Source organism: Oncorhynchus mykiss, chromosome 15, assembly GCF_057628025.1.
Source record: "Oncorhynchus mykiss isolate SJ-2025 chromosome 15, ASM5762802v1, whole genome shotgun sequence".
Classification (NCBI taxonomy): domain Eukaryota; kingdom Metazoa; phylum Chordata; class Actinopteri; order Salmoniformes; family Salmonidae; genus Oncorhynchus; species Oncorhynchus mykiss.
In genome coordinates this window covers 16,391,456-16,508,878 of record NC_143036.1, presented here as the reverse complement: position 1 = coordinate 16,508,878, position 117,423 = coordinate 16,391,456, and the positions used below count along the sequence as shown (strand labels likewise).

The window sequence follows — 117,423 nt, the reverse complement described above, 5'->3', positions numbered from 1 at the left end:
AACAGATGGCATGCTTGGGGAATAGGTGGCATGCTTGGGGAATAGGTGGCATGCTTGGGGAATAGGTGGCATGCTTGGGGAATAGGTGGCATGCTTGGTGAATAGATGGCATGCTTAGGGAATAGATGGCATGCTTGGTGAATAGATGGCATGCTTGGGAAACAGATGGCATGCTTGGGGAATAGGTGGCATGCTTGGGGAATATATGGCATGCTTGGGGAATAGGTGGCATGCTTGGGGAATAGATGGCATGCTTGGGAAACAGATGGCATGCTTGGGGAATAGGTGGCATGCTTGGGGAATATATGGCATGCTTGGGAAACAGATGGCATGCTTGGGGAATAGGTGGCATGCTTGGGGAATAGGTGGCATGCTTGGGGAATAGATGGCATGCTTGGGGAATAGATGGCATGCTTGGTGAATAGATGGCATGCTTGGGGAATAGGTTTCATTTAGGCCTATTTATATCCCTCTTTACTTTAATGAGCTCTTAAAGTCTAAAATATTTCATTGAGGTAATATATTTTTGAATCTGTCATATAGTTACTTTTTTGTGGAAAGACTCCAATGACATTTATTTTCCTTTGGCTTTACTCTTTACAGCTAGCTTATTAACTTCCCTTTTTCAGACATTTCTGGTGGTTGTTCTGTGAACGCTTGGCTGAAGCTGAAAAGCATCCACTCTGAGGCAGGGTCTGTGACGAGCCATCATGGTCCGCCTCACCATGGATCTGATTTCCAAATCCAGCTACCATTTGAAAGACAAGAGAAGCTACTCCCTCCCACAGTACCTCAATAAACTCACTCACCTGAACTTCTAATAAGTACATAGTGGACATTGTAAGTACGATACTACAGTTACCAAAATGAATGTAGGCCAGCTATGTTTTGTTTCTGTGCGTCTCTCTTTTAGCTTCTAATGCGCAGGACGTTGGTGGCACCTTAATTGGGGAGGATGAGCTTGTGGTCATGGCTGGAGTGGAATAGGTGGAATGGTATGAAAGACATCAAACACATGGTTTCCTTGTTGTTTGATGCCATTCCATTTGCTCCGTCCTCCCCTCAGCAGCCTCCAATGTTCTAATGGTAGGGAAATCGTCTTTGTTTGTGAACGTATGTGTTGCAGGAAGATCTCTCCATGTGCAGAAACCTTACAGTCCTCTACCTGTACGACAATAAGATCACCCAGATCTGCAACTTGGGCTTTGCCTCAAACCTCACACACCTATACATGCAGAACAACAACATCACTCACGTGATAACCTCTCCAACCCACAGAAGCTCTCCAAGCTGTGAGTAGGAGCTTGTCCTATGTATCCAGTTTAAATGTTTGCCGTCTGTGCTAAAGCTTTGGCGATACATTCATCTGTTTTTGACTGTGTTCAAATGTCCATGTTTCTCAATTCGTGGGTGTTTGTCTTTCCGTGCATGTGTGTACATCTCAATCTTATGTTTGTGTGTGTGTGTCTCTCTCTGTGCCATATCAGCTACCTGGAGGGAAACAGCATCACGGTGGTGGGGGGGTTAGAGGAGCTGAAGGAGCTCTACCTAGAGGGAAACAGCATCACGGTGGTGGGGGGGTTAGAGGAGCTGAAGGAGCTCTACCTAGAGGGAAACAGCATCACGGTGGTGGGGGGGTTAGGGGAGCTGACAGGAGCTCTACCTGGAGGGAAACAGCATCATGGTGGTGGGGGGGTTAGAGGAGCTGACAGGAGCTCTACCTAGAGGGAAACAGCATCACGGTGGTGGGGTTAGAGGAGCTGACAGGAGCTCTACCTAGAGGGAAACAGCATCAGGGTGGTGGGGGGGTTAGAGGAGCTGAAGGAGCTCTACCTAGAGGGAAACAGCATCACGGTGGTGGGGGGGTTAGAGGAGCTGACAGGAGCTCTACCTAGAGGGAAACAGCATCACGGTGGTGGGGGGGGGTGGGGGTTAGGGGAGCTGAAGGAGCTCTACCTGGAGGGAAACAGCATCACGGTGGTGGGGGGTTAGAGGAGCTGAAGGAGCTCTACCTAGAGGGAAACAGCATCACGGTGGTGTAGGGGTTAGAGGAGCTGAAGGAGCTCTACCTAGAGGGAAACAGCATCACGGTGGTGGGGGGGTTAGGGGAGCTGAAGGAGCTCTACCTAGAGGGCCAGAGACTGCCCAGTGGGGAGAAGCTACTCTTTGACCCCAGGACTTTCTTCTCCCTCGCTGTAAGACCCAATAACAAACCAACTGGGATTGTAAATAAGATTGTTTTAGCTCATTTCACACCACAATTGACAATTTAAATGCAGGTTGTGCCTGTGCACCAGGATTCCACCATTGATCTAATGTTGCTCTTTATCGGTGATGTCATCATTTCCATCTCTGCGCAATCAGACCATATGTATATGTTCACAATCTGCATTATGTCCTTGTCTGGAAATGGTCTCTCAGATTTCCATAAGGAAACTGGTCCCTGTAAAAGCGGTATTGTGCTGAGTTTGATGATGTTAAAGAGAGCTCTGTGGCACTTTCTGGTCTCACAGATCAACCAGGGCTGTTTACTCCTCAGACTCTGGTTAAACAAACTGCAAATCTCACATTCTTGTTTATTTTGATAATTAAAGAAATTGCAGCGCAAATGTAAGAGCTCCAGCTTTTTATCAATGCTTCCAGGAACTGAAGCTAAGATTAATACCAAATTTGGACAGGCGTATTTAATACAACAGCATTTAATAGAACCAAAGCAATCTATTGTACCATTTTACATTGTTAATCAAGGATCAATCATATATACTGGTTATAAATATTATTTAAGTAGTTGTTCAAATGTTTTGCCATTGTATTTACAAAGTAGATTATCTTTGCAGGAATCTTTAGGTGTCTTGAATATCAACAGGAACAACATAGATGATCTAAAGAAACACACTTTGCTGCAGACAACCAGCTACAGGACATGCAGGTACGTTTCCTCATGAAAGCACTACTACTGATGGAACTAATACCAGTTGCCACTTACTCTACTCTTTACCAATGTGACAAAAGTGTAAACTGTGAGAATGTTGTGCGATCAAAATAATTACCCACATCACAGCAACTATGCGTGGCGTTGTGTATCAAAATCAACATGCTCGCTTTAAGCGGATCAGGGTAACATGAACATAGCAGCACTGCCCTCTGTAAGTGATGTGTGAAATGATATGGAGAGCAGAGTGCTAAAGAACCAAATCCTGCAAATCCCGCCAGAGGTTCCCAGTCTCTGCGACTCGCACAGGGTCAGAATTATTCAACAAATCAGCGGCCTGGTCCCCCAGGACTGCCCTCGCTGACAGCTTTAAAACAAGCGCAAGTTTCTCTCCTTTCTTAGGAGGCTGATTTTTCCTATTTCTCTGTGAGTCCAGCATTTGATACCTCCCCAGCAGTACCACTGAACTTGATGGGAGATTCATTAAAAGCAAAGATATGGTTTCTGCTCGCTGTGTTGACCTTGAAAAACGACCTGCTGTGCGTTCCTGAGGCTCCACTTCTGAGGTATTTAAAAAAATAAAAAATCTCTCTCTTTATGGATCTGAAAGGCTTGATGGCTGAATTCTTTTAAAAATACATTTTTTGATCCACACTATAATGTCACTTTGGGACATGGCATTGGAAGCACACTGTTAGCGTGGGTAACATTGGCACTCAACATAAATGATATTCCACTGAGAAGAGCAGCCCTCTGCAGGTAATTGCTGTACATGTGTCAGAGGGAGCTTTCATGTTCTCATATTTAGTGGATATCTCCTTTAATTTATACAACCCCTCTGCCACTATTGATCCTGCAAAGACAGCACCATGAAGGATCAATCCCTCCTTCAGCCCAGTGTGGTCAGAATCCCCAGGAAGCATTATGGATTTTTAAAATAGATTATGACAGGCAGTCAGCCAGGGTGACAAATGGGCTGGTATCTACCGAGGCTGTTAGCACTGCACGAGGACCAGAGAGGACGAGGAAGCGAAGTGCTGGTCAAATACAGGTTCATAACTGGCCAATCATTAAGTCCAGTGAGGAACCAGAGCCCAGCACAGTGCTCATCCAGCCTGGGCTGTTCTAGTCTTCGCGCCCCCGCGTGGGGGGCAATTTGGCGCTGGGCCGCTCCTCGCCAGGGCCCTTGTGAGTGACGGCCATGACACGATCATTTATCAAAGCCTGGGAGCGCGCTGCGCCGAGGGGTCCCCTCTGAACTGATTGCAGCGCGGGCTAGAAAAGTGGAAGCGCTTTGGCCGAGACAGGAAGGCAATGAACAATCAGAGCGTGTCCAGAGAGTATTCATATTTCCAGGCTTGGATTAATGTGCCTTTAGATAAACATACACTGCGGGGCAGGCAACACGCCTATTAGTCACATGACACCAGCGACTGTTTATTAAAACAAGCTGATGTGTTTGCACCTTTTCTCTTGGACTTTGCTCTTGGCAGGACAACCTTTGAATCGTGTTGTTGTTTTTGCTGATAGTATGACTTTCCCACTGGAGAGTGGTTTGTTGATTACATTCATTGTTTGACTTCTTATACATTGTTGAATTTACAGTCTGTAGATGCATTATAAATGGATACTTTCGAGTCCTCCATATTCACTTCTTCAAAGGTTATAGTGCCACTTTGTTTACACAAATCACCTATCCCTTTACTGATAAGATAATGTACTGTTATATCCAGATCACTATCCCTTTACTGGTAAGATAATTTACTGTTATATCTTTATGACCGGCCAGATCACCTATCCCTTTACTGGTAAGATAATGTACTGTTATATATTTTTGCATCCTTCTGATAATAGAGACATACAGAACAAATATTTAAACCTCCATATTATTGATAGCCGTAATGAAGAACCTCTTATTACAAATATTTAAGAGACACTCACTTTGTCAGAACTTTAAAAAGTTAATATCCCATGTTTCCGCCATACACTTTTCTCTAAGGTCCACCGCACCGCAGTCCCTACTTTGGTCCTGTTGTGTGTGTGTCCGAAGTATTGTCAGAACTGTGACATGGTGTGTGTGTGTGTGACTTTGTTTGTGTTGCATCAGACTTCCACATGGGCCCCCATCCTTCATACAACTATAACTGCGGCAACACCCGTGGTAAGAAGAATCCTCTGGAGGGGGCGACCCAGCAGGAAGGTCCACTTGGAACACTCACAACTGGACAGTGCAGCAATGAGGTATTGTGCAAGTTCTCCCACTTAAAAAGATGAGAGAGGCCTGTAATTTTCATCATATGTACACTTCAACGATGACAGACAAAATGAGGGGAAAAAATCCAGAAAATCACATTGTAGGATTTTTAATGAATTTATTTGCAAATTATGGTGGAAAATAAGTATTTGGTCACCTACAAACAAGCAAGATTTCTGGCTCTCACAGACCTGTAACTTCTTCTTTAAGAGGCTCCTCTGTCCTCCACTCATTACATGTATTAATGGCACCTGTTTGAACTTGTTATCAGTATAAAAAACACCTGTCCACAACCTCAAACAGTCACACTCCAAACTCCACTACGGCCAAGACCAAAGAGCTGTCAAAGGACCCCAGAAACAAAATTGTAGACCTGCACCAGGCTGGGAAGACTGAATCTGCAATAGGTAAGCAGCTTGGTTTGAAGAAATCAACTGTGGGAGCAATTATTAGGAAATGGAAGACATACAAGACCACTGATAATCTGACCCCCCGTGGGGTCAAAATGATCACAAGAACGGTGAGCAAAAATCCCAGAACCACACGGGGGGACCTAGTGAATGACCTGCAGAGAGCTGGGACCAACGTAACAAAGCCTACCATCAGTAACACACTACGCCGCCAGGGACTCAAATCCTGCAGTGCCAGATGTGTCCCCCTGCTTAAGCCAGTACATGTCCAGGCCCGTCTGAAGTTTGCTAGAGAGCATTTGGATGATCCAGAAGAAGATTGGGAGAATGTCATATGGTCAGATGAAACCAAAATATAACTTTTTGGTAAAAACTCAACTCATTGTGTTTGGAGGACAAAGAATGCTGAGTTGCATCCAAAGAACACCATACCTACTGTGAAGCATGGGGGTGGAAACATCATGCTTTGGGGCTGTTTTTCTGAAAAGGGACCAGGACGACTGATCCGTGTAAAGGAAAGAATGAATGGGGCCATGTATCGTGAGATTTTGAGTGAAAACCTCCTTCCATCAGCAAGGGCATTGAAGATGAAACGTCTCCAGATCTCAACCCCATAGAAAATCTTTGGAGGGAGTTGAAAGTCAGTGTTGCCCAGCAACAGCCCCAAAACATCACTGCTCTAGAGGAGATCTGCATGGAGGAATGGGCCAAAATACCAGCAACAGTGTGTGAAAACCGTGTGAAGACTTACAGAAAACGTTTGACCTCTGTCATTGCCAACAAAGGGTATATAACAAAGTATTGAGATAAACTTTTGTTATTGACCAAATACTTATTTTCCACCATAATTTGCAAATAAATTAATTAAAAATCCTACAATGTGATTTTCTGGATTTTTTTTCTCATAGTTGAAGTGTACCTATGATGAAACTTACAGGCCTCTCTCATCTTTTTAAGTGGGAGAACTTGCACAATTGGTGGCTAACTAAATACTTTTTTGCCCCACTGTATATTCCTATCGTCCATATGAAACATTCATGAAAAAGAGATTGAACGAGTCAAAATCTTGCTGGATGTTGCATATTTATTAAAGGTCCAATGCAGTCGTTTAAAAAAAAAACAAATTACATCTCAAAATCATTTCCGGGGAACAATTTAAGTACCTTACTGTGTTTGTTTGTAAATGTAAAAGTAAAATGGTCAAAAAGAAAGAAAAATGGCCTTTAAAAGGGGAAACAGTACTGTAGTGGAAAAGTAGGAAGATAAAGTGGCAGCAGCAGCAAAGGTTTCAGATCAAGATATCATCATTGCCTGTCACCAATACAATCAATGAAATGGTCTCTTTGGTCATTTATTAGTACCGTTTTTTAATACATCCATATGGGACACAAAATTGCGGAAACAGTCAGTGTTTTTAGACTGTTCAATATAACAGATTTAGAATACAGTGGCTCTTCCCACCCATGTTTGATAATTGATTTATTTCTTCATTCATTCATACAAAAATGAGAGCCAAATGTATGTTTGAATAAGAACGTGTATTTAGTTGGTATAAGTGATTTAAACATCAACATGTTTCACTTAACTGTTTGTTTCCTTTTGTATACATGCTTCACGAATGGCCTGCTATTTGTCAAAAAAATAAAATAGCAAATAAACACTTTTCTTCCCTGCTGTCGGCCTGGGGTTGACCATCAGTACACTATAAAAAGTTTATACAGTGGCTTTCTCTTTAATATACATTGCTTGATACTTTTTCATACCATATCCTACTTAAACATATGCCACTTATACAACATTAAAGAGGTTGATGATCACTTACTGGTCAGCTTTCTCTCGGTTCTCCCAGGCCACGGAACCTGAAGAAAGTCTGACATGCCAGCTCCGCTAACACACACACACACACACACACACACACTCTGATGACCCTCTCACGTCTGACCCTTACCTTGTACACAGCACATAGCCTAAGACTGCTGTCGTCACACATCAGGAGCGGACCTGAGCGGACCTGACCCCTAAAACGCTCACTAGGAAGGAGTCTACTGTTAGTGACTGATGGACTGTGGTAGAGGCACTTTATGCATGGTACTGTATATCTACTACCTGCACTCTTTGCCCATGGCAATGGAGTCTATTGAAATTATACTCGCCAATATTTGCCCTGTTGAAAAGTGACAACAATTATTCTGTTTTATGTCTTGCAGTGTAAATAAAGGTAATTTCGTTTTTTAAATATTTTGTACATCAATGATAGTTGGTTTTGCCTGTTTGTTGTGTGTACCTAAGTGTACTTGATAGGAATGTTTAAAATACCTGGATTTTGGAGTGTAAGACTTTAGAGTGCGATGTGTTTATTTATGAATTCCCCTGAATGCCAAATAAGGGTGTTTTCCTATGGTGTGTCCATGCTGGAAAGTCTCAATTTCACTTTATAATTGTTTTAAATTTGATTTTTCAAATAACATCACCAATTTGGGAAGTTATATCCCATAACTCTATATCGAATAAATCCAATCTGAATTTGTTTTATTCCAAATAAATCACTTGGAATAGCTTCAATTTGAGTTGTTACTATCTGGTGTCTTTGGCAGTCTATTTTGTCTGTTCCCGTTGTGTAAAGGACATGTTTTGTGGGACACCGACGGTATGTAATGATGTCAGATAAATAAATAAATAAATAACTAGGCAAGTCAGTTAAGAACAAATTATTATTTACAATTACGGCCTATACCGGTCAAACCTGGATGACGCTGGGCCAATTGTGTGCAGCCCTATGTTTTCGAACCAGGGTGTCTGTAGTGACGCCTCTAGCACAGTACCTTAGACCGCTGCGCCACTCGGGAGATATGCACTTGATTGCGCACCATTGTCATTTATAAGATTATTGTATAATAAATTGTGAATGTTTTCATTTCAACAGAAGCCTTGGTTAATTGATCAATACTTACTAAAAAACAAAAAAAAGTAATTTTAGAGCATCAAATTGTATTCTTCACATGCTTCGTGAACAACAGTGAAATGCTTACTAACGGGCCCTTCCCAACAATGCAGAGAGAAAATAGAGAAATAATAGAAAAATAATAACACGCAATAAAAAAGTTTGAATAAATACACAATGAGTAAAGATAACGTGGCTATATACATGAGGTACCAGTACCGAGTAGAGGCGCAGGGGTACGAGGTAATTGAGGTAGATATGCACTGTACATGTAATAAAGTGAGAGCTAGTTAACAGTATTGCAGCAACGGTTGTGATGAGTAAAAACATTTGCAAACGGGGTCAATGAAGGTAGTCTGGGAAGCTGTTTGGTTAACGATTTAACTAACTATTTAGCAGCCTTGTGTCTTCGGGTAGAAGCTGTTTGGTTAGCGATTTAACTAACTATTTAGCAGCCTTGTGTCTTCGGGTAGAAGCTGTTCAGGGTCCTGTTGGTTCCATTCGTGCATCGGTACCGCATGCTGAGCGGTAGCAAAGGACATATTAATTGCATATTGCCTGCAGTCCCTCTCTCATAATGTGGAAATAATCCTCCAACACAACACAGCCAACACAACAAATCCTCGCCGAGTTAGGAGTGATATTGGGTTGGTTATTGTATGCTATAAGTCCCTGTCTAAATTCCCTCCGCACGTCTAAATGGGCTTTTTAAAGTATGTCGAAGTATAACCCCTGAAAGATGTGGGGTAATTAGGGAACGAAGCTTACTTAACCCTTTTTGCTCTGCCTCATAATTAGTGGTCCTCCCCGAAGCAATTCTGTTACTCCATCCTAACAAAAATAATGTTTATTAAGAACCGTCTAAGGATATAGCCTATATTATGAATAATTGCAATCATTCATTTGCCGACATCTCCGTTTGCGGACCCTGGAAATCAGTGATTAATTTATGTGTCGCAAGTATTTCCTCATGTAGGCCTGTGTTGATTGCATTGTTCAAAGTTTGTTTATTAGCCCTAGCTGTTTCATGGAAATCAGACTATTTTTCTACCTGCAACTCAAGGCACCCTGGCAATTAGTCAATTTTGCATATCACCTTACCCTCTAGTCATCTTGTCATCATGGTCTGCTGCAACCATTGGCGTCTGCAACATTAGCACCAAAATATTAGGGACTGTTTATTTGGGCATGTACCTGATATAGCCCCCTTGAAGCCTTTAGAAAGCAAAGCAGTGACCGAGCACTTGGGTAGAAAGGCAGGTATACCAGTTGACGACCCATATCAACGTAATAATACAGATGACCTCTCTTTATTGACGTGACCATAATATGACAAAAAATACATGGTTTGCTCACATATATATGGTTTTGAGAGAAATACCGTCCCCAAAATGGTGTTCGCTAGAAAAAAATGCTGCCTCTGGTGTTGAAAAGGGGTCACTTCTCTCTCCCCTCTGACACAAACAAGTTGTGAAAGGGAAAGAGCAGAGTCTCTCCCACTGCCAGGCAGTCTTAAGGGCTTATGATTAATTACTCCGGAGTCTAAGAGTTGTCAGCTCTTTGGGTATCCAATAAATTAGAAGCTCCTGAGAGTTTTAAGCACACACTCAGGTGAGCACGCATAGACGCGGACCACTGCGCACCTTTTTCCGCGGCCGCGCCTCTTTATAAAGATTATCTGTACTTGGAGCGGCAGGGCTACTTTTCTCCACCTCCTACTGTAGCAGCAGTGGAGTCTGTGCGGTGCACGATACCTCTCTGCATTGCCTTGATGTCGTTACTCAAGGCGGCGTTTTTGGGGAAATTTTAAGGTAAGTTCTCCTTATTTTCATAGACATGGCTTGGAATACATTCAAAGTAATATTATTTTCAGAGGGTTATGAGGTGTTTTGATTTCTTGATAACACCATCAAGCACAGTCAGTTATGTAAACATATTTAATGATGGTGATGGAACGTGCACGATAATTGGTATTATTTACATGAGTCTGCACCACACCAAATAATGATGCAACCGCCATAGAACTATATATTATATGTTTCACATTCTTATGTCAAATTAAACTTGGGAAAGCAGCCTTCTTAGGTCAAGGTTAACACACGTGGGTCTCAGTATAATTCTTTTTCAAATGCTTTATTGCAATAATGAAGGAACAATAACATGTGATTATATTTTCTTTGATATTTGATTGACATTCTTCACAACAATTTAGTAATGTTTTTATTGCATGTTGATTAAGTACATGTTGCCAATATGCGCAATGAATGCTTTATATGGGTATTGCAAATTTAAGTTTACTCAATAGGCCTAATTGGATACAGAATTTGTTGCAATACTATTTTAGCATTAATCTTTTTCAAAATGCCTAAATATTCAACGGCGTGTTTATACACAAGTTCAAAATGCGCACAGTTCAAGACAAGGGTGAGGATTCGATATGCCTGCCTTCATTTATGTTCAGCAACTAACTTGGCCTGTTGCAGATCATTTCAATGCATTTGCGCACACTGGTCAATATACCTACATAAACTTGTACTATATCTGTAGGCTAATGTAGGCTTATTATAAAATATGTAATACATATTTTTTTTGTTTCAATTACAGTCTTGGCATTTTCAGTTTGTTTATGTAATTAATAGGCAAGTGAAAATGTGCATTCATCAACAAGACATATGTTACCCGTCAGGTTTATAAGTGCTCCCTATATGGTTGGAAGACAGACGATACGCATGGATAGTGGAAATGGCCCAGTGACAGTTATGGATGAGAGTCCCACGTCTAGCCCCAGCTCCAGCCCCAGTCCTGACATGCTGACCATCGACAGTCGGCGTCCGGAGGCCCTGCAGCACTCCAGGGTGGTCCAGGCCGGTGGGCTCGGTGGCAGAGGGCGACCGGCAGCAGCCAACGCAGCACGGGAGAGGAGTCGAGTGCAGACCCTGAGAAGCGCATTCCTGGAGCTACAGAGGACTCTTCCGTCGGTGCCACCGGACACAAAACTGTCCAAGCTCGACGTGTTGATTTTGGCCACCACGTATATTGCCCATCTGACTCGGACCTTGCAAGAGGAGGGGATGGAGGAGGGAGAGAGCAATAGACAAACAGAGGCCTTACACTCGCTGAAAGGTGAAGGTTACCTGCACCCTGTGAAAGTAAGTAGGCCCAACACATTTTGACGTTGAATTGATATCGAAATTCCATTTGAAACTAACCTGACAAAGTGTGTGATAATTGTGTCTCAGCTCTATTCGATATACCACATGATAATAAAAAAATATTTGGCTAACAATTATCAATGCATAAAATGCATTTAGCCATCATTGCACAACTTTTTATATTACACAGATCTTTAAAATGAGTAGGCTTCCTATTATGTTTAATACAATTATACAGAGAGGAATGGCTATTATTGGTAATTGAAAGCACCAATTTGCACCATAAATTGTGTAAAATTAAACATTTAAATTAATATATTGCTTAATGTATGTGTGTTCAACTGAATAATTACTTAAAATAAACTTAGCAACATATTTGTTTCTTCATTTATTAATTATATTTTCAGGTGCATTGAAATCAGTTAACTGCACTCACTAAATAATTTGTTATCTTTTTATCTTAACAGAAGTGGCCAATGCGATCCAGGTTATACGTCGGCGCCAGCGGTCAGTTTCTGAACAATTCAAAACCGACAGAAAATCAAGGCGCATCATCGTCGACCTCGCAGACATAAATCTATCCACGGCATAAGGGACTTCTAATTCAGACGACCATTCAGCTAAATCCACCAATGAGGACTTATGAAATGGACAGCAGATTCGTCGTCTGACAGTGCTTATTATTTTTTATTTATCAAACAACTGAAGTCTCTGCTTTCGACTTCAGTATTTTCATGTAAAGGAGACAGTCACGACTCTTTCAATAGTAGAAACACATTGTAAATTAATATATTATGTGATTATGTATATAAAATCTGAGAAAGCCTGAATATTGTTGCTCTTATTTTGGCCATGCTGTGTTTCTGCTCTGCTGTTCTGTGCCTGTTGGAGATATTAACGTGTGTATGTGTACTTTTTAGAAATTCCGTGTCTGGTGAAATGAACATTTGCACTAAATGCATGTGTGAATAACTTAACATCTGTCATGTGAAGTGATCTGTCAGAATCTCAACAGTGGTAGGAGCCTCTTCATCTTCATCAGTTTTTTGATAATAACTTGAGGAATAGAAATAAGACATGTCTCCCATTCCATCGGTTGTAAATAAGTTTACTGAGATGTATTTGTTCTAAGTGGCCTAAATAATCATGTTCTGTCATTTAAGTCCAGTTTTATCTCTTAACAATCAAGAGGGATTCCATTTGATGATTTGCATGAAAAGGGAATTATGAGTTGACATTCATTTTTTGCAGTCAGATATATATTTTACACAAATGCACAATTTTGCAACCACAACAAACTCCTAATTACAATACATGTTAATGCATTTCAAGGCACATATTGTGGAATGGGCCCTAAGTCTATTCAAAATGGTAGTGACTCTTTCAGTGTGGTGTATAGTGTGTCCAGATACCGAATTCAAAACAATGGGAACTGGGAACGCGGAAATCTCTGAATTCCGACTTCAGTGTGTTCAAAACAACTGGGAACTCGGAAAAAAACTAGCTCTGACTGGGAAATCGATTTGAACGTCATCCAATTCCGAATTCCAACTCGGGAGGTCGGGCCTTTTCTAGAGCTCGGACTTCCCGAGCTGAAGATCACTGAAGTCATGATTTGACCTCCCAGTTGTTTTCAACTCGGCAAGAGGCCACTTCTATTAAAGGGAATGTTCGGGATTTGGGCAATTAATTTAAAAAAATGTATCTACTTCCCGAGAGTCAGATGAACTGGATATAATTTGTATGTCTCTGTGTTCAGTTTTAAGTAAGCCTCATTGCCAAAATCCCAAACTATCCCGTTAAACCAAAGCATAACTTTTGAGAATTTTAGCTTTATGAAGTTGATATCGAATGTTCAGAGATCAATTTAGAAAGTGCACTTTTATGTAGGCTACTCAGACACTGTTACACTTCTGAAATGTGCAAATTAGAAACTTAGCACAATATTCAAAAGAAAAACTGATAGTTATGGTTTTAAAGGCCCAGTGGAGTAAAACAATTGATTTCCCTGTGTTTCATATACAATCAGTAGCCAGTTTATTAGGTACACTCATCTATACTGAACAAAAATATAAACACAACAAAGTGTTGGTCCCATGTTTCATGAGCTGAAATAAAAGATCCCAGAAAATGTCCATTCCTATCAAATTTTGTGCACCAATTTGTTTACATCCCTGTTAGTGAGCATTTCTCTTTTGCCAAGATAAGCTATTCACCTGACAGGTGTGGCATATCAAGAAGCTGATTAAACAGCATGCACATCACACAGGTGCACCTTGTGCTGGGGATTTTTTTTTTTAAACAACACAAATGTGCAGTTGTCACAACACAATGCCACAGATGTCTCAAGTTGAGGGAGCGTGGAATTGGCATGCTGACTGCAGGAATATCCACCAGAGCTGTTGCCAGATAAGTCAATGTTCATTTCTCTCCGTCGTTTGAGAATTTAGAAGTACGTCCAACCGGCCTCACAACCTCAGACCACGTGTAACCTCGCCTGCGTGATCGTCTGAGATTAGCCATCCAGACAGCTGATGAAACATGTCTGTAATAAAGCCATTTTGTGGTGAAAACCTCATTCTGACTGGCTGGGCCTGGCTCCCCAGTGGGTGGGCCTATTCCCTCCCAGGCCAACCCATGGCTGCGCCCCTGCCCAGTCAAGTGAAATCTTTACCGTTGCCAAGATAATCCATCCACCTGACAGGTGTGGCATATTAAGAAGCTGATTAAACTGCATGATCATTACACAGGTGCACCTTGTGTTGGGATAATATATATTTTTTATGCAGTTGTCACAACACAGTGCCACAGATGTCTCAAGTTTTGAGGGAGCGTGCAATTGTCATGCAGACTGCAGGAATGTCCACCAGAACTGTTGCCAGAGAATTTAATGTTAATTTCTCTACCATAAACCACCTCCAATGTCGTTTTAGAGAATTTGGCAGTATGTACAACCACAGACCACGTGTAACCACGCCAGCCCAGGACCTCCACATTCAGCTTCTTCGCCTACAGGATTGTCTGAAAACAGCCACCTGGACTGCTGATGAAACTGAGGAGTATTTCTGTCTGTAATAAAGCCCTTTAGTGAGGAAAAAATCATTCTGATTGGCCTATGCCCTCCCATGGCTGCGTCCCCGCCAAATCATGTGAAATCCATAGATTTATTTCAATTGACTGATTTCAAGTTAATGTCACATGCACAAGTACAGTGAAATGGCTTTCTTGCAAACTCAAAACCCCAAAATGCAATAATCAGTAACAATGTAATACTAGAAAAAAACAGGAGAATAACTGTAACTCAATTTTTGCATGTTACATTTATATATTTTTTCAGTATACTATCGAGTTGGACCCCCTTTGCCTCCAGAACAGCCTGAATTCTTCAAGGGAATGGATTCTACAAGGTGTCAGAAACATTCCAACGTTTGGTACCAAGGTACAATTGATACAATTTGCTACAATTGGTGTCATGGGACCTAACGTGTGCCAGGAAAACATCCCCCACACCACTACACCACTGCCACCAGCCTGTACCGATGACACTAGGCAGGATGGGGCCATGGTTTCATGCTGTTTACACCAAATCCTGACTGCCTTCAGCATGACGCAACAGGAACAGGGATTAATTGAACTAAGGCAATGTTTTTCCACTCCTCAATTGTCCAGTGTTGGTGATCGCGTTCCCACTGGAGACGCTTCTTCTTATTATTAGCTGATTGGAGTGGAACCCGGTGTGGTTGTCTGCTGCAACAGTCCATCCGTGAAAAGGACAGACGAGTTGTGTGCACCGAGATGCCATTCTGCACACCACTGCGCCGTTATTTGCCTGTTTGTGGTCCGCCTGTGAGCTTGTACGATTCTTGCCATTCTCCTTTGACCACTCTCGTTAACGAGCTGTTTCCGCCCACAGGACTGCCACTGACTGGAAGTTTTTTTGTTTGTCGCACCATTATCGGTAAACCCTAGACACTGCCGTGTATGACAAGCCCAGGGGGCCGTCCGTTACTTAGATACTGGAACCGGCGCGCCTGGCACCGACGATCATATCACACTCGAAGTCGCTTAGGTCACCCGTTTTGCCCATTCTAACTTTTAATCGAAGCAAGTAACCAGATGCCTGTCTGCCTGCTTTATAAAGCAAGCCACGGCCATGTGACTCGCTGTCTGTAGGAGCGAACCGTTTTCATGAACGGGGTGATGTGTCTAATAAACTGGCCACTGAGTGTGTATTTCCACACTACGCTGATAATGCCCTTTTAGTGTAAGAGCTGTCTGAAAAGACTGCCTGACATTTCTGCCTGTTTTGGTGGGATGGAGTTTTGGCCTGCCTGTTGACCGTTAATAGACCAATAAGAAAGAGAGTTCCAAACCTCTCTGCCAATAACAGCTTTTTTTTCACCTTTCCCCTCCCCACTCAGACCACTCCCAGACAGTCCTAGAAAAACAATTTGTTTGAGAAATTGCTCTTTGCTAAGCCATCTTTTTGACAATGTTAATTGAAAACCCACATTAAGGTACTTAACGTAAATTGTTACCCAGAAATGATTTGATATTGAGATCAAAACGGCTGCATTGGACCTTTTAATTCAAATGAAAATGGCCAAAACACAAATACAATTAAAACACCGTTTTCAAAAGTTATAAAATAGACCTATTAGCTGCCTCATAATAATAGGTAAAACCTTGTAGGGTGTTTTTGGTAGTCGCCTGCGTGATGTGAGCTCAGACTGCGCATGCCAATAACGATGAAGCAGGAAGTCTTATCTTTCTCTGTAGAAGAACAACGAAGGAGGACGCATGGAGGTTGTATGCGCTCGCACCCATATTATTTTTATGATCAACAACTTGTTGAGTTCCCCGTTCAGGCAACAGGTAGGTTGCTAATAACATTAGGCAGTCGGTTTTATTCAATAATAATGCAAATTGGTGTTTTAGCTGGCTATATAAAATACCAGAACACTAGCATGTTAGCTAACCTGACGTTTCCGCCGTCAAAATAAGGATTATATCCTTCCCTCTAAAAATGGATTCGAAATCATTTACGTAGTTTTCTGTAATATAATCGTCCCGTTTCAATTAAACAATTTTATTGACTAGGTTAGTAAGCGAACCGTTTCCTTGTCACTGGTGCGCTGCGCTCGAGGGCCACGAATCAATGCCACTGATCACGTGAGTAGGCAGACTGTCGTGGCCATAATGTAGTTAGCGCTAGGGTAAGCGAGAGACTGGTAATGTATGGATATTGTCTGGCAAAGGGTGCAGCTCATTAATTATTTAATAATCATTCATTTAGTTTGCTAATTAACCACTCCCTCATGTTTATGCTCAAATTGGTGCATCCCGCAGACATTTGAGGCACTTTTGTCGGTGCATGTGAGCTGTTGGCAATCATACTATGGATAATTTTACCAAAATAAATTGACGGTTTACTCTTGGATCTTAGTATCATGTGTGAATGGAATGGAATAAGTGACTTATCGAACGGTGTATTTGGGCCTAAATGTCCCAGCAGTATTGTAATAAATCATACTGTCTGCTGCTTGTCCCAGATCCGATGATAAATGGCCCCTTTGTCATTTCGGCCCCTATTGTTAGTTAGGTTACTGCACACCTGCTCTGGTCACCGATCATCGGATACCACGGTGGTCTGTTAATTGTCTTCGCAATGACTTCATTGTGGAATCTCGACTTTGGACGTCTCAAAGGAGTAAAGGTCTTGGTTAAGGTCGTGATCTGCTGTTGAACCTGCAGTGCAGTGTGGGCTTTCATTGTGCAGTACTCCCAAGCTGTGTTAAATGTGCCCCCTGACCCTAAGTTCATTACTCATTTTAGCTGTCTAGTTGTGTTCGGAGTGCATTGGCTATTCCTTCAGTACAGCTTATCCATGCAAGATAAAAACCAATAGTTCCACACCAGTTACCTGGCAATTACTTGGGAGTACTATTTTTGGATGTCACTCAGACTTTTTCAAAGTGCAGAATGCTTCCCATAGCTCTGAATGTGGCTCTCTTAATATCTTTGAATATCTGAGCAGTAGAGTTGTGTGCGATCTGTATCCCAGAATTAGCTGAACCTTGAATTTGTTAAATTCGACAGCTGTGTAGGCTGATTTATGACAGTGTTTTTAAATATACAGCAGCAGGAATTTCACTTCAGGTTTTATGTATTTCTCTTATAGCGTTCATGGACTTGAAGGGTGTTGAAGGATCCAGACACGGATGCATCCTTTGTTGTACTGGAGTGAGTCGTCCATTCTTAAACCCAAGGTTTATTAAAAGGCCTAGAATATCATTTTTGCCATTTACCCATCTAACTAAATTTGGTTGCTGAGACTAACTGAACTACCAGTAAAATCACAACAATGACCATACCACAACTGTCAGTCCAATTTGATTTATAATTTTTTTTGTCACAAAATTCATTCAGTTTTTTTCACAGGTTTTTCTTTTGGGGACAGATGGTGCTGGCTATGCCAGTAGTGTACTGAGGTGAGTTCATTCCTAACTCTAAGCTATGCTCTGCTAGTCGGTTGTTCTGCTGGTACTGTGATGACTTCACACATTTGCCGTTTACCCATCTGACTAAATTGGGGTGTTGAGACTGTGACTAACTGAACCACCAGCATTATTCTAACTAAAGAATACAATTTCAACCCACATCTCGATTGGAGGCCAATGATCATCAGTATAACAATTTTTTTCTCCCACAGATTTGATTGGCTGGCAGGGTACTGAAGACGCTATAAGAGATCTACACCAGGGGTGTCACTCATTCCATAGAGAGCCTAGTGTCTGTGGGTTTTGGGTTTTCCTTTCAGTTAAGGCTTAGACATCCAGGTTATGGAGTGACCTTAACTCGTCAATCAAGTACAGGGAGCAGTGAAAACCTGCATACACTCTGCCCTTCGTGCAATGAGTTTGACACGCAATCTACATCTTGTTTTTGGTGAGTTAGGCCTATACCTTCTCGTTTCCACTGGCATTAACCAACTAGTATACAACCCTTTGGTTAATGTTGTGATGAGTTATCATTTTTGCCGTTTACCCATCAGACCATTATTGGGGTGCTGACAGTGTGACTAACTGAACTACCATTATTCTGAGATATATTTTTACATTATCTATCAAATTATAATTCTGTTCTTTCATAGAGTTAATGGGCCAGGATGTATATTGAAGATCTTGCCCTGTGGTGAGTAAAATATTATTTTTAATCTGAGGGCCAAACATGTCTTTGATCGGCAAATGTGCACGAAACTGGAGTTGTGATGAGTTCTACATTTTGCCGTTTACCCATCAGACTAAATTGGGATGCTGAGAGAGACTTCCTGAACTACAGTATAATTGCTTGTATATTTTGCCTAACTACAATCAAATGATAGTCATGCTAATAGACTGTTCTCTCCTAGATTGGGTTTGATGATCCAGTATGTGGAATATGAAGACTTAAATCTCAACCCTATGGTGAGTGTGAGGGCTAAATAGCCAACTGGTTTCCTTCAGTCTTCTACTGGAGTTGTGATGACTTCTCACTTTTGCTATTTACTGATCTGACTAAATTGGGATGCTGTGACTAACTGAACTGCCAATATTAGCATTGATCATTATAGGTAGACGCAGCGATATGGTATAGATGCAGTGAGTAAAGGGGGTCAATTTCCACAACTAAGAGTGTTGAAGCGTGAGCATCTTGCTTAGCTCAATATCTGCGGTGCACCTCGTGGCAGGGGCTACCTTCAATCATTAAACCTGCAATCCCTGACTACGGTTTGAGACTCTTATTTCATCATGCAGGATTGTTAGGCCTGCAGTAGGGGAGTTATTTCCTGGGTTGAGAGGTGTCCATTCATTTTAAATGGAATTGATGCCCTTTCTGACATTTCTGCTAATTTACCCTGCTGAAAAGCCATTCATTTGAATTACCAGCATTGTAACTAAACCCACGATGGTAGAAAGTTGTAGGTTGATGGCTAATCTTATTAGACAATGGTCATTTATTTAACTGATTTCTTCTATTCGTTGACAATTCACAAGGTTTGGAAAGCAGTGCATGAACTCCTTCACAAATATGACCCTGGAGACCTAAACTATCACCCTATTTTCACCATTCTTGCCTGTCAAAAAAAGCACAACCTTGGTCTGACTCCCCTGCTTAAGGTTAAATGTTTGTTTTAATCAGATTTTATTCTGCCCCGTTATGAAATAAAATATTTTATGGTACATTAATCGCAATCTTTTTTCTGCCTACATTGAATTACACTGAAAAATATGAATGTTACAGTTCATGTATTAGACCCTAATCAATGGATTTCAATTGACTGCAGGTGCGTAGCCATGGGTTGGCCTGGGAGGGAATAGGCCCACCCAGTCAGAATTAGTTTTATCACCTGTCTGGGTGGCTTATCGCAGGTGAGGCCGGTTGGATGTACTGCCAAATTCTCATTCAATACTCTGGTGGACATTCCTGCAGTCAGCATGCCAATTCCACTCTCCCTCAACCTGATATGTGGCTACAGCAATCATGCTGTTTAATCAGCTACTTGGTATGACGCACCTGTCAGGTGGATGGATTATCTTGGCGGAGGAGAAACGCTCAATTTGAAGCGCTTTGTGCTTATGGAACGTTTCTTCTTCTGAGTAGCTCATTTCCCTATTGCAATTCAATATAGAAAAATCCTTTAACTTAGCTGTGGTCCTATTCCTCCTCAGTGATGTAGCTGGTGGCCCCGGGTGCGTAGGCGTAGACAAAGTGCAGGATGCTTTGTTGGAGCTGCTCCAGGATAAGGTCTCTCCTGTGGAGAGCTTCCAGGTCACACAGGTCACAGGGAAATGCTGCGTCGGGTGGGATAACGAGCGCTGAGGCTCCTGTAGGTAGAGGGAGCAGTCCCCAGACCAACTATCAGGGAAAATCTAGACTGCAGTCCACACTGGCTGCTATTACTAGAGCAAAGAAGATCATGGCCAGGATACTCTTGCCTGTAGCTACACCTGCATGTGACTGATAAAAATGTGATTTGACTGTAGAAATCCCCACTCACTGACATTAAAGCAAGACCTAGGCATGACTGCGGGAGTCTTCACCATGCTCTGCTGATGTATTTTTCTCCCCATATACAGGAGTATTAAAGACTTTGCACTAGTTTGGGGGGGGGGCTGTAGCACGGCTACGGACCTAGGGGTGTGGCACCCTAGACAAAAGAAAGGTTGGACTGCGACATCACTAGAAATGGTGCCGAGTCTGGAGGGGTTTGATTTCAACATGGCAGCAAATGGGATCTATGAGTTTGGCTGCTGACTTGGCCTTCGGTCCTGTGTGTCATACCATGTCTGAGAGTGATGGAGTTTTCACACAGCAACACAGCGATCACTGCATCCTCCTCCAGCACTGTGCTTCTCAGACACAGCTTACTGTGGGCCTCAGCCAGGGAGATCCTGGAAGAAACATGCCAATAAAGACAATTAGAAGTAAACAAATGTCTAGTTTTTAGCTAAGCAGAATTTACTGTGAGTAATGGTACAGTTACTAACTGGCAATGAAATGCACCATGTAGGAACAGACCATCAGATCTGGAAAAACCTGTCTTAGTGATAAGCCTTTTGTATATCTTTGGGGGTCACTGATGAAATTGTGTAAAAATAAACCCAATCTGATACCACTGAAAATATTTTCCAGCCTACACAAAAAATAGTCTACACTCGGGCACCCATTTATTGGTTCTGTAAATGAATGATTGTGCTCCACCTTGTGGAGAAATATGACATTGCAGGTGCCCTGAGAATTAAGGGCTTTTTCTCTTTTTATTTTTTTGTTTGAGAGATACAACAACACAGAGTTACACATGGAGTAAAACAAACATACAGTCAATAATACAGTATAAACAAGTCTATATACAATGTGAGCAAATGAGGTGAGAAGGGAGGTAAAGGCAAAAAAGGCCATGGTGGCAAGGTAAATACAATATAGCAAGTAAAACACTGGAATGGTAGTTTTGCAATAGAAGAATGTGCAAAGTAGAAATAAAAATAATGGGGTGCAAAGGAGCAAAATAAATTAAATACAGTTGGGAAAGAGGTAGTTGTTTGGGCTATGTACAGGTGCAGTAATCTGTGAGCTGCTCTGACAGTTGGTGCTTAAAGCTAGTGAGGGAGATAAGTGTTTCCAGTTTCAGAGATTTTTGTAGCTCGTTCCAGTCATTGGCAGCAGAGAACTGGAAAGAGAGGCGGCCAAAGAAAGAATTGGTTTTGGGGGTGACTAGAGAGATATACCTGCTGGAGCGTGTGCTACAGGTGGGAGATGCTATGGTGACCAGCGAGCTGAGATAAGGGGGGACTTTACCTAGCAGGGTCTTGTAGATGACATGGAGCCAGTGGGTTTGGCGACGAGTATGAAGCGAGGGCCAGCCAACGAGAGCGTACAGGTCGCAATGGTGGGTAGTATATGGGGCTTTGGTGACAAAACGGATTGCACTGTGATAGACTGCATCCAATTTGTTGAGTAGGGTATTGGAGGCTATTTTGTAAATGACATCGCCAAAGTCGAGGATTGGTAGGATGGTCAGTTTTACAAGGGTATGTTTGGCAGCATGAGTGAAGGATGCTTTGTTGCGAAATAGGAAGCCAATTCTAGATTTAACTTTGGATTGGAGATGTTTGATATGGGTCTGGAAGGAGAGTTTACAGTCTAACCAGACACCTAAGTATTTGTAGTTGTCCACGTATTCTAAGTCAGAGCCGTCCAGAGTAGTGATGTTGGACAGGCAGGTAGGTAGGTGCAGGTAGCGATTGGTTGAAGAGCATGCATTTAGTTTTACTTGTATTTAAGAGCAATTGGAGGCCACGGAAGGAGAGTTGTATGGCATTGAAGCTTGCCTGGAGGGTTGTTAACACAGTGTCCAAAGAAGGACCAGAAGTATACAGAATGATGTCGTCTGCGTAGAGGTGGATCAGAGACTCACTAGCAGCAAGAGCGACCTCATTGATGTATACAGAGAAGAGAGTCGGTCCAAGAATTGAACCCTGTGGCACCCCCATAGAGACTGCCAGAGGTCCGGACAACAGACCCTCCGATTTGACACACTGAACTCTATCAGAGAAGTAGTTGGTGAACCAGGCGAGGCAATCATTTGAGAAACCAAGGCTGTTGAGTCTGCCGATGAGGATGTGGTGATTGACAGAGTCGAAAGCCTTGGCCAGATCAATGAATACGGCTGCACAGTAATGTTTCTTATCGATACCAATGTAACAGTATAATTTTAAACCGTCCCCTCGCCCATACCCGGGCGCGAACTAGGGACCTTCTGCACACATCAACAACTGACACCTACGAAGCGTCGTTACCCATCGCTCCACAAAAGCCGCAGCCTCTTACACATAGTTAAATCAGATTTGACAAATGCCCAAGTTAAACACTAAAATAAGTAAAAGGGTGATGTGTATAAATATTAAACATGGTATTTTTTTTTATGAATAACCCTCAGCATGTGGTAGGCCCTTACAGTAGCTTGATGGAGGCCACAGACACCTTTGCACCATGGCCCGAGTCTGAGCGGACCCTTCTGCTGGCCATGTAATAGCCATGTATCATCATCTCTGCCCCGGGGCTCAGCTCTGTCTGGATCCTCTGGGTGTGGGCCAGAAGCTAGGGGAAGGAAGAGAGCACAATGGTCTGTCACAAAGCATCTAAAAGTGTGCGGATGTATTTTTTATATGTGCCATAAATTACATAAAGGTAAATATCATTATAGTGTGTACAGTATTGTGTGGTTTTACCTCCTTATAGTCCTGTGTGGTGAACTGCATGCAGGATGGGTAGAGGGGCTCTCCGGGCTGCACTGCCTGTCTGAGGGTGTGCACCGTCTGGGCTAGCAGGGCTTGCTTTCCCCCTGCCTCCCGACACAGGATCACCAGACCAAAGGCCTCAGCCAACTGGGCAGGGACCGAGCCCATGTCCTACACACACACAATGGATCACAGATTTTCATGTGGCTGGTAGCTAATTTTGTTAAAATACCTTAACATGGAAGTACTATATTTACTACTAGAGTACTGTTTCTTGTCCATCCTGAATAGGCACAGGCCAAAGTGGAAGAGAACCTGAAAGCGTTTGTTTGGACAGCAGTCTGTTCCATGAGTGGAACAATTAACTACTTCCTCTGAAGAGAGTAAATTGTCTCCCCTTCCTGCTTTGCCTACATAAAGCAAACGCCTAAACAGACAATTGGCTGGCTCAGATTTGACATTTCGGGAACACATATTTGCCAGTGCTGAGTACTATTGGCATTGTGTGGTAGGAGAAAAGGTTTCAAACTGCTCACATGGAATAGCATCGTTGCAGAATCACCATATCAGACAACAACCCAATGGGGGCACTCACATTTATCAAGTGCAGTAGTCCAATACATTTGAATGTAATGTAAATTAAACAACTATGACCCACCACTGTTCCCAGCACTGTACTGCCAGTCCTGGTGGTCTTGTTTGAGGGAGCTGTGGAGTCTGCCAAGGCCCAGAAGCTGCACTGGACAGGGAAGGAGATCTGCTGGTCAGCATCCTCTCCATACTTCTTCCCTGGGATGATCACAGACACTGTCCGACTCTCCAGAGCTGGGTGGGGAAGGAGAGCGGTCAAAGGTGAACTAACTGTTGGGGGTGGATAGAAGGCAAAGGCCCCGTGTGAAACCAGTTCTTTGGGCTATACACTCAAATAACTTACTCTATACTTTGTGTCACAGGAGGTGCCATAATGTTGCATTGCTACAGCTGTATCAAACTGGCTCCAGGCTACAAGGTAAGCAGGGCTCTGTACCTGACTGAAGGGCATCCATCTTATCTTTCCTGTGGTGGCCCAGGTCCCCGAGCATGCAGACGCCCCCAGTGGCCAGCAGGGCGGAGCCAGCGTGGATGTTAGCCGTGCCTGCTCCGTGTTCATCACGAGAAAGAGAGGCAAACATCTCCCCTGTCGCAGGGTGTCTCACCCCACGGCCAGCCAGACCCAGGCTGTACGTCATCAGCCTAAGACGGGGGTAACGGAGGCTGGCTCTCAACAATTTATTTATGCTGTTGACTTGAATATAGGCATAGTATAATTTTACTGTAGTAATGTTATTGTTTTGGCCATTGTATTGTGCTTTCTAAGAACATGGTTGATTGATTGACTGATTCAGAGATTGATTAATTGACTGTCTGACTGAAGCATTATAATGCAGGACCTTTCCAGTATGAGTGTGTCAGTCGTCAGGGCTAGCAGGTCCAGGCAGTGCAGTGAGTCTGGGTTGTCCTCCCGGCCCTGGACCAGGCTGAGCAGCAGGCCCAGCTTCAGAGTGCTGTACAAGCCCGGGGGAACCACAGGGGATCCAAACGTGTTAGCCACAATGGCAGAGAACCTCCAGGGGGAACAGGCTGTTGCCGTCAACAGGGCCTGGAAGTTAGAGCTGATGGTGCCCGTGTCTGGGGGTGTGGTTGAAGGAAAAGAAGAGGGGTGGAAATAATCTACTGGACTGTGAGGTGTTGTCATTGAATATACAGTACCAGTCAAAAGTTTGGACACCTACACATTCAAGAGTTCTTTATTTGTTGTATTTTCTACATTGTCGAATATTAGTGAAGACAAACTATGGAAACAAATCATAATATATTTTATTTTAGATTCTTCAAAGTAGCCACCCTTTGCACACTCTTGGCATTCTCTCAACCAGCTTCACCAACAGTCTTGGAGTTCCCACATATTCTGAGCACTTGTTGGCTGCTTTTCCTTCACTCTGTGGTCCAAACCATCTCAATTGGGTTGAGGTCGGGGGATTGTGGAGGCCAGGTAATCTGATGCAGCACTCCATCACTCTCCTTCTTGGACAAATAGCCCTTACACAGCCTGGAAGTGTTTTGGTTTATTGTCCTGTTGAAAAACAAATGATAGTTCCACTAAACTCAAATCAGATGGGATGGAGTATTGCTGCAGAATGCTGTGGTAGCCATGCTGGTTAAGTGTGCCTTGAATTATAAATAAATCACTGACAGTGTCACCAGCAAAGCACCATCACACATCCTCCATGCTTCACGGTGGGAACCACACATGCTGAAATCATCCGTTCACCTACTCTGCATCTCACAAAGACACGGCGGTTGGAACCAAAAATCTCCAATTTGGAGCCAAAGGACAGATTTCCACCGATCTAATGTCCATTGCTCGTGTTTCTTGGCCCAAGCAAGTCTATTCTTCTTATTGGTGTCCTTTACTAGTGGTTTCTTTGCAGCAATTCGACTATGAAGGCCTGTTTCAAACAGTCTCCTCTGAAGAGTTGATGTTGAGATGTGTCTGTTACTTGAACTCTGAAGCATTTATTTGGGCTGAAATTTCTGAGGCTGGTAACTCTAATGAACTTATCCCCTGCAGCAGAGGTAACAATGGGTCTCCTTTTCCTGTAGCGGTCCTCATGAGAGCCAGTTTTTTCATAGCGCTTAATGGTTTTTACGACTGCACATTTTCTGGATTGACTGACCTTCATGTCTTAAAGTAATGGTGGACTGTCGTTTCTCCTTGTTTATTTGAGCTGTTCTTGCCATAATATGGACTTGGTCTTTTACCAAATATAGGGCTATCTTCTGTATACCAACCCTACCTTGTCACAACACAACTGATTGGCTAAAAAAATCCACAAATGAACTTACAATTTAATTTAAATTCCAGGTGACTACCTCATGAAGCTGGTTGAGAGAATGCCAAGAGTGTGCAACGCTGTCATCAAGGCAAAGGGTGGCTATTTGAAGAATCTCAAAATATATTTAGATTTGTTTTACACTTGGTTACTACATGATTCCATATGTGTTGTTTATGTCTTCACTATTATTCTACAATGTAGAAAATAGGTCAAATAAATAAAATCCCTGGAATGAGTAGGTTTGTCCAAACTTTTGACTGTACTGTACTGTTCTGGTATAAGCAAGTCAGAGGTCACAGTCCTCACACACAAGGACACACACATACATGTTCCTTATGAATGGCTTTCTCGGAGTAGCTGAAAATCAGACCTATAGATTATGAATAGGATTTAATGTAAGCTGATCTGTACCATTGTAAGCATGCATATAGGTCCTTACATTCAGGCTCCCACGGTTGAACGCTATTGGCCTCCACACTCCAGGTGACGTTGGGCCACTGGTGGACATGGGCCGGTATGCCCAGCACCCTGTACAGACGTCCAATCCTCATGGAGTTACACAGCTCATCTACGATGTTGTGGGGGAAACAGAACCATAACACTCTGAGGGGTTGTCCGGTTCTGTCTTGCTTTTTCCTAATTATTTGAGGAACATGCAAGGCACCTACACACCCCTGCCAAGAACAACACAGGAACCAGGCCCTTGGAACAAAGATCTCACTGTGTGTGCGTTGTGTGACCCAACTAATGAGTGTTTCTTACACTTATTAACATATATGTTTAGTAACGTGATCTAGCTGTGTTGAATTCCTCCAGAAGTCTAGGTCAACAGAATATGCTAATACTGGCACTGAGAATCACTGCTCTCTCAGGGGTAATGGCTGGACAATGTTATTGGAGGGCACAGGAACACCTAATATCTCACCAAGGGGCACTACTGCGTGGCTGGCTACTCAAACCTCTATTTTAACTCTTCCCCCATTGGATTTTGGCTCCAAAATTACATTTGTCATGGAAAAGGAAGAGAAAATTCCTAACAAACTTCTAAGTTACTTTTCTAAGGAGATAAAACAAAATCTTGACTTGCAATATGTGAACATTACAAAACGTTTGGGCAAAATTATCATTATGTGAGCTTACCTCTGAGAAACAGGGTGACAGACTGGTACCTGAGGGCACTGGGAGGATGGACTTTCAGGACATCCAGTGCTTTAACATGGATCAGCTCTACAAGCTGCTTGTCTGTTTCCAAACCACATTATATTTACATTACAAAAGGTCAGTCATTTAGCAGATGTTCTTATCCAGTGCATCCATCTTAAGGTAGCTAGATGAGACAATCACATTCAAGTACATTTTCTTCAATAAAGTAGCTGTCAGCAAAATCAGAGCTAGTAAGAAACGACGAGCTACATGTAAGAATGGCATGTGAGGCTACTTCATCAGGTATCATTTAGGGACATTCTCACCCCCCAGGACCCGGAACTTGATGTCCTCTTTGAGGTGAGAGGAGCAGAGCAGGCAGCTGAAGTCACTCCTCACTGTGGCTGACTCAGTGGCTCCGGGTGCGTGCACTCTGATGTGATGGAACCCTGAGGATAACATCATATTACAGAATTTGTAAATGGCATTACCGTGATGTTATGAAAACAGAAATAGGTTACTTGTAATCAGGCCTACCTGTTGAGCAGGGACAGTCCTCCTCAGAACAGAGAAACCTGGCTCCCTGAGTGTACTTGGAGACCCTAGTCATCGCGATGGCCAAGCCCTCCATGGCAACAGGCCTCATGGGGCCATAAACACAGGGAAACTCACAGAGGTCCAAGGTGTACTCAGGGAACGGAGGTAGGTGTGTAAACTTCAGGATCACATTCACCTGACTTTCTGTGTGGATTTTCTCTATGAGGGAGAGTGTCTTTATTGACAGAAAACAAACCTGAAAGAGTGACAAAAATAAATAAAAAAACAGTATGTTCAAAATTCAAGGTTTGAATATGGGGTAATGTAAATGGGAGATGTTTTGGACTTACAGATTGAAACAGTGCTGTAGCTTTGAGGGGGTCATTGAGAACACAATCACCCAATCTAGGATCCAGTTCGATTAGGTCTGAAGGGTTCACACGGATACAGAACCGATACACAGCTTCATTTCGCTGGATGTCTGAAGGGAATAGGTACTTGGGTGATTGATGTAGCTGTTATAAAGTCAACTCTATCAATTTACATAACCATATCAGTTATTTAACAGTTTGCTGTCATCTATGAAGGACTGCGTCTCACCACATCCTCCAAGTGGGTACAGGGTTGCCTAGGTTACCCTTTCCTCAGGAGTCACACAATCCCATTAGCTAGCTAGCTAACACTGACCGAAAGCTCTCGCTAGCTAGCCTACCACTGGCCCTTAAAACTTACCGTTGAATGGTTTGCAGTCTTCAGCAAGTTGAAGAAGAGCTCCACTTCTGTCTAGAAAAGACAAAATTGACTCTTTCAGTAAGAGAACGTTTTCCATTTTCTGTTACCGACTGACTAACGTTAGCTAAAGCGTTGTCTGAAGAGACTAGTCACACAGTCAAGATATCACGCGACTTGAACATTTGAACTGTGCTCGCTAATTTGAGAGCACAGACAGACAAGTCCCCCCATCTCCGTAATAAACAAGACATCGAAAACAAACTTGTTGGTTCATTTAATTATTATTTTAATGTACAGTACATCCAAGGCATTGTATTGAACAATGAGGCATGTTGACAACACTCGTTAGTTAGAAATGGTATGGAAATCCTAGTCTGGTGGTTGAGGTTTTCTGTGAGGATTTCTAAGGAATATCTGAGTGTCAATTAAGGCAAGATTATGAGTTTGTAAACTATAACACAGAAAGGCAAGCAAACCACAGAAATAAATCAGATGGCGCAGCACATGTTTGCAAAGTAAAGTCACTGGAGCCATTACAGAAAAGGTCTATATAAACACACACAATGAAAATCTGAACTGAAATGACCTCTGTCAACACAAGACTATATTCCGTGACCTAGTATTTCCGACTGAGAACCCTCCCACCACAAATTAACAATGAATCTATAAATAAACCTACTACAAGCACTTTCTAAATATACCATTAACCAGTGATCTTGTTAGGATAACAAATCTTTTGATATTGGAAGAGACAAAACAATTCCTTTTAGCTGTTTTGAAAGCATATAAATGACATGTTCACTGCCATTTCATTAAATCCACAAAGTCTGCTTTTAAAGTGGAACGAAAAGATTTTGAGGAAGCGCTTTCATCCCAATTCGCCACTTAAATTTAGGATTTTATTTCGGGGTCTTTTTTTTTTCTTAACCCACCCCACCCGGACAACATCACACTGAATGTCCTCATTTCTTCAAACAAAGAACCAAAATGGACATGAGCCAACAACCAATACATGTGTCAAGAAAGAAATATGGCCGACATTTCTTAAAAATATAATTTGTTATATAAATATCATTAGGTAAAAATAAAGGTTTCTTGACACAGTCTGCAACCCAAACCCTTTTCATAAGTGCTGTCTGATCACAACTTCTGCTCACTTTAGCTTTTCTCAAAACGGGTTCATCCACAATATAAATTCTTCCCTTTTATTCAAAATATTTAGGACAGGTTAAGGCAGTGTTTTTCAGTCCTGATCCTGGAGACACACAGGGTGTGCAGGCTTTGTTCCAGACCAGCACTAACACACCTAAATACACTAATCAACAAGCTACTGGGCTGGAACAAATCCTGCATACCCTATAGATTTCCAGGACCAGGATATAATAATACTGGATTAAGGCCAAGGCTCTACAGTGCATCCATTTTGATCGCATTAAGATTTTGCTGTGCGACATGGAATTTTTATTTAGGAGCACCAGTTCACCTAGAATAATTAAGGATTCTAGCTTTCTTACCTCAAATATTTCTCAATGTGGTCCTACATTTCTTTGTGTGCACCTACATTTTTCAACTTAGGTGCACACGTGCTCCTTGTAAAAATAAAATAACAATTAAGGCAATTTCACAGAACTCTGGGGCAGGTCCTCACAGCTAGTCTTTCATAGGAAGGAGTCATCTGAGGGGGGTGCGTAGGAAAAACCTAGGAAGGCATCATCAGCCTCCATTACACTGGCATTGACTATGGCATGTTCAGTATAGCACACAGAGTTTGGAACGGTCTCATCTGTGAATTCTGGATCAAAGTTTGTGATGTCGTAAGGAGAATTCTGCAAAACAGGAAAGAGGAAAAAACAAACATCAGTTCATTCATGCTTGTGGTCTGGTGTTGCATCTGCCGTGTGTTGCCATACATCAGAATCACATGTAACCCTGAGAACATTTACCACATTGGGAGTGAATGGAGGTGGAACCTTTCTCTGTTCCAGGTCATCCCACTTGATCGCAGAGAAGAAGTTATGTGCTTTGATCTCATTCTGAAAAAAAACAGAATAGATATTTTTCAGTTCTAGAACAACCAAGGCAAATGCTATTACTTCATACTGTTGAAAGCGATGTAATGCAATCCATCTTGCCAAGAAGAAATGAACATTGCCAGACACTGCAGCTATTGAGCAACTCCTGGTCATGACAATGTTTCTCCACCAGAGAGAGTCAGATGCCATCAGCTACAGCAATACATGAGTCACAGTTGTGAGACTATGAAGCATACTGCTGTGTTACTTAAATAAATGGTAGCTTGGGATTTAGAGCACTGTAGGCTGCTGAGGGGAGAACAGCTCACAATAATGGACGGAACGGAGCAAATGGAATGGCATCAAACACCTGGAAACCATAGGTTTTATGTAATTGTTACCATTCCAACTATTCCGCTCCATTCACACCATGATCCCGCACTCTCCAAGTAAGGTGCCACCAACCTCTTGTGACTTCGAGGAAGGTCAATTTGTGTGTATTTAGTGAGTTTGGAGTATTTAAAAAGTCTTGGGTCACTGGAATATTTTCTAACTAAATGAGATGGGTGACATAAAACCATAAACCACTGCCATGCTGTGAGGGTCACCACTCACAAAGTCGTCTCTGGAGCCCAGTCTGTGTGTGCCGTCCTTCTCCAGTAGAGCCTGCAGGAGGGACCAGGCCGTGTTGGACGCTCCGGGACGCATCATCAAGGGTTTGTGGAGGATGTTTTCATACATCTCATGGGTGTCTCTGCTGTAGAACGGAGGCTGTGGAACAGAGGGGAGATAGATGTGTGTTACTGTTAAGACAGTGTGTGATCAGGCATTATGTCAAGGGTGTGTTCTGTCTGTACATATTGTGCCTGTTTTCAATGTCTACTACTGTAACTCACCAGGCCAAAGAGCATTTCATAGAGCACTGATCCTAGACACCACCAGTCCACTGTGTTGTCATACGGTTGTTTCCTCAGGACCTCTGGAGCTAGGTACTAGGGGTGGGGGGGGGGGAGTTAAATAAATTAGCAATGACAGGCCTTTTCAGTCTCAATCCAGAACAGTGGTCCAGACATTAAAAAAGGTTATTATGCCTTATTACATATGCTATCCTGGAAAACATGTTCAACATTACCTCAGGTGTCCCACAAAATGTGCTTGTCGTCTCGGCTTGGGAAATGCCTTCCTTGCACAATCCGAAGTCCGTCAAAACTATATGTCCCTTTAAAGAAGGGGAGTCAGGGACAATTTTAGACAGTGTTTGCCATCATTATCCTCAGTCATAACAGAATAACATACATTTTCTTTGTGGAATTTTGGCCAGAGTAGCCAACTCTCAGGACACTCGCAATTTCCTCAGTCTCAATAAGGCCGGTCAGGAAACGCATTAGTTAAACAATCAAATCACAAACGTTCTCTTCTAAACTGAAAATGACACTGCCGTTCGTGTGAGATGTGTTAGCTGGTGAAGGATTAGGCTTCACCACAGACACTTGCTTTCTTTATAACCTGTTGGATTGGTTAGTTTGAGACATTCATCTCATCATTTTTTCCAATGACTAAACTCAGCAAAAAAATAAACGTCCCTTTTCAGGACCCTGGCTTTAAAAAGGTAATTTGTCAAATTCAAAATAACTTCACAGATCTTCATTGTAAAGGGTTTAAACACTGTTTCCCATGCTTGTTCAATGAACCATAAACAATTAATGAACATGCACCTGTGGAACGGTTGTTAAGACACTAACAGCTTAAGCAATTAAGGTCACAGTTATGAAAACTTAGGACTACTACTGAAAAAACACCAAAAGAAAGATGCCCAGGGGCCCTGCTCATCTGCGTGAACGTGCCTTTGGCATGCTGCAATGAGCCATGAGGACTGCAGATGTGGCCAGGGTAATAAATTGCAATGTCCGTACTGAGACGCCTAAGAGGGAGACAGGACGGACAGCTGATCATCCTCGCAGTGGCAGACCATGTGTAACAACACTTGCACATGATCGGTACATCTGAACATCACAACTGCGGGACAGGTACATGATAGCAACAACTGCCCGAGTTACACCAGGAACGCACAATCCCTCCATCAGTGCTTAGACTGTCTGCAATAGGCTGAGAGAGGCTGGACTGAGGGCTTGTATGCCTGTTGTAAAGGCAGGATCCTCACCAGACATCACTGGCAACAACGTCGCCTATGGGCACAAACCCACCGTCGCTGGAATAGACAGCACTGGCAAAAAGTGCTCTTCACTGACGAGTCACAGTTTTGTCTCACCAGGGGTGATAGTCGGATTCGCGTTTATCTTTCAAGGAATGAGTGTTACACCGAGGCCTGTACTCTGGAGCAGGATCGATTTGGAGGTGGAGGGTCCGTCATGGTCTGGGGTGGTGTGTCACAGAATCATCGGACTGAGCTTGTTGTAATTGCAGGCAATCTCAATGCTGTGCGTTACAGGGAAGACATCCTCCTCCCTCATGTGGTACCCTTCCTGCAGGCTCATCCTGACATGACCCTCCAGCATGACAATTCCACCAGCCATACAGCCCCCCTCCCCCTTTGTTCTGGGACACAATATTCAATTTCTGTTAGTTACATGTCTGTGGATCTTGTTCATACAAATATTTAGACATGTTAAGTTTGCTGAAAATAAAAGCAGTTGACAGTGTGAGGACGTTTCTTTTTTTGCTGAGTTTAGTAGTAAACACTGAAAATATTTAAACTCTACAAAAATATAAAAACACAACAATTTAAAAGATTTTACAAAGTTAGTTCATCTAAAGAAATCAGTCAATTGAAACAAATAATTAGGCCCTAATCTATGGATTTTACATGACTGGGAATACAGATATGCATCTGTTGGTCCCAGATAAAAAAAATATATAATTCTTTTAAGTTAGGGGCGTGGATCAGAAAACCAGTCAGTATCTAGTGTGACCACCATTTGCCTCATGCAGAGCAACGCATCTCCTTCGCATAGAGTTGATCAGGCTGTTGATTGTAGTCTGTGGAATGTTGTCCCACTCCTCTTCAATGTCTGTGCGAAGTTGTTGGATATCAAATCCATTTTATTTGTCACGTGCCGCATACAAACGGTGTAGTAGCACTTACAAGCCCTTAACCAACAATGCAGTTCAAGAAATAGAGTTAAGAAAATATTTAAGATATAAACTAAAGTAAAAAATAAAATAAAAAGTAACAAATTAACAATAACAAATATTGGCACAAACTAGAACACGCCGTCTTACAAGTTGAGCCAAAGCATCCAAAACATTTTCAATGGGTGACATGTCTGGTGAGTATGCAGGCCATGGAATAAATGGTACATTTTCAGCTTCCAGGAGTTGAGTACAGATCCTTGCGACATTATCATGCTGAAACATGAGGTGATGGCGAAGGATGAATGGCACAATGGGCCTCAGGATCTCGTCACGGTTTCTCTGTGCATTCAAATTGCCATTGCTAAAATCCAATTGTGTTCGTTGTCCGTAGATTATGCCTACCCATACCATAACCCCGCTGCCACCACATGGCACTCTGTTCACAACGTTGACATCAGCAAACCGCCTGCCCACACGACACATAATCTGCGGTTGTGAGGCCGGTTGGAAGTACTGGCAAATTCTCTTAAATAACGTAAGAGGTAGTTTATGGTAGAGAAATTAAATTCTCTGTGGACATTCCTGCTCTAGTGGACATTCCTGCAGGCAGCATGCAAATTGCACACTCCTTCAAAAATTGAGACCTCTATGGCATTGTGTTGTGTGACAAAACTGCACATTTTAGAGTTGCCTTTTATTGTCCCCAGCACAAGGTGCACCTGTGTAATGACCATGCCGTTTAATCAGTTTCTTGATATGCCACAACTATCAAGTGGATGGATTATCTCGGCAACGGAGAAATGCACACTAACAGTGATGTAAACAAATGTGTGCACACATTTAGAGAGAAATTAGCTTTTTGTGCATATGGAACATTTCTGGGATCTTTTATTTCAGCTCATGAAAACATGGGACCAACATGTTAAATTCATATATTTGTTTCAGTGTAGTAAAGGCTAAACTAAAGTAAACACTTTCCTTGAGGTTAAACTGATATGCAGAATTATTTTGGGTAATGTTAAAATATCAGGTAGACTACATTTATGGGAGGAGGATTTCAGTTGTCAAGATACATTTGTACGAAGGCAGTTGTTAAGCAAAAAGATTGCTAATGCAGTTTCGATTGAATACAGCCCTAAGCTACTCCACATATAAAACAGATTACTTATGCACTGCAAATGAGTTAGAATGTCACACTTACTTCAAAGTCGAGAAGGATATTTTCTGGCTTCAAGTCCCTGTGAAAAAACAAACATGAACATTATCCAACGATGTTGATATTGGATAATAGAACTGTGCTTAATGGATTACAAGAGCTATTATCTTCCTACTTCTGGGCAACAGAGGATATCAAAACAATCATCAAGAGAGGTTTCTTTAATCCTAGCGATTTGCATCCAGTTGATATCAATTTACATGAGTAGCCTAGTGGTTAGAGCGTAGCCTAGTGGTTAGAGCGCTGGGCCAGTAACCACAAGGTTGCTGGATCGAATCCCTGAGCTGACAAGGTGAAAATCTGTCATTCTGCCCATTCTGCCCTGAACAAGGTAGTTAACCCACTGTTCCCCAGTAGGCCATCATTGAAAATAAGAATTTGTTCTGGACTTGCCTAGTTAAAGGCAAGAGACACCACCACACTACACTACACACCAGACCAGCACAAACATGCGTTACGTTCCCCAGCTCAAACAGAATGGGAACTAACAGTCACTCACCAACAACCAAAACAAAACATGTAGGGCTTTCCCACTAACAAGATGGCAACCAGCACAGGTGTAACACATACTGACAAATGAGGTGACACCCTACGTACTAAAGTCCGACCTCAAACACAAATGGAACAACTAAAACTTGCACATGGTATAAACACTGTTAGGCGCAGACAACAGAACGAAGGGCAAAAAAGGTAGAGAGAGAACAATACATGTCAGTTAATGAACGACTATACACGTGCTGCAACCATGACAGCAGTGACATTACTACAGCCGACCTCTTGAAAAAGGAACACTTCAAATATCAAAGTTCCAGGAATTTCACAAAAGACGCTATTTGAAGTTGGACTTTTCCCACTAATTAAAAAGGGGATGTGTTCATTCAGGATATTTAATGTGGAAACTGTTTCACGAAACCTTAGAATGTGTCTAACATTCAAATAAAATATTATTGCTTGTGTTCCTAGCTGCAACAGTGCAGTAATATCTAACAATACTCACATCTAAAATAATGGAATTAAGAAATATTAGGACGAGCAATGTCAGAGTGGCACTGACTAAAATACAGTAGAATAGAATACACTGAGTATACCAAACATTAGGAACACCGTCCAAATATTGAGTTTGCCCTCAGAAGAGCCTCAATTCTTCAGGGCATGACTCTCTTCTCTACATGGTGTTTTGATTGCGTTCCACAGGGTTGCTGGCCCATGTCGACTCCAATGCTTCCCACAGTTGTGTCAAGTTGGCTGGATGTCCTTTGGGTGGTAAACCATTCTTAATACACACGGGAAACTGTTGAACTTGTAAAACCCAGCAGCGTTGCAGTTCTTGACACAAACCTTTGCGCATGGCACCTACTACGATACCCCGTTCAAAGGCACTTATATCCTTTGTCTCGCCCATTCACACTCAATGGCACACATACACAATCCATGTCTCAAGGTTTAAAGATCCTTCTTTAACCGGTCTCCTCCCCTTCATCTAACAAGTGGCATCAATAAGGGATCATAGCCTTCACCTGGATTCACTTGGTCAGTCGATATAATGGAAAGAGCAGGTGTTCTTAATGTTTTGTATACATACATCCATGTACCTGTAAACTATGTTGAGAGAATGCAGATAGCCCAGTGCGCTTGCCATTTCTGCGATGTAGAACTTGGCTCTGGGTTCCGGAAAGGTCCGTTCTTTTTGAAGATGGAAGAAAAGCTGGAATGATAGAATACAGCCACAGTGCCAGTGAGACATTACAGAGGAATAAAGGAAACTGCCAAAATAGAAGGAAACGCCAACATAAAATGTCTTAATAGGGCATAGCTTCAATGTGCCTTGGCATAGATTCGCAAGTGTCTAGAACTCTATTGGAGGGATATGACACCATTCTTACATGAGAAATTCCATAATTTGGAGTTTTGCTCATGGCGGTGGAAAACGCTGGTTCAGTTGGGTTAAGATCTGGTGACTGACACACACACACCCTTTAAACACCCTATGCTCCTTTGAGACCTCTTTCAAAGTCACTGAGATGTCCTCTTCTAGCCATGGTAAGCCAAAATAATGCACAACTGGGCATTTTTATACATGACCCTAAGCACGATAGGATGTGTTAATTGCTTAATTAACTCAGGAACCACACCTGTGTGGAAGCGCCTGCTTTCAAAAGACTTTGTATCCCTCATTTACTCAAGTGTTTCCTTTATTTTGGCAGTACATCATAATAAATTAATGGACAGAGTATGGAGTGATATTTAGCCCAGGTTGCTAACAACAATTGTAGCCGAGTCTTGACACAGAGCCGTGGGTCAAACTTCCTGCCCTGTCTGCAAATTCCACATCACAATTACAATTGACTCAAGCAGCAAGTTAAGTGCTAGCATCAACATGACATGAACTATGAGATTAGCCTCTGCACTCTCGAAAACTGGAAAGGCAACAAAGTTTCAGTGGTTTCGGAGGAGATAGAGCCTAGTCCCTACAGCTAAAGCACATAGCCTACAAATCTGGGATCAGGCTAAGGGAAATCCATAGACCTCAGTAGCTTTTTTGTAGATATCTATAATATTTTAATACTGTCAAAATATTTATACAGACTTGCCATTATACCAAGGTTAGAGAAACATTACAAACCTTCAATCATCCTGTCAATCACTCTTAGTTTTGGCTCTTTCTGACAGTCCCAGAATGGCATAAAAATGCTAATAAATATTTTTATGGAGTTACATTGGCCAACGTTGCACTAATGGCCAGGATGTGCTTATTCAAATGTAGAAATTCAGCTCCCACCACCTACACTGCACAGTTCCTTTTATTGAAAAGGAAGCTTTGAAATGTATGGGTTTTTTAACACTTAAATGGTAGATTGGGAGTGGGTCGCAGCTGATTCCTTTTGAAGTGTATAAACTAATGTAAATCAATAAACTATGTAAATGTTTACAGTTTACTGTCAACATTGGGATAGGGGTAAGCAGCATATCCTGGATCAGTGGTTTAATATTGGGATAGGGGTAAGCAGCATATCCTGGATCAATGGTTTAATATTGGGATAGGGGTAAGCAGCATATCCTGGATCAGTGGTTTAATATTGGGATAGGGGTAAGCAGCATATCCTGGATCAGTGGTTTAATATTGGGATAGGGGTAAGCAGCATATCCTGGATCAGTGGTTTAATATTGGGATAGGGGTAAGCAGCATATCCTGGATCAGTGGTTTAATATTGGGATAGGGGTAAGCAGCATATCCTGGATCAGTGGTTTAATATTGGGATAGGGGTAAGCAGCATATCCTGGATCAGTGGTATAATATTGGCAGAGGGGTAAGCAGCATGTCCTGGATCAGTGGTTTAATATTGGGATAGGGGCAAGTAGCATATCCTGGATCAGTGGTATAATATTGGGATAGGGGTAAGCAGCATATCCTGGATCAGTGGTTTAATATTGGGATAGGGGTAAGCAGCATATCCTGGATCAGTGGTTTAATATTGGAATAGGGGTAAGCAGCATATCCTGGATCAGTGGTTTAATATTGGGATAGGGGTAAGCAGCATATCCTGGATCAGTGGTTTAATATTGGGATAGGGGTAAGCAGCATATCCTGGATCAGTGGTTTAATATTGGGATAGGGGCAAGTAGCATATCCTGGATCAGTGGTTTAATATTGGGATAGGGGAAAGTAGCATATCCTGGATCAGTGGTTTAATATTGGGATAGGGGAAAGTAGCATATCCTGGATCAGTGGTTTAATATTGGGATAGGGGCAAGTAGCATATCCTGGATATGTTTTAGAACACCTACTCATTCAAGGGTTTTTCTTTATTTTAACTATTTTCTACATTATAGAATAATAGTGAATACATCAAAACTATGAAATAACGTAGTAACCAAAATATATGTTATATTTGAGATTCTTCATATATCCACCCTTTGCCTTCATGTCAGCTTTGCACATTCTTGGCATTCTCTCAACCAGCTTCATGAGGTAGTCATCTGGAATGCATTTCAATTAACAGTGAATTTGTGGAATTTCTTTCCTCCTCAATGTGTTTTAGCCAATCAGTTGTGATGTGACAAGGTAGGGGTTATACAGAAGATAGCCCTATTTGGTAAAAGACCAAGTCCATATTATGGCAGGAACAGCTCATATAAGCAAAGAGAAACGACAATCAATCATTACTTTAAGACATGAAGGTCAGTCAATACGGAACAGTTCAAGAACTTTGAAAGTTTCTTCAAGTGCAGTTGCAAAAACCATCAAGCGCTATGAAAAAAAACTGTCTCTCATGAGGACCGCCACAGGAAAGGAAGACCCAGAGTTACCTCTGCTGCAGAGGATAAGTTCATTAGAGTTACCAGCCTCAGAAATTGCAGGCCAAATTAAATGCTTCACAGAGTTCAAGTAACAGACGCATCTCAACGTCAACTGTTCAGAGGAGACTGCGTGAATCAGGCCTTCATGGTCAAATTGCTGCAAATAAATCACTACTGAGGGACACCAATAATAAGAAGAGACTTGCTTGGGCCAAGAAACACGAGCGGTGAACATTTGTTCTTTGGTCTGGAGTCGAAATGGAAGATTTTTGGTTCCAACCGCCGTGTCTGTGAGATGCGGTGTGGGTAAAACGGGTGATCTGCGTGTGTGTCTACCGTAAAGCATGGAGGAGGTGTTATGGTGTTGGGGTGCTTTGATGGTGACACTGTCTGTGATTTATTTAGAATTCAAGGCACACTTAAACAGCATGGCTACCACAGCATTCTGCAGCGATACGCCATCCCATCTGGTTTGGTTTTGGTGGGACTATCATTTGTTTTTCAACAGGACAATGACCCAACACACCTCCAGGCTGGAAAATGACTATTTTACCAAGGAGAGTGATGGTGCTACAGCAGATGACCTGTCCTCCACAATCCCCCGCTCTCAACCAAATGAGATGGTTTGGGATGAGTTGAACCGCATAGTGAAGGAAAAGCAGCTAACAAGTGCTCAGCATATATGGGAACTCCTTCAAGACTATTGGAAAAGCATTCCAGTTGAAGCTGGTTGAGAGAATGCCAAAAGTATGCAAAGCTGTCATCAAGGCAAAGGGTGGCTATTTGAAGAATCTCAAATATAAAATATATTTAGATTAGTTTAACACGTGTTTGGTTACTAAATCATTCCATGTTGTTTCATAGTTTTGCTGTCTTCACTATTATTCTACAATGTAGAAAATAGTAAAAAATTAAGAAAAAACATTGAATGAGAAGGTGTTCTAAAACTTTTGACAGGGAGTGTAATTATAGAGAGAAACTCAAAATACCAACATGTGAGAAATACTGTACTTAAAATTTCAATGGAACTAACCAAAATCATACAATTATTTAATACAAAATACATTTAACCAAAATCAAGGTTTCATAATTATTGGCACTCCTCATTTAGTACTTAGTGCAACCACCTCTGGCAAGGATAACAGCACAGTCTTTTCCTGTAATGTTTGACAAGGTTAAGGAACACATTTGGAGGGATTTTGGACCATTCCTCTATGTAGATCCTTTCAAGATCCTTCACATTCTTGGTTTTGCGGTTATCAACTGTTTTGAGTCATTGTCTTGTTGGAAAGTCCACCTACGGCCAAGTCCCAGCCTTCTGGCAGAGGCAACCAGATTGTCAGCCAAAATTGCCTGATACTTGGTGGAATTCATTATGCCATCAATCTTAACCAGTGCCCCTGGACCTCTGGAATTAAAACAGCCCCAAAACGTCACTGACCCACCACCATATTTCACCGTGGGTATGAGGTGTATACATCTCTGTTTCGACGCCAAACATGCTATTGCTGTATCTGACCAAAACGTTCAGTTTTGGTCTTCTGACCAGAGCACCTTCTTTCAGTCATAATTTAAATGACGTTTGGCAAACTCCAAGCGCTTGCGTCTGTGTCTTGGGGTCAGAAAGGGCTTTCTTCTGGCAACCCTTCCAAAGAGCCTGTGGAGGTGGCATCTGATGGTGCTTTTTGAAACCTGGTGACCACAAGACGGTGACCCCAGACGCCACCAAGGCCTGCAATTCTCTCACAGTGATTTTTGGGGATTGTGTTGCTTCTCTCACCATCCTCCTCCCTATCCTGGGGGGCAAAATGCATGTGTCCTCTACCCGTGAGGTTTAACAGTTCCATATCTTTTGATTTTTTAAAATAATTACCCTGACAGTGCTCAGTGGTATATTCAATCGTTTGTGGATCTTCTTGTAGCCATTACCAGGTTTATGAAGGTCTACGACCATCTGTCTCTTTTGAACTGCCAGTTCTTTTGTTTTCTTCATGGTGTTGGATGACAGGGATATTGCATGCGTGTTACCTCATTTTTATACCCTAGTGAAACAGGAAGTGATGTAATGTTCCTTAAGACTTAGATACACTTAAATAAGTGGAATTTAATTCCTGGTTTAATTTTGGTAGAGGTTATTTACAATAATCTTTAAGGGTGCCATTCATTGTGAAACCTTGATTTGGAGGACATTGATTTTTTATTAACTCAATAAATTATTTTGGTGGGTTCCATTGAAACATTAATAAAGTACAGTATTTCTCACGTTGGTATTTTGAGTTTCTCTCTATAATTATATTGTTTATATTTTTTTAAGTATTGTTTGTGCATTGCCAGTCAGGGGTGCCAGTAATTTTGGAGCCCAATGTAGGTTACTGTAGACTACTGACAATGTTATATAGGTTACTGTAGCCTACTGACAATGTTACAAGCCTGATTCGGAAATTAGGGAGAGATGTTTAAAATAATAGATTCACTTTTTTAATGCTAGTTAAGGCTACAATAGTTGAAAAAGAAAAGGAGAGCCTCACACTCTAGGAGCTCAGATGCAATCATTTTATAACCGACATTGACAGACAAGCCGCCTTCATCAGGGTATAATGAGAAACACTGCGGGTCACTAGATTATATACTTTGAAAGACACAGACAGGTGTCTGTAATCATGGCCAGGTGTGGCTTGGTTGATTTACAGATATAAATAGAACTTGTAAAAAGCATGAATGAATAACATACGATCATAGATACAATGTGGCTACATAAGCCTACAAACACTTACAATGGATAGCAAAAACACAATAATCACAAGAATGGCTTCAGATCAGTTTCTACGTTGAGACCGGCGGGAGCAAGTGTCTTTAAATTAAAGATCCAGGCAGCCTCTTGTTTTAACAAGAAATTGTCAAGGTCACCCCCTCTCCAAGGGAGGGTGACGTGTTTGATGGTGATACAGAGAAGGGACGAAAGAGTGGTTCGCTTCCAAAAAGTGGGCTGCAACTGGGTACATCACATTTTTGCAACTAATGGTGCAAAATGCTCAGAGATTCTTACTTTTAATTTGCGCTTTGTATTACACACATTTTTTTCCCACAAGGACAAATGATATATAACTGCCTTAGTGGAGCACGTGAGAACACCTTTGATTGGGATCGGTTAGACATGTTTAAGTTCCAGCACTAGAACTAGCTCTGGCCCATGGCTAAACCAACTCGGAAGTTCAAAGTTCATCCATAGAAGCCACTCCTCCGTTGGTATAATTATGTGGGCCTAATTAAGATAATGTATGTCATAACAAGATGCCCATCAAGGCAAGATTCCTCCAACCTCTCTCCACACCTGAAAAATTAAAAAAATACAATTTCAAAGGTTTAAAAAGGAACGATATAAACCGCTACTTTCTTTTGGTACGAAACGGTTCAGAACTTTATTTTCCTGGTCAGAACGGAACGAAACGATTGGACAATAAGTTCCAACCCCTGGTCAGCACCACTGGGACTCAGGTCAGGGGTCATTTCCTAGGGACATTTTCAGCAGGGTTCCGGTGTTGTATTATTCTGAGTTTCCCTACTTGAGCTCAGTGACAACACTGTGGTTCTCCATTATTCATAGGAGTGAAACTACTCACTTCTCCCCCGTTGACGAAATCTAAGACGAAGTACAACTTGTCTGTTGTCTGGAAGGAATAATGCAAGCCGACCAGGAATGGGTGTTTGACATTCTTCAGTAGCACGTTGCGCTCCGCCATGATGTGTTTTTGCTGGTGGAAACAGGAGAAATGGTATTGGTGGGGTGAACATAGAAATAACATACCCAACATTGAGAAACAGAGTAATAACACTTCAGAATAAATTACCTCTCTCCTGTTGAGAATGACCCTTTTCTGCAGGACCTTGATTGCGTAATACTTCCCGTCCAGTTTCCGTTTTGCAAGGAGAACCTTCACGTGGGAGAGAATATAAAAGTATGGTGTTAAATTTTAGTTAAAACCCCTCAGTTACCACATCAGGGACAATACACGTCCAACAATGAGGCAGTGAAATTACAGAACTGTAACACTATCGCTTCCCAAATGGAAAGGCCATCTACTGATAGACAAAGAAGTAAAACAGCATTCCTTACCACACTGGTAAGAGCAAACAAAAAATGTCATTGTTTGTGTTGCTGTGGAGTTTCTCTTCACAGTGAACTACTTTAAGACAAAAGCAGTGCTAATTGTGGCACTTTTGTTGATTTTGTCTAGTTTTATTCATTTAGACTAAAATATAATTAAGGTCTTAATCACATTGTCATTTGAATAATGATTTAATCTAGTTACTGTCAAAATGACACAGTTGGCCATTTTAGTCAACTAAATGCCTTACATTTGAGTCACAGTGCATTTGTATTGCCTCAAACTATAGTAAACATAAATCACTGGCTTCCATGTCCACCAACATAAATAGTCTTGTCCAACCAACATATTTTTCTGCATAACATCGTATTCTTTTCCCAACAGCAGAAACATGACACAAATACAGTGCATTCGGAAAGTGTTCATACTCCTTCCCTTTATCCACATTGTTACGTTACATCCTTACTCTAAAATGGATTAAAGAAAACATTTTCCTCATCAAGCTACACACAATACCTCAATGACAAAGGCACAAAAGATTTAGAAATTTTACCGAATGTATTAAAAATATAAAACAGAAATACCTTATTTACATAAGCATTCAGACCCTTTGCTATAATACTCAAAACGGAGCTCAGGTGCATCCTGTTTCCATTGATCATCCTTGAGATGTTTCTACAACTTAATTGGAGTCCACCTGTGGTAAATTCAATTGATTGGACATGATTTGGAAAGGCACACATCTGCCTTTATAAATATAAGGTCCCACAGTTGACATTGTATGTCAAATTTCAAATTTCAAATTTATTTTATATAGCCCTTCGTACATCAGCTGATATCTCAAAGTGCTGTAATGTCAGAGCAAAAACCAAGAGTATGTCAGAGCAAAAACCAAGCCATGAGGTCAAAGGAATTGTACGTAGAGCTCTGAGACAGGATTGTGTTGAGGCACAGATCTGGGGAAGAGTGCAAAAATAGTTGTGCAGCATTGATGGTCCCCAAGAACACAATGGCCTCCATCATTCTAAAATGGAAGTTGTTTGGAACCACCAAGACTCTTCAGAGAGCTGGCCGCCCGGCCAAACTGAGCAATCGGGGAAGAGGGTCGGTCAAGGAGGTGACCAAGAACCCGATAATCACTGACAGAGCTCCAGAGTTCCTCTGTGGAGATGGGTGAACCTTCCAGAAGGACAACCATCTCTGCAGCACTCCACCAATCAGGCCTTTATGGTAGAGTGGTCAGACAGAAGCCACTCCCCAGTAAAAGGCACAGCCTGCTTGGAGTTTGCCAAAAGGCACCTAAAGGACTCTCAGACCATGTTAAACAAGATTATCTGGCCTGATGAAACAAAGATTGAACTCTTTGGCCTGAATGTCAAGCGTCACGTCTGGAGGAAACATGGCACCATCCCTACGGTGAAGAATGGTGGTGGCAGCATCATGCTGTGGGGATGTTTTTCAGTGGCAGGGCCTGGGAGACTCGTCAGGATCAAGGGAAAGATGAACGGAGCAAGGTGCCGAGAGATCCTTGATTTCACATTCTAACAGGACAAAGTTCACCTTCTAACAGGACAACAACCCTGAGCACACAGTCAAGACAACCCAGGAGTGGCTTCATGACAAGTCTCTGAATATCCTTGACTGGCCCAGCCAGAGCCCCGACTTGAACCCGATCGGACATCGCTGGAGACCTGAAAATAGCTGTGCAGCGACACTCCCCATCCAACCTGACAGAGCTTGAGAGGATCTGAAGAGAAGAATGGGAGAAACTCTCCAAATACAGGTGTGCCAAGCTTGTAGCGTCATACCCAAGAATAATTGAGGCCGTCATCGCTGCCAATGGTGCTTCAACAAAGTACTGAGAAAAGGGTCTGAAAACTTACAGTACCAGTCAAAAGTTTGGACACACCCACTCATTCAAGGATTTTTCTTTATTTTTACTATTTTCTACATTGTAGAAGACATCAACACTATGAAATAACACATATGGAATCATGTTATAACCAAAAAAAGTATAAAACAAATCAAAAGATATTTTAGACTTTAGATTCTTCAAAGTAGCCACCCTTTACCTTGATGACAGCTTTGCACACTCTTGACATTCTGTCAACCAGCTTCATGAGGAATGCTTTTCCGACAGTCTTGAAGGAGTTCCCACATATGCTGAGCACCTGTTGGCTGCTTTTCCTTCACTCTTTTGTCCAACTCATCACAAACCATCTCAATTGGGTTGAGGTTGGCGATTGTGGAGGCCAGGTCATCTGATGCAGCACTCCATCACTCTCCTTGGTCAAATAGCCCTCACACAGCCTGGACATGTGTTTTGGGTCATTGTCCTCTTAAACAAATGATAGTCCCACCAAGAGCAAACCAGATGGGATGGTATATCGCTGCATAACACTGTGGTAGCCATGCTGGTTAAGTGTACCTTGAATTCTAAATAAATCACTGACAGTGTCACCAGCAAAGCACCCCCACACCTCCGCCTCCATGCTTCACGGTGGGAACCACACATGCGGAGATCATCCGTTCACCTACTCTGCGTCTCACAAAGACACGGCGATTGGGACCAAATATCTCAAATTTGGACCCATCAGACCAAAGGACTGATTTCCATCGGTCTAATGTCCATTTCTCATATGGCCCAAGCAAGTCTATTATTTTGATTGGTGTCCTTTAGTAGTTGTTTCTTTGCAGTAACTTGACCATGAAGGCCTGATTCATGCAGTCTCCTCTGAGTAGTTGAGATGTGTCTGTTACTTGAACTCTGAAGCATTTATTTGGGCTGCAATTTCTGAGGCTGGTAACTCTAATGAACTTGTTTTCTGCAGCAGAGGTAACGCTGGGTCTTCCTTTCCTGTGGCGGTCCTCATGACAGCCAGTTTCATCATAGCGCTTGATGGTTTTTGCGACTGCACTTTCAAAGTTCTTGAAATGTTCCGGATTGACTGACCTTCATGTCTTAAAGTAATGATTGATTGTCGTTTCTCTTTGTTTATTTGAGCTGTTCTTGCCATAATATGGACTTGGTCTTTTACCAAATAGGGGTGGTATACAGAAGATAGCCCTATCTTGTCACAACACAACTGATTGGCTCAAACGCATTAAGGAAAGAAATTCCACAAATAAACTTTTAACAAGACCTGTTAATTGAAATGCATTCCAGGTGACTACCTCATGAAGCGGGTTGAGAGAATGCCAAGATTGTGCAAAGCTGTCATCAAGGCAAAGGGTGGCAACTTTGAAGAATCTCAAATATAAAATATTTTTAGATTTGTTTTACACTTTTTTAGTCACTACATAATTCCACATGTATTATTTCATAGTTTTGATGTCTTCACTATTATTCTACAACTTAGAAAATAGTAAATATAAAAACCTTTGAATGAGTGGGTGTGTCCAAACTTTTGACTATTACTGTATGTAAATGTGATATGTAAATCTAATAATAATTACATTTGCTATTATGGGGTATTGTCTGTGTATATTGACCAGGAAAAAATACAATTGAATCAATATTAGAATAAGGCTGTAACAAAAAAAACAAATGCACTGTATATACAATTTTTGGCCATGTAAATTCCAAATTCAGCCTACATGGATACTGTACATTACAGACAGACAGAGACACAGAGATAGAGACAAGCACAAGCACCAGATGGTGCCGCAAAGTCTAGGCAAAGTAGTCTGGGCTGCACCTCCATCACATCATTGACATTGTTATCAAAGTTCCACAGACTCCACAGCCACATTGGTGCCCTAAAGTAGAACCGGGCTAATGACTTCGAAAGGGAGATAGTGACTGTTTTGCCCAGTGATGTAGTCGAGTCACTAATCCTCGAGTTTGAATCGAGTCACGAGTCCCTATGGCTGAAGTCCGAGTCCCAGTGCTCAAGTAGGAGTCTCTCAGTTCACATTAACTCAAAATAAAGTCATTTATCTAGTCAGATATAGCGTAGTGGCTGGAGGAATTTAGTCAACTTGTCTGCTATCCAGTTCCCTTTCTTTCTGTGCCACCAACTGTTTGCATATAAGCTACTGGTAAGGTTACCAGGGCCACGTTCAGTTGCAAAACATTCTCATATGTTGCAGATAGAAATCCTATGATTAGAGCAAACGTTATTCCTTATTCAACATGTCAACGAGGCATGTTTGCTCAACAAATCATATTTTTATCTGAATGTTCCAAAACATTGCGTCCTGCAGGTTATTAGCTATAGCTAGGTAATGAGGTAACATGGCTGAATAAGGTGTAGCCTATCAAATGGTTAATGGTCCGGTCCGCAAGTAGCCTATCTTTAGAATGCCCCGCAATACGCTTTATAAATATAAAATGTGACCCGCCAATGCACAAACAAATATGTACCTAGCGCCAGTATTATGGGCCATAAGGGCTAGAATCAAGGCGTTTTCTCTGAGGAAAAGAAAGAGACTTGGCTACAGAATCTGATCCAGGATCTGATTCAGTACCTGGCTATGAAATGCAGTGGGGAAAGTGGGAGGGTTGAGCAAGACTACAAATTCAAAGACAGCCTACTTTTCTATCCTCATAGCTTGACCGCTGTTTTACAATTAATCTCAATGCCGCGATTGTTTTTAATTTTGTATAGCAGCTTGTGTTTCCTAACTGGGAAAAGGGTAGCTACTAGAAGGCTATTGGCAACTGTTTAGCGCATCTGTGCTGCTAATTCAAGTTTGGGGTCACTTAGAAATGTCCTTGTTTTCCATGAAAACATACATGAAATGAGTTCTCATTGAAATAATAATTGTGTTCTTCATACTTTGCTTTCGTCAAAGAATCCTCCATTTGCAGCAATTACAGCCTTGCAGACCTTCGGCATTCTAGTTGTCAATTTGTTGAGGTAATCTGAAGAGATTTCACCCCATGCTTCCTGAAGCACCTCCCACAAGTTGGATTGGCTTGATGGGCACTTTTTACGTACCATATAATCAAGCTGCTCCCACAACAGATCAATAGGGTTGAGATCCGGTGACTGTGCTGGCCACTCCATCATAGACAGAATACCAGCTGACTGCTTCTTCCCTAAATAGTTATTGCATCGTTTGGAGCTGTGCTTTGGGTCATTCTCCTGTTGTAGGAGGAGACTCGCTCCAATTAAGCACCGTCCTCAGGGTATGGTATGGCATGTCGTTGCAAAATGGAGTGATAGCCTTTCTTCTTCCAAGATCCCTTTTACCCTGTACAAATCTCCCACTTTACCACCACCAAAGCACCCCCAGACCATCACATTGCCTTCACCATGCTAGACAGATGGCATCAAGCACTCCTCCAGCATCTTTTCATTTTTTATGCGTCTCACAAATGTTTTTCTTTGTGATCCGAACACCTCAAACGTAGATTTGTCTGTCCATAACACTTTTTTCCAATCTTCCTCTGTGCAGTGTCTGTTATTTTGCCCATCTTAATCTTTTCTTTCAGTCTGAGATATGGCTTTTTCTTTGCAGCCCTGGCTTGAAGGCCAGCATCCCGGAGTCGCCTCTTCACTGTTGACGTTAGGACTGGTGTTTTGCAAGTACTATTTAATGAAGCTGCCAGTTGAGGACGTGAGGCATCTGTTTCTCAACCTAGACACTCTAATGTACTTGTCCTCTTGCTCAGTTGTCCATCGGGGCCTCCAACTCCTCTTTCTATTCTGGTTAGAGACAGTTTGCGCTGTTCTGTGAAGGGAGTAGTACACTGCGTTGTACGAGATCATCAGTTTCTTGGTAATTTACCGCATGGTATAGCCTTAATTTCTCAGAACAAGAATAGATTGACGAGTTTCAGAAGAAAGGTCTTTGTTTCTGGCCATTTAGAGCTTGTAATCGAACCCACAAATGCTGATGCTCCAGATATTCAACTAGTCTAAAGAAGGCCAGTTTTATAGCTTATTTAATCAGCACAACAGTTTTCAGCTGTGCTAACATAATTGCAAAAGGGTTTTCTAATGATCAATTAGCCTTTTAAAATGATAAACTTGGATTAGCTAACACAATGTGCCATTGGAACACAGGAGTGATGGTTGCTGATAATGGGCCTCTGTACGCCTATGTAGATATTCCAATACAATATTAATGTCTACACTGTTGAACGGTAGTGTGTATATATACTGTATTATGCATAATCACATACCTTTCCAAAGCTCCCCTTTCCGATGACTTTGAGAAAGTCAAAGTCTGTGGGCTTTGCACTAAAATGTGGAAAACATAAGGTAAGCAAACAAAATAAGTGAACTTTTTAGAACAAATGAATGACTACGATAAGGCCTGCAAAGGTTACGTAAAAGGAAAATGACATCCAGAAAACACATTATCACAACAGAAATATCTGCAGGCCTCAATTCAACGTGGGACTGTGTAACCTACTGTGGATTTCCAGACGGTCCCAGGTTAATATTTCTGGAGGTAGAGCTGTTCTGCAAACCAGAGAGAACAGAGGATCTAGGTTAAAAACGCAGACGTACGTAAACGAGGCCATAGTCTAAATCTTTATTCTACCAGAACTCTGTCCTCCTGATTCCTGCTTACAAGCAAAAATGAAAGCAGGACACACCAGTGACTCGGTCCATTAAAAGAAAATGGTCAGATGAAGCAGATACTAAACTACAGGACTGTTTAATTGCACAGACTGGAACATGTTCCGGGATTCTTCCGATGGCATTGAGGAGTACACAACATCAGTCACTGGCTTTATCAATAAGTGCATCAAAGGCGTCACCCCCACAGTGACTGTACGTACATACCCCAACCAGATGCCATGGATTACAGGCACCATCTGCACTGAGCTAAAGGGTAGAGCTGCCGCTTTCAAGGTGCAGGACTCTAACCCGGAAACTTACAAAAAATCCTGCTATGCTCTGTGGCGAACCATCAAACAGGCAAAGTGCCAATACAGGGCTAAGATTGAATCATACTACACCCAGTGACACGAGCCTACCAGACGAGCTAAATCACTTCTATGCTCGCTTCGAGGCAAGCAACACTGAGGCATGCATGAGAACATCAGCTGTTCCGGACGACTGTGTGATCACGCTCTCCCTAACCGACGTGAGTAAGACCTTTAAACAGGTCAACATACACAAGGCTGCAGGGCCAGACGGATTACCAAGACGTGTGCTCCAGGCATGTGCTGACCAACTGGCAGGTGATTTCACTGACATTTTCAACATGTCCCTTACTGAGTCTGTAATACCAACATGTTTCAAGCAGACCACCATAGTCCCTGTGCCCAAGAACACTAAAGCAACCTGCCTAAATGACTACAGACCCGTAGCACTCACGTCCGTAGCCATGAAGTGCTTTGAAAAAATTATCAAAGACCCCAGCCACCCCAGTCAGACTGTTCTCTCTACTACCGCATGGCAAGCGGTACCGGAGTGCCAAGTCTAGGACAAAAAGGCTTCTCAACAGCTTTTACCCCCAAGCCATAAGACTCCTGAACAGGTAATTAAATGGCTACCTGGACCATTTGCATTGTGTGCCTCCCCAACCCCTCTTTCTACGCTGCTGCTACTCTCTGTTTATCATATATGCATAGTCACTTTAACTATACATTCATGTACATACCACCTCAATTGGCCCGACCAACCAGTGCTCCCGCACATTGGCTAACCAGGCTATCTGCATTGTGTCCCGCCACCCACCACCCCCTCTTTTACGCTACTGCTACTCTCTGTTCATCATATATGCATAGTCACTTTAACCATATCTACATGTACATACTACCTCAATCAGCCTGACTAACTGGTGTCTGCATGTAGCCTCGCTACTTTTATAGCCTCGCTACTGTATACAGCCTGTCTTTTTACTGTTGTTTTATTTCTTTACTTACATATTGTTCACCTAATACCTTTTTTCCACTATTGGTTAGAGCCTGTAAGTAAGCATTTCACTGTAAGTTCTACACCTGTTGTATTTGGCACACGTGACAAATACACTTTAATTTGAAGTCTCAAATGACAACTGTACACTGCTGCGTTATTGTTGTAGAATGTAATAAATTATCACACGTTGATAATACAATATCCAATACATAGAATACTTAATCAAGTACTCATTCATGCTAAATCAGAGCAGAGATGTTATTCAATGCTCCCTCAAGGCCATATGTGACATATTTCTTCAGTTTCAAGAGGTGACAACTAAATCCATAAAACAGTCTTATCTCCTTTCCACAGACATCATACTGTCATGTCATCCCCTACCTTGTCATCTTCGTCCTCGGATGCGTCTGAGAAGTTTTGAGATTTGTCCATCTGCAAGAATGCTCTGACATCAGGCCTATCAGATAGATAGAGAGGGGCAGAGTGGTCACACGTTAAGGGTCTAACTGAGACATACACAAAGCCACTGCTGTTAGAGAACCACTGCTTTTAGACTCCATGTTAAACATCACTGGGTCAGGAGCAGTGTTGGGGGTAACGTGTCACAAATTACTTTTATGAGTAACATGTTACTTTTGGGTAATATTATTAGTTACTTTGTCAACTAACGTGTGTTACTTTCAGAATCATCTCTCTACCGGGCGCATGTTTCCTTGACCCGATCTCGACTCGTTTCCTCATTTAGTTCTCCAGCGAGTGGAAAAAGGCTGAGAAATGTCACGACAGCTACATCCATAAAAATGTAGAAACCCACCCCAACCACTCCAGTACCCCTGCATATTGAATAAGGTACTTACATTCATGTTTCCATCAAAATAAGAACTTGTTCTTAACTGACTTGTCTATTTAAATAAAAAATAAAGTAAAAATGATCTATATTATTATCACTGCATTGTTGGGAAAGAGGACTCAAGGTAAGAATTATACTGTAAAGTTTTACGTCCTGTGCAAGTTGCGAATAAACTTTAAAACGTGAAATGTAGATTTTTGCCATCACATCTGTGATAGCAAGGCCCATAGAGGTCTCTCCCATCTAGTGGCAAGTGACCCTCTATACATCTCTACGGGTCTGTGTGGTCTAAAACCAGAACTGGCGGCTCGAGAGAAAGATTTCGAATGAAAAGATAAGAAATCTGTACAGATTTTTGGTTTACAGTATATGGCTAAATAAGCAGCCCGTATGATAGCACAGCACTTGTAGACTAGCACAGGAAAGCATCACCACAGATGAAAGGAGAAACTAGTGATCAAACCTGAGTTAGTCTACTTACTATCTTTGGTAGAGCACACGCAGATCTTGCTCCCTCTGACAGTCAAACAAACTGTGAGATTTCGATTTTTTTCCATGAAAGTAACAGAAAGTAATATAACATGTTACTTTCCACACAAAGCAATATTGTAAAGTAATATGTTACTTTTGCGAAATGTAACAAGTAATATTTACTTTTTCAAGGAACGAATCTCAACACTGTTCAGGAGATACCGCCATGATGCGACAGGGTTACATATGCTCCCTTCTGAGCTTATCATCCCCAGATCCTAACCATAACCATTAGGGAGAACCATAACCAATAGGGAGAACCGGAACCAATAGGGAGAACCGGAACCAATAGGGAGAACCGGAACCAATAGGGAGAACCGGAACCAATAGGGAGAACCGTAACCAAGAGGGGAGGAAACACAAAACTGACCTTAGATTCGTTTCTAGGGGTAACTTCCTACTTGTATAGGGGGCGTCACACTTGCATAAAGTGAGGCAGATCGATTTGGTTCATTTTCAATTTAATTCAATAACGTATTTAGCTAGCTGATCAGTTATACAATACTTACTGGATACTAAGCTGAGGATGTGAGACCAGTCTCTGAATGAACTCATGTAAACCTGTTCTTCTTTGCTTGATAAACTCTAAAAAAAAAAAAGAAATGGACAATTTCATAAATAGAATATTTGATATTGACCCGGTATCACAAATTAAAGACAACCTAGAGACACACGAGCAGATATGATAGAAAGTTTTTCTGGTGTAGTTTCATATCATCCGTAATCTAGTTTGTAATACCCAAATAAGCTAATTTGTTTACAATTTAAATAAAACAAAATAGTTGGCTGAAGGTCAGTGGAAAACAGAGGGGTCTGTACTGAATTCTGATCTACTGAATACATTTTTATAATAGAGTGCAGTTACAGGCAGTATACTGTACTTTTATCAGATTAATCAATACGGTACCTGGGTCAAAGTTGTCCCCAAATATTCTCTTAGCTGGGATTTTCAAGTTCAAAGATGGAAATTGTTTCCTCAACTGCATAAATAGAAAAGACAGACAAATCAGATTATAGAAAGTATCTATAAAAATAGATGTCACAGGGACCAAAATGACTCTACTTTCATTTTCCCAATGAATTGCCTGATTTTCTAAATGTCAACTAAACATAAATCCCCACTCACAGCCTGAAAAATACTCCTCAAAACATCGGATAAGATTCTATTTTGATTAAAATCAAGTTTTGCCCAGTTTAGTCAGCAGATCTCTGATGAAAAGGTTCAGTAAGAAAGGAAGCCTGGAGTCTCACGACAACATGCATTTATCACACTATAACACTTTCACTTACTGTGTTGTAGAGCTTGTCAAACTCTGCGTATCGCCTGAAGACAAACCACTCATGTCTTCCTACGTTGACCATCACTTTGTAAACCTGGACAAATGTAGAGGAAAACACATTTTAGTATAGACCTAGACAAACGACACAGATGCCCTACTTTCTACAGATAATAAACGCTCTCTAATAACCATTCTGTATAATGTCTATACAAGATATACTGCAGTCTGTAATACTGCCTGCTGAACAGCCGTTGCCACAGCAACACTATTATACTATACTCATTACTCACAGTGTAGCGCTTCTTCTTGTCCCTCTGCTCGTTGTAGCAGGGGATGCTGACATTAGGGAAGCTGGACTGCTCCTCCATCCTGAGCTGGAGCAGTCAGAGTTCAGAGATTTGAGGCCAAAGCGTAGGTCAGAGGTCAAGCCTCTCAGCACCCTTCCACAGCGTCCGGTCCTGGACAGAGCTCACGTGGACAACTGAACCATCCTCATCCTGGTTGACTGCTGTGGACAAGAGATGAGAGAGATTAGATTATACACAGAACAAAAATACACTGCTCAAAAAAACTAAGGGAACACTAAAATAACACATCCTAGATCTGAATGAATGAAATATTCTTATTAAATACTTTTTTCTTTACATAGTTGAATGTGCTGACAACAAAATCAAACAAAAATTATCAATGGAAATCAAATTTATCAACCCATGGAGGTCTGGATTTGGAGTCACACTCAAAATTAAAGTGGAAAACCACACTACAGGCTGATCCAACTTTGATGTAATGTCCTTAAAACAAGTCAAAATGAGGTTCAGTGGTGTGTGTGGCCTCCACGTCCCTGTATTTTTATTTATCCGTTATTTTACCAGGTAAGTTGACTGAGAACACATTCTCATTTGCAGCAACGACCTGGGGAATAGTTACAGGGGAGAGGAGGGGGATGAATGAGCTAATTGTAAACTGGGGATTATTAGGTGACCGTGATGGTTTGAGGGCCAGATTGGGAATTTAGCCAGGACACCGGGGTTAACACCCCTACTCTTACGATAAGTGCCATGGGATCTTTAATGACCTCAGAGAGTCAGGACACCCATTTAACGTCCCATCCGAAAGACGGCACCCTACACAGGGCAGTGTCCCCAATCCCTGCCCTGGGGTATTGGGATATTTTTTTTTAGACCAGAGGAAAGAGTGCCTCCTACTGGCCCTCCAACACCACTTCCAGCAGCATCTGGTCTCCCATCCAGGACCAACCCTGCTTAGCTTCAGAAGCAAGCCAGCAGTGGTATGCAGGGTATGACCTCCCTACAACGCCTGGGCATGCTCCTGATGAGGTGGCGGATGGTCTCCTGAGGGATCTCCTCCCAGACCTGGACTAAAGCATACGCCAACTCCTGGACAGTCTGTGGTGCAACATGGCGTTGGTGGATGGAGCGAGACATGATGTCCCAGATGTGCTCAATTGGATTCAGGTCTGGGGAACAGGCGGGCCAGTCCATAGCATCAATGCCTTCCTCTTGCAGGAACTGCTGACACACTCCAGCCACATGAGGTCTAGCATTGTCTTGCATTAGGAGGAACCCAGGGCCAACCGCACCAGCATATGGTCTCACAAGGTGTCTGAGGATCTCATCTCGGTACCTAATGGCAGTCAGGCTACCTCTGGTGAGCACATGGAGGGCTGTGCAGCCCCCCAAAGAAATGCCACCCCATGACTGACCCACCGCCAAACCGGTCATGCTGGAGGATGTTGCAGGCAGCAGAACGTTCTCCACGGCGTCTCCAGACTCTGCCACGTCTGTCACATGTGCTCAGTGTGAACCTGCTTTCATCTGTGAAGAGCACAGGGCGCCAGTGGCGAATTTGCCAATCTTGGTGTTCTCTGGCAAATGCCAAACGTCCTGCACAGTGTTGGGCTGTAAGCACAACCCCAACCTGTGGACGTCGGGCTCTCATACCACCCTCATGGAGTCTGTTTCTGACCGTTTGAGCAAACACATGCACATTTGTGGCCTGCTGGAAGTCATTTTGCAGGGCTCTGGCAGTGCTCCTCCTACCCCTCCTTGCACAAAGGCGGAGGTAGCGGTCCTGCTGCTGGGTTGTTGCCCTCCTACGGCCTCCTCCATGTCTCCTGAGTTACTGGCCTGTCTCCTGGTAGCGCCTCCATGCTCTGGACACTACGCTGACAGACACAGCAAACCTTCTTGCCACAGCTCGCATTGATGTGCCATCCTGGATGAGCTGCACTACCTGAGCCACTTGTGTGGGTTGTAGACTCCGTCTCATGCTACCACTAGAGTGAAAGCACCGCCAGCATTCAAAAGTGACCAAAACATCAGCCAGGAAGCATAGGAACTGAGAAGTCGTCTGTGGTCAACACCTGCAGAACCACTCTTTTATTGGGGGTGTCTTGCTAATTGCCTATAATTTCCACCTGCTGCCTATTCCATTTGCACAACAGCATGTGAAATGTATTGTCAATCAGTGTTGCTTCCTAAGTGGACAGTTTGATTTCACAGAAGTGTGATTGACTTGGAGTTACATTGTGTTGTTTAAGTGTTCCCTTTATTTTTTTGAGCAGTGTATATACAGTGCCTTGCGAAAGTATTCGGCCCCCTTGAACTTTGCGACTTTTTGCCACATTTCAGGCTTCAAACATAAAGATATACAACTGTATTTTTTTGTGAAGAATCAACAACAAGAGGGACACAATCATGAAGTGGAACGACATTTATTGGATATTTCAAACTTTTTTAACAAATCAAAAACTGAAAAATTGGGCGTGCAAAATTATTCAGCCCCCTTAAGTTAATACTTTGTAGCGCCACCTTTTGCTGCGATTACAGCTGTAAGTCACTTGGGGTATGTCTCTATCAGTTTTGCACATCGAGAGACTGAAATTTTTTCCCATTCCTCCTTGCAAAACAGCTCGAGCTCAGTGAGGTTGGATGGAGAGCATTTGTGAACAGCAGTTTTCAGTTCTTTCCACAGATTCTCGATTGGATTCAGGTCTGGACTTTGACTTGGCCATTCTAACACCTGGATATGTTTATTTTTGAACCATTCCATTGTAGATTTTGCTTTATGTTTTTGTTTTGGATCATTGTCTTGTTGGAAGACAAATCTCCGTCCCAGTCTCAGGTCTTTTGCAGACTCCATCAGGTTTTCTTCCAGAAAGGTCCTGTATTTGGCTCCATCCATCTTCCCATCAATTTTAACCATCTTCCCTGTCCCTGCTGAAGAAAAGCAGGCCCAAACCATGATGCTGCCACCACCATGTTTGACAGTGAGGATGGTGTGTTCAGGGTGATGAGCTGTGTTGCTTTTACGCCAAACATAACGTTTTGCATTGTTGCCAAAAAGTTCAATTTTGGTTTCATCTGACCACATGTTTGGTGTGTCTCCCAGGTGGCTTGTGGCAAACTTTAAACGACACTTTTTATGGATATCTTTAAGAAATGGCTTTCTTCTTGCCACTCTTCCATAAAGGCCAGATTTGTGCAATATACGACTGATTGTTGTCCTATGGACAGAGTCTCCCACCTCAGCTGTAGATCTCTGCAGTTCATCCAGAGTGATCATGGGCCTCTTGGCTGCATCTCTGATCAGTCTTCTCCTTGTATGAGCTGAAAGTTTAGAGGGACGGCCAGGTCTTGGTAGATTTGCAGTGGTCTGATACTCCTTCCATTTCAATATTATCGCTTGCACAGTGCTCCTTGGGATGTTTAAAGCGTGGGAAATCTTTTTGTATCCAAATCCGGCTTTAAACCTCTTCACAACAGTATCTCGGACCTGCCTGGTGTGTTCCTTGTTCTTCATGATGCTCTCTGTGCTTTTAACGGACCTCTGAGACTATCACAGTGCAGGTGCATTTATACGGAGACTTGATTACATACAGGTGGATTGTATTTATCATCATTAGTCATTTAGGTCAACATTGGATCATTCAGAGATCCTCACTGAACTTCTGGAGAGAGTTTGCTGCACTGAAAGTAAAAGGGCTGAATAATTTTGCACGCCCAATTTTTCAGTTTTTGATTTGTTAAAGAAGTTTGGAATATCCAATAAATGTCGTTCCACTTCATGATTGTGTCCCACTTGTTGTTGATTCTTTACAAAAAAATACAGTTTTATATCTTTATGTTTGAAGCCTGAAATGTGGCAAAAGGTCGCAAAGTTCAAGGGGGCCGAATACTTACGCAAGGCACTGTATATGCAACATGCAAGAATTTCAAAGAGTTAACTGAGTTACAGTTAATTTAAGGAAATCAGTCAATTGAAATAAATGCATTAGGTGTATAGCCAAATTCTCTAAAACGATGTTGGCAGCGGCTTATGGTATAGAAATTAACATTCAATTATCTGGCAACAGCTCTGGTGGACATTCCTGCCGTCAGCATGCCAATTTCACACTCCTTTAAAACTTGAGATACCTGTGGCGTTGTGTGACAAAACTGCACAATTTAAAGTGGCCTTTTACTGCCCCCAGCACAAGGCGCACCTGTGCAATGATCACACTGTTTAATCATCTTCTTGATATGCCATACCTGTCAGGTGGATGGATTATCTTGGCAAAGGAGAAATGGTCACTAACAGGTATGTAAACACATTTGTACCCAAATGTTTTTTGGGTGCATGTGGAAAACTTCTGGGATATTTTATTTCAGCTCATGAAACATGGGACCAACACCTTACATGTTGCGTTTTATATTTTTGTTCAGTATAGAGGTACTATAGAGAAATGATACTGCACTCTATTCCATATGAGAGAATGAGCATACCTGCTCTATCATGTTACAGTTCTGCCTTCTGCCCTCATACATTGATCCTGCATGGAGCTGATTGCAGAGCACAGATTCTCAGCAGTTGTGGAGGGAGTTGTTGTTTGTAGCTACTAGGGTGACAGAGGAGAACCCACATTGTGGTCATTGAGCGTCAACAGTAGGTTACCTCATCTTGGAAAGACAGACTATTAGGCTACGCTCCTACACCCCCCCTCGAGTCTCTCCATGCTTTCTGTCGCCTACACGCCCACTCTATCCTGTTTAGTTCTTTACCTCATACCTCACTATTATCCACCTCGTCTCATCCCCACATCACCTACTATCCACCTCGTCTCATCCCCACATCACCTACTATCCACCTCGTCTCATCCCCACATCACCTACTATCCACCTCGTCTCATCCCCACATCACCTACTATCCACCTCGTCTCATCCCCACATCACCTACTATCCACCTCGTCTCATCCCCACATCACCTACTATCCACCTCGTCTCACCTCCACATCACCTACTATCCACCTCGTCTCATCCCCACATCACCTACTATCCACCTCGTCTCATCCCCACATCACCTACTATCCACCTCGTCTCATCCCCACATCACCTACTATCCACCTCGTCTTATCCCCACATCACCTACTATCCACCTCGTCTCATCCCCACATCACCTACTATCCACCTCGTCTCATCCCCACATCACCTACTATCCACCTCTTCTCATCCCCACATCACCTACTATCCACCTCTTCTCATCCCCACATCACCTACTATCCACCTCTTCTCATCCCCACATCACCTACTATCCACCTCGTCTCATCCCCACATCACCTACTATCCACCTCGTCTCATCCCCACATCACCTACTATCCACCTCTTCTCATCCCCACATCACCTACTACCCACCTCTTCTCATCCCCACATCACCTACTATCCACCTCTTCTCATCCCCACATCACCTACTATCCATTCCCCATCCTCTCTTCAGCCCCTCTCTCCAAACAGATGCACTCAGAGCTGCATGACTTCACTCTCTTCTTCCCGCTCCTCCTCTTCTCACATACAGCTCACCCACACTCCTGCTCGCCCCCCCCCCCACACTCACACACTCCTGCTCGCGACCCCCCGCCCACACACACACACACACACTCCCGCGCTGGGCCTGTGACATTCTCCCTGGCTCCTGTCACAGCATGGAGGACTGGAGGTATTTATAGATAACCTTCCGCTGGGTCTTTGAAGTTTGAAGCACACAGGCTAGGTAGAGACCTGTAGGAAGCTGCCCAGTGGGATCCCCAAGACAGGAAGAGGTGCCATTGTAGTGAACACTCTAGAGAGGTAGTAGTAGCCTATTATGAAATCACCTTGAAGACCTTATTGAGAAAAGAGAATTTCATCAGCCTCAATCAAAGCCTGTTGATGCCTTGAAACGATATGGAGAAATTACAAATGCCACCTCAATCAAATGTATTTTCTTCATGTTAAAATGTGTTAATGTTGATATGCTGCAAGGCTCAATATTAAATGTTCAATGTCTGCTTTTAAAAAATGTTACCCATCAACCAATAGGTGCCCTTCTTTGCGAGGCATTGGAAAACCTCCCTGGTCTTTGTGGTCGATTCCGTTTTTAGAAATTCACTGCTCGACATTACAGATAATTGTATGTGTGGGGTACAGAGATGAGGTAGTCATTCAAAAATCATGTTTAACACTTTTGCGGTCTATGCAACTTATTATGTGACTTGTTAAGCACAGTTTTACTCCTGAACTTATTTTGGCTTGCCATAACATTTCAGCTTTTTGGTTTTTTATTCATTTGTAAAAATGTCTTAACATCATTCCACTGACGTAAAAACTCAATTTAATAAATGTTAAATTCAGACCGTAACAACAAACTGAAAAGTCAAGGGGTGTGAATACTTTCTGAAGGCACTGCACACGGGATCAGAGACCAGCAGCCTTCCATTGTCAATACCAGTGATAATAATTCATGTTATTTTGGGAAGTGGTTCCTTGCATCATACAACACAATTTTCAGTCACCTTTTAGGCCAACAGTGTTACAGTGTTTTTTTTTTTGGGGGGGGGGGGGGGGGGGGGGGGGGGGGACAAGTGACTTGAGCTTTCAGACAAGTAATAAAAACAAATCAGTCCTAAGAAAGTTCATGTCAAGCACTATGCTGGTTAATTGCTGATCGTGTTGTGTCTGTTTTCCTGTTAGAAACAAAGCTTTTTGTTTGGTGGCGTGACACTGTGACTTGTCCTTTGTTTCATAGTGAGGTCAGCTAGCATGTTAAGTAATTTCTTTCAGACCTTGCCATTCGGTGCTCTGTGTAGTCTACAACATGCTGGCTCTCTCTCACACAACAGCTCCCAGTTAACTGTGCAGTACTGAAAGTCTTGACAGAGAGATAATGCAACACTTCCCAGTTAACTGTGCTGTACTGAAAGTCTTGACAGAGAGATCTAATTCAACACTTCCCAGTTAACTGTGCTGTACTGAAAGTCTTGACAGAGAGATCTAATTCAACACTTCCCAGTAAACTGTGCTGTACTGAATGTCTTCACAGAGAGATAATTCAACACTTCCCAGTAAACTGTGCTGTACTGAATGTCTTCACAGAGAGATAATTCAACACTTCCCAGTAAACTGTGCTGTACTGAATGTCTTCACAGAGAGATAATTCAACACTTCCCAGTAAACTGTGCTGTACTGAATGTCTTCACAGAGAGATAATTCAACACTTCCCAGTAAACTGTGTTGTACTGAATGTCTTCACAGAGAGATAATTCAACACTTCCCAGTAAACTGTGCTGTACTGAATGTCTTCACAGAGAGATAATTCAACACTTCCCAGTAAACTGTGCTGTACTGAATGTCTTCACAGAGAGATAATTCAACTCACGTAGTAGTAAAGACGCATAAAGGGAGAAAGCCTCTTAAAATGCACAAGTGCAACTGAGAGACCTTCAGTTCCAGTCCCCCCCCCCCCCCCCCCCCCCCCGCACCCCCTCCCCTCCCACAGAGAGCAGAGCAGCGAGCCCATAGGCTTGACTGGGATATTATAAATAAATATTCTCCCACTGGGCTTGTTTCAAAATCAAATCATGCAAGCATGGCAAAATGACTGAGCATCCCGAGGCAGAACCGCTTTTTAACATTCCAGAAATACTTTTGTTCAAATGAACCTAAGCTATAACATACTCCTTCATTTGGAATGCAGAACATAAAGTCCTGACCAATCCGCATCCTCAAACCAATATCACAAGAACAATCACATAAGGAGAAAGTAGAGGTTAAGTTCGTGTTCAGGGGTTTTAGGTCACTAAATAAATACATTTTCTGTTTAATGTCACATTCAACAAAACAAACACATTCACTGCTGATCGCCAGATGTTGCACGCCGCGTTACAACACTGGGCTTGAATTAACTTGTGCTGACAAGCTCAAATATGTTACTATCAAAAATAGCCCTCTTCCTGGTTTGTTCAAACACACACATCCTTGCCTGTGGAAAATCCTCTGAGGATGTTGAACAACCTGAATGGCATTATCATTAGTCTCAGCAGCCCGATGTGTCTTGTCAGCGGTCAGACCTAGAGGTCAGGAAACTCTGGATAAACAGCAGTGAAAGACCAGCCAGGAGAGCCATGTCAGCTGCTGTAGACATTGGGGGACATAGCCTGACTAAACAAGAGTGTCCTCTTTTCTGCTGGTATAAAAGAATGGAAATGCAGTACAAGGATGGCCATGGAAATAGGCATTTGACTTTACTGAGCCATTTCAATAGCTGTTTTTATGAATAGGACTATGTGTTGTTTAATTGGTGAGAGATCTATTTGTTATGCAACAGTATGGATTATTTCTAAAAGGGCCAACTACGCCATTGTTAGCCTGTGGGCTATAAATTCACACAGAGACACTCATCTACAATAGACAAACATCGTCCCAGGGAAGAATTGATAATGACAAAGCTTTCTCTAAAAAAAAGGAAGTGCGAGAAAGCATCTGGACTAATGCCTAACCAGCAGTCCAATACAGACGCCGCAAACCTTCACTGTTGATTAACAAACAACACTGGCTGTCCACAGCTAGCTGAGGAACTCCGTACTACTACTACTACTACTACTACTACTACTACTACTACTACTACTACTACTACTACTACTACTACTACTACTACTACTACTACTACTACACACTCACATAACTTCTCCTCTTAACTCTACTTCTCAGGCTTGGGAAGTATGGCTGTAAACAGCACCGCCGAGAACTAACAGAACAGAAATTGATGAGTGAAACTACAGTATTTGGACACTGGCGCATTTGGTCTGCAAATAGGCCTAACAGTTGAAAATGTAGAACTGACATTGGTGTATTGAGACTGGTGGATCTATCACACGGCAGTCATTTTAGGGTGTGTTTCCTGCCACCCCCCCATTCATGGTTATGTTTAACAAACCATACAACTCTGAACATTTTACAAACACACATTTACTGGAAAAACTGTGAACATGCAAAATTGTGTAACAGAATTTCAGTAAAATCTCCTTCAGTTTAAAACATTTTTTTCCCCAAAATCATATGTTCTGAATTAAGTTTCAACTATGTCTTCATAAAGAATGGGGTGTCAGCTATGGTGTGACACATTGACTTTGAAAACATATCTTTGGGTTATTAAACAGTAAGTGAAGTGGATTTACACCCAGTAACAGAATTGCTGTAATTGAATTTCTTCCCTTGGGTCCCTGATCTGTACTACATGGAAATGCATAATTGTAGATATGAATATCATTCTTTTCATGGTGATGTATCCTAAATAGGTACACAAAAGGTACAAATATGCAATATTATCTGTTGCATATTTGGGTATTATTCTACACCCTAGGTAATTGTTTTAATGAGCTCTGCCCCCAAACAAGACCAAATTTGGTTGATCCAGACCGGACCAAATCTGAACCAATCATAGATGTCTATGTTTCACAATTTTGGACATCAAAGTACAAATACAGTAAGTACAGTACAGCACAGTAGAGTTCAGTACACTAGAGTGCAGTACAGTGTACTCAGCTCTAGTGTGCTCTGCTATGTGCTGAACTATACTCTACCTTTCTTAACTGTACTCTACTGTGCTGTGCTGTGCTTTAATGTACTGTTAACCCAATTGTGGTTTGTGACCACTATGATTTCCCATTTCAGCCAATTGTATTTCAGAAACTCCGTTACCGATTTTTCGTAAATTCCGTTACCGAAACAAAAGGCATATAAGTTTAAAAAATATATACACAACTAATTAATAGGTTTTCCTTTACCTGTTACTTCTGTCAACTTTCATTACCCTCCCTCCTCATGAGGGAGAGACATTTGAAATTATCTTAAAGAGATTTGGGTTTTTGGTACTGGAATTTCAAGGTACAATGTTTCCCAAACTTGCAGAAGGCATAAAAATGTATCCAAAAATAAACGTACTGTAAGTGTTGATAGAAGTTGGCAGGGTTCTTTACTTCAACAGTATTGTCTTTTGATGTATTTATAATACATTTTAATACTTTGTTGGTAGATGTTTTCCATCTGTTTGACCAGATAGCAAAGCCTTTGCTTATTCCAAATGTGGAGGATGGAAAAAGGTTTTAAAAAATGTATACGCTTAACATTTAAAAAAAAAAAGACAACTTTCAATTGACATGCTCCTATGAACTTCACATGCTGGTGCTCATGGGTCCTTTTACATGGAAATGCCCAGATACAATACCCCCAGAAAACACCCTGGTTTTCTTGTTACACAATTGCATGGCTCTGCACCTACGCATTCCTGCTGTAGCCTAACAAGTGATTACATTGTAGCCTAGAGTTAATCTACGACTGTATAGAAATAAAGTCCCATAACAAGACTATAGTCTCAACATGGAACACTCATGTGAAATTACAAGTGGAAAAGTACACCGAGATGTCTTCACATTGACTAACTGGCCGTGGAAAGGAAGTTAAAGCAAACATGAGGATGTTCCATGAACAGACAGAGACATACGGGAAAGAACAGGATAAAATAGTTTCGTTTCTTAATGGAACAACTTTTGAGAGAGAGAGAGAGAGCGCTGGACGTTTTGTTTATGCTTTACATTAGACAGTTCTAGCAGAAGAAAAAGTTACATAATGACAATTTAACAGATTTATGTCTGTATATGGCTCACAGTTGGAAGGAAACGATAGGGGTTGTTGCAAAGATCCTGCACGACAACAGTACAGAAAAGTATAAGTGTGAATGTACCTTATTTTGTCGGGTTTTTAATCCAACTAACTCCAATGGCGTGTTGCGCTGAAGGCAAAGGAATGTGTCAGTAAAAAATGGAGCAAAATCCGGTGACTTTGACTCAATTATTTAGGAGGAAGATTCCAAGTCACAGCCTGTACTTTCTAATACCATTCTGAGCGTCTGTCAAGGGGTAGCTCGAAGCAGGAAACATCAAGACGGTTGTCCTGTAAGTTCCAATGAAATTAGTCACGGGACCACACACATAAAGAGGATGAAAACATTGAGGTGGAAACAGCAGCAAACAGTAACCCCTAGCGGTGGAACGTGGGCAGGGCCACAACCACGTTGTTCCATGTGAAATTAGTACCGCACGTCCCTCTGTGACATGAGATTTACAGCTCACTCACTGTACAGTATGTATGTAGAGCGTCATCTTTAATGTCCATTTGTCCGTCTGTTTGTTCATTCCCGGTAACTTTTGTTATATTGTATTCTTTATATTCTATTCTATTGTATTATATTCAGTTATGTTCTATTCTATTATTTGATAGCACTTGGACATCCTTTTGCTCTAACTATCTAGCAGGTGTCCCGTCCGCTCCTGAAACTGTCTCTACACGTTTGAAGGTACTGACATCATGACTGTGACTGAAGGTTGACCTCTTCATGGAGGCTTTGTGAGGGAAGAGAACGGTCCTGCAGGCTGCAGCTGTAGCTTGAGGTCTGCATCAAAGTGCTCAAGGAAAGTGGACGTCTGCCAAGGAACTATACAGGGTCCTGACCTCCTCTTCAGGAAATATTGACTCATCTAACAGATATTTCCTACTACCGGTAATAGTGGATACATCTAGCCTACTCATCATCACTTTATGAATGAATGTTCATGATGATAAATACCACACTTCTTTCCATGTAAGTACAGTGATACTGGCTGGCTGACACAAGTATTCCCATGGGCACAATGGTGGCCCTTCTATGTAGGCCTATCGGTGGAAATCTATGGAGATTGGGCTCAACCAAGGTAGGCATTTGTATTGTAATAAATTTGTTTTGGAAAGAGATCAAGAAATTGGTATATCCACTAATTGTTTTAAACTACACTATCGTTCAAAAGTTTGGGGTCACTTAGAAATGTCCTTGTTTTTGAAAGAGAAGCATTTTTTTGGTCCATTAAAATAACATCAGATTGATCAGAAATACAGTGTAGACATTGTTCATGTTGTAAATGACTATTGTAGCTGGAACCGGCTGATTTTTTAAATGGAATATCTACATAGGTGTACAGAGGCCCATTATCAGCAACCATCACTCCTATCTTCCAATGGCACATTGTGTTAGCTAATCCAAGTTTATAATTTTAAAAAGGCTAATTGATCATTAGAAAAACATTTTGCAATTATGTTAGCACAGCTGAAAACTGTTGTGCTGATTAAATAAGCTATAAAACTGGCCTTCTTTAGACTAGTTGAGTATCTGGAGCATCAGCATTTGTGGGTTCGATTGCAAGCTCTAAATGGCCAGAAACAAATACCTTTCTTCTGAAACTCATCATGTGGTAAATTGCGAAGAAACTGAAGATCTCATACAATGCTGTGTAATACTCCCTTCACAGAACAGCGCAAACGGTCTCCAACCAAATGCATGCTTTTCAACCGTTCGCTGCCTGAACCCGCACGCCCGACTAGCATCACCACCCTGGATGGTTCCGACTTAGAATATGTGGACACCTATAAGTACCTAGGTGTCTGGCTAGACTGTAAACTCTCCTTCCAGACTCATATATCTCCAATCTAAAATCAAATCTAGAGTCAGCTTTCTATTCCGCAACAAAGCCTCCTTCACTCACGCCGCCAAACTTACCCTAGTAAAACTGACTATCCTACCGATCCTCGACTTCGGCGATGTCATCTACAAAATAGCTTCCAATACTCTACTCAGCAAACTGGATGCAGTTTATCACAGTGCCATCCGTTTTGTTACTAAAGCACCTTATACCACCCACCACTGCGACCTGTATGCTCTAGTCGGCTGGCCCTCCCTACATATTCGTCGCCAGACCCACTGGCTCCAGGTCATCTACAAGTCCATGCTAGGTAAAGCTCCGCCTTATCTCAGTTCACTAGTCACGATGGCAACACCCACCCGTAGTACGCGCTCCAGCAGGTGTATCTCACTGATCATCCCTAAAGCCAACACCTCATTTGGACGCCTTTCGTTCCAGTTCTCTGCTGCCTGTGACTGGAACGAATTGCAAAAATCGCTGAAGTTGGAGACTTTTATCTCCCTCACCAACTTCAAACATCTGCTATCTGAGCAGCTAACCGATCGCTGCAGCTGTACATAGTCTATCTGTAAATAGCCCACCCAATTTACCTACCTCATCCCCATACTGTTTATATTTATTTACTTTTCTGCTCTTTTGCACACCAGTATCTCTACCTGTACATGACCATCTGATCATTTATCACTCCAGTGTTAATCTGCTAAATTGTAATTATTCGCCTACCTCCTCATGCCTTTTGCACACAATGTATATAGACTCTTTTTTTTCTTTTTTTTCTACTGTGTTATTGACTTGTTAATTGTTTACTCCATCTGTAACTCTGTGTTGTCTGTTCACACTGCTTTGCTTTATCTTGGCCAGGTCGCAGTTGTAAATGAGAACTTGTTCTCAACTAGCCTACCTGGTTAAATAAAGGTAAAATAAATGTTTACATTTTTAAAAAATGAGTGGGAGGCCCTGATGCACAACTGAGCAAGAGGACAAGTACATCAGAGTGTCTAGTTTGAGAAACAGAACAAGTCCTCAACTGGCAGCTTAGAGGACAACTCTAATGAACTTGTCCTCTTGCTCAGTTGTGCATCGAGGCCTCCCACTCCTCTTTCTATTCTGGTTAGAGACAGTTTGCGCTGTTCTGTGAAGGGAGTAGTACACAGCGTTGTTTGAGATCTTCAGTTTCGTGGCAATTTCTCGCTTATAGCCTTAATTTCTCAGAACAAGAATAGACTGACGAGTCAGAAGAAAGGTCTTTGTTTCTGGACATTTTGAGCCTGCAATCGAACCCGCAAATGCTGATGCTCCAGATACTCAACTAGTCTAAAGAAGGCCAGTTTTATTGCTACACAACAGTTTTCAGCTGTGCTAACATAATTGCAAAAAGGTTTTCTAATGATCAATTAGCCTTTTAAAATGATAAACTTGGATTAGCTAACAAAACGTGCCATTGGAACACAGGAGTGACGGTTGCTGATAATGGGCCTCTGTTTGCCTATGTATAAATTCCATAACAAATCTGCCGTTTCCAGCTATAATAGTAATTTGTATAATAGTCATTTGTTATTTTAATGGACAAAAATTTGCTTTTCTTTCAACAACAAAGACATTTCTAAGTGACCCCAAACGTTTGAATGGTAGTGTAGATCCATAATACAGTACATGTAGGCCTACAATTGTTCAGATCATGTAATGTATGTCACAGAGTATTTGTACACAAGGGGGCAGCAGGACACCATTTGAAATAGAGCTGTCATTCCACGGCTGTTGTTATGCATGCAGAAAGGCACACTGTCTGCCAGCCTCTGTTAATTATTACTACAGTAGGCCTAATGTTTTGTTCTGCATTGAACATAACTTGAATATTGTTGTTATTGTAAAAAAAATGTTTTTATAAATACTTATCTTTACCTTCATAATCGTCTAGATTTTTACACCAGGTTTGTATGATGATTGTAGAATAGACAGATAAAAAAATATATATAGGTTTTTATCACCACAATACGGTCGTATTAATTGTCACAATGTTCATTTGCGCTCAAAGCGAAAGGCTCTTTTGGAGCGCTCCCCTGATTCTAACCAATCAGGTGCGAGGCCGCCTGCGCAGATTCAAACACCCTTCTAGAAGGAGGCTGGGCGCGAGATTCGGCGGGATCGACAAAATCTGAATGCGAAAATAACAAAATAGAAGTACAGTGGGAGGGAGAACAGTGTGTTGCCTACAAGGCAGGTTAGCTAGCTAGCTATACATGTTCACATCCTATTCGATCGGATATTGACATTGCATGTGTAACAGTTTAATTTTAAACCGTCCCCTCGCCCATACCCGGGCGCGAACCAGGGACCTTCTGCACACATCAACAGTCACCCTCGAAGCATCGTTACCCATCGCTCCACAAAAGCCGCGGCCCTTGCAGAGCAAGGGGAACTACTACTTCAAGGTCTCAGAGCAAGTGACGTCACTGATTGAAACGCTATTTAGCGCCCACGCTAACTAAGCTAGCCGTTTCACATCCGTTACACTCACCCCCCTTTTGACCTTCCTCCTTTTTCCGCAGCAACCAGTAATCCGGGTCAACAGCATCAATGTAACAGTACAAATTTAGACCGTCCCCTCGCCCATACCCGGGCGCGAACCAGGGACCTTCTGCACACATCAACAGTCACCCTCGAAGCATCGTTACCCATCGCTCCACAAAAGCCGCGGCCCTTGCAGAGCAAGGGGAACTACTACTTCAAGGTCTCAGAGCAAGTGACGTCACTGATTGAAACGCTATTTAGCGCCCACGCTAACTAAGCTAGCCGTTTCACATCCGTTACACTCACCCCCCTTTTGACCTTCCTCCTCTTTCCGCAGCAACCAGTAATCCGGGTCAACAGCATCAATGTAACAGTATAATTTTAGACCGTCCCCTCGCCCATACCCGGGCGCGAACTAGGGACCTTCTGCACACATCAACAGTCACCCTCGAAGCATCGTTACCCATCGCGCCACAAAAGCCGCGGCCCTTGCAGAGCAAGGGGAACTACTACTTCAAGGTCTCAGAGCAAGTGACGTCACTGATTGAAACGCTATTTAGCGCCCACGCTAACTAAGCTAGCCGTTTCACATCCGTTACACATGCATCGCGGTGACATGCAAAATATAAGGAGATGCGTTTTTATTTACGATTGCATACAATTCCTACAACAAGAAAGAGTTTGACATGAAAGTGAACCGCTAGCTAACCAGCGAAAGTGTGGCACTGTATTTTAGGCTACTGTCAGAAAATAAACTGGAAGATGACAGACATCGGACTGCATGGATAACTGTCCATGGAGAACATCTAATTCTCTTTTATATGGATTTTAGACCAACTACAAATAGAGGATTTCTTATTTGAAAAGCTTTGATCAGCTGTCATTATGGCCAACATAAAGTCGCGCAGGTAGGTGACACATTGCTGCTAAATCTGTAGTTCATTTGGCTGCGTACTAGCTACATTTGAATGGTTTCAGATATGATACAAAAATGTTGCAACAAAATAGCTATAGTAAAGATGCAATACATAGTGAAACCCATTGCTCAGGCATGGCATTATATTGAGCCAGATGTCACGTTGATCGTTGACACATCAGGAGCACCTGCTCACGGTCACATAACGTGTTAGTTAGATATTGAAATACAGTAGGCTACAGCAAATTACAGCCTAGTTAGGATTCTAAAGGTTAATTAAAATAGTTGAATCAATTCCATCAATACTTTATTTAGCTGGATGTTTGTGCAAAATGTATGGGAATAGAACAGTCATAAAAGTGCATGTGGCACTCTTCAGTGAATAACCAAAGCATGTCGCGAGCTTGTGAACCAGCACAGCTGTTTGAGTTGCTTATTTTGTAGTAGACAAGGCTATGTCCCTTTTGGTCATGCTAATTTTGATAAAACAAATAAAAAAACGTTGATTTGAGTTGTTCGGTGGTTTATGTAACTGCTTTGGTCTGTATTGTATTTTGTTGCTCAATTCAACACCCATTCATTGCCATCTTTCCCTCGAACAGAAAACATGGCTGACAGTCTGTGAGATGTGGTCTTGGCTAGAAGAGATCCAACTTTCGTAAAATTAACGTCAAAAGTTAGTTTTTTGGGGGAATTTTAGCTAACCCTAGCTCTTTTCCTAACCTTCACCTAATTATCCTAACCGGATACGTTAATTCTCCTAACCTGCTGCATTGCTGCGTACATTATCCTAACCTGCTACGAAAAGTAAAATGTGACGTTAATTTGACAAAAGTTGGATCCCTTCTAGCCATTACCGTGAGACGTAGCACGAGTAAGACTATTGAACAGATAGAGCACTTGCTATTTTCATCTAAGGCTACAGAAAAAATATATTAGATAGCCCAGCCCTCTGTTGTTTTAGTATGGACATTATTGTTCAAGGGAAATAAAATAGATGTATTGATTTAGAAAAAAACATAGTCCGACATAGGATTGTGATTGTTTTGTGCACCATTCTGCCACATTGTGTGGGTGTACATGTTTGGAAAATCCCCTATAACAGAGTCCCATAAAATGGTAAACAGAGAATTTTACTACTGTGGGCTAGGCATCTAAAAGATGTCTATTGTTTTCACAAATCAGATTTAGTTTGTTAATTATATATATATGAAAAATAATGTATATAGGATAATCAGAGCACGAATGTATTCATTTATGGAGATATTTTCCCTCTGAGGTAAGGCTAGAATGACACAGCTGTGTGTTATTAGTATTTGTGAATTTGAGCCTGATTTAAAAAAAATTGACTAGGCAAGTCAGTTAAGAACAAGTTCTTATTTTCAATGATGGCCTAGGAAAAGTGGGTTAACTGCCTTGTTCAGGGGCAGAATGACAGATTGGGGATTTGATCTTGCAACCTTTTGGTTACTAGTCCAACACTCTAACCACTAGGATACCTGCCGCCCTGGATGGCTGAATTAACTATTGATTTATAGGCTGATTGGAGCCTGCTAACTGCCCTTAAACACACAAACATGACAATGACGTAATTTCCATCTGAACGAACAACTCAGTGGCGTGTGTGTATCCCTCCACCCTCTACCCCTCCTAGACCCTACCCCCTCAGTGTGCCCCATCTGGTGGTGATAGGGGAGGGCCAGGGTGGTGGAGGATGGTCCTTTCTACCTCTCCCTCTGCTTTACATTTCACATGGAAGTTCAAGTTTGAATTGAAGAAACCTGTGGGAACACAGTCTACAGAGGCCATTATTTCAGTTTTATATTTTATTCACATAATAAATGAGGCATTGAAAAAGCATATGAAGAATATGACACGCTTGATTTAGAAAATATATTTTTGTGCATTCGCCAACATTGTACACAAATTACGTAGGTATTACACATAGATTAAGATGACTTTAGTAGTCTATGAAGAAGTTGTTTGAGAGAACGTAAGACTCGGCACAGTACTGGCTCAGGCACCTTGGCCAAGTTCTTATATAAGAAATCATACCAATCCCCCTGAGTCGATTTTGAAACTCCTGTTTAATTCAGCCTGGACCGTTAGGTCTGACCTATTAGTTTAGCCACACCCCGGGCCTGCCTCCTTGCAGCCCGCGCCCCACACACACACACACACACACACCTTTATGCCACACACCTAGATATTACAAAGAGCCTGTTTATGTGGGAGCACACACCCTGGGCTCAGACCCACTTCCACCTCTCTCTTTCCTGTAGTGAGGGAATTATGCTGAAATTCAATTGGCATGTCCCAGTCACCACTGAAGAAGCCCTTTCATCACAGGCCAGTACTGGAAACCTGTGGGAGGCCTTGTTTTCCTCACCACAGTGTGTGTGTTCGAATGTGTACAGCATGTGTACAGCATGTGTACATGTTAGAGTGTTTGAATGTGTGCGCGTGTGTGTGTGCATCTGCTGTGCTGGTGGCGCATGTGAGTGTGCATTTCAGAGACAAAAACAACAGAGCCATATTTAGGAACTTCATACTTTGACCTTCTTTAGAGAATGGAGAAAGACTGCTGTAAATCCACCCAACATTTCATCGAAACCAGGAGGATGGCATCAGGCTGAATGTGGAAAAAAATGCAATGAACATGTACGAGATGCATGTTAATCCTACAAAATATATTTACAGTACCAGTCAAAAGTTTGGACACACCCACTCAAGGGTTTTTCTTTATTTTTACTGTTTTCTACATTGTAGAATAATAGTGAAGCCAACATTAACTATGAAATAACACATATGGAATCATGTAGTAACCCAAAAAATTGTTAAACAAATTAAAATATATTTTATATTTAAGATTCTTCAAAATAGCCACCCTGTGTTGTGATGACAGCTTTGCACACTTGGCATTTTCTCAACCAGATTCATGAGGTAGTCACCTGGAATGCATTTCAATTAACAGGTGTGTCTTGTTTAAAGTTAATTTGTGGAATTTCTTTCCTTCTTAATGCGTTTGAGCCAGTCACTTGTGTTGTGACAAGGTAAGGGGGTATACAGAAGATAGCCCAAGTCCATATTATGGCAAGAACAGCTCAAATAAGCAAAGAAAAACGAGAGTCCATCATTACTTTAAGACATGAAGGTCAGTCAATGCGAAAGTGTAGTTGCGGAAGTGTAGTTGCAAAAACCATCAAGCGCAATGATGAAACTGGCTCTTATGAGGACCGCAACAGGGAAGGAAGACCTCTGCTGCATAGGATACGTTCATTAGAGTTACCAGCCTCAAATTGCAGCCCAAATAAATGCTTCATAGAGTTCAAGTAACAGACACATCTCAACATCAACTGTTCAGAATCAGGCCTTCATGGTCGAATTGCTGCAAAGAAACGACTAGTAAAGGACCAATAAGAAGTAGAGACTTGCTTAGGCCAAGAGGAGGTGCTTTGCTGGTGACACTGTCAGTGATTTATTTAGAATTCAAGGCACACTTAACCAGCATGGCTACCACAGCGTTATGCAGCGATATGCCATCCCATCTGGTTTGCATTTAGTGGGACTATCATTTGTTTTTCAACAGGACAATGACCCAACACCCCTCAAGGGCTCCTTCAAGACTGTTGCAAAAAACACCCCTCAAGGGCTCCTTCAAGACTGCTGCATTCCAGGTGAAGCTGGTTGAGAGAATGCAAAGAGTGTGCAAAGCTGCCATCAAGGCAAAGGGTGGCTACTTTGATGAATCTCAAATATTGTTTGATTTGTTTAACACTTTATTTTTTCTTTATTTAACTAGGCAAGTCAGTTAAGAACAAATTCCTATTTTCAATGACGGCCTAGGAACAGTGGGTTAACTGCCTGTTCAGGGGCAGAACGACAGCTCGGTTACTAGTCCACCGCTCTAACCACTAGGCTACCCTGCCTCCCTTTTGGTTACTACATGATTCCATATGGGTTATTTTGTAGTTTTGATATCTTTACTATTATTCTACCATGTAGAAAATAGTAAAAAATTAAGAAAACCCCCTGAATGAGTGGGTGTGTCCAAACGTTTGACTGGTACTGTGTATCTAAACGTTCCCACCACATTGTGCTCTTCTGAATGCAGCCCCTGTCCTTCAGTCTCTGGGATTGTATGGGGCTGTGGCTGGCCTTGGAATCACTCAATTGCATGTAGGCCCATATTATGTTACTGTGCTCTGATAGTATCTAACTTCAGACTCTTATTTGACAATGTCTGGAATGCAATGAGACCAATAGCTCAGTATGTCTCTGTTGACAGCTGTATTGTAGATTTATTACATAGCTCTGGTTCTGGTGCGTCTCAGCCGTTGGAACAGTGTCAGTGTGAACGTGCTCTGTGATTACTCTGGGTAACCACTGTCCTCAACCCTCCTCCCTGTCTGTTTATTAGATGTTCTACCCCTGGCACAACGTGACGCCATGAAGGAAGTGTTGCCCAGCAACAAGACATTTCTATGGACAGAGCTAAGTGTGCACAACTACTTTCTCTGGTGGCAGAGTTTCACATTGGAGAAGGGAAAGCTGTGTCCACTATTACAGCTTTTTGCTGTCTTGATTAAATCTTATAGATTGTGAGTTATAGGTGTTTAAGTTGGCCCTATTTTCCTAAAATCAACATTCGAGGCAAAAAAGGGGCAGTTGTGTGAAGGTGGATTTGCCCCAAAAAAGGCAACAGTTGTTTCACTATACCCAATAAGACTAGCTTTTACCCTTTTACCACCTAGGTATAGAGGCAGTCTGCCACAGTCAGGGTTGGCATCATAATGCCTAATCTAGCAGGGAACAAGGGACGGCTAGGCTACTCTAATTATGGTCAGGAATGTTCTGTTTAATATGAGTCTCAACTCTGTTTCCGTCTCTGCACGCCACGTACTGAGACTGAGACTACTGCCAATCCTGCTTCACCATGAATGACTGCCTGCTCGATCCATTGACTTCTGATTCAGTTGGATATTGGACGGGTATTTGTAATTGGCTATCAGTGGGTTGGCGCTGTATGTGACTCAGTTGTGGCATGAATGATGTATTGTTCCTGCTTGTGTCTTTTTATGTTTTATTGATGTCACTAGTTCTGAGTCCACCCTGTAATATTGTGTCATGATTATGTCAATGCTCTTGTTTTACTTAAGTGGCTGTGTTGATTAGTGATTGACTATAATGAAATGTAAAGAGAGCAATAAATAAGAGTATCTCTCTCTCTCTTTCCTCTACCTCTCCATCTCTCCTTTTTCAGTGAGTCTGAGGATGAAGATCTACACTCCACAGATCCTGAGAGTAAGGACAAGAGCAAAGACAAGAAGATACTGTGCAAAGGCAAATGGTCTCGCGATGAGGTAGGCTAATTCTATAAGAGGCATATGAGCGGGCCAGTTTGGTCAAGTGTGCTAGTTACTTTATTGCGCTCACTGTTGAACCATTATTTATTGGACCTGTCTTGCATTGTTTTAGTGTTCAAATGGATTGAGAATAGCATGTGCGTGAAAGTGTGCTGTGGTCCAACAGTCTGTTTGTTTATAAATGTATTGTCTGCAGCAATCTGCTGCTTTTCTATGGCATGATATGTAGGAAGCCCTATTGTGTCCCCTGCTAAAAAAAAGTGTAAAGGGCGTTAACCTTATGGAAGCACTGAGGATGAAGGGAGTGTCTCAGGAAGGTTGGCTCCTGACTGTCTCTCTCTGCCCCCCCCCCTTCTCGCTGCAGGATGAGAGGCTGAAGAAGTTAGTGGAGCAGCATGGAGCAGACTCCTGGAAATTAGTAGCTAATAATTTTCAAGTAAGTAAAACATTTTTTCCCCTTAATCATTACACACTGTTAGAACATGGTGTTAAGAAACAAAGCTTTCTGTAATAAGCACAGTAACACACTAACAAAAATCATGTCTATATATTGATGATATGTAATAGCGATGGGGGAAAATGCAGGAAAACTGTAATCTGTTTTACCTTATTTCTACCAACATCACCTGTGCAACTAGAGGTGAAAAAAAATGGACCTTTACTCCACACACATAGCTCTCTCTCGCCCTCCATTTGGCAAATCTGACCATAACTCTATCCTCCTGATTCCTGCTTACAAGCAAAAACTCCTCAAACAGTAAGTACCTGTGACCCGGTCAATACGGAAGTGGTCCGATGAATTGTGTGTTAAGCTGCAGGACTGTTTCGCTATCACAGATTGGAATATTTTCTGGGATTCATCTGGTGGCATTGAGGAGTTTACCATATCAGTTACCGGTTTCATTAATAAGTGCATCAACGACGTCAACCCTACAGTGACTGTACGTGCATATCCCAACCAGAAGCCATGGATTACAGGCAACATCCGCACTGAGCTAAAGGCTATAGCTGCCGCTTTGAAGGAGCGGGACACTAACCCGGCCGTTTATAAGAAATCCCACTACGGCCTCCGATTGAACCATCAAACAGGCAGAGCATCAATACAGGACTAAGATCGAATCCTACTACACCAGCTCTCACGCTCGTCAGCTGTGGCAGCGCAAACTATCATGGATAACAAAGGGAAACTCAGCCGCAAGCTGCCCAGTGACACAAGCCTACCTGATGAGCTAAATGCCTTCTATGCTCACTTCAAAGCAAGGAGCACTGAAACATGCATGAGAGCACCAGCTGTTCCAGACGACTGTGTGACCATGCTCTCCGTGGCCGATGTGAGTAAGACCTTTAAACAGGTTAACATTCACAAGCACGCAGGGCAAGATGGATTACCAGGACGTGTACTCAGAGCATGTGCAGAGCAGCTGGCAAGTGTCTTCACTGACGTTTTCAACCTCTCCCTGATCCAGTCTGTAGTACCTACATGTTTCAAGCAGACGACCATAGTCCCTGTCTAAATTACTATTTCCCTTTAGCACTCACATCTGTAGCCATGAAATGCTTTGAAAGGCTGGTCATGGCGCACATCAACACCATCATCCCAGACTTCCTGGATGACGCAATATCTTTATCACTCCACACTGCCCTTTCCCACTTGGACAAAAGGAACACCTATGTGAGAATGCTGTTCATTGTCTACAGCTCAGCGTTCAACACCATAGTGCCCTCCAAGTTGATCACTAAGCTAAGGACCCTAGGACTGAACGCCTCCCTCTGCAACTGGATCCTGGACTTCCTGATGTGCCGCCGCCAAGTGGTGAGGGTAGGCAACAACACACTGACCCTTAACATGGGGGCCCCTTAGGGGTACATGCTTAGTCCCCTCCTGTACTCTCTGTTCACCCATGACTATGTGGTCGCGCACGACTACAACACCATCATAAGTTTGCTGACAAAACTACGGTGGTACGCCTGATCACTGACGACGATGAGACAGCCTATAGGGAGGAGATCAGAGACCTGGCAGTGTGGTGCCAGGACAACAACCTCTCCCTCAACGTCAGCAAGACAAAGGAGCTGATCGTGGACTACAGGAAACGAAGGGCCGAGCACGCCCCCATTCACATTGACGGGGCTGTAGTGGACCAGGTCCACATCACTAAGGACCTATCATGGTCCAAACACACCAACACAGTCGTGAAGAAGACACGACAACGCCTCTTTCCTCTCAGGAGGCTGAAAAGATTTGGCATGGGCCCTCAGATCCTCAAAATGTTCTACAGCTGCATCATTGAGAGCATCTTGACTGGCTGCATCACCGCTTGCTATGGCAACTTACTGGCATCCGATCACAAGGCGCTACAGAGCGTAGTGTGTACGACCCAGTACATCACTTGGGCTGAGCTCCCTGCCATCCAGAACCTCTATACCAGGCAGTATCAGAGGAATGCCCTAAAAATTGTCAAAGACTCCAAGCACCCAAGTCATAGACTGTTTTCTCTGCTACCGCACAGCAAGCGGTACCAATGCAAAGACTGCTAAATAGTTAGTTAAATAGTTAACCAAATAGCTACCCGGACCATCTACATGGACCTTTTGTGCACACATTTTTGACTCATGCTGCTGCTACTGTTTAACCATCTGTCACTTTATTCCACTTTATTGAGATATGTACATATCTACCTCAATTACCTCGTACCCCTGCACATTGACTCAGTACTGGTACCTCTTGTATATTGCCAAGTTATCATTACTCATTATGTATCTATTATTACTTTTATTATTACGTGATTTATTTTTCTATTATTTCTCTATTTTCTTTCTCTCCGCATTGTTGGGAGGGGCCCGCAATTAAGCATTTCACTGTTAGTCCACACCTGTTGTTTACGAAGCTTGTGATGAATAACATTTTATTTTATTATCTGGATAAGAAAAGTGATATGACAAGTGACTCTCACAGGTGTTGTGTGAGGTGGGGTTATTAGTGGTACTCACAGGTGTTGTGTGAGGTGGGGTTATTAGTGGTACTCACAGGTGTTGTGTAAGGTGGGGTTATTAGTGGTACTCACAGGTGTTGTGTAAGGTGGGGTTATTAGTGGTACTCACAGGTGTTGTGTAAGGTGGGGTTATTAGTGGTACTCACAGGTGTTGTGTGAGGTGGGGTTATTAGTGGTACTCACAGGTGTTGTGTGAGGTGGGGTTATTAGTGGTACTCACAGGTGTTGTGTAAGGTGGGTTTATTAGTGGTACTCACAGGTGTTGTGTGAGGTCGGGTTATTTGTAGTACTCATAGGTGTTGTGTAAGGTGGGGTTATTAGTGGTACTCACAGGTGTTGTGTAAGGTGGGGTTATTAGTGGTACTCACAGGTGTTGTGTGAGGTGGGGTTATTTGTAGTACTCACAGGTGTTGTGTGAGGTGGGGTTATTAGTGGTACTCACAGGTGTTGTGTAAGGTGGGGTTATTAGTGGTACTCACAGGTGTTGTGTGAGGTGGGGTTATTTGTGGTACTCACAGGTGTTGTGTAAGGTGGGGTTATTAGTGGTACTCACAGGTGTTGTGTGAGGTGGGGTTATTAGTGGTACTCACAGGTGTTGTGTGAGGTCGGGTTATTTGTAGTACTCACAGGTGTTGTGTGAGGTGGGGTTATTTGTGGTACTCACAGGTGTTGTGTGAGGTGGGGTTATTAGTGGTACTCACAGGTGTTGTGTAAGGTGGGGTTATTAGTGGTACTCACAGGTGTTGTGTGAGGTGGGGTTATTTGTAGTACTCACAGGTGTTGTGTAAGGTGGGGTTATTAGTGGTACTCACAGGTGTTGTGTGAGTTGGGGTTATTAGTGGTACTCACAGGTGTTGTGTAAGGTGGGGTTATTAGTGGTACTCACAGGTGTTGTGTAAGGTGGGGTTATTAGTGGTACTCACAGGTGTTGTGTGAGGTCGGGTTATTTGTAGTACTCACAGGTGTTGTGTGAGGTGGGGTTATTAGTGGTACTCACAGGTGTTGTGTGAGGTGGGGTTATTAGTGGTACTCACAGGTGTTGTGTGAGGTGGGGTTATTAGTGGTACTCACAGGTGTTGTGTGAGGTGGGGTTATTAGTGGTACTCACAGGTGTTGTGTAAGGTGGGGTTATTAGTGGTACTCACAGGTGTTGTGTGAGGTCGGGTTATTTGTAGTACTCACAGGTGTTGTGTGAGGTGGGGTTATTAGTGGTACTCACAGGTGTTGTGTGAGGTGGGGTTATTAGTGGTACTCACAGGTGTTGTGTGAGGTGGGGTTATTAGTGGTACTCACAGGTGTTGTGTAAGGTGGGGTTATTAGTGGTACTCACAGGTGTTGTGTGAGGTGGGGTTATTAGTGGTACTCACAGGTGTTGTGTGAGGTGGGGTTATTAGTGGTACTCACAGGTGTTGTGTGAGGTGGGGTTATTAGTGGTACTCACAGGTGTTGTGTAAGGTGGGGTTATTAGTGGTACTCACAGGTGTTGTGTGAGGTCGGGTTATTTGTAGTACTCACAGGTGTTGTGTGAGGTGGGGTTATTAGTGGTACTCACAGGTGTTGTGTGAGGTGGGGTTATTAGTGGTACTCACAGGTGTTGTGTGAGTTGGGGTTATTTGTGGTACTCACAGGTGTTGTGTGAGGTGAGGTTATTAGTGGTACTCACAGGTGTTGTGTGAGGTCGGGTTATTTGTAGTACTCACAGGTGTTGTGTGAGGTGGGGTTATTAGTGGTACTCACAAGTGTTGTGTAAGGTGGGGTTATTAGTGGCACTCACAGGTGTTGTGTGAGGTCGGGTTATTAGCAAGTGTGTGTATGTGAATATGATAACTCAGGGAGGGACAGCTGCAGGTGGGTTTGTGTGTTAATGAGGTGTTGTGCTCTGCGTTGTGTCTGTCACAGGGTAGGACAGATGGCCAGTGTCAGCACCGCTGGCAGAAGGTGCTCAACCCAGAGCTGGTGAAAGGACCCTGGACAAAAGAGGAGGATCAGAAGGTAAGTGGAGATGGGAGTTACCCCAACCTGGGGTGGAAAAAGAAGTAGATAAAGAGCTAGCGAGAACATGTATTGTTCTGAATTTTATTGGAGCGGCTCGTTGATAACACAATACAAACAAGCTGCAGGATGAACATCACAGACCTTTTTTTTTTGTAATCTGAAACATTGAAAGGAACATACAGTACACACGTTCCTCTCCCACTCTCTATCCCTGTTTGTAGCCCATAGACCCTGCAGTAGTTTTCATTGGCTGTGCATACGACTCACTACCTCATGCTTTAGAACAACCAAAGCTCTCCAAGTTTCCCTGGTCCTGAGCCCCTCCTCAGCCAGGCTTTATGGTCATATCTCATAGTTGGAAGGTGAACAATACATTCCTTAAATAGAACTACATGATGCCTCGCCTACTGGAATGTCAAGATTGATATTTTGTTCCTCCAACATCTAGGCCTTACATCACAACACGCCAGTGATCGTATTGCTCTGGCTTGCCCTTAGTGACATGCTAGAAGTAAGATATTCAGGAAGATAATAGCACTGGGTAGTGTGGGCCTGCTAAGAGATGACAAGACATGTTTGGCTCCATGACAGAAGTGTAGTGGCAACTAGTTCTACTTCTTCAGCTGCATTCTTGACATTCTCTAGTGTTGCCAATGACGATGTGGCACCTCTGTTTGTGTGGTAATGGCATTTATCCCTCCAGTAATAGATACTATACAGTATGCCAGGGGTCGGGAACAGGCGGTGTGATTCCCTCCAGTAATAGATACTATACAGTATGCCAGGGGTCAGGAACAGGCGGTGTGAATCCCTCCAGTAATAGATACTATACAGTATGCCAGGGGTCGGGAGCAGGCGGCGTGATTCCCTCCAGTAATAGATACTATACAGTATGCCAGGGGTCAGGAACAGGCGGTGTGAATCCCTCCAGTAATAGATACTATACAGTATGCCAGGGGTCGGGAACAGGCGGCGTGATTCCCTCCAGTAATAGATACTATACAGTATGCCAGGGGTCGGGAACAGGCGGCGTGATTCCCTCCAGTAATAGATACTATACAGTATGCCAGGGGTCGGGAACAGGCGGTGTGATTCCCTCCAGTAATAGATACTATACAGTATGCCAGGGGTCAGGAACAGGTGGCGTGAATCCCTCCAGTAATAGATACTATACAGTATGCCAGGGGTCGGGAGCAGGCGGCGTGATTCCCTCCAGTAATAGATACTATACAGTATGCCAGGGGTCGGGAACAGGCGGCGTGATTCCCTCCAGTAATAGATACTATACAGTATGCCAGGGGTCGGGAACAGGCGGCGTGATTCCCTCCAGTAATAGATACTATACAGTATGCCAGGGGTCGGGAACAGGCGGTGTGATTCCCTCCAGTAATAGATACTATACAGTATGCCAGGGGTCAGGAACAGGCGGTGTGAATCCCTCCAGTAATAGATACTATACAGTATGCCAGGGGTCGGGAGCAGGCGGCGTGATTCCCTCCAGTAATAGATACTATACAGTATGCCAGGGGTCAGGAACAGGCGGTGTGAATCCCTCCAGTAATAGATACTATACAGTATGCCAGGGGTCGGGAGCAGGCGGCGTGAATCCCTCCAGTAATAGATACTATACAGTATGCCAGGGGTCGGGAACAGGCGGTGTGATTCCTTCCATTTCCAATTCCCCCACACCTCCCTATATGTTCCCAAGTATTCCCACACAAAAAAAAGAGACTGTGTTATGTTATTAAGGTATGAAATTGTTGTTATTTTCAAATACAATCACTTTTTGGGCTTAGTTGTGGTCAATTTGCAGTGTACAAATGATTTGAATTATGTTTCGGGCACCCCGAAAGTTGCCTACCCCTGCAGTATGCATATTTTTTAAGTCCAGAGGATTGCTTTGTAAGAAGTCCCTGTCTTCTTTGCTCCTGTGTGTATAGGTGATTGACCTGGTTCATAAATATGGCCCCAAGCGCTGGTCTGTGATTGCCAAGCACCTGCAGGGGCGGATCGGGAAGCAGTGCCGTGAGCGCTGGCACAACCATCTGAACCCTGAGGTGAAGAAGTCCTCCTGGACCCAGGAAGAGGACAGCATCATCTACCAGGCCCACAAACGCCTGGGCAACCGCTGGGCCGAGATCTCCAAGCTGCTGCCTGGAAGGTAACGGAATGATATACCGTACATCTCTTTGCCTGAGTTAGTGGGTGGTTACATCTCAATATAGTAAACGTGGGTGGTTGCATCTCAAAATATAAAAGTGGGTGTTACATCTCAAAAGAGTAAACGTGGGTGGTTCCATCTCAAAATATAAAAGTGGGTGTTACATCTCAAAATAGTAAAAGTGGGTGGTTACATCTCAATAGAGTACAAGTGGGTGGTTGCATCTCAATAGAGTAAAAATGGGTTTTTGCATCTCAAAATAGTAAAAGTGGGTTGTTGCATCTCAAAATAGTAAAAGTGGGTGGTTGCATCTCAAAATAGTAAAAGTGGGTGGTTGCATCTCAATAGAGTAAAGGTGGGTGGTTGCATCTCAAAATAGTAAAAGTGGGTGGTTACATCTCAATAGAGTAAAGGTGGGTGGTTACATCTCAATAGAGTAAAAGTGGGTGGTTACATCTCAAAATAGTAAAAGTGGGTGGTTACATCTCAAAATAGTAAAAGTGGGTGGTTACATCTCAATAGAGTAAAAGTGGGTGTTACATCTCAATAGAGTAAAGGTGGGTGGTTACATCTCAATAGAGTAAAGGTGGGTGGTTACATATCAATAGAGTAAAAGTGGGTGGTTCCATCTCAAAATAGTAAAAGTGGGTGGTTACATCTCAATATAGTAAAAGTGGGTTGTTGCATCTCAAAATAGTAAAAGTGGGTGGTTGCATCTCAAAATAGTAAAAGTGGGTGGTTGCATCTCAAAATAGTAAAAGTGGGTGGTTGCATCTCAAAATAGTAAAAGTGGGTGGTTACATCTCAATAGAGTAAAGGTGGGTGGTTACATCTCAATAGAGTAAAAGTGGGTGGTTACATCTCAAAATAGTAAAAGTGGGTGGTTACATCTCAATAGAGTAAAAGTGGGTGTTACATCTCAATAGAGTAAAGGTGGGTGGTTACATCTCAATAGAGTAAAGGTGGGTGGTTACATCTCAATAGAGTAAAGGTGGGTGGTTACATATCAATAGAGTAAAAGTGGGTGGTTCCATCTCAAAATAGTAAAAGTGGGTGGTTACATCTCAAAATAGTAAAAGTGGGTGGTTGCATCTCAAAATAGTAAAAGTGGGTGGTTGCATCTCAAAATAGTAAAAGTGGGTGGTTGCATCTCAAAATAGTAAAAGTGGGTGGTTGCATCTCAAAATAGTAAAAGTGGGTGGTTACATCTCAAAATAGTAAAAGTGGGTGGTTACATCTCAATAGAGTAAAAGTGGCTTCCCTTCTTCTCCTGGTCAGCTTTCCGTCATATTTCCTACACCTACAGTATCTGGTCCCATTACCAAAGGTGTAAGGCTAAGGGCAAAAGCATTTTTTTTTTTTTTAGGTTTTTGGACAAATCTAAAGTATTTAGTATTTAAAGTATGCCAGCAGCATACCACCCTGCATACCACTGCTGGCTTGCTTCTGAAGCTAAGCAGGGTTGGTCCTGGTCAGTTCCTGGATCGGAGACCAGATGCTGCTGGAAGTGGTGTTGGAGGGCCAGTAGGAGGCACTCTTTCCTCTGGTCTAAAAAAAAATATCCCAATTCCCCAGGGCATTGACACTGCCCTGTGTAGGGTGCCGCCTTTCGGATGGGATGTTAAACAGGTGTCCTGACTCTCTGAGGTCATTAAAGATCCCACGGCACTTTTCGTAGGGGTGTTAACCCCAGTGTCCTGGCTAAATTCCCAATCTGGCCCTCAAACCATTACGGTCACCTAATAATCCCCAGTTTACAATTGGCTCATTCATCCCCCTCCTCTCCCCTGTAACTATTCCCCAGGTCGTTGCTGCAAATGAGAATGTGTTCTCAGTCAACTTACCTGGTAAAATAACGGATCAATTTAAAATAAATGTTAAAAATTGAACAACCTCCCTTATAGGACAGACAACTCCATCAAGAATCACTGGAACTCCACCATGAGGAGGAAAGTGGAGCACGAGGGGTACCTCCAGGAGGGCTGCAGGGGATTCAGCTCAGAGCATGGGGGGTTGAAGCGACGCCACCACAGACCCTGTGTCCCCCAACTAGACACCCCCCACGGTGGGCACAGCCCTCTGGGCATAGCTGGACCAACTCAGGTGAGAGGCCTCTCAGACATTTCTGTTCCGTTTCATTCAAACAAGGTTTATTGGCATATTGAAAGGATCCGTGTTTAATGTTCCTGTGGGTTGTAGCTTGGGGGTTACCTCTATAGCCCTCACTGTGGCCAGCTGATGGACAGCCTCCCAGACTCCTCCAGCTACTTATTGGTGAGTGACCTGTCCTTTACAGCTGGCCAAGAGTCCGGTATGTTGTTTGACTCAAAAGCTCAAGGTTTGGACTGAAGCATGGAGCTAAATCAGTAGAAGTGTCTTCCTGTCCACTTTACCATCCCCTTTTTTGTATCTTTCCACCGTACTAACTTGAGTCTACTTTGTCTTAATCACCCTCTGAATCAAACAACTAAATGACCTGCCTGAATTTCTGTTTCTTCTCGGTGTCTTGGTTTGGTGTTAATCAGAGTAAGCCTGAGTCTGATATGAGTAATTTGTGAGTAAATTTGTTCTCTCCTTCCTTCTTTCCCTGCCAACCTTTTCTTCACTCCCTCCGTCCACTCCTCCTCTCCTTCCCGTGTGTGTTTACTCCAGCCGTCCTGCCATGATGATCCAGACAAAGAGCAGAGAATTAAGGAGCTTGAGCTGCTGCTTATGTCAGCAGAGACCGAGGTCCGGAGACAGGCCCAGTGCCGAGACCCATGTGTAAGACACACGCTCAGTGTGTATGTGTGTGATGATGTAGCCTAGTCCACTTGAGCTTGTAGTTATGCTGTAGTGATGTCATAGTAGCCTACCCATCTCACCCCTCTCCCCACACTCCCGTTACGCTTCGTAGTTCTACCCCTCCCATCCCCATTTTCAGTGCTTCCTGCCATCTCGCCATGCGGCCGCCACCATTAACCTCCTCTCACTTCCTCCAGCCTCCTATCTGCTCCTCACAGCAGTAGTGCACGGTGTCACTTCAGCCAGCGGTTTGGAACCAAACATGTGTTTCCTCCTTTTTCTTCTTCTTTTTAAACCTTTTCCCTTCTTTCACCACACCACTGTGGCTTCCATAGCAGAACCCCCCCCCCCTCGTTGCCTTTCTTCATTCATCTATTCACTCCATCCATTTATCTCATTTTAACCTGCGTTGCAGAACAAACTATTATGATGATGTCAGTGGTTCAGATTTTAAATGATAAAATATCTTGGTGTGTTACAACACATGCCTACCACTGACTTCTCAATGAGGTTCAATGACGTTTTAGACTGAGGGAACAAGTTTGGGTGTTGGGAGACTTTTGGGAATGAATTTCGTTACATTGCCTTGTCGTCTAAACTTGATTGAACTTCCTTGAAACGTCATAACTTCATTCATTGGGTGTTTTCCGAATCCAGTCAGCCTTACTGACCTGGTTGGTGTCCAACCCCAGCATCAGCAGCACCCTAACCCCAGTCTCTTCTCTCTCAGAGTGTGGAGCATTACTCCAGCTGGGCAGACAGTGTGTCAGATGACACCATGACCACCAGCAGCAGCAGTCTGGAGGATCAGAGTGAGGGAGGCTGGAGGGGGGCAGAGGAAGGCCAAGGGCCACCAGTGGAGCAGGCTGAGGGGGGCTGGAGGGGGGCAGAGGAAGGCCAAGGGCCACCAGTGGAGCAGGCTGAGGGGGGCTGGAGGGGGGCAGAGGAAGGCCAAGGGCCACCAGTGGAGCTGGCTGAGGGGGGCTGGAGGCTGGTAGAGGAGGGCCAGCACCAGGTTCAGCGCCATGTCTCCCCCAGTAAGTTCCTGGCTGTGGAGGCTAGTTCTGTGCTCTCCACCCTGCAGACCATCCCCGAGTTCGCAGAGACCATGGAGCTCATCGACTCGGTGAGTGTCTAGATCAGACCCGGAGCCAAGATAAGGTGACTAGGGGGCAGATCAGACCCAGAGCCAGGATAAGGTGACTAGGGGGCAGATCAGACCCAGAGCCAGGATAAGGTGACTAGGGGGCAGATCAGACCCAGAGCCAGGATAAGTTGACTAGGGGGCAGATCAGACCCAGAGCCAGGATAAAATGACTAGGGGGCAGATCAGAGCCAGAATAAGGTGACTAGGGGGCAGATCAGAGCCAGGATAAGGTGACTAGGGGGCAGATCAGACCCAGAGCCTGGATAAGGTGACTAGGGGGCAGATCAGACCCAGAGCCAGGATAAGGTGACTAGGGGGCAGATCAGAGCCAGGATAAGATGACTAGGGGGCAGATCAGACCCAGAGCCAGGATAAGGTGACTAGGGAGCAGATCACACCCAGAGCCAGGATAGGATGACTAGGGGGCAGATCAGACCCAGAGCCAGGATAAGGTGACTAGGGGGCAGATCACACCCAGAGCCAGGATAAGATGACTAGGGGGCAGATCAGACCCAGAGCCAGGATAAGGTGACTAGGGGGCAGATCACACCCAGAGCCAGGATAAGATGACTAGGGGGCAGATCAGACCCAGAGCCAGGATAAGGTGACTAGGGGGCAGATCAGACCCAGAGCCAGGATAAGGTGACTAGGGGGCAGATCAGACCCAGAGCCAGGATAAGGTGACTAGGGGGCAGATCAGACCCAGAGCCAGGATAAGATGACTATTTTGGCGTGTTCTTTCATTGGAATTATATTGAATTCTGCTTATATCACAGTAAACAAAGTATATATAAAGTATATATAAGTATAAAGTATATGTATAAATAGTTTTATGTCTATAAAAATGATTGAGTGACAGGCTAGCACAAAATCTGTATCTCCGCTGTGCTGTATCAGCACAATGGACAGCTCCGTTTGGGTAATGAATATAGGCTACAAGATAGATAGGGTAACTCACTTATTACACACTATGTACACACAGCTTACCAAAATAATGCAAACTAAATGCTGAAAGGAGTAACCTAGTTTTTCATGCATGCAAAACAAAAATACTGAATAGCAGTTTGGCTTAGAGTATGGACACAACTGCAAATGAGAACTAATGAATGTGAACAGAACAGAACAGTGATAACAAGTAGTAGGCCTAGTCAACAAAATATCAGATGGATAAAAGCATGACACAATATAAATATTTAAGCTAGTTACATTTACCTTTATTTTTGACCTTTATTTAACCAGGAAGGGCTCATTGAGATTTTAAATCTCTTTTTCAAGAGCGTGCTGGCCCTGATAGGCAGCACCGAGTCATTACACAATTACAGACAGACAGCATGAACACTACAAGTCATCTAGTTAAACGGAATCATATAACAGCAAATTTCAAACATTGATAGGTTAATGATTTAAAAACACCACTCGGGACAAGTTTTACAACCACAAAAACGAATAGGCTACCAAGAAAACCAATAGGCTACCATGAAAACCAATAGGCTACCATGAAAACCAATAGGCTACCATGAAAACCAATAGGCTACCAAGAAAACCAATAGGCTACCAAGAAAACCAATAGGCTGCCAAGAAAATCAATAGGCTGCCAAGACAACCAATAGGCTGCCAAGACAACCAATAGGCTGCCAAGACAACCAATAGGCTACAATGAAGACCAATAGGCTACCAAGAAAACCAATAGGCTACCAAGACAACCAATAGGCTACCAAGAAAAACAATAGGCTGCCAAAAAAAACAATAGGCTGCCAAGAAAACCAATAGGCTGCCAAGAAAACCAATAGGCTGCCAAGAAAACCAATAGGCTGCCAAGACAACCAATAGGCTACCAAGACAAACAATAGGCTACAATGAAAACCAATAGGCTATCCTGGCGGCACTTGCAGAAGGCTGTGTAGGCTTTGCACTCTGCAGCATCATCGCTGTTGGGCTTGGCGGCGGCCTCGTGGTCTGATGCTGCTGCTCATCGTTCTCCTTCTTTAGCTTTGTCTGGGTGCTTTGGCAAAGCCAATTTCTGATATCATTTGTGGCAGACTACCTGGTTAGAGCTAGCTAAATAGGCTAAGGCTAATAACACTAACGGTTTTTACAGCTAGCTAAGAAGCTAACTAAACTCTGTAGTGTTGGGGCGTGAGGCAGAGTTGAGTGAAGCAGCTTCAACGATAAACCTGAAGGAGTCAAACCTAAACTCCCCAGTGGCTTTCCATAGCCCCCTACACACACCGCAGCGCTCTGTCCATTGTGCTGACACAGCGCAGTGGAGATACAGATTTTTCACCAACCTGTCACTCAATAATTTTTATATAGAGACATAAGACTAAAACTGAGATGGCACAAGTTTCAACTGACGGGGCTAAGCCCTCTTTTTTCCCCCTTGTGGAGCAGGGCCCGGTGTAGATGTGTGTGTACAGTATATGGCTGTGTGTGTTTATATATACCAGACCCAGAGCATGAATGTATTGAAAATCCATTGTAGATGTGTCTGGCTCTACAGGACCCTATGACGTGGAGCGAGGCGGCCAGCTTTGACGTGTCTGAGGCGACGACCCCCCCAAAACAAACACAGGGGAGCTACGTACCCCAGGGGAGGACCACAGAGGGGATGAGGTATACCATTGACCCCTCCAACGACATCTCAACAAAGCACTGTGCCCCCATGGGTCAGCGGAAAGTCCACACCCCGAATAACGTGCCCAGACCAGCCCTGCCGTCCCTGGGGAGGAGGAAGAGGACAGAGAGGGTGGACCAGTCCCCTGATAGGAGCCGTGCGTCCTTCTTAGAGTCACCCAGCATCAACTCGCCCAAGAACACCCCCACAAAAGCACGGCCTTTCACCCTCTCCCAGGCAAGATGCTAGAAATGTGCTCAAGCTAGGGCATCATCTGGCTCTGGCAGTATAGCTTCTCTTTATAGTCCCCCTGTCTTATCTCCCGTCTCTAACTGTTGTGATCATGTCTTCCTCCAGTTCTTCAACACATCAGGAGGAGAGCATCTGAGCCTGAACAACCCTGCTCTGACCTCCACCCCGGTCTGTGGCCAGAACTATCTCCTCAACACACCCTTCCATAAAGAGACCACGCCCAAACACCAGAAAGAGAACATGGGGTAAGCGAGTTACAGGTTCCTCCACATTTTCACATTTGATTCATTGGCTAAATTACATGTGTGTGTGTTTGATGTATCGATCTCATCATTTTGGCAGGTGTTGTAAGAATATCTCTCTTTGTCTCATTCAGTTTCAGGACCCCTAAGATTCATAAGACCATAATGGTTCCGACTCCCAGAACTCCTACTCCATTTAAGAACGCCCTGGCCGCCCAGGAGAAGATGCATGGGCCGCTAAAGATGGTGGTAAGTGTGAAGTTGGTCTAGCTGTGTGTATTTATAATTCACTGTGTGTTCTTATGAGTGTGTGTACTCTGTTACTGTGCTCATATTAATGTGTGTTATGTGTGTGTGTGTCTATCTCAGCCCCAGCCCCTGGCCTTTCTGGAGGAAGATATCAGGGAGGTGCTGAAGCAGGAGATAGGATCAGACATCTTCACCAGAGAACCACAACCAGACTTCAGGACATGGAAACATGATGTAGGTGTTCATGTAACCATGTACAACTAAACTTTTCATGACCTCTGTTTGACTTGGTATCCAGTCTAACCACAACCTTGTCCCTGACCCTCCCAGGTGGATGGCCCAGCCAGGAAGGTGCGTAAGTCCCTGGTGCTGGACTCCTGGGGGAAAGACTGTCTTAACGTCCAGCTATACCAGGACCAGCTCAATAACGCACTGGTGGGTTCTTGGATATAATCAATGAGACTAATAAGTCAACCAACCAACTAATCAATCAATTCATCAGTCAACCAATGAACCAACCAACTAATCAATGTCTACCCGTCCTTGCCCCCCTCCAGGTCCCAGAGGAGAGTTTGTTAACCAGCTCCTTATTGATGACCCCACTCCCGGAGAGAGACAGAGAGGAGCGCCCCTGCCCCCCCTCGTCTGGGAAGGAGGGGTCCTGTGGCCCCCGGCGCCACCTTCCCAGCCCCCGCAAGAGGAAGAACCCCCCCTCGGTCAGAATTTCCCACCACGATTCACCTGGACAGGTACACACAGACACCTCTCTTTGGTGTAACTCCTAACTACCCTTTAAAAAACAAAGCAACACATTTCATTATAAAACAACACATTTCACTGCCCCTATCTGGTGTATGTATAAAATAAAAAATAAAAACAACATTTAAGTAAATACTAACTTGACATTATTGCTCCTCAGGCGATATATATATATAATGATAGGGAGAGGGGAAAGGTCCCTTCAAATTGGACAGTAAATTAGGTACAGCTGGTCCCTTGTCAAAGAAACCTGCCAACTTTTCAGTTAACATTTTTTTATTGAGCATCAAGGTCTTGGTTGTGAGAAGGGGATAGACTAATGCGTTGAGATGCGGGAGAGAATAGTCCTCTCTTCTTCTCCTGCAGGTCAACAACCAGTGGGAAGCAGTGGTTTATGGGAAGACGGAGGACCAGCGGATTATGACAGAGCAGGCCCGGCAGTACCTGAGTAGCACCTACACGTCCACCGGCTGCACCTCGAGGGCGCTTGTGCTCTGAGACCTACGTCCTCACACACTACATCTGTCCACGCTCCTTCTCATAATGACTCTTAACATACTTAGACAATCTGGTGTAGATCTACTCAAATCATTTAGACATTTGTGTATTGATAAGATCAGTAACTGAACACTCAAGTGTGCCACAGAATACTTTACAGAAAAGGTAAGACTGTCGTTTTTTCTGGGTCACACTGCTTGGTTGTCATAAATTGCTTTGTTTGTCTTTTGATTCCCACCAGCCGTTGACCTCCTAGCCAAGTAACAGGGTTGTACAATACTCGATTTCCTGCACTAGTTTATAATGTGTTAAAACTGAACAACCTGCACATACAGTAAGTAGCAAGCTGTAGAAATAGTTGTTGTATTACTACTGTAGCAGTGACTGCTTATGAGTTTCATATTGTTAATATATTGTTTAAACAAAAATGAAAAAATACATTTTATGATGTAACATTACATGTATATGTATATTCAGCTTGTTTGTAGAACTACCCTGTACTGCTAAACCTGTTGTAATGAAGTCTTGAGAGAGAGAGAGAAAGAGAGGAGAGAGAGAGAGCTGTCAGTATTGCACTACTGAGTAGGGGTTGGCTGCAGAGGAACGGTCAGTGTTGAGGAGGTAACTGGATAGTACAATGAAGTTTCCATTCCAAGGCCATACTTCCCTTTAGCAGTCTCAAATTGAGACTTTTGTTGAATGTATTTCATAGCTTGAAACTGCGAAGAAACTCAAAATGGAAGGGTACCTTTTTTGTTCATTTGTTTGTTTTTATCTTATTTAATTTATTATCTGTTCTCTAAAACGTAGATATTAATATAAGTGTAAATTGAACACGAAAGTTTCCATTGAGAAATGTACCTTTGCTGACAGACAGTCTAAAACCCTTCTGAAACCCTTTGACCTATAAGGTCACTTCTGCCACACTGAACCTAGATCAGAATCCAGTTGTCATGTTTGGTACAGACACATAGCGCTCATGTCATCAGTGTGCTAAAGCAAGCATTTTAGTTGAGGTTCTATTTATTCAATGTTTACTAATTTATTTATTTCAAAAAAATTGAAAAATAAATGATCAAATAATGATATTTTCTTTCTATCAGAAAAAGGATTGGGCTACCTTTCAACTCATTTCTACGAATTAGACATAACGAGCGAACATGCACTACCACTAATCTCTTTCATTCAGTCATTGTTTTAACTATCCGATTTAGTTAATAACCATTGTATTGTGACATCACCGAGTTGTTGATATTGGTAGAACAGTTTCCCCTGGAATCAGAGTTTCTTTGTATTCTCCATAGGTAGTAGCAGGATTCCGTCTCCAACCTCTAATAGACAAATTGCACTTTTCTCATCGTTTAAGTGTTGTTTTGTTCATTTGTTTGTGTGTGTTTTGTTTGTTTCGTTTATTTAAATCTAGTGCCATTGGATGAATGTTTCACGACATGTGACTATTAAACACTGACATACAGATGTAAAGACAGAGCTGTTTAAAATCCATTGTTTATAAGTAATAATTACAAGTACAACACAAGATATTCAACAGACAATGAAAGATAAAGCTTTTACGTCTTTATGTGACAATGCGGTCTTCTATGGCTCTGATTGGTTGCCTCTATAATAATAGGGATGCAGCAGAGTATCTATGGTCCCTGTGGTGATGGTGGGTGTCATTTGTTCCGAAAGTCTTCCAGCTGTTTAGAATCTAGATTATAATGGGGATTATCCAGCATTAAGTGTGTTTGAGAATAAGAAGGGAATCTCCTCAGGAGAGATCAAGTGGAAAGATCATGTATGTTCACCCTCTCTGAACTCCACAGAACCACACTTTCTGAACTTTCTTATTTTCCGACATCTAACAGCTACAGTAAATATGGACATATGGTTGTTCTCTGTTCTGTCGGTTGGTTTGACTTCAGTATGTTTTGTTTGTAACATGTTTGTATGTTAACACTTGGACATCTAACCCTAGGTTATAAGGGAATTCAGTATATTTATAGTAGCAGTTGTTGTCATAATCATGCATGAACAATAAGCAGTACGTTGAACTTTTCAGTGATCATGTTTTTACTGCAACTACAATAATCACAGACGTAACACTTCCATTATGTCATTTTCAAAGTTGACTGTATTTTCTGCTGAAATCATAACCAGGTACCATAGAATTCCCGCCAACTGCCATTGTAACCATGTACTTAATATGTGATAATAATAAAATGTTATTGCATTGCGTTTGTGGTTCTTTGTCATTGTGTTATGTAACAGCAATATGATGTTATGATCTTGGTGCACCTGTCTTTAACACTGCAGTCTTATTCACGTTAAACCTCCCGGTCATCCAAATACCTTCTTCTATCCCTGTTCCCTCCAGTGGAAGGACTCTTCTGTTCCCTGTCCAGTCCTGTCAGGTCCTTATGGCAGTAGATTAACAGTATCTGTGTATATGTTGCCTGTGGTGTGTGTCAGCTTGGCCTGGGTTCACCATGGACACAATCCCCCTTCCGTGTGTGTGTGGCGGTGTGCTGTCAGCTTGGCCTGGGGTCTGTGACACGAGTCCCCCTCCGGCAGGACAAGAGGCCTCTCCACAGGGTCAGCTGCTGGCCCTAAAGACGCCCAGTCACCCGTGACTTAATGCCCCCGGGCGCTATTGTCCCCAGGGCCTGTTGCTTTTACAGAACCATTCACTCAATTGCCCCCAAGAGGAGGGGCACAAGGCCTGGCGACTTGCCTTCTGCTGGGGCAGCATCAACAGTACAGACAAACGCGCACGCAAATATCCACTAGATCAATCTGTTTCTTGTCTGGGCAGGACTTGAGCTATTGTTGCTTTCAGATGGTCTGGACTGGCTTGAGACATGTCAAAGGCTTACTGCCTCTTAATTGGTTGTTGGCATCAGCCTGTAAAGCCTTGTGTTTACTGAGTGTATTGTGTTGGTCCTGCACAGGGCACTCCTTATTGACTTAGCTTGGCCACACATGCACCTGTTGGGTATCAGTACAGACATGTGTACTATACAGACGTGTGTACTATACAGTGTATTGACAGGAATCTGTTTTAGTAGTACTGTTGCACATCAATCAATGGGTAAAGCATTTATTGATTTTAGAGAAGTATGTTTTACTTCAAATATATATACTGTTTCAAGTCATTATGTTGTACAGTGCTCAAACTTTGCTGTGTGAATTGGTGTTCAATGCAGCGAGGGTCCCTCCCCCTCCCGTATTTCCCCTACACACACACACACACACACACACACACACACACACACACACACACACACACACACACACACACACACACACACACACACACACACACACATATACTGCCACTGCCAGCCTTTGTGTATGCCAGACAGCAGATGGCAGCCATTATAGCACTGACAGGGCAGTCATCTGGCAGGCACCCTGTTGGTGTCCTGCTGAACACACAGCACCACTGAGGGGATGAGACACTTTAGGCGGGAAAACCAAATTGTGTGTGTGTGTTTTGGTCCCTTTCTGCTGTAAAGAGGTCCTAGGTCTCCAGTTCCCCTGTGTATGTTAGTGCTGTGAGGTTAAACAGGCTCACTAATGAACAGCAGTACCTAACTGGTATACTAGAGGAGCCTGCTGCCTGACTACACTTTTAGCAACAAACAACAGATTCACAATGAGGGGTGATACAATACATTGGACTGGGTTGGTCTGTGTGGTTTGTGTTTCTTTCTGTGTGTATCTGAGGTGTAACTTGTGTGTGTGTGTGTGTGTGTGTGTGTGTGTGTGTGTGTGTGTGTGTGTGTGTGTGTGTGTGTGTGTGTGTGTGTGTGTGTGTGCGCTTAGTCAAGGTTTCCTGGTTGAATGGGCATGGAAGACAGTGTATGAGGGGTACAGACTGTGTTCACTGGGGGTGGGGCAGGGCTCAGCATTCTCCTGCATAGCATCTGCTGCTCCACAGGTGAGGAGGGGAAAGACCAGGTGTCAGGCAGGTGAACACCCCCCCCTCTACACACACACCAGCCCTCTGGGCCTCTAGCCTCTATGAGAGTAGGGCCTCTGTCAGTCTGTGTGTAGCTGTCACTGTCCCCACTGGATGTCAACCACAATAATCCACATGGCAAGGCTTTATTCCAGGAGTTAGAGAGAGGCAGAGTTTGACCCTGGATTAAAGATAATTAAAGCACTGATTGAATGAATGAATGGATGAAGGAGAGTAGAGAGAGGAGAGGCCAGTCAGAGGGGGAAAGCTGCTCCTCTCTCAGAGGTGCTAAGCCTTTCTCAGCAGATGGCTGTGGCGGCCAGGCCTCCAGCATCAAACATCCTGTATCACATACTAAGAAATCAGGAAGATGTGCGAGGGAACACCAAGATGTTGGAAAACTGTTCAGACACTATTTCTGCTTCCACCTCAACAACACAGAGGTTCAGACTGACCATGCAACTAGTCATAAATTACAGGAAGGCATTTTTTTAAACGCTTACCTTTTTAACCAGCAACCGTTATGGCTAGTGCCATAATCTCACATATCAGGCCGGGATATGGTCCTTGTTAGAATAGATCTGATCTAAGTTTATCAGTGGACACATCACTGGGCTGGTGGATGTGGTGTCTAAATCTAATAGAGGTCAAGGTTAGGATTAGGATTAGAGAGTTGGAGCTTTAGTCCTTCCAAAGGATACATTCCACAGCGTTGCCCTTTCAAAGGATACATTCTACAGCGTACTCCAGTCGTGGCCATGCTGGGAGGTACCACTGAAGACTGTGTGGAGCCCAGAGAGAGAGAGCTGTTTTACCATTGCCTGGGCAACCTTCACAATAATGATGCCATTTCCTTTGGCAGTGCCTTTCAACACGCCTCAATCACACATCCTCTCACTTCGCAGGGCTTTTTTCAGCTCTGTTGAATGGAAGACTCTTGCCGTGGTACATGCTGTAGTGGAATATGTTACTAACTGGAATTAAGGGATATCAGCCGCAAGTACGGGTTTGATTATTTTTTATGAAAAATACATTCTTGGCTGATGTTGGGTTTAACACAAATTAAATTGAACAATTTACAGTCAAAAGGAAATATATCAATGATTTAGTGCTGCTCTGGAACGTCGTAGTTGCAGAGAATACAGCCTAATATGGATGACAACATGGAACAGAAAGCTCAGGCAGACTCATGGAACAGAAAGCTCAGGCAGACTCATGGAACATTATTTGGCTGAAGTAAACACAGTTAGCTTCATAAAATATAGTCATAAATCTGATCCCCCTATTCAACCCTTCAATTTACGGCTTGCTTAATGTCACATCTTAATCCCGGAAAATGTATATACGGTACACCATTGATATTTCTTAAACACTTTACAGAGGAGGCAGGGAAGTAGTTACCATCACTCCAGCTCTCCAATGATGCAGCCAGCAGTTCAGTCATAGACTAGCATTAGTGATGTAACTATGGCAACCCTACCTGGCCCCATTGGGGGTGGGCACAAAATGTAGTCACTTTTCGCTATACTCAATCTCCTCCTCTCTCTTCCCTCCTTTCCCCTCTTGTGCCTGTTTCTCTCCCCACACACCACCGTCCATCGTAGCATCTTAGTCGGCCATGTAGCCCGTGTTGCTGGACCCATGACAATCACTCCTCCGACGGTGCTTGGATAGGATCCTGTGGAGGAAGCTTGGGGAGCTGTGTGCCTGTGGCTGGGGTTGGGGCAGGGGCTGGGGCAGCCTGTTAGGGAGAGAGATCTGGGACTTCAGTATCAGGATGGGGCCCTCTCTCTCCCCCTCGGCCCCCTCCGGCCCCCCTCCTGCCGCTGCTCTGCTGGCTCTGCGGAGGGCCTGCAGCCTGAGTGCGCTGGAGAACAAAGAAGACACAACAAACACAAAGGACATGTTTATTCCCGCTGACCCAAATTCCAGCGCTCAGCGCAGACAAGACAAGCGCAGGGCTGTTCAGGGGGCTCGCTCTGGTGTGTGTGTGTGTGTGTGTGTGTGTGTGCAGGCTGTTGCAGCTCAAGGAGCTACGTTCACCTCTACACACATTAGGAGGGGCCTAAGTCACACGGCACAACTAAGATATATAATCTTGGATCATCTCTAAAACAACATCCAACTACTGTTTACATTTCCACGTTCACTGAGGGCACTTCAGTCAGATTATACAGACAGTTCTGTTCCACTGTTTGACATTATGAAAGACAATATTTTTTGAGGGAAAGAGGGAGCCCTCATCTACTCCCCTGAACACAGGTCTGTGACTGTGAGCCCCCACTGTGGTCCAGTGTGTGAGGGAGCAGCAGTGCAGTGAGTGGGAATTGATCAGGGAGGGAGGGGTGGGGGGGTGGGGGGGGGGGGGTGTAATCTGTGTGCTTTGTCAACTAATGAGGGATGAGAGGGGCCACCTGTTCAGGGTGTGCTGGGCGGAGGGGAACTGGAGGAGGTGGAGGCAGTGAGGGGTGTGTGTGTGTGTGGAGAGCAGCTGCTGGGGTGTGTGTATGAGTTGTGTACACGCACTTGTGGAGGGGGGTTTGATTGAGGATAGTGTGTGTTTGTGTCTTTCTGAGTGTGTATCTGTGTGTGTGTTTTGGGCGCGCTGCTCTCACCCAGTACCACCTGCATACGTGGCCGGAGCTGAACCCCGTCTCGCTAAGCGGTGGACGTCTTTAGCTGGCTCATCGTCCTAACAACACAAACAGAGGTGTGTCAATGACAGGGTGGGATTACTGCTGGGACTGTTCTGTATTGCTATCCCTCTGTCCTGTCAAAAACTCAGGTATGCTATTCTAACCAGACATACTTTTCTGTAAATCAGCAGAGCTATTCTTATATCTGCGAGCAGTGCAAGGGCATACGAGGTGTGTATGCAGGCTGTTGTTCCAGCCAAGCACCAACACGATTGATTTAACAAATCAAAGTCTTGATTGATGACTATAAATAGAATAGAGTAGAACTAGAGCCTTGTTACACACTCAGAGACGGAATGTTGCTTTTGCCTAGCATAAGACCATTTCCACTTGCCACTAACCTGGTGGCTCAGCTCCACAACATGCGAGGCCGGGAAGTATCCCTGCTGTCCGTTTTGCAGCCGCCCAAACCACCGGGCCTCATCATCTTTACACAGAACCAGGATGAACTCCCCCCGGGTCAGCGCCAGCTCATCTGGCCAGTGGGGCTTGTAGCTGCGCTTTACCACCATCTAGTGGATTAATCGAGAAATGCAACTTCAACACATTTTATATGTAACAAGACAGATGCAGTATTTGAGCACATGCAGCGGTGTTCCATATGTCGGTCACAGTATATGCTTGTCTCTGCAGTAAGTTTATATGATATAGTGTGCCTTGTGATGATCAAAGAGGTGTCATGACATGTCCAATTCATTGTTCCATTCCTTTCCCGCAGCTCGTTCACATTGAGTCTATGCCTGAATGAATGAAGAGGATTAGGTGGCTGGCTAAAACTCTCTGGATTACCTGGCTCACAGTTAAAAAGAAACCAAATCACCTGCTGTTCTCCATGATCTGTTCTCTTTAGTCTCATGGTAATGAATGACATAACAGACAGCATCTAATTTGAACTAACTAATGCAATTGTCTCTACAGACAAGTGTAGCTGGAGACACAAAAACAATCTACATTAGATATCTCATGCTTGCATGAACAGAATCCAGGGGATATGAGGGTGAATTGCGGAGCAAATCTACCAATTGTATCAACAAGTTGAATTCATCCAAGCATATTTTCATTCAACATAGTTAATACATATTGAGGATCTGAGAGTGAGCATTAACAGGAAAATAACTTGCCTTGTCAGCCTCTGCCTGTCTGAATTGGCATCGTCCCCGGTGAACTGGTAAACAAGGAGAGATGAATCAGCAAAAAATAGCTCCCATCACAAAGAACTATAGCAAAGCATCAGGGAATGAAAAGTTGGTGGAAAAAAGAACAACATGATTCTAGATGTATTTCAGTCTGCCATCAATACCCAGGACCATTACAGTATGCAAAATAAACAACTGCAGTATACATTACAAATCAAATGGAATGGAATTTTAATCATCATTGAAAAGTCAATATCATGAATCTTAATGATTACAATAATGTTGCTAATAATTACAATAATGTGCTAATAATGTGCTGCACACACACAAGTTAAGCACCGCACTTTCAAAAAAAGATGTCAGTTTTGAAACTGCAGTAACAGTGCAGTAACTACAGTCAACTGTGGTAATTTGGATGCAGTAATTGCAGCATCTTATTTTCAGAAGGGTGTATTTCCTTGCCAAGCTTCTCCCATCTAGCCCACTGCAGATACCCACATACATATATAGATATATACACACACACACACACACATATCTATATCTATATCTATATATGCATATTGATGTAAGCAGTAACTTGCTACTGTGCTACTCACCTTGTGGGGAGAGGACAGTGGTAAAGACTTCAAAGTGCTCATTCTGTTGCCTGTAGATGTTGCTCTGCATGCTGACTGAATGACTTAGGACCTAAGTCATACACACTGACTAACTGACTAAGCAACCCAGTCTCTCATTAACTATGTACTCTATGTACAACTAGGCAGTTATGCACTGATGTGTCTGCACCCTCTCTCTGCCTTAAATAAACCAGGTGACTAATCCACTGCAGCACTTACTGGAACAGACACACACACACCCCCGTGTAAGCATATATCCAGAAACACAAACAAAGTTAAGCAGAGACACACACACACATACGTTACATAGTTCAAGCAAATTGTGACTGGCAGATTTATTCGGGCATTATCTCCATCTAGTTTTTTTCAATCACTTTGGTGCCATTTTCACAAGCATGTGGCATATTTTCGCAACTCTAAGCAAAGAAATCTAACAAACCATCAAAATGACACATTTTTCAAAACTCTAAGCACACTTTCAATTGACTGAGAACAACAAACAAATTCACAAAGTCACTTGTTCGCTGCACCAAATCACTCTTCCAATTTAGATACATATTCGATATAAGTATCTGCTTTTTAAAATGCAGTATTCACTTAATTTTGATACAATTTTATTGTAATTTGTTAACAATTCAAAGAACAATCACTTCATCAATCTGCTCAAAACTGATAACTACCTCACCAAAATGATGTAGTGCCTAGGTCATATACCCCGAGTGTACAAAACATTAGAGACACCTGCTCTTTCCATGACAGACTGACCAGGTGAATCCAGGTGAAGATTACACTACATGGCCAAAACTACATGGACACCTGCTCGTCGAACATCTCATTACAAAATCATGGGCATTAATATGGAGTTGGTCCCCCCCTTTGCTGACATGACAGCCTCCACTCTTCTAGGAAGAGATTCCACTAGATGTTGGAACATTGCTGCAGGGACTTGCTTCCATTCAGCCACAAGAGCATTAGTGAGGTCGGGCACTTATGTTGGGCAATTGGGCCTGGCTCGCAGTCGGCAGTCCAATTCATTCCGAAGGTGTTCGATGGGGTTGAGGTCAAGGCTCTGTACAGGCCAGTCTGTACAGGCCAGTCAAGTCCACACCGACCTCGACAAATAATTTCTTTATGGACCTCGCTTTGTGCACAGGGGCATTGTCATGCTGAAACAGGAAAGGGCCTTCCCCAAGCTGTTGCCACAAAGTTGGAAGCACAGAATTGTCTAGAATGTCATTGTATTGCTGTAGCATTGAGATTTCCCTTCACTGGAACTAAGGGGCCTGAACCATAAAAAACAGCCCCAGACTATTATTCCTCCTCCCCCAAACATTACAGTTGGCCCCCTGCATTGGGGCAGGTCTTCCGGAATCCGCCAAACCCAGATTCGTCCTTCTGACTGCTAGATGGTGAAGCGTAATTCATCACACCAGAGAATGTGTCTCCACTGCTCCAGAGTCCAATGGTGGCGAGCTTTATACCACTCCAGCTGACGCTTGGCATTGCGCATGGTGATTTTAGTCTAGGCTGTTTGGCCATGGAAACCCATTTCGTGAAGCTCCCGACGAACAGCTCTTGTGCCGACGTTGCTTCCAGAGGCAGTTTGGAACTCAGTAGTGAGTGTTGCAACCGAGGACAGACCATTTTTTACACGATATGCGCTTCAGCACTCTGCAATGCCGTTCTGTGAGCTTGTGTGGCCTACCATTTCGCGGCTGAGCCGTTGTTGCTCCTAGACGTTTCCACTTCACAATAACAGCACTTACAGTTGACCAGGGCAATTTTATACTAACTGACTTTTTGGAAACATGGCATCCTATGACAGTGCCACGTTGAAAGTCACTGAGCTCTTCAGTACAGGCCATTCTACTGCCAATGTTTGTCTATGGAGATTGCATGGCTGTGTGCTCGATTTTATACACCTGTCAGCAATGGGTGTGGCTGGAGTAGCCAAATCCACCAAATTGATGGCCATGTAGTGTATGATCCCTTATTGATGTCACTTGTTAAATCCACTTCAATCAGTGTAGATGAAGGGAAGGAGATAGGTTAAGTAATTATTTTTAAACCTTGGGGTTATTGGTCACCTCCCTGAACAAGGAACTTTTCCCGCAATTGCCCAGTTTGGCCGGGTGGCCAGCTCTTGGAAGAGTTTTGGTGGTTCCAAACTCCTTCCGTTTAAGAATGATGGAGGTTACTGTGTTCTTCGGGACCTTTAATGCTGCAGACATGTTTTGGTACCCTTCCCCAGATCTGTGCCTTGACACAATCCAGTCTCGGAGCTCAACGGACAATTCCTCTGACATGCACTGTCAACTGTGGGACCTTATATAGACAGGTGTGTGTCTTTCCAAATCATGTCCAATCAATTGAATTTATCACAGGTGGACTCCAATCAATTGAATGTATCACACGTGGACTCCAAGTTGTAGAAACATCTCAAAGATGATTAATGGAAACAGGATGCACCTGAGCTCAATTTCGAGTCTCATAGCAAATGGTCTGAATGTCCATTTTTATTTTTAATACATTTGCTAACATTTCTAAAAACCTTTTTTTGCTTTGTCATATGGGATATTGGTTGTAGATTGATGAGGAAAGCATTTTATTTAATCCATTTTAGAATAAGGCTGTAACGTAACAAAATGGAGAAAAAGTCAAGGTCTGAATACTTTCCGAATGCTTTACAGAAATAACCGTTTTGAAATGTCTACCTTGGATTTTTTGCTATTAGATGAAATGTTAGTTAAAATGGTATTCCTATCATTATCTGATGTATTGGGGACTAAACTAAATGTTCTCATGGTATTTCACAGAAAACTTTGTTTTTGCATGAATGACTCACGGGTGAAAGATATGTGAAACACCAATGAATGCACAATCAAAGGTTCTGAACATATGATTGGAGGCATTACAAGTGTTATCTGTTTAGAATCTTGTACTAAGAGTTTTGAAAATATACCACGTACATCTGAAAAATGTGCCACGGTGATATATGCCATTTAGGAGACGTCCAAAGTGACTTTCAGTCATCTGTGTATACATTATAGTTCTTAACTACATTATAGTTCTTGACTACATTATAGTTCTTAACAACATTATAGTTCTTAACTACATTATAGTTCCTGACTACATTATAGTTCTTAACTACATTATAGTTCTTAACTACATTATAGTTCCTGACTACATTATAGTTCTTAACTACATTATAGTTCTTGACTACATTATAGTTCTTGACTACATTATAGTTCTTAACTACATTATAGTTCCTGACTACATTATAGTTCTTAACTACATTATAGTTCTTGACTACATTATAGTTCTTGACTACATTATAGTTCTTGACTACATTATAGTTCTTAACTACATTATAGTTCTTAACTACATTATAGTTCCTGACTACATTATAGTTCTTGACTACATTATAGTTCTTGACTACATTATAGTTCTTAACTACATTATAGTTCTTAACTACATTATAGTTCTTGACTACATTATAGTTCTTAACTACATTATAGTTCCTGACTACATTATAGTTCTTGACTACATTATAGTTCTTGACTACATTATAGTTCTTAACTACATTATAGTTCTTAACTACATTATAGTTCTTAACAACATTATAGTTCTTAACTACATTATAGTTCTTGACTACATTATAGTTCTTGACAACATTATAGTTCTTGACAACATTATAGTTCTTAACTACATTATAGTTCTTGACTACATTATAGTTCTTAACTACATTATAGTTCTTGACAACATTATAGTTCTTAACTACATTATAGTTCTTAACTACATTATAGTTCTTGACTACATTATAGTTCTTAACTACATTATAGTTCTTAACTACATTATAGTTCTTGACTACATTATAGTTCTTAACTACATTATAGTTCTTAACTACATTATAGTTCTTGACAACATTATAGTTCTTAACTACATTATAGTTCTTAACTACATTATAGTTCTTAACTACATTATAGTTCTTGACTACATTATGGTGCTTGACTACATTATGGTGCTTGACTACATTATGGTGCTTGACTACATTATGGTGCTTGACTACATTAACACCTTGAAGAACGATCTGGCCATGTACTCTTATAATCTCCACCCGGCACAGCCAGAAGAGGACTGGCCACCCCTCAGAGCCTGCTTCCTCTAGATATCTTCCTATGTTCCTGCCTTTCTAGGGAGTTTTTCCTAGCCACCGTGCTTCTACATCTACATAGCTTGATGTTTGGGGTTTTAGGCTGGGTTTCTGCAAAAGCACGTTGTGACATCTGCTGGTGTAAAGGGCTTTATAAATATATTTGATTTGATTATATTTGATTTGCCTATTGTCCTCCCTCCATCTGGCTACAGGCACGAGGTGGCCCGGGATTGATGCCTTGGTTCCCTGCCCCAACAGAATTCATAATTTCACTTCAGGGCGGTTGATTGATTTTTACCAATGACGATGTGTGTGGTGTGTCCCAGCAGTGGCCAGGATAGGCATGAGATGAATGGGGTTTTGACTGGGTGGGTCTGGAGATGGACCAGTCAGTCAACAGATGGTGGTTAGTTAGACCCTTTGCCTCGCCCCCTCCCTCCCCAGTGCATAGGGGCTTTGCTGCTGGCTTGTGACAGCAGTCAAACACCATCCATCAAAAATGTGGGAGATTATGCAGTCAGTCAGAAACAAAACAACCACATCTATGAAAGAGCAATAATGTGGTGGATACTGTATATACAACCCTATCTGTAACGTTGTGCCCAATCTGTCTATTGTAAGAATTACAGTATGTTCTTGTATTGACAAGTGCAATCGATCAGGTTTTTTGTAAGGGTAACTGCTTGAGAAAGTTGATGTGACGAGCAAATTAATTGTCAACTCTCCATTGAATTTGGTCAAATGAGTAGACATTAAAAAGTATATCTAGTGCTAAGATCCATTTGTGTCTCTGGGCATGATATGCAAGAGAAATGAAAGAACACTTGCATTCACAATGGAGAGCTCTAGAACTCACGTCCTGATTTGCCTATTTCCAGTGTATTTGGCCTGATAGGGAGGGAAAATAGATCTGACTATGGCTGCCTGTCTGGAGCCAAAAGGGCTGAGAAATAGCTCTGCTTTCAAATGGGGAAACGTGGTGTGTGATAGCGGTGTGTAGTTTAGTAGCAGAGCAGAAGTTAAGACACACCTGGTAAATTGATCTGACAGACGATTAACCTCATTGTCCTCCTTAGTCTTGTATTAGTGTTAAAGTACCTATAGATTGCACACACTAAACTCTAACTTCAATTCAATCTCTCCTCAGTTTTCCCTTGTTTTGCACACAACACGTTTAGGATTTTGTTCCCTTAGACCAGGGTTTCTCAAACTCGGTCCTTGGGCCCCCCAGGTGCAGTTTGGGAAACCCTGTCTTAGACCATGAGTTCTATAATTGGCGACCCCCCACGGATAATTTTATTTGTCCCCAAAGTTTTCTGAGCTACATTTTTTGTTGTTGGACATAACTGACAGAAAAATCACTAGGAAATCAGCTCAAAGTGATTCTTATTTAGGAAATCTGTTCCCAAGTATTCCCACGCATAGAGGCACGTGATCAGATCCCAATGTAATAAAGGTTTGAAATGAGTCTGTTTTTGTCAAATACTATATCTGATTCTAGTGTACAAATGATTTAACACTATGTTCCAACCACCCGCTCAAGCAAAAATGGGACCACGGATTAATTGAATTGGGGACCCCTGCCCTAGACTATCGCCGAGTGATGCTTGAGTACAGGCATATCATGCTCTGGATGAAAGTACTCTCCAGAGGGAATAGGGTACAATTCAGCTTGCCCCACTATTTCTGCGTGGATAGTTATTTGATGTCATTTTGACTAGATGTACAGTACGTAATGCATTATGAAAATAACTTTGGCTATGCATAATAAAGAGCTGCTAATCGAGGTAAGTTTTTCGTATTCACTGAAAATATAATTTGGTTTCACATTTTGCCTTGCAGCAGCAGATTACTAATTCAGATCCCAGGCTCACGTGGTTGTTTTTTCCCTGTGTGGGCCAGGTGTAATGTCCTGGCCAGGTGAATGGAAAGCTGACCTGAGAGGGCACCTATCTCACTAGGGCCAAAGACAGTTTTATATAACCAACAGCACAGTTAATCTGATAAGCAGGCCCAGCTCCTGTACTGTATGTTTCTAAGAAAGTCCAATTACATCACCTCTATTCTTGGTCATTAGGTCTACATGCAATGCATTAGAGACAGACAGGCTCTCTGTTTATATCATCATATGACACTACTTACAGGGTCAGTTTCCCAGACCATGATCCTCACATGGGGCAGCAAAACTTTTGGGCTCCCGAGTGGCACAGCGGTCTAAGGCAATGCATCTCAGCGCTAGAGACATCACTACAGACCCTGGTTCAGCTGCAGACTGTATCACAATCGGCCGCGATTGGGAGTCCCATAGGGCGGCGCACAATTAGCTCAGTGTCGTTAGTGTTTGGCGGTCATTTATAAATAAGCATTTGTTCTTTACTGACTTGCCTAGTTAAATAAAACTGTCCACTCGTGCCTAAATGTATATTCAAATGCTTTTTAGTGTAGGAATAGGCTTAATCTGATTCCAGGAAACATTTTCGTATCAATTAACTACTTTACAGCATTGTCTGTATTCAGTACAATTGTATTTGTTAATATTTTACATAATTTCTGGGCAGGCCTCAGTCAATTCCATCTGGCCCTTATGGAGTGATGGGACTGAGAGGCAGTCTACTACAAGAGCACATTCATACTGATACGCAGCCACACTTGTGGATTCCTAAGCACTTTTCTACAGGAGCATAATGAAAAAGAGTTGTGTTCACCCCTCCCTCTCCTCTCTGCCCCCAAGTGTTGTACGCATCCAGTCTGTCATACACGTGCAGTGGGAAAATCTACATAATGATTGACTAAATGGAAAGCCCTACTGTAACCATTGCATGGAAGTTGTGCACTTGCTATTGTGTGCAGTAACAATGCACTGTGCCCTACATTCTTAGAAAATCTTAAACACAGCATATATTTTTGAAGTTGATTTTAATTTGAAATATCAAACATAACCCTGTACCAAAAAGTTGTACATTGCATTGACAAATCTATAACAAATTGAGGACTGATGAGGTAAATAAAGACCGTATTCCTGGGTGAGCTATTTAGAAATTTGCATGATGGGACAGAAGACACCTCCCCTCTTACACTCCTATTGCACCTGACCTGCATAAAAGAGAAACAAAACAGGAATCGCTCCCAGCAATATGACAGTGCAGGTGGGAGACATAATGAAGTAGTCAGTTCATATTGTGCAGTCCGATACATCTGAGACAAGGCACTTATTATGAATGACATGCAAAGTTCCAAAAGGTCCTCCTTAGCGCTTCCCTGGTTTCCCAGCTCCTTTTTTACCACTAGGTGGTCCTTGACCCTTACCCCCTGCTCTTCCTTTACCTTTGCCCTTCCCACCACCACCCTTTCCTTTTCCAGAGAAGTTACCACCCTTGCGTCCCTTCTTTCCCCCCTTCTTAAATTTGGCTGCAGCCTCCTCTCGGTCAACCTCTCGCATTTGTTTGTTTACAGCTTTGTTGACGTCCAGACGAGGTTTCTTACTGTCCATCACTTTCAACAGATCCAGCTGCCTCTGCTTTTCACTGGAAAAGTTCCCAATGACCGGCTGGAATTTCCTCTTCTTCCCGGTGTTTCTGGGAGCTTTCTCCTTAGGTAAGCGGTCTTGGAATTTACCTGCGGAAGCGGTGGATGACTTGGCCACATTGACAGCCCTAGCCAGGTCAGATTTGGATTGCTGGGCGATCGGTGTGAGTCCAACACCTGGTACTTTGATTTTCTGTGCCCTGGCTATGTTCCTCAGGCGATGCAGCTCGTTCTTTGCCACTTTCTCCTTCTTTGCTTTGTTGCGTTTGGCGAATTGGTCCTCGTTAGGATCTGCCGTTTCGGGAACCTCAATCAGCCACTCTTTTGTGCCATCATTGACACGCTTGTAGCCCCAACGCCGCTTCCACTCTTTGGCAACATCGTCCCATACCAGGTTAGTTTTCTTCTTCTTTTGGATCCCCTTCAGTTTGGCGAATTCCTCCCATTTGGTTGGAGGCCTGGGCTTTGGCGGGGGCTTCTCTCTCGGCAGTGGAGTGGTCGGCTCGGGTAGTTTGACTACGATTACCTCCTCAACTCTCTCAGTTGGATGCTTCCATATCTCGTTGACCAGAAGCTGCGTGTTGTCACGAGCTAGCGAACGCAGGAAATCCTCTTTCTTCTGTTCACGAAACTGTCGAATGTCAATACGGTTCTTGTCATATGCGACCAAGTTTCCGATGTCAAACTCGAGGTCCAGTTCTTTCTGAACGGTGATACTTTTGAGTTTATCAGCCTCATCTTGTTCAGCTTTAGCAAGCAAGTCTTCTATACTGCACGCAGCCATTTTGGATTTCTGAAAGCATGTCGGTCTCAAGCACTGAGGTATAATAAAGAACGGGTCCCACGTGTGTTTCAGGTCACGTGAAAAGGTTATTCATTTATTTCCGGGTTCAAATTTCCACATTCTGATTTATTTTCCCCCACTTGTGTCCACTAGGTGGTGTCATTGTATTACTTGAGTCATGGCAACAACAAAAAACATATATATATATTTTTTAAATACAGCCTTTCACTTGAAGAAAGTGAATAGTTGAGTTATATTACTTGATTATCACTATCAAAGTAGAATATTATTTAATGTATACCTGATGTACCTTGAGACCTCTAAACTAAAGAATGGCACAACCAACTCACTTTCTTTTCAGGGTCTGTGTATTGGTTTTTGGCAGAATAGCTGATGCTCAATAAGACTGTCTCTTTTCCGAGAGCTTGGCTGTGATGTTGCATATGAATACCCAATCTTACAGCGGTCTTCTGTGGAAGGAGCAGAGAGAATAGAGGGACAAACAGGTAACAATGTTGAGCCATTATATCTATTACATTTTATCAAGTTGTACCTGTTGATATTTATCAAGACTTTATAAAGACTTTATCAACCTCTATACATACAGACTGCTATTTTCAAAATAATTTTGGACCCCACTAATTATATCCAGTGTGAGACTCACCCTGAGAGTCAAGGTTCTGACAGCTATGGAAATGAGCCTACCAGTGACATTGCTATATGTACTGCAGGTAGTGTGAGGAGGGGAATCTTAATGAGGAGCTAAAGTGGCTACACACACACACACACACACACACACACACACACACACACACACACACACACACACACACACACACACACACACACACACACTCTCTCTCTCTAAAATAATTGTATAGTGGCTTAATATAATTAATATATAATTATATAATTAATATAATTAATTTAATTATAATTACCACAGGGCGCACTATAATTACCTCAGGGTGCACTATAATTACCTCAGGGTGCACTGTCATTACCACAGGGTACTCTGTAATTACCACAGGGTGCTCTGTAATTACCACAGGATGTTCTGTAATTACCACAGGGTGCTCTGTAATTACCACAGGGTGCACTATAATTAACACAGGGTGATCTGTAATTAACACAGGGTGCTCTGTAATTACCACAGGGTGCACTATAATTAACACAGGGTGCACTATAATTGCCACAGGGTGATCTGTAATTACCACAGGGTGCACTATAATTACCACAGGGTGCACTATAATTACCACATGGTGATCTGTAATTACTACAGGGTGCTCTGTAATTACCTCAGGGTGCACTGTCATTACCACAGGGCACAATGTAATTACCACAGGGTGAACTATAATTACCACAGGGTGATCTGTAATTACCACAGGGTGATCTGTAATTACCACAGGGTAATCTGTAATTACCCCAGGGTGCACTATAATTACCACAGGGTGATCTGTAATTACCACAGGGTACTCTGTAATTACCACAGGGTGCTCTGTAATTACCACAGGATGCACTATAATTACCACAGGGTGCTCCGTAATTACCACAGGGTGCTCTGTAATTACCACAGGGTGCACTGTAATTATCACAGGGTGCTCCGTAATTACCTCAGGGTGCTCTGTAATTACCTCAGGGTGCTCTGTAATTAACACAGGGTGATCAAATCAAATGTATTTATATAGCCCTTCGTACATCAGCTGATATCTCAAAGTGCTGTACAGAAACCCAGCCTAAAACCCCAAACAGCAAGCAATGCAGGTGTAGAAGCACGGTGGCTAGGAAAAACTCCCTAGAAAGGCCAAAACCTAGGAAGAAACCTAGAGAGGAACCAGGCTATGTGGGGTGGCCAGTCCTCTTCTGGCTGTGCCGGGTGGAGATTATAACAGAACATGGCAAAGATGTTCAAATGTTCATAAATGACCAGCATGGTCCAATAATAATAAGGCAAAACAGTTGAAACTGGAGCAGCAGCACGGCCAGGTGGACTGGGGACAGCAAGGATTCATCATGTCAGGTAGTCCTGAGGCATGGTCCTAGGGTTCAGGTCCTCCGAGAGAGAGAAAGAAAGAGAGAATTAGAGAGAGCACACTTAAATTTACACAGGACACCGAATTGGACAGGAGAAGTACTCCAGATATAGCAAACTGACCCTAGCCCCCAGACACATAAACTACTACAGCATAAATACCACAGGGTGCACTGTAATTATCATAGGGTGCTCCGTAATTTCCACAGGGGGCTCTGTAATTACCACAGGGTGCTCTGTAATGAGACAGTTATTTTTTTATTTTGAATAGCGAATAATATAAGTAAATAAGATGGAAATAGAAAACGTGGATGTTCATATTGATTATTCACTAGTTGATGTAAACCAGCATCATTACATTTCAAAATCATGTGCAAATAAAAGGTGGACTGGTGTGTACAAGTTTTGTCAGAGCCTGAACGCTGCAGTATAGCTCGCATGTATGAGCATCACTGCTGAGGATCAGTGTCGTGTGTGCTGGCTTATACAGTACCCCCCTAAGTGTCACGTTCTGACCATAGTTCCTTTATTTTATCTTTGTGTTAGTTTGGTCAGGGCGTGAGTTGGGGTGGGCAGTCTATGTTCGTTTTTCTAGGTTGTGTTTATGTGTTTGGCCTGGTATGGTTCTCAATCAGGGGCAGGTGTCGTTCGTTGTCTCTGATTGAGAATCATACTTAGGTTGCCTTTTCCCACCTGTGTTCTGTGGGTGAATGTTTTCTGTTTAGTGTATGTCACCTTTCAGAACTGTTTCGTTTCATTCTCCTTTGTTATTTTGTATAGTGTTCTGTTGAATAAATTAACATGGACACGTACCACGCTGCATATTGGTCCGATCTCTCCTCCTCAGACGAGGACGACGAACTAAGGCTCAGACTGCCATGTGTTGCCTACAGTGCCTTCCTCAGTCTCTCACCTAAATATCTTATGAGAGGCTGCACCGTACAGGAGCCTTCAGCCATCATGATGTATTACTCACAGCAGAAACATGGACATCAGATAGGTCTTGTCTAAAGAGCACTTCCTCCAAAAATATATATATATATATTTTTACATTTCACCTTTATTTATTTAATAACCAGGTAGGCTAGTTGAGAACAAGTTCTCATTTGCAACTGCGACCTGGTCAAGATAACCTATATACAGCATGTGCAAATGAGGTAGGATAAGGGAGGTATAAGGCAATAAATAGGCCATGGGGCGAAGAAATTACAATATAGCAATTAAACATTGGAATGGTAGAACGTGCAGAAGATGAATGTGCAAGTAGAGATACTGGGGTGCAAAGTGATTTTTGCAGTTCGTTCCAGTCATTGGCAGCAGAGAACTGGAAGGAGAGGCGGCCAAAGGAAGAATTGGCTTTGGGGGTGACCAGTGAGATACAGTGCCTTGCGAAAGTATTCGGCCCCCTTGAACTTTGCGACCTTTTGCCACATTTCAGGCTTCAAACATAAAGATATAAAACTGTATTTTTTTGTGAAGAATCAACAACAAGTGGGACACAATCATGAAGTGGAACGACATTTATTGGATATTTCAAACTTTTTTAACAAATCAAAAACTGAAAAATTGGTTTTCAGTTTTCAGTTCTTTCCACAGATTCTCGATTGGATTCAGGTCTGGACTTTGACTTGGCCATTCTAACACCTGGATATGTTTATTTTTGAACCATTCCATTGTAGATTTTGCTTTATGTTTTGGATCATTGTCTTGTTGGAAGACAAATCTCCGTCCCAGTCTCAGGTCTTTTGCAGACTCCATCAGGTTTTCTTCCAGAATGGTCCTGTATTTGGCTCCATCCATCTTCCCATCAATTTTAACCATCTTCCCTGTCCCTGCTGAAGAAAAGCAGGCCCAAACCATGATGCTGCCACCACCATGTTTGACAGTGGGGATGGTGTGTTCAGGGTGATGAGCTGTGTTGCTTTTACGCCAAACATAACGTTTTGCATTGTTGCCAAAAAGTTCCATTTTGGTTTCATCTGACCAGAGCACCTTCTTCCACATGTTTGGTGTGTCTCCCAGGTGGCTTGTGGCAAACTTTAAACAACACTTTTTATGGATATCTTTAAGAAATGGCTTTCTTCTTGCCACTCTTCCATAAAGGCCAGATTTGTGCAATATACAACTGATTGTTGTCCTATGGACAGAGTCTCCCACCTCAGCTGTAGATCTCTGCAGTTCATCCAGAGTGATCATGGGCCTCTTGGCTGCATCTCTGATCAGTCTTCTCCTTGTATGAGCTGAAAGTTTAGAGGGACGGCCAGGTCTTGGTAGATTTGCAGTGGTCTGATACTCCTTCCATTTCAATATTATCGCTTGCACAGTGCTCCTTGGGATGTTTAAAGCGTGGGAAATCTTTTTGTATCCAAATCCGGCTTTAAACCTCTTCACAACAGTATCTCGGACCTGCCTGGTGTGTTCCTTGTTCTTCATGATGCTCTCTGCGCTTTTAACGGACCTCTGAGACTATCACAGTGCAGGTGCATTTATACGGAGACTTGATTACACACAGGTGGATTGTATTTATCATCATTAGTCATTTAGGTCAACATTGGATCATTCAGAGATCCTCACTGAACTTCTGGAGAGAGTTTGCTGCACTGAAAGTAAAGGGGCTGAATAATTTTGCACGCCCAATTTTTCAGTTTTTGATTTGTTAAAAAAGTTTGAAATATCCAATAAATGTCGTTCCACTTCATGATTGTGTCCCACTTGTTGTTGATTCTTCACAAAAAAATACAGTTTTATATCTTTATGTTTGAAGCCTGAAATGTGGCAAAAGGTTGCAAAGTTCAAGGGGGCCGAATACTTTCGCAAGGCACTGTATACCTGCTGAAGCGCGTGCTACGGATGGGTGCTGCTATGGTGACCAGTGAGCTGAGATAAGGCGGGGCTTTACCTAGCAAAGACTTGTAGATGACCTGGAGCCAGTGGGTTTGGCGACGAGTAAGAAGCAAGGGCCAGCCAACGAGAGCGTACAGGTTGCAGTGGTGGGTAGTATATGGGGCTTTGGTGACAAAACGGATGGCACCTTGATAGACTGCATCCAATTTGTTGAGTAGATTGCTGGCAATGTCATTGCCTCCAAAGTCGAGGATCGGTAGGATGGTCAGTTTTACGAGGGTATGTTTGGCAGCATGAGTGAAGGATGCCTTGTTTGCGAAATTGGAAGCCGATTCTAGATTTAATTTTGTATTGGAGATGTTTAATGTGAGTCTGGAAGGAGGATTTACAATCTAACCAGACACCTACGTATTTGTAGTTGTCCACATATTCTAAGTCAGAACGGAGTAGTGATGCTGGACGGGCGGGCAGGTGCGGGCAGCGATCGATTGAAGAGCATGCATTTAGTTTAAATTAGCCTGCTGCTTTACACTTCTATGTCACAGCTGACCCAGTATCAGCCGGAGAGATGAGGAGAGAGAGATGGAGAGAGAGGGGGACACAAAAACAGAGAGAGAGAGAGAGAGAGAGAGAAAGATCGGAAGTGAGTTAGGGAGGGGGGGAAGGGAGCGAGAGAAGTCCTCCAGGAGTTGAGAGAAATAGAGTAAAGAAGGTAGGGGATGGTATAGCAAGTGATATGATTGCATAATCGCAGGCTTGACTAAATGGAAGAGAACAGCTGTTGACAGAGTTACACAAAACCAGCTGGTTGTGTGTAAGTGAAGCTTATATATTTATTTATGGATTGTATAAACCACTGTCGCCCACTTGGCTGGGAGACTTAATAGACATGAGAAGTGGAACAGTCCCTGAGAGAAGTAGAACAGTCCCCGAGAGAAGTAGAACAGTCCCCGAGAGAAGTAGAACAGTCCCCGAGAGAAGTAGAACAGTCCCCGAGAGAAGTAGAACAGTCCCAGAGAGAAGTAGAACAGTCCCTGAGAGAAGTAGAACAGTCCCCGAGAGAAGTAGAACAGTCCCTGAGAGAAGTAGAACAGTCCCCGAGAGAAGTAGAACAGTCCCTGAGAGAAGCCACCAGCGGGAGAGTAAAAGTCCTGGAGGACTAGTGATTGGCTAAGGAGTCCAGTCCACACAGTTGGTTTCTCAGGTATTAATCAGATAGAAATTAAGAGAAAGGACAGCAACACAATTAGACCAAACCAAATCGTGAGAAAACAAAAGATAATTACTTGACACATTGGAAAGAATTAACAAAAAAACTGCAAACTAGAATGCTATTTGGCCCTAAACAGAGAGTATACAGTGGCAGAATACCTGACCACTGTGACTGACCCAAACTTAAGGAAAGCTTTGACTATGTACAGACTGAGTGAGCAGAGCCTTGCTATTGAGAAAGGTTGCCGTAGGCAGACCTGGCTCTCAAGAGAAGACAGGCTATGTGCACACTGCCCACAAAATGAGGTGGAAACTGAGCTGCACTTCCTAACCTCCTGCCAAATGTCTGACCATATTAGAGACATATTTCCCTCAGATTACACAGAGCCACAAAGAATTTGAAAACAAACCCTATTTTGATTAACTCCCATATCTACTGAGTGAAATACCACAGTGTGCCATCACAGCAGCAATATTTGTGACCTGTTGCCACAAGAAATGGGCAACCAGTGAAGAACAAACACCATTGTAAATACAACCCATACTTATGTTTATTTATTTTCCCTTTTGTACTTTAACCGTTTGCACATCGTTACAACACTGTATATATACATAATATGACATTTGTAATGTCTTTATTATTTTGGAACTTCTGTGAGTGTAATGTTTACTGTTCATTTTTAACGTTTAGTTCACTTTTGTATATTATCTACTTCACCTGCTTTGGCAATGTTAACATATGTTTCCCATGCCAAAAAAGCCACTTGAATTGAATTAAATTGAAAAGAAGGTAAACCATCGGTCCTTCAGGAGTTGACTTTCTCGAAATGTCTCTGAAAGTAAGGTGAGCTGACTTTTCTCTTGTCTGCTTTGCCAGCCTGATTGTCAGTCTGTATGCTGGGGCCAGTCAGGTCTCCTAGCTACTGGTCTGACATTGCTGTCAAGACTAACAGATAGTGGATGACAGTCAGTGATGGAGGACGCATCCTGGTGGGTCATGGGTAAGAGGGAAGTGAAGACACACTGCGAGCTTATCTCTCCTATTCCCTCGGCTTGCAAGGTCAACATACAGAAAAGCTCCCAATCCATCACAGTGCTCTGCACCTCACCTTCATAAATAGAACAGAACAGTACAGTGGCGTCAGTAGCGTCAAATAGAACACTACTGTAGTGTCACTCTGTAAATCCACTCCTTGGATGGCTCTCAGGAGAATTAGAGCAAAAAAAACTAAATAACTTCAATGGCTTAGGTCTGCATGGCAAACTGATTTAGTGGCGCTGTTATCAATATCAGACCAAAATTCCTTAGACTATGATTCTAATTGCATCTTTGACTTAAGTCAATGAGCAGACTGTGCCGGAAGGGAGCCAGTCGTTGGCTCTATGACAGCTGAGGTCAAGGCCTGTACTGAGCTAGTGTGATGTGAACAGAGACCTCGTTTTACTCTGGTCAATACCTCATGACTCTACCTGCTGCTTCCAAACAACTTTCAACCCGGCACGACAGCTCACGCCCTGAAAGGGAGGAGCGAGAAGACAAACCACCTCCTACACATTCCGCCCTCTCTCTGTGAAAGCACACAGCTTTCCATACATTTCACAGATTCAAGGTACATTGTTCCAGCTCTTGTGACTTCAAGCATAATGTCATATTACAGGACAAATAGGGACTGAAGGTGAACCTGTTTGGTTGGAAAACCTTTATTTTAAACGGAGAGGGTTACACCACTCTCTGCCCCGGTCACAGTGGTGTGTCACTGTTCTGTTTTGGTTGTGTGTAGGAGGTGCTGGGAGACAAACAGCTGGGGTCTCCCTTAAGTACTGTGGGTCCGGTAAACACTACAGAAGCTGCTCCGGCCATGGACAGCCTCTCACCAAACCTGGCCTGGTTCCTAGAAAACACACAGCATGGAATGGAGAGTCCTTGAGATAACATTTTGAGTTTTGTGTGAGTGTGTGTAAAGGAGTGTGTGTGTGTGTGTGTGTGTGTGTGTGTGTGTGTGAGTGGACTGCAGTATTATCCATTGACTCCATGCTGGGGCTTGGAAGCGGAGAGAGAGTTGGTCAATGGCTGGGATCACAGCAGTTAACAGAGGTCATCCCTCAGCCCGCTACTCTACACTGTGGGAGCTGAGTTGGAGGACATCATATAGAAGGGACACCCACAGACCTCAGTCAATACCCTTACAACGCATTAGGATCCACTGGCTGTAGTCAAAGTTCAGTTGATGTAAGATAAAATCCCTCTCCAAGCTCAGCTGTTATGATACCACTTCTCGTCTACCTCTTTATGTGTTAAAACTACAGCCCTGGTTCTGTTTCTATGTTTATTATTTCAACCACCCCACTGGCAGTTAATATGCCACACACAACTCCACAACCCTCCTTCAGTTCATACACAGTACGCCCCCCTTTTAGTTCACATTCATCACAAATCCCCCTTAGCTTTCCTACTCCAGTTCATAAAGCTGCTAAATCTGACAGCATGACAAATCTTCACTGGCTCTCAGTAGTTCTAAAAGTGTCTGTAAATATCCCATCCTTCCAAACAGCCCTGGGGTTACCATCTTTTTCCAACCCTCAATCGGATTCTAGAATCAGAATACACAGAAACGGAAATATCAACTTTGCCAAAACCTTTACAATGGGTCATCCCCATCATAACCCAGTGGGTGTGGCCTGCAGAAATCCCTTTTGAAGCCGCTTGGAAGCGCTGGTTATGATCTGGTCCTTTACTGGGTTATCTGTGAGGGGCATCCAGGGTCGGTATTGATCCTCTCCTAATTCGCTCATAGGTGCATAATGAGCCTAATGAAAACTATGCCTGATACCACAAAGGGGAATAGTTGAAAAGTAAAGGCGGAGTGTTTACACAAGGGGGAAGAGTTTAAATGTTACACAAGGGCCGGTTAATATTAGCCCTACATGTTTGTATGAGAAAAAAAAATATATATTAGAAATGGGCAGACGACAAATGTGTTGTTAAACATTTATGAAACGATTATTCCTGAAAATATATTTTTGTCGGGGTAGATCAATAACCATAAAGAGCTAGCGATGAACCGTATCTTGAAGTTATCGCTTGGAGAAACACACGGCATGCTCCCACTCTGACAAAACCTTCACACAGTTCCTCAAAGACAGTGAAGCTTTTAAGAGTCAAAGTGCTGCTCAATGTGACGC

The 117,423-nt window shown here is 42.9% G+C and overlaps 6 protein-coding genes and 1 pseudogene across 12 annotated transcripts; 3 read left to right on the top strand and 4 right to left on the bottom strand.

Moving 5' to 3' along the window:
• The first annotated feature begins 634 nt into the window (after window positions 1-634).
• On the top strand, window positions 635-2,992 carry LOC149977405 (protein phosphatase 1 regulatory subunit 42-like; annotated as a pseudogene).
• Window positions 2,993-11,177: 8,185 nt separating this feature from the next.
• Window positions 11,178-12,388, top strand: tcf24 (transcription factor 24). Its single transcript, XM_021562462.3, has 2 exons — window positions 11,178-11,686; window positions 12,157-12,388. The coding sequence occupies exons 1-2, from the start codon at window positions 11,210-11,212 to the stop codon at window positions 12,262-12,264; spliced, it is 585 nt and encodes a 194-aa protein (XP_021418137.1). The 5' UTR covers window positions 11,178-11,209; the 3' UTR covers window positions 12,265-12,388.
• A 1,314-nt stretch (window positions 12,389-13,702) lies between these two features.
• mcmdc2 (minichromosome maintenance domain containing 2) lies at window positions 13,703-28,998 on the bottom strand. Its single transcript, XM_021562461.3, has 13 exons — window positions 28,758-28,998; window positions 28,376-28,506; window positions 28,026-28,281; window positions 27,815-27,937; window positions 27,486-27,587; window positions 26,785-26,913; window positions 24,900-25,137; window positions 24,497-24,702; window positions 24,128-24,294; window positions 23,461-23,640; window positions 23,187-23,329; window positions 21,014-21,123; window positions 13,703-20,556 (listed from the first exon to the last, which is right to left on the bottom strand). The coding sequence occupies exons 1-13, from the start codon at window positions 28,852-28,854 to the stop codon at window positions 20,387-20,389; spliced, it is 2,052 nt and encodes a 683-aa protein (XP_021418136.2). The 5' UTR covers window positions 28,855-28,998; the 3' UTR covers window positions 13,703-20,386.
• Window positions 28,999-29,022: 24 nt separating this feature from the next.
• Window positions 29,023-65,320, bottom strand: sgk3 (serum/glucocorticoid regulated kinase family member 3). 2 transcript variants are annotated; one of them, XM_036943867.2, is made up of 17 exons: window positions 65,020-65,320; window positions 54,258-54,475; window positions 53,978-54,061; window positions 53,595-53,667; window positions 53,197-53,272; window positions 51,688-51,763; window positions 49,850-49,899; window positions 49,617-49,674; window positions 43,226-43,309; window positions 42,998-43,129; window positions 36,671-36,783; window positions 35,064-35,100; window positions 31,902-31,988; window positions 31,666-31,761; window positions 31,385-31,540; window positions 30,701-30,790; window positions 29,023-30,583 (listed from the first exon to the last, which is right to left on the bottom strand). In XM_036943867.2, the coding sequence occupies exons 2-17, from the start codon at window positions 54,333-54,335 to the stop codon at window positions 30,416-30,418; spliced, it is 1,458 nt and encodes a 485-aa protein (XP_036799762.1). In that variant the 5' UTR covers window positions 54,336-54,475; window positions 65,020-65,320; the 3' UTR covers window positions 29,023-30,415. The 2 variants fall into 2 exon arrangements, with proteins under 2 accessions (XP_036799762.1, XP_036799763.1); XM_036943868.2 differs by having other exon boundaries at window positions 54,258-54,472; window positions 65,020-65,286.
• A 4,580-nt stretch (window positions 65,321-69,900) lies between these two features.
• On the top strand, window positions 69,901-93,509 carry LOC110489690 (myb-related protein A). Of its 6 annotated transcripts, none has more exons than XM_036943865.2 (16): window positions 69,901-70,206; window positions 75,478-75,577; window positions 75,945-76,016; window positions 80,473-80,565; window positions 82,509-82,729; window positions 84,634-84,832; window positions 84,929-85,003; window positions 85,382-85,492; window positions 86,244-86,639; window positions 89,161-89,511; window positions 89,632-89,771; window positions 89,903-90,017; window positions 90,138-90,251; window positions 90,348-90,452; window positions 90,575-90,766; window positions 91,143-93,509. In XM_036943865.2, exons 1-16 carry the CDS (start codon window positions 70,184-70,186, stop codon window positions 91,272-91,274), a joined length of 2,439 nt encoding a protein of 812 aa, XP_036799760.2. In that variant the 5' UTR covers window positions 69,901-70,183; the 3' UTR covers window positions 91,275-93,509. The 6 variants fall into 6 exon arrangements, with proteins under 6 accessions (XP_036799760.2, XP_036799759.2, XP_090055509.1 ...); XM_036943864.2 differs by having other exon boundaries at window positions 89,143-89,511; XM_090199384.1 differs by lacking the exon at window positions 69,901-70,206 and adding an exon at window positions 74,635-75,205 and having other exon boundaries at window positions 89,143-89,511.
• A 2,734-nt stretch (window positions 93,510-96,243) lies between these two features.
• On the bottom strand, window positions 96,244-99,874 carry LOC110489689 (uncharacterized). The gene is made up of 5 exons (XM_021562458.3): window positions 99,667-99,874; window positions 99,053-99,096; window positions 98,273-98,443; window positions 97,851-97,927; window positions 96,244-97,102 (listed from the first exon to the last, which is right to left on the bottom strand). Exons 1-5 carry the CDS (start codon window positions 99,734-99,736, stop codon window positions 96,844-96,846), a joined length of 621 nt encoding a protein of 206 aa, XP_021418133.1. The 5' UTR covers window positions 99,737-99,874; the 3' UTR covers window positions 96,244-96,843.
• A 6,868-nt stretch (window positions 99,875-106,742) lies between these two features.
• Window positions 106,743-108,238, bottom strand: rrs1 (ribosome biogenesis regulator 1 homolog). The gene has a single exon (XM_021562457.3). It carries the CDS (start codon window positions 108,150-108,152, stop codon window positions 107,091-107,093), a length of 1,062 nt encoding a protein of 353 aa, XP_021418132.3. The 5' UTR covers window positions 108,153-108,238; the 3' UTR covers window positions 106,743-107,090.
• Window positions 108,239-117,423: the final 9,185 nt, after the last annotated feature.

Coding starts and splice junctions, on each gene's coding strand:
- tcf24 (XM_021562462.3), top strand. CDS start 11,210: ATGTTACCCGTCAGGTTTATAAGTGCTCCCTATATGGTTGGAAGACAG. Junction 11,687..12,156: donor GTTACCTGCACCCTGTGAAA/GTAAGTAGGCCC, acceptor TTATCTTAACAG/AAGTGGCCAATGCGATCCAG.
- mcmdc2 (XM_021562461.3), bottom strand. CDS start 28,854: ATGGAAAACGTTCTCTTACTGAAAGAGTCAATTTTGTCTTTTCTAGAC. Junction 27,938..28,025: donor GGACTGTCCCTGCTCAACAG/GTAGGCCTGATT, acceptor TGTTATCCTCAG/GGTTCCATCACATCAGAGTG. Junction 23,641..24,127: donor GTACAGTGCTGGGAACAGTG/GTGGGTCATAGT, acceptor GTGTGTGTGTAG/GACATGGGCTCGGTCCCTGC.
- sgk3 (XM_036943867.2), bottom strand. CDS start 54,335: ATGGAGGAGCAGTCCAGCTTCCCTAATGTCAGCATCCCCTGCTACAAC. Junction 54,062..54,257: donor ACAAGAAGAAGCGCTACACT/GTGAGTAATGAG, acceptor ACATTTGTCCAG/GTTTACAAAGTGATGGTCAA. Junction 43,130..43,225: donor TCATTCTCAACAGGAGAGAG/GTAATTTATTCT, acceptor TGTTTCCACCAG/CAAAAACACATCATGGCGGA.
- LOC110489690 (XM_036943864.2), top strand. CDS start 70,184: ATGGCCAACATAAAGTCGCGCAG. Junction 89,772..89,902: donor CACCAGAAAGAGAACATGGG/GTAAGCGAGTTA, acceptor TGTCTCATTCAG/TTTCAGGACCCCTAAGATTC. Junction 90,018..90,137: donor ATGGGCCGCTAAAGATGGTG/GTAAGTGTGAAG, acceptor TGTCTATCTCAG/CCCCAGCCCCTGGCCTTTCT.
- LOC110489689 (XM_021562458.3), bottom strand. CDS start 99,736: ATGCAGAGCAACATCTACAGGCAACAGAATGAGCACTTTGAAGTCTTT. Junction 99,097..99,666: donor CACTGTCCTCTCCCCACAAG/GTGAGTAGCACA, acceptor CTTGTTTACCAG/TTCACCGGGGACGATGCCAA. Junction 97,928..98,272: donor TTGTGGAGCTGAGCCACCAG/GTTAGTGGCAAG, acceptor TTGTGTTGTTAG/GACGATGAGCCAGCTAAAGA.
- rrs1 (XM_021562457.3), bottom strand. CDS start 108,152: ATGGCTGCGTGCAGTATAGAAGACTTGCTTGCTAAAGCTGAACAAGAT.